The 143202-nt window shown below is 47.0% G+C and overlaps 1 long non-coding RNA gene across 5 annotated transcripts; it reads left to right on the forward strand.

The window, feature by feature from the left end:
• Positions 1–15742: 15742 nt before the first annotated feature.
• On the forward strand, positions 15743–104904 carry LOC309874246. 5 transcript variants are annotated; one of them, XR_014316801.1, is made up of 6 exons: positions 15743–15887; positions 25755–25938; positions 32492–32636; positions 59616–59980; positions 85906–85985; positions 102844–104904. It is a non-coding gene; the product is annotated as an uncharacterized lncRNA (long non-coding RNA). The 5 variants fall into 5 exon arrangements; XR_014316800.1 differs by lacking the exons at positions 25755–25938; positions 32492–32636 and adding an exon at positions 16087–16123; XR_014316802.1 differs by lacking the exon at positions 32492–32636.
• Positions 104905–143202: the final 38298 nt, after the last annotated feature.

Here is a 143202-nt window from a genome sequence, read left to right on the forward strand (position 1 = left end):
AGAAGAACTATTTCTTAGCTGGAGAATATGCTCTGAGAATTACCTAGCATTTGTCTGTCCCTATTAAATGACATTTGCATTCAGGAATTGTCTCATGATCAGCTTCAGATGGGCCATAAAGCACTTGCTTGACATAAGTCCAAAGACCAGATTTGATCTTTTCCTCCCCAACTTTCACACGTTTAGCTCAACTTCAGTTCGAACTTGAGCAATAAATCAATTAGCCCTTGGATTTGGGGTAAGGAACTGCTTTAAAAAAAATAGAACTTTGTACTTGTCAATTTTCATAATTCCCACTAAATACGTATTTGCTTGGCTTCTAACCAGCTGAGCAGCAGTGCTGGCAGATAACACCAGTGCCAGCAACTGAATTGGAACAGAATATTCGGGTGTTCTGTTGCATTTGAGCTCAAAGTGGGGAGAAGAAGGGTTGAGCAGGGGTGTGCATGGGACAGGGGGAGGAGGTGGCGGTTTATGGACAGGATGGATGCCAAAAGTCTCTGCCCTGGAAAGGACATGGCAAAAGTCCCGATAATTTTGCATGTGGGACTTCCAAAAATAGATAAGGGCTTACATCCCATTTAGGTGTTTTAGGTGTCAGGCTGAAGATTTCTTGGGAGAAGATCATCCTGTCAGAAACCCAGGAGAAAGCAAAGTTTTTTCTTCATTTTTTCTGTACCACCTGCATGTAAATGGGTTTATAGAGGTGGTGTAGTTGCCTTTTTCAGTGTGTGATTCAGATATTCATTTATGAGGAAACAGAATGATGTGAAATGAAAGTATTAATTGTATCTGAACTGTAAATCAGGACATCTTCCAGCTCTGCATCTTCCAGAATAAAAGCTTCAACTTTTATTAGACAAGTTAGCTTATTTTAGCATCAATTTTGTCTGTATCTATTCTATGTACTGGTTATGAAGAGAAGCAAGCTGTTGTCCAAGAGTTCCCAAGTGCATCCCCATCCTCAGAAACAGAGAGGTGTAGATCCAGCCACAAACTTTGAAAAAACCCTGTCACCTTTGGGTCCCAGTTTCACGTGTTAACAAAACTCCCTCACTTCTTCCCGTTAAATGCGGTTAGACCACAGCAATTAAACCTCTCCTTATTTGTCGGCCCCTTAAATCATTTGGAGAACAGTTTTTTGTTGTTTTTGTTTGTTTTATTTTTTTTTTCTTTCTTCTATCTGCGGAAGCTTCTCATCAGTCTTTTTATGAATAGGATACTTGCAGTTACTTAATTTCTCATGCTCATCTTTTATTAGAGCATCTGTTTCACTTGCCATAGTCTTGTGGAAAGAGTACACCAGATCAGGAACATGATCCCAAATCAACACTCCAAAACATATTATGAATTTATGGGATTAAGCTTTGCATTTAATGACATGTCTTAATTTGTTGAAGAATGATGGGGTAACTAAATAATGTAGTGAAAGAATTAAAAAAAAAAAAAATTAAAACCACCCATGAGGGCAGGGGTAGGAACCCCCTCCTTGTCATTAAGCTGTTGCTACAATGAAGAGGCAGGGGACTTCCACTTTCCAGCTTTGCATGAAAGGTTAGGATGTTCAGAAGACACTGGCATCCCACAGGAGTTCCTGGACTAGATTCAGTTAGTAACAAATTATATATGGATGGGGTGGTGTTGTTTTTTGCTGCAGTTTTGGAGCAACAAAGAGGATAAGCTTATAAAAGAAACCTCTGAGTCTCAAAATATAATGCAATAAGCATTTACATTGCTTGCCAAACATCTGTACCAAAACACTACTTGAAATACAAGGAGCATTTTCAACCCCATCTCTCTGCTCCTCCACTTTCACGGGAGATTTCAAGCCACTTCTCTTCCAGAAAAACATTAGGCAAAATACGACATTGAAGGAAACTAGAAACAAGCCATCATGGTGGGAATAAAATTGCCTTTGTCATCTACCCTTATTGTTCATACCCAATGGCATTGATTTTTAGAGTTCCAGCTTTGTTTTTTTTTGTTTTTTTTTTTGTTTTTTTTTCCTGCTCATAACATGTCTTTCCAGCCAGCTAGCAGTCTAAATGGCTTCAGCATATCCATGTAGAATGGGCTGGAGTAGCACCGGGATGTTCAAAGCCACGTGTGCTGGCTTTCTTTGGCTCCATTGATGGAATGTCTGTGGGAATTCCCGGATTCTTCAAGGGAAACAGACTTGTGCCAGAGAAGGAGGATACTTTTGAAAGTTTTATCACTGCCTCTAAAGAAATCCCTTTCCTTGCCACTGTCATAACCACTATTGCTCCTGAAGCACTTTGCAACCACTGCAGGCAGTTGAGAGATGACAACCACTTCATCAGAGTTGTATTAAAAGGAGAATTTCAGGCAAGCAGAATAGAATTACTGTAAACTGGAAATAAGCCAGGCCACTTCAGTTAACATCTGAATTTATTCAAAACGGAAGGTAGACGTGGTTGTTTTGCCTACAGAGATGAACAATCTTTCAATACTCTGGACTTTTTTTTTTTTTTTTTTTTAAATAAAAACTCATTTTTGGATTGATCTGTGTTAGAGTCATCTGCCTATGAATTAACAGAAGAACAAATCTGAAGGTTAGGGCATCCTAACACAGCCAGACTGCTTGGGAAAAGACCAAGGATTTACTTCCCAGCTTACAGTTTTGCTATTTCCTCATTTTAAAAGAGTATCTATGGGAGCTTCTGAAAAAGAACTCTGCTGACTGAAAACTAACCCTGGCTTCCCCTCGAGGTTTCCACGTGGACTGAGCCTAAACCTGCCTAGCAAAAAAAAGATCAAGAAATGAGACAAACGAGCCCCAGAAGCCAGATTTCATTTCCAGTGCCAACGTTTTACATTCACCAGCTTTTACCTATGTTAGTGCCATTTACTCATCTCGGACATGCTCGTACAGTCATTGGGAACATGCAACCGAGAGGACGTCATCCAAGATTCAGTATAACAGTGAAGAAGTCAAAATCTGTTTGTTCATTTGTTTGCTTTTCTTAATTCTGCCATTTGCCTTCTACAGAGATCTTGAGCATCCTGCTGCCAGCTCTGGGCTCAGTGGCATGAGTCAGGGAACTTGTGGAAGGGACGGAGGTCCCATGCACACTGGTGAGCACACGGGCTGGGCAAGAAGCTGGCCAGGAGGTTACAATCCCATCTATTAGTCAGTTCTTGACTGAACGACAAGGTATTTTTTCACATCTCTGCAGAGGCCAAGCACCCTGTCTCCAAATATGTCCACACTCCATCTTCCTAAGAAACGAGATAAGTTAATTCTGAGAGGGTAAAGGTACAACCGTTGGTGCTGAGTAATAGTACATATTAAAAAGTTTCATCTGCCACTTGCCCAGACTGTTTAGTATCCTTAGTTACTGAACAAATCTTGCTCCAAATACCCACCTATGAAGGCACAACTGCTTGAAGCCATGCGACAGGAGGGAGAAGGCCCTTGCTGAGAGCACAGCTCCAGCTGACTTGGATGGCAGAGCATCTTATTCCCACAAGCACTGTTTCCAGTTTCCAGCTTGACGTATGAATTATGGAGCTATTCCCTGCTCTAAACAAGTCTGGGAGAAAGCAGCTGGGTCAGCTAGTTCCTGGCATTATGTCCAGCTTATTTTGCTTTGTTTCTAAATTCACTTTTCATGTATATCTCTCTACAGGTCTTGCCACGGCTACTGTTTGTTGAATACATTTCCATTCAAAGCAAGCCTCTCTTGTAATTTCTATTGCATTCTTTCAGGTCCCAGTTGTGCAGAATTATGTTTTCCCTACAGGATCAAAAAGAAAACCAAGAAGAAATAAAGGATTAGGTGCTATAAAATAAGAAATTAAGAAAATTAAGCTGCAAAAATGGAACAATCTGACCTGTTAACTGAGTTCGAAACAGAGAAATTAACACAGAGCAATTCCATGCTTGGAACTAATTAGCCCCATCAGCTTCTTGCGTATTTATTTATCCATGATGAAAGAGGACAGAAATAGAAGGAAGAAAAAATAATAATCTAGGAACTGTGCTTTCTGTACAAGTGCTGTGAGAAGGCAAACCCACAAAATCCTGCAGGCTGAAGCACGACACAGCGCAGAGCCCTGCGCCCGCGGCCACTTTCCCTCCCCAGAGCAGTGTTCTTGTGCACAGCACACATCTTCCTTCCCTGCAAAGGGCTGTTCGCAGGGATATAGCTGAGGGAGCGAGAGCTCCTTCCTTCTCTTTTTCTTCCATTAGTCTGCTCTCAGATGATGGCAGAACCAAGCGAAGCCTCTCAGTGCAGGTGGTTTCCATGACTGAGAGCCTGGCTGAGTGTCTGACAAAGCTTTTTGGGCTGGTGACATGTACCGGGCTGTGCTTTGGGTTAGTTAGGGGCAGAGGGATCTTTGTAACTGTGCAGATGCAACACATGTGAAATAAAGGTTTGGGCACTATGCCAGTGTATGAAAACTCTCTGCTCTCCCTCCCCTGCTGAAATGTGGTGGGCTCCTATCAAGACCTCACATTGCTGAGCTTCCACACCTGAGGTTTGTTCAGTCTGGCATGGGCAGTGCTGGTCCCTGGAACTCTTTGGGCTTTCATTTGGCTGCCCTATAACCACTCCTTAAATAATTTAAAGTCATTCCTATCATATACGTCACAAGAAATAATAACTGTACTTAATAATAACTGCTGCACAGCAAGGCTTTCCAGCAAGAGTGCTTCTGGAAAGCTGCTGTTAACCTGTGTAAAAACAAGTGAAAATGCACTAGGAGACATGGTGAGGAGGCAGGATCAGACAGCCAAGAGGTTTCAACCCCCAGTGTCTATCAGGGTTTTGTTACTATTTCACACTTCACTAACTGGCCTTTAGGCTTTATGTTAAAATTGGGAATAGAGGAGTAACCAGAATCTAAATTAAAAGGATGCAACAAGATACATTGCAAGAATTATGCTACACTCGTTCCATACACATACAAATTTCAGAAGGAAATCAAATGTGATACATTGGTTCCTGAGGAATCTGAGCAAAGACCCTTCTCCCTTGCATGAGACCAGATTTTGGACAGGAAGCAGAATTGCTGTATGACAGCTACAACCTGGCTTTCAAATATCAGATATATATATTTTTTTATTATTATTTTTTTACTTTTATCAACCAAGTGTTTTTTACGGACAGAGATTTTTTTAAAAAATCCATCAGACCCTAAGAGTTCACGATGGCTGCAGACATTGTGATTTGCGGTGAATTCAGAGAAGAAAAGCCATATTATTTTGATAAATTGTACTGTTTTATAATATTAATTTGATCTGCAAAATTCCTCTCATCTGGGATAAAGCAGATTTTTCTTTGGGCGCAAGTAAAATCTTATTATGCTTTCTCATTATCGTTCATCATTGTGGTAAAGAGTAAGATAATATTGCATTGTGCCTAGACTTCCACATTTTGAGAGAATGTAAAAAGCTATATGAATATCTTATGAAGTGATTGCAAAATAAAATTGACATCAAAGTGATTCAACTATGTAACATATTATTCCCTCCCTGTAAAATTGGATTCTTACTGAAAAGCACTTTTCTCCTTCTACATTTGTGAAAGAGAGAAAAATGAATCTCCTGCCCTTATGGAACAAACCAGCATTTTCCCGTGTTTTACAAGGGCAAAAGTATTTATCAGCATCTATGCTTGCATTCAGAATTTAATTTTTGGACTTGGGTGCTTAATAAAAAAGTGAATCCACCCCCTCCTCATTCATTTCAGTTTACTGCCCTAAAACCAAGAGCTGAGCAAGAGATGTAGAGCAGTGGACAGGAGCCACAAAAGCATTAACATTAAAGTGTGTTAAAGGAGGTCCAGAACAATCGCCACATATTTATGACCTACTCAGCAGCTGGAGCAAAATATCTATGCAGCATGGTGACTGCCACCACGGTCTGCACAGCTGCACCATGCTGCCTTGGTGCAGGGCTTCATGCCATTCCTGTAATTTTTCAAGCCTTGAAATCAGTAGGTAAATTCCTTAATGAACCTCAGGGTTAATGTCAATGAAGTGCTGGGTGGGAACTCCATGTGCTGGAAGATTTTAAGCTCCGTTGATGTTTTCTGGAGGTTGCTCTGCACATGTGCCTCTTGCTGGCACTCGGGGAGCTCACTCGGAGGAACAGTAAATCCCCCCAAGGAGTGCCAGCTCCTGGAGCAGAAACGTTGCGTCCACATGATGCAAAGTGCCGATCTGGTGCAAACTCACTTTGCCAGTTTAAATCTGTTTAATATGCTTTGAATAGAAAGCTCTGTCCTGAGAGAAATTACAGCAAGCAAGGTATAGGCTGTCCTGCTGCTGTTGGTGTGTTCTGAAAACCCCGGTGTCTGCAGGTCAGTGATGATGTTCACCCATCTCATATTTACCCTGCTGGATGCTCCAGCCATGCCTGGCTTCAATTTTGTGACTGTGAGGCCATCACTATTAATTTATTCCCAAATTTAATTGGATTTGTGTAAATTAGCCCACAGTTCGTAACTTCCTTTGTCTTGGTATGCATTTGGAGCAAACCCTCAGCCTCTTCACAGTCACCCACAAAATACCCATTGACTCCAGCGGCGCTGGGATTACAACCTTCATTTTGCAATCTTTCTTTAATCTTCCCTTAATTAATTTAATTCTGATATCATTATCTAGATTGCCCCATTCATTTAGCATCACAGCATCCTTCTCTTCATTCTCACTGGAAGACTTTGGTAACTTTGCAAATGCTGCAGCTCTATCTCCCATCCATACCTTTTGATCTTTGCTAACGACCTTCCTTTCATGTCTGCTGAGCTCAGCCTTTTATCAGGCGAGGCACTCCGCCCAGCCTGGCCGAGAGGACACTGGTCTGATGAACATAGGCACCAGGAGCTCAACTTCTACGCCTGCTTTTCCTGGGTGATCCTGCTGGCCCCTTCTAGCTCTCCAGCCAGTTTTCAAACCGGTTCAGCCAAACCGAGCTTAAAACTGAAGGCAGACAGGGTTTCACAAAGTTTTTCAAGGCAGCCCATTCTGGTTTTAAGGAATTTCAGGATTGTGTAGCGATACCTGCCTTGTCTCTGCTGGGGATTTTCCTTCTGCAGGGCCTCTGGTGGACAATTCCTGTGTGGGTGGGGAGGCTTCGTAATCCACAGCTTATCGGCAGCTTAGGTTGGAAAGCAGCTATCATCCATGGTGTGCTGCTGCTCCATTTACTTGGCTTTATGAAATGGGCTAAACTGATACCTCTTTTTTATTTCGTCTAGCTACACAAAGATACCAGGCTGCTGCCACATGGGCAGTTGACCCTAGTTGTCTATCTATGTGTGGACAAGTTGTGCCCTCTTCTCCTTGCCCTTGGCATGGTTGTGGCTTGCTGGGGTGAAGCAGAAACCCAGCACAGCCTCAGGGGGATAGATGGGCCAAGGTGCCAGAGTGCAGATGGGCAGGACAAACAGCCACAGTGGCTTAGACAGTATGCTGGTGTAACCTCTCCCTCTCACTTATACTGGCATGACTGTGCCACACTGCATTGCTGTAATTCTCTGGATTTTTGAAAAGTTGGGCTAATGAGCTCATGAAAACACGGAGGCTAGTATTGCTGTGAAATTGCACAATAACTTCCACTGTGCTGGGAATGACACTATCCAGCCTGTCGGTCCCTGTAGTAAACACTTGGTGGTTTATCTCTATGCAGAGATAAACCTCCTGCTTACAGAGGACCACCATGAAATAGCTGGCATGCTGGGTGTCCCCCATGCCCTTCCCTCTCAGCCACAGGAACACAGACTGGTTGAGGCAGGGAGGGAGCATCTGGTCATCTGGGGTCTACCCTGCTCCAGCAGGAACACCCAGAGCAGGGTCCCCAGGACCATATCCAGGAGCCTTGTGAACTTCTCCAAGGAGGAGACCCCACAGCCTCTCTGGGCAACCTGTGCCAGTGCCCAATGCTCAATGCCTTGGTTGTGGCCAGGGATGGGGTTGCACAGGGCTGTTGCACATGGTTTAAGACACAGTAAGTCAATTCCCAGAGGTGCCAAGAGTTTGCAGGTCCCATTGCCTTGGGCTGCAGTTGGGGATCTTCATCACTTTTAAAGATCAGTCCAAAAAACTACTGCGGTTTTACTCTCCCAAAGAAATAATGATTTCTGGATGAAAAGATACCAGGGATGGGATAAATCTGGGGTACAGTCAGATACAAGTGCACTGCCTGCCCTCTGCCATTCTTTCTGGGTAACTTTACACTCTGATGCACTCCAGCTCTCGGGGGAGTCAAATTTTCAGAAGCTCTCAGATGTCAGTGGATGCAAAGCTCAGCTGAAACTGAGCACAAATGGAAAATCCTGTCCCTCGGTCTCTCCTGACACTTCAGGATTTGCTTTGACGTCTTTAAGACTTACCTGCTCTGCTCTGATTTTATCATCTCCATTCGCTGGTACCTGCTGTGACCACTTGGTACTGCGACAAACCATTGCGAGCAGAAGATCAGCGTGACTTCACCATCATGGGCTGCGAAAAAAAAACACATCAAACATCCCTGAAGGCTGAGGGCAGAGACTGGACACAGGCAAATAACAGCAAGCTGTATCTGTGCAGTGCTGGGCTTCTGGAGTGATAGTCCATGATTATTTATGGGATTCTCTTTATACAAAGCTCTGCTTTTTCTATCCATCATCACTGAGGTGAAGTTGCACAGCATGACAACAAAATGAGCTTCTCTGCCCAGTGGTGGAAAGGTCTTTTCCCAGCACGTACTGCAGCGTGCTTAGCTGGGTGGCTAAAAATGGTGTGTTGATTTTAACAGAGATTGATCGTCAACATGAATACGCTGCCTGCCTCACTTCTCTGCTGGACACTCAGCAGAGAGCCCAGAAAACCTTAAACAATGGGACTGTGTGTTGATTTTTGGATTAAAAGCTGCCTGTGGAAGAGCACACTGAGAAAATGTGCTGAGAGCTCCTGCTGAAGGGGCTAATTCATAGTCTAGTCAAGTAGCTTCATAACCATGTCTATCATGAAAATTTGTTATCAGCATACTGTTTGAATCACAGATCAATGCACACTGATTTTGGCAAATCTAATTAGATTTGATGGGGAAGAACATGTTTGCATTTTTTCAGACTGTAGTTCCCGGCTCTTTACGTGTAATTTCATTTGGATTTGTTTAACAGCGATTAAGGGCTGTGAATCATGACACAGCAGAGATGCCAGCCGTGGTTATCCCACTCACTTAGCTAGCCCTGTCTGTCACCCAGTGCTGAGATCAGCAGCCCGGGGTCGGTCCCTCTCGGTTACAGCAGCCAGCAGGCAATGTGCATGTCCCGTGTGGCCACAGGCAAGGCATTTTGCATATCTACACCTCAGTTTATGTATCTATGTGCTTGGGTACAATATATATATGCATCTCAGGGGCATTGTCTGACTTCACTGATCATTACTGCTTCTGAATTGCTTCTATTTCCTCTGCTTCCCTGGCACAGTGCAAAATTAATGACCATGGCTTGCCATGTGGAAGGGGCACAGCCTAGTATTTATCTACTTGTGTGAGTGCTGTGGCTGTCCTGCTTTCTGTTTTTGCCTGTCCTATGCAATTGCTTAAATCTCTTCATGGAATACCAGCTGCATGGGTGTCTGGCTTGAGGCTCAGGACTCAAAATGGGTCACTCTTTGGGACTAAACTGGTTAGCAGCTTATGAGAATTTCCCAAACCTGGTACTTCTCCCTCCTTCCTGCAGTCCAGTGCTTGTGGATTTTCCTTAGTAGTTGTTAACCATCCACCCATATTCATATTTCTGTCCCAGGGGGAAATGCTATGCCTTGTAGTGTAGGAGCATCATCATCGTCATGGCTATGGAATGGGCTTGCAGCTCTCAGGAGAGGATCCTGCCCACACTGTGACCTCTTCCTTGGGACGTGGGAAGAAAGGGCCCCACAGAGGCCAAAGGCTTCTTGCAGCCTGGGAGCAGATGCAAAGAAGGGTGTCAAACCAGGTCTCCTGCTTCTTAGGGAGGTTCTGGGGTGTTGTACAAGAAGCGGGCAGTGGTGCCACTGTCACCAGCTATGCTAAAAAGTACAAAAGTCCCTAAATTGCTCTTGAGGAAGATCACAGTGCTGCAATCACAACCTAGCCAGTCCAAGCCCCCAAACGACCCAGCCGAGCCCCAGCTCCTGCTCCAGGCACCCCAGGTGGGTTTGGGGCACATCCAAAAACAAGCACTTTGGGAAGGTTCAGCTCTAAAAGTGGGTGTGGAGATAGCAACTGTGCTTGAGAAGAGAGGATCCAGTGTGCATTTTGTCTCTTTACCCTCTGCTTCCATCCTGCTGCTGGAAGGGCATTGAGCACCGCTCCCAACATCAGGTCACGTCTTTGCTGTGCCAAAAAGCCTGCTGTGACACTCCAGGGGCTGCTGGTGTCATTCGTGCTGGAAAATGGCTTCTATAAATGTTGTGTGTTTGTTATAGAGGGAGAGATTAGCATAAAGGCTAAAAAAGTAAACAGAAAGGGAAGGACCCTGGGGATACCGCAGTGGTTTACGCCAGCTTGGCTGGTCTGACCTGTTTCTAGTGTCTAACACAATCGCAGGTGCCAAAGAATAACCGACAAGTTAAACAGTTTCCTCTCCGATTTAGCAACAGGAGCCCGGTGTGAGGAGGGCAGGGCCCTGCTGCTTTCCCTGGAGCTGAGCGCTTCCCCTGCGGGAAAGCAGGCACGAGGCTCTTCTCCAGAACCTGGTGGTGCCTCACCTGCTGCTTCTGTCCTCTGCTGCTGCCAGGACATGCAGTCCCTATCTCAAGCTTCTCAAACTGAGCATCTCCTGGTGGACATCCCCTTGGCATGCCATGTCACAGAGTCACAGAATCACAGAATTGTAGAAAATCTTGAGCAGGAAGGGACCCACAAGGACCATCTACACAGGACCACCCAAAAATCAGCCCATGTGTCTTAGAGCATTGCCCAAACACTTCTCGAACTCCAGCAGGCTCGGTGCTATGACCAATGCCCTGGGGAGCCTGTCCCAGTGCCCAACCACCTCTGGGTGCAGAACCTTTCCCTAACCCCCAGCCTGACCCTCCCCTGTCCCAGCTCCATGCTGCTTCCTCAGATCCTGTCACTGTGGAACATCCACCTAACACCATGGCATTGGCTTCAGTGGGCTTGTGCCATCTCCTATAACCAGACCCACAATTCTTACCACCCATCTGATGATGTTCTTCATGCCCTGGGCTTTCTGTCCCTGCTGACAGCACCACTTTTCACTTCCTCTCCCAGGCCTGCAGCTTCTGGCCTGATCTTTTGCCCTTCACACAAAACAAACTCAGTTCCTTCTCCCCAACAACTCACTCAGTCTTTTTCAGGCACTTCCTTGGGAAATCTGGATGGGACCCAAATGGTGCAGCCTCTCTCTCCTCAATTCTCTCTTCCTTCTCTCACATTTGTTTTTTCACTTGTGATGTCAAACCTCCAGCCTGTGGTTTTATTAACTCTCCTCAAAACTCAGGCATGCTCATCTCTGGGTCTACTTTCAATCCTATCAGTCCAGCACAAATTTAGTAAGGCAGACATGTTTTTTTCTCTTGCTTTATTATTTATTAAATCACATCCATGTTATTTATCTGAAATTCCCTCCATAATTTCAAATAGAGTTTTTGCACCTCTCTGTCCTATTAGATCATTCGTGCTGCAGACTCAGAAAGACATCAATTTAAAATGTCACTTTTTATTATTATTGTTTTTATATATTTATTTATTTATTTTGAGTTCCACAGGCATGGAGAATATACAGAGCATCTGAATCACATGCTCCTGCAGTTGGGCCATCCGAAGCAAGCCTGTTATTTCAGTGCTTCATATCAACCCTCTTTTGTCACTCTGGCATCGCTGCTAAGCTGTTCTGAATTAGGGCCTGAAGGAATCTCCTTCTCGTTGGAACATGTTCCCAATTCTTTGCCAAACGTCTTCCCTACAGTCTTTTAGAGAAGGATTCAGCATGCATTTCTGGGGTCTGAGCAATATCGTGCCTAAGGGAGCTGTATCACAAAATCAATCATCTCTCTGCTTCCTTTCTGCGTTATATTTCTCCGTGCCCAATGTACCCCAAGAGAGGTGCCAACCTATGGTTATGGAGAATTCGTGGAAAGGAACAGATGGGCAGAAATCCAGTGACATGTTTACATCAGAACAAAATTGCATGTAATCTGGGGAGTGGGACTGGTTATGGTGATGGTGCAATCTGCTGCCACAGCTCCGGGCAAAGACATTTCTTGAGTATCTGTAGTACTACCATGACACCTTCCTCTCCTCTTCCTCTTACATTCAACACTGAGAGCACACAGCAGGCAGTGGGAGATTTCTACCAGCTTCAGAGAGTTTCCAGTCTTTGCTTCTGCCCTGTTATTGCCACCTGCTCCTTGTTCTTGGAGCTTTGCACCCCCAAAAGCCCCGGGTGAGTCACCATACCCTGGGGACAGATCACCGCTTGGGGACGGGAACGCATTTTCAGTAGATGAATATGAGTACTTAAATTAAAAGGCAGGGGAATATAAATAAATTATGAGAACACCATTGCCTGGTACCTTTATTTTATCACGGAATGAACTTGATATGGGCCAACACAACAGGGAGGTATGTGTAAGGGTGAGAAGAGCTGGGTCTGTCAAATCCTAACACCTGCTGCAGAGCAGACGGGTGGGCAAACGCTTTGAATACATTCAGGATGGAAATTAGGTGCTTTCTGACCTTCGGAGAGGTGAAGCTCCAAGGTAATATCCCAGAAAGTGAGGTAAGGACAGGACAGCAATGCTCACCTTGAAGGCCTTATGGCGGGATGTGTGAAATGATGGTTTCCAGTAGGAGAGCAACAGACGCAATGACCCAGCCCTTTCTTCCCAGCATTTGAGTTCATGTAGGGTTTGGGATGGCTCTAGAGTCAACCTGGAACAGAATCAGTCCCTGGGTGATAGGAACTATAAAGTATTGTCACAATGATGACACATTCTCAGCTGTTTTTTCCTTATGTGTCTCCCCATGCCCTGCATCTGGGCCGGGGGATGACAATTTTCACCCCAGTCTTGTTGCACCTCCCTGCTCCAGAGGCCCATGCCCACCAGCTGGAGACTGGCACCTCTATGCCACGCTAACCACAGGCAGCACAGCTCCTGTTCACCCTGCTGGCACCTCACCTCGCTTGGCCAGCTCCGCCTGACACGGATTAAGCAGCTCTCATGTGATCCCTGCAGCCGGCAGGGCTGGTATGGGCATAGACAGGGAAGCAACACCAGGCTGCCGGAGGGCAGAAGCCTTCAGCTGGCACATATGTTTATATATGTATTTATTTATTTTTTTTTCAGCATGCCTCTTGCTCTTCCTTTGGCCTTGTGAGAGCACATCGCATCATTTGGCCTTGGCCTTGCTGTGTTTGAGCTCAGAGCAGTGCCACCACCTTGTGTGGGTGTGCGGGGCTGTCGCAAAGGTGATTACACCGATTGACACAGGCCGAGCTTATTCAGCCTGTAACGTTGGATAATTTGCAGAGTGAGACCACCACGCAGGCTGCGGAGCTAAACAATGCAGGCACTGAGCAGGTATTACACGTGTTTGTGGAAAGAGGATTGTGGGGTTTCCTCCTGCAATGAGAGACACTCAAGACTTTGCCGATCTTCCATGCCAGGGCTGGGGGGAATGCTTGGCAGCCAGCTGACACCCCACCACCAGCCTCCTGAGTGTGCCCTGAAGGGGCTCAGACCCAAAGGAGGGTTTGTGGGTGCTCACAGGGTCTGCACCCTGACTTCTGATCACTGGAGCTGCCTCACCGGGGGTGGCCACAGCAACACGTGTGACCATGGGTGGCTTCTCTGGGTAGTCGGGCAGCCGCTGGGTGGAGATGCCTCTGTCTCCTCATGGCACATGGAACTGGCACCATGTAGCACACAGGCGAGTCTGGGGAGCTGGGAATCGCAGCTTCCTTTGGAGGTGATGTGGAACAGCAGCTCTGCATGTGTTTTGCAGAAGAAGGAAGGGAGTCCTAGGGAGAAAGGAATGAAAGCTCAATTTTGGGGGCTGTTTGATACATATTTCTCTTCCTCTCTGGCATCCAGAAGCTGTGAAGCAGCCATCAGGGCCCCAATAAGGGCAATATCCACGTGGACGCACAGGGCCAGCTCTGTGCCACTGTTTCCGCCAGCCCCCAAAATGGGAACACTCTTGGTGAAATAATGTGCGAGGCTGCTCCAGCACTCAAGCCCTTTCTGATGGAAGGATCCCTCATTTCCATCAGGACCCCCAGATTTTGGTCTTTATCCCAGGTTCACTGACCTCAGGATGTCACTTATTTGGGACCTGGGCTGCAGCCAGGTGGGAGAGAGTGGCCCAAATCCACCTTCATGTCACCTCCTCTGTCCCACTGGGGCACAGCAGCTCCCTGGAGGTATTTGGGTCCCCCCGCTCAGGACAGCTCTCCCAGCTCTCACCATGAGCATGCAAAGTTGTTTTTTTCCAATCCGTCTTTCTGTGCCTGGCTCAAACTGCTAGACCACAGAGTCACTTTGGACAAAGCCTCATTTTGTACCCTCATTTTGTACCTTTTGCATTTGCAATGACTGGGCTGTTCCTGCAGATGAGCTTTTTATTGCACCATTCAAAGAGCTGTCGGGGAGTCAGGACCATACTCACTGATTAATTGAAATGGCTCTCGCTATTCATGTTTTCAGAATTACATTGAACATCTCACCTGAGCTGGGTATGGATGTGTGCTGTGCAGGTGAGCTTGGTGTGGCAGAAGTAGCTTCTAGCCCAGCCACTGCATCTGATGGGTACTGTTGGGGTGTGCGTGCAGTGGGGAGAACATGCAGCAGCTCCTGCTTCTCCCAAAGGTGCTCCTGGATGGAGCAAAATTTGTGTAGAAAAAAAAAAAAAAAATCACCTAGCATTGAAGGTTCCAGTTCCAGCCCTGAACGGAGGAGGATGCCTTTCATTTCATAGAATTGCAGAATCATCAGGGTTGGAAAAGCCCTCCAAGACCATCTGCTCCAACCATCCCCCAACCACCAATGTCACCCACTGAACCATGTCCCCAAGCACCACATCCAACCTCTCCTTGAACACCCCCAGGGAGGGGGACTCCACCACCTCCCTGGGCAACCCGTCCCAGTGCCTGACTGCTCTTGCTGAGAAGAAATGTCTCCTCATTTCCAGTCTGAACCTCCCCTGGCACAGCTTGAGGCCATTCCCTCTGGTCCTATCACTGGTTACCTGTGAGAAGAGGCCGACCCCCAGCTCCCCACAGCTTCCTTTCAGGCAGTTGCAGAGAGCAATGAGGTCTCCCCTGAGCCTCCTCTTCTCCAGACTAAACAACCCCAGCTCCCTCAGCCACTCCTCACAGGACATGTGTTCCAGATTTTTTTTTTTTTTACTTCTTACATTTTTACTTGCTGAAAGTAAGCAAATACATAAATAAAAAGGAAAATAGTGCTTGTTTTGCCCTCATTGTGGAGATTCACTCTGCTTTTACTGCTCCACCAGCATCCGCATTTTCGATTATTATCCCCCCCCCCCCCCCCCAACACACACTCCCCGCACTGCCAACCACCACCCTTAACCCGAACGGGGGCTGCCTACCCCCTCCTTTCATTCTGGGGAAGGTGTGCGGGACCCTCCGACCCTTTACCCCTCCATCCATCCCCGGGCACTTCGCGAACCCAAAAAGAGGGGGGAGTGTGGGGGGGGCGGTGACGTCACGAGCCGCTCGCCAGCACAACGTTCCATTGAGGCGAGCGCGTGCTCCGCCGAGCACATGGGCGCTCCGCGCTGCTTTGCCTTTTTTATTTTCCTTTGCAGCGCTCCATGGCTTATTTCTATTTCTTTTATTTATTTATTTATTTATTTTGCTCCCGGCCCTCCGGACCCCTTTCTCAGAGAGAAAGGGAGAGAGGTTGTGTTTTTTTTTTTTTTTTTTTTTTTGGGGGGGGGGGAAAGGGCGCGGTGAGTACCGGGGCTTGCAGTTAACGGCGGTGGGGTGAGGGGAGGTTGTTTGCATGTGTGCTCTTTACTTCTTTTATTATCATTGTTGTTATTATTATTTTCCCCTTGCTTTAATCATTTCTCCCTCCCCCCCGCTGTGGGGCTCGCAGGTCGCGGTGGAGTTTTGCAGCGTTGGCGCGGATGGAGGTGGGGAGAGGGTTTGTGTGTGTGCGTGTTTGTTGTTTTTGTTTTTCCTTTTATTTTCTTATTTTTTGAAGTCTTTTTAAAGCGTTGGGGGCGACGGTGGGCTAAAAATAGAGCGTGCGGAGCCAAATCCCTGCGGATGGGGAGGCGAAGGGGTCGGGATGCCTCCCATCGCGGCCATAAAGGTCGGCGGCGGTCGGGGTGCGGGAGGCTGGGGAATGCCCCGGCGGCGTCTCCCCCCATTCCCCCTGTCCCCCATATCCCGGCCCTACAGCCGGGGGGTGCTCCCCGAGGCCCTGCCAAGCCGTTTCGGAGCGGGGCAGCTCGGGATGGGCAGGGGGGGTCCGGGGGTGCCGGCTGCGGGGGGCGTTGGTGCTGTGCGATGCGCGCAGCCGGGGGGCTGCGGGGGGCTGCAGGACCCGGCCCGAGCTCTCCTGATGTCAGCTGGGTGCCACCGAGGCCTTAGGAGGAGGATGCAAGAAGGGCTTAGGCCTCCTTTTCCTTAAAAAAAAAAAAAAAGGCTGTTTTCGGTTTGTTTGTTTATTTGGTTTTGGAAGCCCTGGTTAATTTGGAGAGGCCACATCTCCTGGTTATGGATAAGCGGTGGTAAAATGTTTTCGTCGACGAGGCACTTCAGGACTCGAGTCTTAACCTAGCAAACCGTCGGTTAGTGCATCTTAAAATACCCTGCGGAGAAATGCCAGCAGAACTGATAATCCTGCCTGAAAGATGCTGGAGGCCTGCGCAGAAATCTCTTTTAATCACATTTGTGTTGACAAGTTTAGGCATGTTGGCCTGTCCACGTATCTGGTCAGAGGCAGGGCGGTGCAAACCCCGTGCTAGTTCCTTTTTGCTAATGTGTTTGTTCCAAAATAGGCATTATTTAAGGCATTGATTTGGAACGAAACATGTGCCTGATGAGCTTTTCTGGGGGTATGTTAGACCGTATTAGCTAGTGTGTTGTGGATGTGTTATGGCTGTACAGAATGAGATTGTTTGTTTCTTCATCAAGCAGAAATAGGCTCGTCAATATCAGTTTGTGCCACTGGTTTGGATTGTCATAACAGCACTAGTACCTATTGCTGTAAAATACGAGTATTTTTAAAAAAATCTAGCTCAGAAGTGTTGACATCTCTGTTAGAAATGATGTTGCAGTGCAATATTCGGTAACGTCTTACAAACACCATTTCCTTTCCACTGTGATTTTAAAAATTATATAATAAGCATGTGTATTTTCCTAGCACGTGGACCAGTCGGATGCTCTTTTGTGCTAGGTGCTGTGTGTCTCTGATAAGTGCCAGTTCACACCCCAGGGACTTTGGAGTGTTTTTATGCATACTTTGCATTGTTTTAGAAACAAACCTCTAACTTCTGTTGTTTGTTTTTTTTCTTTTTTCCCTCTCTCTCCCTTCTAACAGCATTAAGTCATAGGTTAGCAGTGCAATAATTCTGATAGATAAGACTGTGCCTTTGTGTATTTTAAGTTATATGAACGTAGTTAGCTGTGCAGGTGAAATTTGCCAGCCATTGGGAATGCCTCTGTGCTTGTTAGGTGTGAAATAGGCTGTGCATCTTCACCTCCAGCATCCCTGCACGGGCACAGCGAGAGCAGCACAAGCTCCCTGCCTCCACAGGGCTGAAATGATTTTGCATCCAGAGGGCTGAAACGATTTTGCATCCCCTGCTCGATCTGGGTGCTGATGGCCACGCAGCGTGGGAGCAGCTCAGCAATAGTGAAAATAAGGGAAGGCTCAGGCCTGCCTCTGGTGAACAGCCCATCTGTTGCAAAAATGGATTATGTATATGAAGTGGTTCTTAAAATGGAAGATCGGTTCCTTGCGTGAACTTGCGTGTGTGGAATATAACTTTTGTGGGAGCCAACTGCTTTCTGAAACGGATGAAGTTGTGTCTGCCGACAGCACAGCCCATTTGTGCGGTTGTGTTTGTCTCTCCCCGTGACCCTGCCGAACCAAAGCATAGATTTCGGTTTAATTATCTGCTAAACTTTGAGCTTGTGCTTAATTCTTTGCAGGATCTGAACCATATCTTCCTGTTTTTAATCAGAATGCTTTGCAAAGAGTGCTTACAGTTCCCAGCTGTGTGTATTTCACCGACTTTTACACCAAGAATTGCTGGTAGGGGAAGCTGCCCATAGTGCTGAGGTTGTGGAGCAAGGGTAGGGAAAATTTGTATTTCTATGAACTTTTAATCTGTTGGAATATCTTGTGTTTTTTGTTACCTTTCAGATGAAGATGTTCAGTGGGTTACTACAGTATCGCTTTTTCTGTAATTATCTGGTGCAGCCATACTAGGAATTGCAAGGTAGGGCTTACATGAGTTATATCTCCATAAAAAAAATGTCAGATATATTTATCTATAGGTGTGTGCATGCACACAAACAGATATATTTCCCCCATTGGTCTGCGCAGGCACTGACAGGCCATGGCAAGGGGAAATGCTGGGCTTGTGACCTGGGAGGTGTTTCTGGGCTTTGCAGGAGCTCTGGGGCTCATCCTTTGCTCCTGACACGTGGATTTAGAGCAGGCTCGTGCCAGCACCTGTGGTGTGGTGCACTGCAGCTTGGAGTAGTGCCAGAGATTTGGGGACGCATTTACCGAGGCTGCTGTCGCTGGTGCAAGTGGCTGCTGCTTCGGGGCGGATGTCACGTCCAGCGGGTCAGTCCCCAGAGCGACAGAGGAGGACAAAGTGGTTTGTGTTTGCACCAGTTAGGAAATATGGAGGGGGGTCTCTCTGAACTTCGGGGGAGCCACCGAGCTGGTCTCCGTGCTTCTGCTGGAGGTGGGGGGCTTGCTGCCCCGACCCTCTGCTGCTGGCCCTGGTGTAGGGTGGCCACGTGGTGTAAGGTCCTGCTTTGCGAGCTGAGAAGGGTGCAGGGCTGTAAACAGAAATAGCACAGAGGAAGATGCGTACCTGCTCAGGAAGCTTTTGACTGTTTGCAGCAAGGTGATACAGATCTTGCTTTGGAGCACGGGAGGATGCATTATTTTCTGTCTCCTCGCTGGCTGATGGCTTTAACACCAAACACCTGCTTACCTCCTGGCTAGATTTATGGAGAACGTGAGAGGGGGAATAAAGAAACAACCTGCCTCTTGGACCCATCACTGCCGTGTATGGGCCACGTTTCCCCTTGCCACAGCTGCCTCTATTCTGAGTCAGCCTGCCTTATGTAGCAAAGTGCGTGGGGTCCTGCAAGGCATGCAGCAGTCCATGTGCAGCTCCCTGAGGTTTATTTATACCTATATACATGCAGGTGCAGTGCCTGCCTGCCCTGTGCTTGCTGTGCTCCCGGTTTGGTGGAGGACAGCATTTTTCAGAGACCAGCATTGTGCTAAAGCAGCCTTCCTTAGTGTTTCCTGAATTCTGGCTCTGGGAAGTACCAGGGGACATTTGGGGGAGGATCGTGGCTGCCTGTCGCTGCACATGAGATGGATGACAAGCAGTGAGGTGCTTACCCGGTGCCTCAGCTCCGCCAAGCTGAAGGCAGCGCCTGCGAGGAATGCAGGGTAACATGAGCACAGGGACAGCCAGGTGTGCAGAGCATCCTCAGTTATTTGCAAGCCAGACCTGTATGAATGAAATGCCTTTCAACTCATTCTGAGGTGGTGCTGTATTCTTTAGATACAGGTGTGAGTATCAGTGTGGAGCTGGGTCTTGGAAATCAGGGTCTGCCTGCATATCTCTTAGCATTTCCCAGCAGGTTTGTCCTGCCTGTGCTGAAGGCTCTGCTGTCACATCTCCACGGCTATTGATGTCTTAGATTTGTCAGCAGATCCTGCAGTTATACCCCCATCACCTTGAAGGAAAAATGATCCGTGTGTGAATTGCTGCTGGTGGAAATACATGAGGCAGGGAAGGGCTGCGTAATGCAGCAATGGGAGGCGTAGCTGGAACCAGTGGCTGGGGAGCCAGATGAGACAGTAGGCAACTGGAATCTGAAGTTATGGCACAGGTCTTTAATTGCAAGGTGGTTAGCCACTGGAAGAAATGACCAAGAGAAGGGATGGGTTCTCTCTGTTGGTCATTTCTGCCTTAAAACCTGAGTTGGAAAAGGCAGCAGAGGAAATCTTGTATGGAAATTATTGAATGGGTTCCCGCAAATTGGCTCCCGTGCCAGAAGAAGGGAGGTTTGGCCATGGCTGCATCAGGGTTGTGTGGGTGGTGGGAGCTTGTCTGTGCTGCCAGAGGATGGGCCGAGCTGAGATGGGGTTTGCAGAGCAGCCTGGTGAGAAAGTGCAGCCCAAAGCCCTGGAAAGACTGTGCGTTTGCACATAGGAGCGTCATTGCTACAAGATGTTTTGGAAGACAGCGTTTTCTTTGAGAGTCATCTCTTTGAATGCCTTGGTCAGGAAAACCTGGTGCAACTGCCCTTCTGCCTAGAAACCCTTTATTATATTCCTAGTCAGAGCTGTGGTGGGGCTCTTGCTGTGCCAGGCACGGCCTGGTGGCCTCGTGGTGCTCCAGAACCTGCACGTGGCCAGGAGCTGCAGGACATGGAGCGCTTCCCTGGGGGGGGTGAGAGAATGGCATTGCCAGGGCCCTCACCTGAAAGCTGGGGCCTTGTCCAGGTGCTGGCCGAGCCCCAGTCCTGCGAAGGAATGCAGAGGAGCCCCCAAAAGCTCTCTTCTGTTTTGGGAGCAGAGGTCCCTACCTCAAGAGCAGTGCTCAGAGCTGTAGGCTGCTTCGTAAGGGCTTGGTGGAGAGCAGAAGTGGGTGGAAGAGGCAAGACAACATCCCATTACACACTGTGTGGAGCAGCTTGTGGGGATCCTTGATGTGATCTGGATTGTACTGGGAGCCCCCAGGCTCTGAAGCAGGGCCACTGCAGGGATCCAGTCCCATTTCCAGCCCACCATCATCTTTCCTTTATCGAGCCAGCACAGTCCAGTCCACTTCTCCCTGGTTTCTTCTGAAAACCTTTTCCCTGCTGCTTGGCTTCCCTGGATAACTGCTGGTTCCATGCCAGGGACACATTTTAGCATTACTGGTGAAGTTGAGCTGGTTAAGGGTATGTCACGCCAGTAACACCTTCAGTGTGGGTGGAGCATCACAGTGGTGATAGAGGCCAACACGTTAGAACTGTTATAAGCTCTTCAGCATTAGGATAGCTGGACTTCAAAGATTGCTTGCCTTGCTTTTTTCTTACAGTTAGAAGGACTGAAATTTTTGATCTTTTCGCCGATTACAGAAGGTCAACGTCCTATGTGGTCCTGTATAAATCTCAGCTGGTGTCGGGGGACAGTTGTCAGTAACTTAGAAAGAAGAAGAAAAATCCAACTTAACAGCATGTGAAAGAAAAAGCAACAACTAACAACTTCTGATCGACTCAACACTTAGAAATTTGAGCCATAGGTTTGATCATACTGTAAAGCACTTCTTTTTGAAAGCTGAGCAAAATCTGTGCCAAAATAACTTGCATTGTATTGCCTTGTGCAGTGCCCTGCCCAGGCAGGGGCGAGCCCTGTGGGACAGGACTGGGTGTGCAGCTGGAAAGGACTTGCCAGCTGTGCAAGGAGAGTGTGGCTCAAGAATTTGGAGCCTTACTGCCTACATAGGGACTGCTCCCTGTGTGTGCCTGCAGGTCATCAGCACGTAGACCCCTTGGGGTGTGCTGCTGGTTTACTGGGGTGTTTGGACATGAGAGAGTACGGATGTAAATGAGTGCTGAAAGGTAAAGAATGAAACACAGGTATGAGAACTGTGAAAGCTGCTTAAGAGAAGGTGGCTTTTCCTGGAGAGCTTTCTGCCAGGTGCTGTATCCTTGCAGCTTGGTGTTCGATCCTCTATCACTGTCCTCTGGCAACCATTGAGCTGCTGTTGTAGAAATGTGCTGCTGTGTGCTGGTTGACGTGGTGGAAACTGCAGCTGTGGGCTTGTGCCTTACCTGTGTCGGAGCATGTGGGACGTGGAGCAGCGGCCAAAGCCCAGGCTGCCCTCAGCTTTGTATTTTGCCTTTTCCACATGGAAACATTTCTATCTTGGGTCCCTCTTTGCTAATGTTAGAGTTTGGTAATGATACAAGTAAATACATTTTTAATATTAACTGTGGTAGAGACATGATGTTTATGAATGTATCCCTGCTGCATTCCCTAGACGTGATAGAGACCCTAACATTTATGATACATCAATGTAGCCCTGCTATAGCAGACCCTAGATGTGATAGACCAAAACTCCTTTGTTTCAGCTGATTTTATAAACAGGTAGTCACACGTATCAATGAAGTGATCTGTAATTTATCACACAGAGCAAACAGCTAATATACGTCATTTTGGAAATATTTAGTAACATTTCCAGCCTCATTTAAATAGTAACAGCTTGTTTATTTTTTGTCTCCTACATCAGGGTAGGAAGGTGTGAAATACACTTTCCCAGAAATGATCATGAGGGGAGCAAAGGCCAAGAGCTTGGTGCTGTGGCACAGGTGGCTTGAAATGCCACTCTGAGGCTTTCAGATGGTGGTGTGTTTGCTTTCAGGTATCTCACAACTGGCTCTGGTTCTTATGTTAGCTTGCTTTTAGGTGTATGGTGTGTAAAGCTTTAAATTTTTCTTAAACATTAAAAAGGCTTCCATTAGATGACATAATAATACTAACAAAAAAGTACATGCTTGATTTTACAGAGGAAAATAAGCAGTCTTGTTTACAAGATGGGAGGTTGGACTGGAGACCCTGGGGGGTTCTTCCTGCCAATGTTTCTCTGCTTCTGTGGTTACTGAGGGAAAAATGGAAAAGACAAGCTTCAGGTCTTGGTTTGTGGAATGAGATGGAAGGAGGCCCAGCTTTCTGGAATACAAATGATTAGTAAATAAAAACAGTTAAGATTAGAAGGAAGAACATTAGAGGGAGAACTCTGTCTCCATGATGGGGTGAAGAGCCTGTACCAGGTCCTATACCTATGCCTGCAGCCCCCCACAAGTACCTGGGCATGGGCACCAGCACCCCAGATGTGGTAGGATGGGTGAAGGCTAAGCTGCTACATGAAACGTGCAGCTTGGGTGAAGGTAAGGTTGATACCTTGGACCAGTGCAATCACAACAACATGAGTCAGATCAGGAATTTGATGTGTACGTAATGGTGCTAAAGGAAATCATACTTGCACTTGTGTGGTGTCTTCCAAATTGCTGCTCGGGTGCGACTGAAGGAAACGCCCCAAGCACCTCAGTGAGAGGAGGAGATGCTGCTGCTATTTGCCATCCAGGAAGCTGAAGGAGTGAGAAGTTAGTTTTGAAATGTTTTCCATATCTTAGTTGGCATTAAGACCCACCAGAGCTGGTTGTCACAGGCAGCTTGGATAGACGGTGGGGTTCCCCGTACTTGGCTGTGGGCAGGGTGTGAGGGCTCTGCCCTCAGCAGCCATTTCTTCTCCTTCCTCTTCCGCTCTTCACCTTTGAATGCATCGGGGCAGTCACTGCATTTGTATTTTTGTTCACAGTGGAGGACGGCAGGGCCCTGATGTCACCTTGACCCTCAGAGCCTCACTGAAATAGTAAAGGTCCTGTGCTTGTGCTTGGCATGGTCAGAGATGGCAGTGGTGACTTTGGTAGGCTGTCTTTGAGGGGAAGGTCTGGTGACCACAACTGACACTACTGGACAGAAAAAAACTTGAAAACTTTTCACCAGTTAGCTCTGTGAGGTCATGCAAGTGTTGAAGGACTGGAAATAAAATCTCCCTTAGCTCCTAGCTTAGTGCAGAAGGAAAATATGAGTACCAGCTTTTCATCACCCATACCACAGTCTACTCCCATTCTTCCTACGGAGGTAGGAGCAGGAGGAAAAGGGGAAGGGAAGGGAGGTTTGCAGTAATTTTATAATTTTAATTTTAAAGTTAAGTGCATTAAGTACAATTTACAGGTTACTAAGTGGTAATGTGAGTATAACCATCTTTCATACAGTTTGCAGACTATTTGGAGCCCAAGAGACTGTACCTTAGCATAAGGCATAACACATTGCCTTGTATTGTAGGCTGTGCACTGCTGTTGGTACCCTGTGTCCCTGTGTTCCTTTTAAATTTTGATGACCTAAGAGATTTTTAGCAAAAACCTTATTTTGCAGGATGTTTTCAGTGACTTCTAGTAAGTATTTTTCTTGGATACTTTCATGAGATACATTACAGGATTTATCTGTATTTTAAAATATCTGTGTTTTTAAAATTTGTATTTTAAAATATCTGTGTTTTTAAAATTTATATTTTAAAATAGGATTTAAATTATTTTTATTCTTAGAATCATAGCATGGTTTGTGTTGGGAGGGGCCTTTAAAGATCATACAACCCACCTGTGATGGGCAGGGACATCTTTCACTAGGTAGGTTGCTCAAAGCCCCATCCCCAGCTTCTGTGGACAACCTGTTCCAGCATCTTATCACCTTCATTATCAGAAATTTCTTCCTTTAGTAACTGCTAACAGCACCTCACAGAGCAAGCATTATAGAAGGGGACAGTAAGACAGAGGGATTAAAAAACCTGCCCTCACTTGTGCTAATCCATCATGTCTGGGAGAGCTTATAGTTGGTCTTGGTAATGTAATATTAGGAGTGCTAATATTCACAGTAACCAACAGCGGTATCTTGTCCTTCTTAGAACATAGGGATGCTGAGCATTTAAAATGCTGTTGTCTCTACTGTGGCAGCAGAAACAGCCTAAGATACCAACAGGGACAGGGTTGGTGTGTGGGATCTGGCTCCCAGGCCTGGACCCTCTCTGTTATGCCATGCACTCTTGAAAGTCTTGAAGTCTAGACTAAATCTATTTTAGGTCTCCTTGAGGCATGGCAAAGCCTGTAGACCCATGAAATACTGCTTATAACATCAATATTCCTTTGGAATATATGAAAGCATTTCAATGCCTATTAGAAGTTGGCAAACAGTAAGGTTGAGCTCATGCAGCTGTGGTTTCATTGGAGGCTTGGCAGGCAGAGAAGGTCTGCCCAGGGAGGTTCCCAACCTCCCTCCACCATGGCAGGCCACAGTGGGTCTAGAAGAAGGATCTTGTAATCATGTTCAAGTCCTTTTGGGGTGGCTGGTACCCAGGGAGAAACAATGGTACTGCCTTCTCCCACCAGTTTCCATGCTTGGGGCACTCAATGGTGATGATAAGCCTTAGCTCTGTTTACCCTTTTGCACCTCTCTGCTGCCGGAGAGACGAATTGTTAGACACTGTTGGCTCAGGGGTGAAGAGCAACTCTCTGAAGCGAGCTCCAGCAGTGCAGAAAAGCTGACAGGCATGAGGAAGGGATTGAAGAATCTGCTGCCTTCCTGGTGGCTCCATTCCACAACCATAGCTGGTCACTTGAGTTGGTAGGTTAGGAGTGCTCTTGAACTCTTTCTGATGATAAACTCTTCTCTAACAGTGCCCATCTTTCCATCATCTCTGGCTCATTGAGAGGGTAAATGCCATCTTCCCAGGCAGAGTCCTGCTCTTGGTTATGCTGACATTCAATGCATCTTGTCTTGACAGCAGCAATGAAAGACCTGAGTACGGAGCCTGCAAGCAAGGGAAACTCCATCCAGACCAGAAAGCTGCAGCCCATCTCTGCAGCGTGGGCAGCTTGCAATGCCTTTCTATATAGGCTTCTGTTGGAAATACAGATAAAGCAGAGGTCTTCTGTTCTCTTTTCAAGGTGCTCCCTCTGTCACCTCAGGTAGCAGAAGGACTGCTTAAATCTTTGTGCCAGAGACTAGAGGAGTTTTCTGCAAGGAAATGGAGCTCTGCTCTCTGAGGGTCCAGTTTCACATGGAGGGACTGGACATCCCAGGGTGATAAGGACCACCACAAAACTCATCATATTCTGCTCCAAGTGCAAGGTATGTTGTCCCTGACAGTCCTTTTTCTAAATATTTCACATTAATGTTTCACATAATGATTAAAGATAGTTAGGGAACACACAAGCAAAACCAGGCCCTGCTGGGTTGGAAGAAAGAGGAGAAACAACATGTATCAGATGTGAGTTCATTACTTAGTACATTAGCTGAAAGGTAATGTTGTGATGACTTCAGTCTTTAATCTGAGCATTGAGGAAAACATATTTGACTGGAATTCCCATTACTTGCAGTGATTTGTGCTTTTTCAGAATATATATATATAAAAGAGGAAGTAATGAGATTGAGGTAAGTGCCCAGACATCCTTAACCCTGTCCTGCCTTTCCGCTCTTCACCCTCTCCAAACTAGCGTTAATTACCAGGAATTTTCTGCACAGACAAGATTGATTTGTAACACCCTATCATGTTAATGTGGTCAAAACAAACCATTTTATCTAGCTGACATTTTAAATGTTAAATTACTATACTTAATTACATCACCTCCTTTACCACCCTGTGGATGGACTCACAGAAGTTAATTAATGTATGACTTTTGGTCCCCATCTGTTTTGAATGTCCTAAAATGTGATATTTAAACAAACCAGCATGCAGAAAAGGAATTGTAAAGTTGGGATCATGGTGGACATTGTGGCCACATTAGTTGGGGTTGTTTGCTGGGTGGTTTGATGGATGTGGTGATTTTGATATGGGTTACTACTTACTGCTGGTTAAGTAATGGGGGTTCTTTGCACCATTTCCATTAGTGGTTTAAGTGGGAATTTGGAGAAGAGGGAATGGGTGGGTCTTTGGTTGTGCTCTGTTGTGGTTCACCCCTTCCCAGATGCCTTTTTAAAGCAAGACTTTTGGATGTGCCCATCCAGGATTGCCATGTATGCTGAGGGGATGGTATCTCCTTTTGCATATCTCTTATTCCACTCCTCTTAGTCTGCCTTATTTGCTTTTACTTCCTGTATATTTTTTTGCCTTGGTCATTGGGTCTGTGGGACAGAGACTGGCCTTTCTATTCTATTTTTATATGATGTCAAGCACAGAAAGACACATCAGGTATCTCAAGCTCTTGGTGGTGTTATATGTAATGCCAATATTAGCACTGATAGTCCTCTGTGGCTCTCTGTGCATGCCTGATGTGGCAGCTGTAAACATGCTGCCCTGCTGTGAGCTTTCTTACATGGCTTCTGTGTTGCTTTTGCTGTAAAAAAAACACCTCTCTGTGGAAGCTGTCTGTGCTGACCTGTCTGTCAGAGGCCTGTGGTAAAGCATTAACTTCTATTCAGGGCAACACAGGTAAAGCACAACACAATTCTGCTTGGGTGTGTACGTATATATCTGTATCTATATCTAAGTATGTTTTAGGTATGTTTATATAGACAAACACTTGTGAAATCATTGTTGCTTTAACTTTCTAGTTGCTTCCTCCTCTTAGTTTCCATCCACTTCTCTTTTTCTGTTCCACTTCATGTTAGAATTTTATGCCTGTGGTGTTTTTCATATGAGTATTTCCCTTTTTTCTTACCTTCTTTCCTCTTTCTTTCCTATTCTGGCCATTCATTGCTTACCTTTTACCCTGCATGTTTCTGCCTCCTTCTGCTCCAAGGTGTTTTATAATTCCTCTTTATAATTTCTCTTCTGTGCGGCTGGTACATTCTCAGAGACAGATCGGTCAAGCATCCTGGTAGCATCTCTGCATGCCCCTGAGAGCCAGCTGCTGCCTGAGGAGTTAAAAAAAAAGGAATAGGGGAGCTAGAGCTGCTCCCATTTCTCTTCTCTGTAAATGAGTGTCAACCTGTCCATTTTTGCTTCTCTTACTGACTTCAGGTTGCAGCTTCTAAGCGAGTATAATGCACCTCAGACCTGATGGTAAGAACTGAAGGGTATAAGTGGGGTTAATGGCCATAGTGCTACATTGCTGGTGATTGCAGGCTGTGCTCAGAGCTCTGGGCCTGCATTCCAGCAATTAGCTCCCTTATCTGTCTGCTGCTAATTTTAATGGCATTCCGCCTTGCTGCAAGCCTGGGGCTTTCCACCCTGGTTTTGAATCCGTTTCCCCCCCTCCTGAGGGATTTGGCCCCAGTTTGGGCTCAGCCACTTGATGCGGTGCTATGCAGGAACAGAGGGCTCCTGGGGGTGCCAGCAGCTGAGCAGGCTGGCTTGTGTGTGATGGTAACAGCTCAATCTGTCTGATCAGACCATGTCCCTGTAAGAAAATGCTGCGTGAGGACAGCACGTGGCAGTGCCGGCCCCACAGCATGGGTAGCAGAGGGAATTTTAAATGGAGCCGAGGCACCGTCCTGTACAACACTTGCAATTTCCATGAAAGCAGCGAGAGCTGTAAAGCTCAGCGTCTTTTAGTTTGACTTGTCTGCTATAAAGCCGAGTATTTTGACTGCTTCTGATTATAGAAGCAGAGGGATCTGAGATTCGGAAATGCTTTGATGTTGGCAATTTGAAGAACATGCTCAATATCACTTTGTGGCAGGCGTTTTATTCTTGGCTGCGTTAGCCCCGTGGGCCCAGGGCAGCAAGCAAGTCGGTTGGATGGCTTTGCTTGCACAGCTGTTTTTTTCCAAAAAATCCCAGGACTCAGCACTGCATTTCCCGTGCTGGGAAGCCAACGCTTTCCAGGCTGCTGTTTGCGGCGTTGGCAATTGTGCCCGAGCATTTCTCCAACGGGTGGCAATTCCTGAACGTGCTCAGCCCGCACTCCTCGGAGGTCAGGTCGGGTGATCTCTCTAACAAGCGTGGTTTATGCAAGTGTGTCTGCGGAGGGGGCTTTCGTTTGGGTGGCAGTTGCCTCTCGGGAAGATGTAACGCGATCACAAAAATTTTAAGGGGTATCAGCAGGGTGAATGCCCAGAAGCCAAGCTCCAGACCCAACAGTTCATGTTGCTGATAATATGTGAGACTTCTTAAACGAGATGTAAACACTGAGTGTTATGTTTCACTCAGGATGACTCTTCATTTTTTTTTCTGAATGTCTCTGCAGTGCAGACTCCTCTCCAAGCAGTGATGTGTCCTGTCCACCCACCTCTGCCCCCATTGGGCAAGGGGCTATTTCAGGACACATCCATAACTTGATCTTTCTGGTGACTCTTGCCCACAAGGACCAGCTAGTGCCAATTGTTAGGGTGGATTTCTATTTTCAAGACCCAGGGGCCTGATCCTGTTTCCTTTGCATGCCTGAATGAGATTTTTTTGCTCTGGTTTAGTTCAGAGTGGCAGCAGACTGTTTATCTAACGAAGAGTTTGGTGGTGATGTCGGTCCCACATCCCCATGCAATAGCACGTGAACTTCTTTACCAGCTGCGGCCTTCAGTATGGGGCTGTTTGACATGGGAGGTGCAGAGAGACCTTGCCTTGAAACGGATAAGGAGCGAGTCATGTCTGAGGTAGCCTGGCAGGAGGAATTGTTTTTAAAAGCCCGATCTACTTAATGCAGAGCTGTCACCGTCCGGGGTTGTTCCAGGTTAGCGTTGATGGCGATGCTTGCACTCCTGCTCCTCCTACATTTTGGGCTCAAATGCAACAGACCTGCAGTAGTGGGGCAGATGCTTCTGTTTTTCATACAGCATCCTGTTGCTGGCCCTGGCCAAAGCCAGATGTTTTAGAAGAAAGTGGGTGAAAGTGAAATAGATGGCTAGAAATTGGCCAGACCAGATCATTTTCTACCACAACATTTCAAGCTCAGGCTGGCATGTGCCCAAGTCATGCGTGCCCACTGGAGAGATTGTTTATGAGTTGTAGGTGGCAGATTTCAGCTAGCTTACAGCATCTAGACAGATAAATCTTTTTTCCCCCCTCTCTCTCTCTTTTTTTTTTTTTTTCCTCTCCTCAGTATCTAAGTGTGTGGCCTTTGCTGCTTCAGTGTCTCTTTTAAGCAGCTACAAAGTTTTTCTAAATGAAATATGTTTCTAGGCTGAAGTTGAGAGATAAGTATGGCTCTGAGCTGGTGAATTGAAAGAAGGACATAGTAAGTGTTATGTTGCCTTGCCCAGTATTTTTTTTCCTTGTTTTTGTGGTAATTCTGTTCTGACTTAAAATGGAAAACCTCCTGAAAGACGTTATTTTTCCTGTTAAAAGAAATTACATGCTGGAATGCCATTCACTGGTTTATGCTGCAGCCAGTGAAGGATTAGAGCCCCCCCACCCCTCTTTTTCAGCCGAGTGCTGTGTGTTTGGAAAGCAGACGCGTTTGCAGCTGAGCCAACTGTAATAATAATAATTCAGCTTGAGAAGCGCAGAGCACCCTGTGATTAGCAAAATAATTATTGCATACTGTAGAAATTGAGAGATGTTTTTTGACATAGCAAGAGGAACGTATGTTGCAGCTGCTTCGAGAGGCAATCGGCTCATGTCACCCTGTTGATGTTTTCAGCATACAGTTTTGTGCAGGAGCCACACTGAGCAAAGCAAGCTTGTGAAAGGATGATTGCCTGATTGCCTTTGAGTTTTCCAGTGAATTCTGCTGATAAATGAGCAGCCAGAAAACTTGTAAACAAAAGTTTTACATACTGTGCTCTGATCCCCATGGTAATTTTTATTTATTTATTTATTTTTAATTTGGATTCAGTTGCTGCGTATGTTCTCTCTGCCTGCCAGGAGACCAGACTTTGGCTCTAGAACTTACGAAATGGGATAGGAAGTCTTCCAGAACTTTTCCTCTACGGGTGCTAGCTCAGATCCAGGTCGGTGTGAGTGTGACAGAAGTCTCTATTACACGCTGCTGCTCTGACATTTATAAAGTGAGTTCCTAGGCTTGTTGCTGATTACTTGCTGCCTTAAAATCTAATCTACCCTTCTGTGTAACAGCAAACTGTGGATTTTATGCATACTTTCCTTTGATGTTTTGTCAGCAAGGCTTGATAAAGAGGGCAGGGTTTCTCAGACTGTGTGCTGCTGCCCTGGTTTATCTATCTCAACTTTTGGCGTTGGAGCTGTGGGGCCTTTTCTAAGACCTGCCTCGCTTCCGTCATCTTTGTGGCTTCAGTGGCCTCGTGCTGACTGTTTTCGGTATCAAAGCCCTGTGGTAGTGATAGATGCAGCTCAAGCAGTGTGGCAGACTGAGCCAGCCAAAAACCAGCAGAAAAACTGGTGAAATAGTCATGGCATGGAGGCGTAGTGTGAAAGAGCAGAAACAGCTACAGTTGGTGAGGCTGAAGGGAGATTTGGTGGTGGATCTGGGGGAGTTCACACCACATCTGTGTGCTCAGTGCTTGGGAAACATTTCCTTATGGGCACTATTGGGCTTCCCCAGCCCTGGGCTGTGGTTCTGCCTCTGCCTGGGCTGCTGCCCAACCTGTGCACCCTGCCCCTTTGCTAAGAGTTGATTTGTATATGAATACTGTACCAATATAAATAAGACTTTAAAAAATATATATATATAAACTGATTTATTCCTTTAGGAGTACCCTATATTAATATTATCTGAAGTCTAGTACTCCTCTCTAGATCTCTTCAAAACTGCCTTAAGTATTTGCATAGAACTTAAGTAGGGCCCTTATTTTTCCCATGACACCTGCTACTGCAATAAAGAAACAATAATAATTATAGAAAAGTCTTAATTAGGCTTGTTTTTCTTCAGGCAAGCGGGTGGAGTATGCCCTTTGATCCCTTCCGACCTTGTTTTCTCCGATTTCATATTTTTCTATATATCTCTTTTGCTGACAGTAATCAGAAGGATGTGTGTGTTTATGCAAGTATGTGCATATATGGATACACATGCACACATTCAAATACACACATACGTGCTCCTTTTGCTTTATTACAACACACATTTTTCCCTGATTCGAAAACAGCCTTTTTTTGCTTGTATGCAACTGTACAAACCATTGAGTTAATACCACTGCATGAGGTTCAGGAAAGACCAGTGAACATTTTTCTAATAAGAGGATATTCTGGTCCTCTTGATAATCAGCCCCCCATTGTAAAGACTTTTTGAGTCACAGGTTTAAATCTTTGTTCCAGTGGAAAAGATTTTTATGGTCAGCCCAATCATGTTTTTTAGCAGAGTTGCTTAAAATAGTACAGATATTGAATCGGAAGAGTGACTCCAAGGGAAAAGAGAAAAAGTTGAAACAATACATATCAAGGTCTGGTGGCACAGACCTTTTGTTCCACCCCAAACCCTGATAGAAATTTGGCAGAGACAGCAGGCTGGTTTTCTTGCTGTGGGACACTGCATGCTTCACATGGCTCTAAGGGATTGGATTTAGATCTTCCCTGAGGGTGGTTACCCTCCTTTGTTTTAGGGATTCCAGTAAAGTATTTTGGCATAGTTTGCACTGTTTTTTTTTTTTTTTTTGTTTTGTTTTTTTCTATGAAACCTGATTCCCTTGCTTCCTACACCCATTCTGTATTCGGAGGGAAAAGGATTTTCTGGAAAATGTACCCGTGGTTTGGAAATATGGTGTCTTTTCAGGGTTTTGACCTCTTATTTCCTTACCCTTCTCCCGTACTGCTTAGGCAAGTAGGACTGCCCAAAACAGACCTGTAACTCTTCACAGTGGTTCTGCACAGCTTATCTGTTTCATTTGCTTTCAGTCACTGGGATTGCCATGGCAGCAGCAGCCCTTGAGATTATGATTTCATCACGACAGAACATTATGTCAGGACAGCCCACACCAAGGGGAGGGTGCGACTGGAGCGTTGACGAGATGGTGGCTGACTGAGAGGAGCTCATGCTGAGGTGAGCTGGGAAACCTGCAGGATTTTCTGGGGATGTGGAGGGGCTCTGCCCTGAACACGGTGTGTTTTGCTGGCAGTGTTGCAGCAGTGGGATTTAGGGCTCTTAAAACGCATTTTGCTCTTCCTCAGAAATGTAGTATTGAAAAGGTATCATTTCCTACTTATCCCTGTGCAGACACAGGTCTTAGTGCACACGTAGCATCTGTGTACCCCTCGTGTATGGTCTTGCTTCTGGAGCCCTATGCAATCACTCTTAGGTCTATGGTGCTGCAGGCAGTGGATACGCTGCCTCCCCTGTGGTCCCCTTTTGTCCCAGGATCTGTGCTTGTCCTCAGATGGGTGCCTTCCCCTGGTTGTGTCCCTTGCTGGCGCAGCTGGCATGTGGCAGCTCTCTGAGCTGACCCTGGAAACTTGGAGTGCAGCTGCCCTGCACATCTCTTTTTGCTGTTTTCCATGCCCTGTGCTTGAGCATCTGTCACCTCGTGTCCTGGTCCTGCCCTCAATCCTCCCACGTCCCACTTGCTTTCTTGCTCATGGTGGGGTGGCCAAAAGACTGAGAGCATCCACTTGGTTTGCTCTCAGTGAGGTCCACTGTGGAAAAGCTGCTGAAGTAGCCCTGGGAGCTGGCTGGAGGTGAGCCAAACTCTCAGTGCATATCTGGGCTTGTGCATGTTTTCCCTGAGCAGACGAGAACTAAGCTTCCATTGCTCCTCTATCACATAGGAATGGCAGTCATGGTATAAAGAGGTTTTCCTCTGCACAGGGTGTGAGCATGCTCTGCCTCCCATTTTTCTGTCTCAAGTACTTCCTTAGTTCTCGTGGCTGTGATATTGAAGCATCTTTCCAAAATGGAAAGGTGGTTTTAGTCTTTTCCTTAAAACAGTTCCTGAGCAGGGAAGAACAGTGATGGTAGCATATGGAACTGACGTATTTATTATTGATGATACCTTTAAATGATTAAACATTTTTTCCTTGCATTATTTAGGGGAATTAGGATATTCATCATTAATGGAAGGATGTCTGTCTAGGGATATGCGTGATTCATACTCATAAGTACCTTCTCTCCTCTCATTATTTCCTTCCTGTCTTCTCCCAGCTCCTGCTTGTCCTTTTGGAGCAAGTGTTCATCCTTCTGTAAATGCTTTCTACTGCCTCCTCTGTTGGTGTAATTACCCTGTGGCTGTTACAGGGTGAGGTGTTTCTCTAGACAGGTCACTAACTTATATAAGATAACACTTATGTAAGAGACATGCCAATTCAAGTAAGGAAATAATGTTTAGAAAAACTAATTACATGTGAGAGCTCTTTCTAGGAAATATTATTCAGATTAATGTTCTTTATTTTACTGCCAGTGATACTGGAAGTGTGAAAAATCCCACTGTTATGTGTGTTTGTCTTCCCACAATATGGTGCGATATTGCAGCTGGATTTTATTGCAAAATACGACAATAGTAAATGATAATTTGGTTATGATAGAGTAGGCTTCCCTGAGTGCATGAAGACGTGAGTCAGGTTCAGCACGTTGTGGTGATTCTGTCAGTGAAAAATGTTATTTAGATATTGGATATGTCTGATGTCACATGAAAAGCTTCCTAATGCTGTCCTTGGGTCCTTAATGTCTCTGAAAATCTGCACCTTATCTCTCTTGACTCTTCAGAGTGAGTAATTCTTGTCCTAACACAGGTGTCTGCTCATCCATGAGAAGAGAAAAATGAACAGCCTTGCTCTTTCTTTTTTTTCTTTTTTTTTCTTTTTTTTTTGGCTTTTTCTTGTGGAAATGGAGAGTCCCTCTGCACTAGTTATTTGGATACATGTTGTTAAAACACCTCTTTTTTCCCACATAGCAGAAATGGTGTGTTTTAAAGATGAGATCTGTGTGTAAGCTTACCTGCTGGTCAGGACATCAAAATATGTTGGTAAAACTTGGGTTATCTTCCCGAGCCCCCATGTTTCATGCATACTGAAAAACAGCACCTTTTAACTCACTGAAGAGAGCAAAATAGAATATCCCAAGTTGGAAGGGACCCACAAGGATTATCAAGTCCAACTCCTGGCTCCTCACAGGACCACCCCAAAATCAGACCATGTGTCCGAGAGCGTTGTCCAAACGCTTCTTGAACTCCTGCAGGCTCGGTGCCGTGACCAATTCCCAGGGAGCATGTCCCAGTGCCCGACCACCTCTGGGTGCAGAACCTTTCCTTAACCCCCAGCCTGACCCTCCCCTGTCCCAGCTCCATGCCGTTCCCTCGGGTCCTGTTGCTGTCCCCAGAGAGCAGAGCTCAGCGCTTGCCCTTCCACTGCCCTCATCAGGGAGCTGCAGGCCACCATGAGGCCTCCCCTCAGTCTCTCCTCTTCTTCAGGCTGAACAATCCAAGTGACTTCAGCCACTCCTCATATATCTCGCCCTTAGGCCTTTCATCATCTTTTCCATCCTTTGAACACCCTCTAACAGCTTTGTGTCCTTCTCACACTGTGGCACCCCAACCTGCACACAGTGTCTGAGGTGAGGCCACACAGCGCAGAGCAGAGCAGGACAATCCCTGCCCTCACCTGGCTGGCGGTGCTGGGCCTGAGGCACCCAGGGTAGGGTTGGCCCTTAGGGCTACCAGGGCACACTGCTGGCTCATCTGCAACTTGCCATGGACCAAAACCCCAAATCCTATTCTGTGGGGCTGATCTCCAGTCTCTCTTTCCCCAGTTTGTACATACAGACATGGTTGCCCCGTCCCAGGTACAGAATCCGGCACTTGCTCCTGTTAAATCTCATATTGTTGGTGATTGCTCAGACCTCTAATATGTCAAGATCTCTCTGCAAAGCCTTTCTACCCTCAAAGGAGTCAACAGCTCCTAATTTAATACCAGCTGCAAACCTAACAGCTTGTTGAAGTTTCATGCTTCTTATGTCTTTAAACAGATTCTAATAGATTTTAATAAATTAAGACTTTGATGTTAGTTTTCTTAAATCATCAGTCTAAAAGCTGTTTCTTAAAGAAAACAGGGTATTTAAATGGAATCTTGATTGTTGACATGAATTATTTTGGTTGAAACTGTAAAATGGATGGGATTTTTTTTTTCTTCTGAAGTTGGATAGCAAGGACAGAGGAATGATGTCTCCCGCTAACATGCAGACTTGCTTCACTGACATTTGTAGTGTTTTGGATTTGAGATTTCTGTCTGAAACTTCCACTGGAAGGTCTCTCTATTTTATACCTGCCTCATGTAGCAGCAGTCTGGCCCTGAAAGACAGTGTGGTGGACAAGAGGAGGTGCCTCCAGGTGTGGTGGGGTGCTAGGAACATTGATGTCAAAGGGCTGTGTTGAAAGGGTAAAAACTGCACTTTGAGTCAGTAGCATCACAGAATGGCTCAGGTTGGAAGATCATCTAGTCCAACACCCCTGCTGAGCAGGATCACCCAGGGCATGTTGTGTAAGATGGCATCAAGGTGGGTTTTGAATATCTCCAGAGAAGGAGACTCCACAACCTCTCTGGGCAGCCCGTCCCAGTGCTCTGTCACCTCACAGTAAGGAAGGGCACCTCTCATACTCAGCCAGAACCTTGTGTGCTTCAGTTTGTGCCCGGTGCCTTTTGTCCTGTCACTGGGCACAGCTGAAAAGAGACTGGCTTCATCCTCTCAACACTGTCCCCTCAGATACTTGTACACATTGAGGAGGTCTCCCCTCAGTCTTCTCTTTTGCAAGGTAAACAGGCACAGTTCTCTCAGCCTGTGCCTGTATTACAGGTACTCCAGTCTCCTAATCATCTTAGTGGCCTTCCTGTGAAATTGCTCCAGTAGCTCAGTATCCCTCTGGTACTGGGGAGCCCAGAACTGGACACAATGCTCCAGGTGTGGCCTCACCAGGGCTGAGTAGAGGGACAGGGTCACCTCCCTTGTCATGCTGGTAACACTCTTCCAAATGCACCCCAGGATACTTTTGGCCTTCTTGGCCACAATGGAACAGCATGCTGGCCACCAGGACTCCCAGGTCCCTCTCTACAGTGCTTCCTCTATAGTATGCAGAACAGAAATAACCATTAAGTCAAAAAAAAAAAAAAAAAAAAAGAGAGAGAGGAAAAAAAAAAAAAGAAAGGAAAAAAAGAAAGAAAAAAAAAAGAAAAAAAGGATGGATGTAAGAGATTGCTCCCCACCCCTTTCATTTTTCTTCAATCTCTGCTTGCCTTGATTAATGTTTGTTTCTGACTTTCAGCCTCAAAAACACCTGTAGGAGCCTGAAAAAGGGTTAATGTTTTGTAGCTTCTCCCTGTGCAGCTGTACCAGGGAAAACAATTTACTGCTGCTTCACTTTGTTTTATTCCTGCCCTGCTTGCCCAGCCTCCAGCCTCTTGTGCTGAAGAAGGTGAGGTGCTCTTCACGTTGGCATCTCAGGCTTGCTGAAGTGCCCTTACACCGTCTTTCTGGGAAGAGTGGGGTAACAAGCTCACAGACGCCTATGAACCTGGTGATGTAGTGAGTTTCTGAGTGGGGCCTGATGAAGGTATCACAGATGTTTTTGTACTCCATATTTTGCAGCCCTTAGCCTTTGGGCAAGCTGTTGAACTCTAATACACTCGGTTTCACAGGGCACCAAGAGGCTGTTTGCTGCCAATTGGCTTTTGCTGCCAATCAGCTCATTGCCAAGGACATAAGGATTTTTTTTTATATTCTACCTAATCTTCCTACAGAGGCTCTGTTTAATGTCTTACCCTTGTTTGAAATGTGGAATTCATCTGCTGCTATTATTATCCAAATGCAGAGAGGCTGCAAGGCTTTTTGTTTTGTTCAGTCCAGCAGGGATCACTTTGTGCTCGGTGTTTGTGCAGCACCGGCATGGCTGGGTGCAGGATGGGGCTGCTTAGGCTATAGAATACACAAAACAGTGTTTCTCCCCATATTCTCCAGCAGTCTGTCCTGCAGCTGTAATTCCTTTTTGCTTAAAAAATGCAAGCTGGGTGTCAGGCTGAGTTAGGGTGCTTCTAGAGGTCTCATTCCCCAGGCAAAGTATCCTTTGTCACCTGCAATGCTGAAAGCACCAAGTGGGGATGCAGAGCATGGTCTCTCTAGCTAGAAATCCCTTGTGACCCCACCGTCCTGCTACTGAATTGCGTTCCACTGAACTTGAACATGTCCTGGGGACACCCTGGGTCAGTTCCAGATAGGTGAAGAAATGTAGGTGCTTAGATGCTGATCTTCAGCTTACAGTCTATCAAGACGGCACTGTGTGGAGGTGCTGGGTGCTGTGGGACACAATTCACCTTCCAGATGAACTGTGGGGGGTGGAAACAAAAAACACATTTTTTTTTGCCTCAAAAATGTGCTGTTGAAAGAAATGGGAGTGGTGGGGTGTATGATGACAAGTGCAGGGATACCTCATACGCTTAGCATAAGAGGCACCGCGGGGTTGTCCCCAGCTCTGCAGGTCCCCCCTACTTCATGGGTCATTGCTCGTCACTGCCTGACTACCACCTCTCTAAGGCTGCGTCCCCATCCCGGTGTTTTTCTCCGTGCCTCCTGTGTAGCATTTTGCAGCCAGCCTTCCCTTTGGCCTCAAGTAACCTCCTGTTTGTCTCCCGTTTAATGTGTGCCCCCCCTGCTTGCTGGAGAGGCCGGCTGTGGGGCCGCGCGTGTTTACAGCGGTCACGGGGCTGTGACGGGTTCCCAGGCGCTGAGCATCCAAGGGCACGTGGCTCGGGCGTGCAGCACTTGGCTGAGCAGAGGGGAAAGGGAAAAATCTGAATTCGTAACCCTTGACTGCAAAGGGGAGTTAATGAACGAGATGGCAGAAAGCCCCCCCTGTTTTGGGGGGGAGCCTGAAATGATGAGGCTGCTCTGAGTCTGTGCTCTGGCTCTGAGCTGTGAGGCTGCGCCGAATGAATCATGGGGAGGAGGAATAAAAGTCTGAGTCATAATCCCTAATACTACAGAGTGGATTTGCTTTGTTATTTTGTTCTTGCGTGCTGAACCGATGTGTGGAGGCGCAGCGAGAGCCCTTTCTCTGCTGTTTCATCAGTAAAAAATGCAGCCCTGGTCCTCATGGCTGGTTGGAGTGCAGCGGGACCCACGCTTTCCATCTGGGTGACCCACCCCACTGGGCATTGCTGCCCCCAACCACAAACCCACACCCCCACACACGGGGGGCAGCAGCCTTGTGGCCTCGTCACTGCTGGGCAATGGGACGGGAGCCTTAAAATACCCCAGTTTTGCAACCAGCACCTGTTCATGGAGCTTCTCAGAGTGATTTACAAAGGCTTGGTGTGGTGATGGCCACCCAGCACCCACAGCTCAGCGATATAAATGCACTGATGTAAACTAGCTATCACTTCCCCAGAGATATTCCTACAGCTGCCTGTGTCTAAGACCCAAAAAATCTTTAAATAATCATATTTTTATAGGATAGCTTACTTTTGGAATGTTATTCTCTAAACCTGTTCTCATTGTGCAGGTTCAGAATGAGCAGTGAGTCCTATTCTGCTGAACTAATTTTGACTAGACCTCCCCCCCAAAAGACATACATAAAATTAAAAGTAATTTAAAAATATATACCTGACCCTTTGCCTCCATTTGAATAGGGTCAGGAATAGAGCATTGATCCAAGTCCCTGGGACCAGCACTACTGATGGCATGAGATGCAGTGGACATCCCCAAGGATGTGGCCAAGAGAGCGTGGTGGTCACAGGGGGTTAAATTGTGCCATGGTGGGTGGCGGAGCTGGTCCGCCCCCATGGGCAGCTTCTCCTTTTGGAGCCAAGTTTTGGCTCTCTTATTATTTTAGCTGATTAGATTAATTTCCTGGATGATGTAAGTAAGTGACATTAATTATGTTATATTACCAATAAGAGCTGCTGTTTTAGGCCCTGCATGCATTTAAAAATATTTTAAATAATTTCCTTTGCTTGAAGGTTATTGCACAAATTGAAAACTTGGGCACACACATTGCACACAGAGACAGAGAAAAGAGGTGTGGGTGATTTAAATTTCATGTTTCATTGGAAGATGAGGCTGTTCTTTTCGTCTTACAGTGTTCTTAATTAGTTTTTCATTATACAGGAATTGGTGATAGGATAAATGTTATCCCCAGAGAAAAACTGGCAGCATCTCAGTTCAGTCATGGTAGGCAGGAATTGCTGGTACCAGATCCAAGTTTCACTGCCCTTTGTGCACCAAAAAATGCTCTGATAGAGCTATAACACACAGTATGAAGCTTATAGGTTGTTTAGATTTTTTTTTTCTATCATTATTTTTCAGCCAGATCAGTTTCCTTACCAAGTTTGCTGCCTAACTTTAGGAAAGGAGGAAGCAGGATTTTCTAGGGGGTAATTTGTTGTTAGAGCAACATATATGGGGAGCTGAGAAGTGTGAGTGTGGGCTAGTGGAATTGGTCCACTGCTGCTTTGGATGCTAGACATCACCTGTGGCTCTGCAGGTTGAGGCACCTGGCAGGGGCATTTACTTGCTGCTATATCCCTTCTGCTGGAGCAGCCAAAACCTGTTCCCAGGAGGAAAGAAGCTTCTGCAGCAAAAAAAGATCTTTTTCTCTTTCCTTCATCTCTCCCCTCCCCAGCCTCTACAGAGTTTGTTCTAAATCAGTTGCGTTTTGTCAGCGTAGCTGGGGCTGTGGGTGTATTTTGGAGATATTTATATATATTCATTTTAATTTTCTTTTCATAATTTTACAGGCTGCAAGCAAATCTTAAGTATAGATCAAGCCAAGGCAAATGTGAGATGTCTTGGTTTCTTGCCTGTGGAAAGGAGCTAGTATGCCTTTGGCTGTGAGGATGGGGAATTTGCAAGTCCTGGGTATGGATCCCCCCGCCTTGTGTTTGAGATTTAAGGGGGAAAGGAAGTCTTTGGATAATAAATTGGAATATATATTTTGTAAATACTAAAGCATTTCCTTGTAGGGAAAATCTTCACTAATTTGATATTTAATTCTTCATTTTTTTTAGCCACCTGTAGTGATACAGACATTTTGCTGATCTGGAATGCAGACAACCCTTTTCCAAGTCAAATAAAGCACTTTGACATAGGATCTCTATAATAACCTGCCTGATTTCTGCCTTCAGTCTCTATCTCAGACAGCCTGTTTAGGCCAACCCTGCTTCTGAAGTGATCTCACCCATGATGATACGATGATAGCAACCCCTGGCATGTGAGCAGGCAGGGACAGGGAGTAAATAATAAATATCCATCCAGTTGGCCCTGGCCAAGGGTCTGAAATGCAAAGTGCAATGAGATCTTTGCAAAGATCTCTCCCCCTCCCATTACACTAAATCTACATGAAATGGAGATGCTGATTTAATTCATGCATTCCTGGCATGTAGAAATGTCTAAATATGAGTGCATTAAAGCAGGTGAAATGATTCCAGCAGCTTTACTTGGGGGGAAGAGCATTATTGCTGTGAGGCTTTGATAGAATGAGGGCAAACTCGTATAAGTTGCCAACGCTTCCTGTTCACTCCGCATTTGCATAATTCTCAATGCCTTCACAGGGCTCCTCGCTTCCAAATGTTTGTCCAAACATTAAGTAATCCTCAGGAGCCTGGGGCTATCGGTGGCTGTAGTTTCTGCCGGGAAGGATGGGGAGGCTTTTGGATGGGGTTTTGCTCTTCCAAGAGATGGGCACCCGGCTGCCAGAGCCTGGGACAACCCTGCCAAGCACAGCAAGACCTGCCTAAGCTTGGGCTTGTTATATTTGAGAGTAAATTCAGGTGCTGCTTTAATTTGGATTAAAAGATCAAAAGATCTCTCTTGGTTATTCCTGAACAGCTGTGGCTGGAACATTTTAGGGGATTTACCCAGGTTTTTTTTGCTTGTTGTGGGATGGCTCATGATTTGTCCCCAGATAGTTGCCCCTGTGGGTTATGGTTGCTGGGGCACTGCCTGCACTCAGTCTTTTACCCATGTAAATGTGCCGGTGGGATTTGTTTCAGCCTGGGTAAAGCCTGTGCTGCAGCCGTGCCTGTATACAGCCAGGTCTTCCTCCTTGCTTGGCTGAGAGCCTGAAGGCAAAGCCAGAGACCCAGCTTCACCAGGCACCTCGGATGGGCTCAGCAAACAGGCAGAGAGGTGAGGGTGTCCTAACTGGTATAAACCCACTGATCCCATGAAAACCCTTGCAGTCTACAATCAGGCATTGCGTTAGAAGGCAGTGGAGTACAAGGAATGAATCAATTCGCACATTCTGGTACTTGTGCAGCAGCCACGGGGTTGTCCAGTAGGAAATGGTGTCACACATTGGCAAGGCAGCAGCCGCATTTACTGCCTTAGTCGAGAACTGTTCATTGAAAATCTGTAGCTGAAAGGCTAAACTCTGGATGTTGGTTTTATCTAAACATACAGAGCTGAAAGCTGGAAACCTGTCAGAGGTACAGGCAAATTATTGGTGTGCCTTTGAAAACAAATGGCTCGGAAGAACATTGAGCGGTAATCTCCAAAAACATCCCCAAAAGAGATGGAAGTATTTGGGGGATAGGAAGCCTGAACATCTGCAGTGGGCTGCTGGACAGAGGGATGGAGACATGCTGGGTGGTGGTAGGGACAACCTCTGTCTTAAATAGGTCAAGGTTGTATGGAGTTTATTGTAGCATGTATAGGAAGAACATTTGGTGATGGGTGGGAGTGGTGGAGCTTTGCTTGTCATTTACGTGGTGGCAAAGGGTAACTAAAGTCAGGCTCAGCTGAAAGCTTCTGTTCTTGTTGTGGGAGCGGTGCTTAGAGGAGTGGGTAACGTGGCGATGTCTCTGTCACTGTGTGGTTTTGTCCTTGCTGGTAGTTCGAGTTTGGTGTGTAATTCATGTCAATCCTACATACATGGCACAATGCTGAGAGGTGAGTCCCTTTGCTGTGGAAACAGATTGCTTCTGTCCTCATTGCTGCACCTGTAAAATCAGGTATATAATACTTCTTTTCTCTTCAGCAGCCTTTTAAACCTCTGGGTTGCTGGAGTTTCCTGTCCCATGCCCAGAATGAGTTCCCAGCACAGTGGATGGCTGTAACAGTCGTGGCATGTCAGTGAGAGAGGATAGGAAAAAAACAACGAAGAGATGTGGCTAATGAGCAGAACAACACGAGCACACAATTCTGGTGGGACTATGAAGGCTTCTTTCTTACCCTCACGAGCAGCCAAGGGGTATAATCTCATTAATAAATTTCTCAAGATGCATCTTAAGGCTGATTGGGTTCCCTGCCCCACTGCGGCTGGAGTGCATCCTCTTTGCTCCAGCCTGAAGTTGTTCATAGACAGCTTATCCTCATTTGTTCTTGTGGCAATATTGTCCTTTGCTCTTTTTATCAGTGGTTTAAGCTAATCTTACGCCCTCAGAGCCAGGCAGGTTAAATACAGCCAGCTCCCTGCCCTCCCTAGTAAGGGTGACTCCTCACCCCCCTTCTGCTCCTGGCAGCTCACTCCTCTGATGGGCTCTGTTTAAATGCATCGTCTTGAACAAAAGCTCCCAAATGGGGCATCTTAGAGGCAGGGTATTCTGCTCTTACAGGTATAGCCTTGTATCTTCTTTAAATCTGCCAGAAATACTTTGCCCTCTGACATTTGCCAGTCGTGTTGCCCTTGAAGCCTGGCTGTGCTGACATCCCTGGCCTCTGGCAATGGCTAGAGGGATGCAGAGTTGGGTCTTCTAATTGCTAAAGCCTAATGCCTGGAGAAATGGCGGGGGTGATCCCAGTCCACCCACAAAGCTTGACAAAATTTCTAGTGGCAATGGTCTAAAACCGACCTTCCCCCAGCTCTCAAGCCAAGCCCCACGCTTGGTGTCTGTGTGAAAGAAACAATGTGCAGTTCCTAGAAGGAGCTGTTATTGAAACTATTTTTTTGCATGTTTGGGTCTTCTTTACTGGGATTGTTTGGCAATACGGGGTATAAAAAAGTACATCTAATTTGATGGCATATTTATTTTTGGTTTTAATTGTGGTATCGATGACTAAGAAGATCCAGTCCTTGTGATCTTTTCATTCATAATATACTTTCTGCTGCTAAAATTAAAATTTTGCTTCCAATTTTCTGCAGACCGGCAGGTGCTTCGGTTATTTGTTTAAAGCATTTGCATCTTTTTAATGGGGAAGACAGGAGCTGAAGTGAAGCACTGAAGCTTTTAGGCAGTGCTACGGTTCACCTGGCTTTCAAGGGGCCCCCTCTGCACCGTGGGTTTATGGCAACTCCAGCTACCCATGCAGTGAAGTCGTGACCAACTCCTGCTGTAGATGGTTAAAGTTGCCTTTTGCAGCAGCACGGTGTGAAATAGGGGTGTACTCTGCTGTAAATAAGGGCTTTATCTCTGGGAGAAGTTTATCTGTCCAAGTTGTACTTTTGGTGGCTGTAATTTGAGGTCTGTCTTTCTGGATTGCCATTAGAAATGAACAATCAGTGCAGAACGGATGCTGACAGGGCCCTTGCTTTCCATGCTTTGTTTCATTTGTGTGGAAGGGAGGAAAAAGAAAGAAAAGCCAGCAAAAACAAAAGCAGAATTTCTGCTACAGCTGTTTGAAACAATAAATGAACCACGATGTGATGTTGTGGGATTTTTTTTTTATTATTTATTTTTTTTTCTTTTTTATTTCTCATTTCCTCATCCAACTTTGTTATTTCTCAGTCCTGGCAGAGGGAAGGACCATTCTCGAGACTTGGTGCTGTGCCTCAGTGACTCACTGCAGCCAGATGTACTCTGTTTACTAGAGTGCAGAACCTGCTCGTGCCTCGCTGCTTCCCCCTTGCTGCGTGGCTTTCCCTTTGTGCGGGGTTATCCGTCCGGGATGGTCACGGGAACTTATCTCTGCAGAGCCAGCACCTGAGCTACTGAATAAGGGAGCCTGCAGTGCAGTCGAGGTCAGCATGCTACGTAACTACAGTGACATAATGCATAAGGTTTTGACTTACGGGAGGTTCACCTGGGGTGGCTGAAGTGCTTGCAGACCCAGCCACCCGTGCTGCCCTTCTCTTGGAGTTTGCTCTGGGATGTGTGGGAAGGGAGAACATCACGTGAAGCAGCTCAGACCTTGCCATGCCTTGCAACTTGGTGTATTGAAGTCACTTGAAATGGGTTACAGGCAGTACTCTGCTCTTTTCTAGGAAGAGGAATGAATGGGAGAGTGGTGGGTAGTAGACGCCTAAGCTATATCACTGGGATTCACCTGTGGTAGGGAACCAGCACCCTCCTCTACTGTGAGACATGAAATTGTACCCTGGTATGAAAGTCCAAGTAGGTCTGTTGGGGCAGCAACACAATAGGAAAACTACCTGCGAGATAGTATATGCATATCTGCAAAAAAAAAAAAAGTTGGTTTCCATCAGTGACCGTGTGGTTACATGGACCTATAAGGGCTGTGGCAGGTGGTCTCAGGGCAATGCAGCCGTGTTGTCATCTCTGTCAGCTGTCTGTTCTGCTTCCTGGAGGCCACTGGGCTTGCCATTGGTGGCAGAAGGGGAACTGCTACAGGTTGCAGCTGATGAATGAGTTCAAACTGCCAATTTAAGCTGCAGGTCCTCCGTGTACGCCTGGTGGATGATGGGGGAGCTGGGTGCAGGTCTGCGTGCCAGAACATCTGAGGTTGGAGGCCGGATGCTGAGCAAGAGTGGTGGTTGGTTTTGATCCTGTCTGGTGATTCCTGTGTTACTATGTTTAAAAACCATCCATTTCACTGCCGGGCTCGTCACATGCATCACATGCAGGGTTCAAATTCTGCGGAGTTATTCCTGGTTCCTTTAGATACGCAGAGCTGTGATGCTTACGTATTAGTGCCTAGCGTGCCTCGGGGCATCCTAATGAATAGGACTCCATTGATGCAACTGAGCCATTTAAAATGACAGACAATAAACTGCAGGCTTCCAGGTTGTGCATGTCCATGGGGATACTTGAGGGCTTGGGTTTAGAAGGCAATTTCATGGGTTTCCGGAGGTCCATTGCTGTGGGGGGCATAATGAGGCAGAGGGCAGCAGGAAGTGGTGATGTTAAGGCAGTTGAGGATCACAAGGTCTCTAATCCCCCAGTGCCCCACAAGCGAGGCTATTTATGCCTCTCCGTTCCACTTCATTAGGGTCAGAGGAGAATGGACTCCTGCCGTCCTTTCCCAGTCCCACGTGCTGCCCTTCAGTGGCTTTACACCGTCATGAACACTAAAAAGAAAGGAAGATAGGATGCTGTCACATTGACTCTGCTGCACTCATGCAGATCTCTATCAATGTGATGGTTTTGCTTAAAAGAAAACCAGAAATTTCCCTTTTTGCTCGGTGCTGAGTGGTGGGAGTGCTGGTACAGGAGTAGCATATGGAACATGTAGAGGCTGTGCATGTTCCCGGATCTGCTGGAGAGCAGTCAGACCTCCACAGATAAAATAAAAATGGGCTCAGAGTAGCTGTAAATACTTATTTCTTGTTTGCAGCAAGTTATTTGTGTCCAGCTTGAGTAGCCAAATGGACTCAGGTTGGCAGCTCTGTGAAAGAGTAGTTCTGAGAGAGCAAATTCTAGCTTGAAATTGACTTTTGTCCACGTCATTGAGAATAAGAGTTACAAGCTAAGTTACGCTTTGTCAACTCAAGGCCAAAACTTTAGTGTAGCTGTGGAAAGAGCAGGATGGCTTTGGCATATTGGGATATTGACATGATGCATTTCCTGGTGGTAGGTGTTGGGAAAGCCTGCATCTGCTGTAAAACGAACAAATCTTTCCTTGGAAAAGTTCTCACTGAGATATTGATGATGGACACGTCTCTTGATAAATGTGACTTCACGGATCGTGTTTTCAGCCTCATGGAAAAAAACGGAAAAGGTATCAAATGTGTCAAGCTATTTAAAGGACAAGTTTGAAGGTTTGAAGGTAATGCATTCTAAAAATAAACATTAAAAATGATTTTTGAGCTCGGGCCAGGTTATTTCAAGATCAAAATCAAGGCCACAGCACTTTAACTCTCAGTATGGGTTTCCAGGTCATTTTCATTGGCTTTGTTCATCTGTGCTGCTTTTGAGGTAGGAAAAAATGCTAATAATCTATGAGGATCTTTACACTGTGTTCTTGAAAGTATGTTCCCAAGGAGTCCCGACTGTTCTGCCAGTCTTGTGATTGCAGCCCTACGTTGTCTGTCTGACATATCTCCTTTGATACATCAATTTACCCATCGGGAAAAAAAAAAAAAAAAAGAAGAAGAAAAAAAAAAAGAGCTGTGGTGCATTTTGTATGATTTTTTTTTTTTTTTTGGGGGGGTGGTGATGTGTATGTAGTGACAGTGTGTGGAGGACTTCAAAGGGACATTGAAGCACTTTTAAAAGATGGCAAAAAAATAAAATAATCCCATACTGTCAGTCTAAACCCAGATAGGCAGACCAAAAACTTAGCAAATAACACCTAAGGTAATTTATTGGGTTTTCTGCCATCTCTCAGGCTGCCTCCGCTATTTCTGATGCATCAGAGTTCCATCCTGCTGGATGGCAGAGCTCAAGTGAGCACATCATCCTGTCCAGAAAGAGAAGGATGTGTCTGCATGGCAGGAATCACTGGTGGTGCAGGCGATGCCCAGGGTGCTGCAGTGGGACCTAGAGCTTGGGACCTGGGGGAGAAGTGGAGGAGAAGTGGTCGGTCACTACTAACAGCCACTACATACACATCACCAGACCAAAAAACTGTTCCTGCCCATGGTGGGGGGAGGTGGATTTGGATGATCTGTAGCGTTCCTTCCAGCCCAAACCTTTCTGTGGTCCTGTGGTTTGCATGAACAGCCTTGTCCAAGAGGGGAGGCAGGGAGAGCACTTTGACGGACTCAACATCAGGTCATGACCTAAACATCCTCCTGATGGTAGCTCCTGGCAGCTTCCCCTGCGGTTGATGTGTTTCCGATATGTTTTTCCTCCGCAGGTTGATGAAGTCCAGTCTCCCAGCTCCCAGGTCCTGAGTCCCTCATGCTTTGCCTGAGAGCTGGGGCTTTCCAACACGCATCCCTGGTGCTGCCCTTGCCGTGCTGTTTCCCCATGACCTCCCTCTCTCCAGAGTCCCCCCGCCAACCCGTTTTGCCCCCCCTGCTCTGGGGGATGGCTTTGGCTATAGGGTTTTCCCCCCTGACATCGTTCAGCTTGCTGGGTCCTACAAGGACATAGCGAGGCAGGTCCTGGGACTTGCCAGGGCAAGCAGCCGTGATGGGCTTGTTTTTCCAAGGTAATGTTTGATTGGGAAAGCAGCTCTGTGGATGTAGGTGAAAGGTGATACGAGCACAGCTTTGCTGTGCTCCTGGCTGCGTCCTCAGCTTTTTATAACCTCGCGGCATCACGCCGCAGCTCCTGGGCTGCTCCCCTCCTCCTGGTGGGCTTGGGCTGCTCTGGGGTCACAGGACAGATTTTGGGGGACTGGAGAAGCACAAGGTGTTGTCTGAGTGTGTGGGAGCGTGAGGTTTGTTGTGTGGCAAACGTGAGTTGGTATCTTGACTGCCGAATGAGCCCCATCGGCTGGAGGGTAGGAGGTGCCATCTCCTTCAAAAGAGGCTGAATAAGTTTACTCTGCTCTATTCACTTTTATTTTTATTTTTCACTGCTTGTAAGCCCTGAAAGATGAAATTCCATTGTTACAATGCCACTTAATTATGATACTCCTGATCTACATGAAAATGCCCCCTCCTTTCTTTTCTCTTTCTTTAACCTTGGGACCTCCTCTCACCAAATATATTCCACGGTTTGATTAGGTACCGTGTGGAAAAATATCTCCCTTTATCAGTTTTACGTTGGCTATCTTATGTAAACAGGGAAACTTCTCTAGAAAGACCACAAACGTTTGCTCCTGCATAGTCCCTGAGACGAGGGCGTTCAGAGGAGGAAGGAGGTTGGCAAAAAAGTTTCTGGAGCGAGTGGCATTTTAGAAGGAAGAAATTTCAAATAGTCCAGGCTGGATCGCACCTAGGGATTGGAGCTGCTGCAGCTTCAGTCAAGATTATATCTACCTGCAATAATCTCTCTGCATTCATGGGATAAACGATGGCCATCTACATGAAAACAGATCTTCTGTTCTCTTGCTATACCCCTAAAGCAGGTTGTGACCATGAGAGGGAAGTGCTGATTCCACTGAAATTAGTAGAGAAACCTAAAACAGGACTCTCACCCCTGGCAAGGGCAGGCAACAGGAATTCAGCCTTTCTTAAACGTCAGATTTACCTTCTTACACAGGTCTTGGGGAGGAGGGAGAGCAGCCGGGGGCCCAGGCAGCAGCTTTTCACAGCCACCCCTTGGCTAGTCTTTCAGCAGGGGTGACAGACGGACCTGCTTTTGATGTTAATGTCCTTGCACAGTAGGTGGGACACAGCTGGGATTTGACACATAGGTGTTTGGGCAGACAAGCTGGTGTGCCTTTCTCCACCCTGAGGCTAGAAGCCCATATGCACGTTTTGGCTGAGGCTGAGGCAGGGGAGCTGTGGAAATGGTGGATGGTCAATGCCACACGAGTTGTAGAGGCTCCAGACATTTTCCCCCTGGTCCAGTGAGCTCACATTACCATTAAACAGCTTTTTATGACCCTACTGATTCCTTTTTGGCGGGAGCAAATCAAGGAGCACTCACCTGAATCACTCTCTTGGCAAGGCTGCAGGGGCAGTGCTTCCAGTGACCAGGCCACGCAAGGCGCAGGTAGGCAGCAATGCTTCACGTGAGGCATGTTCAGAGCGAACCTTGCACCTGGCAGGGCACCGCCATCTGTAAAAGAAAAGGGACCTTTTGGACTCATAAAATACGCTGAGATTCATGGGCCAGTCCTTCTAGGCGAATACAGGATCTAGCTGCATTCACATGGAACAAAAGGTATGCAGCTGGGAATTCCTCTGATGCCTTTAGATGCTAATGTAGTAGTAAAGTAAGCCTACCAGGTTTTATTTATTTTTCTGGCCATTCTAGTCTGAACAACAGCAGGTGGAATTCCTTTCAGAAGCAGCATGCAAGCTCTTCAGAAAACTTGAGCGTTAAGCATGCAAGAGTCTGGACTGTGTAACACGGTGATATAAAAATACTAGTGGTGGATAAATGGGTGAGAAGATGCACAGTACATAACCAGTCTTAAAATGTAGAAAATAAAAAAATAAAAAATCTCTGAATTGCAAGAAATATGGTTGGTTTGGTGAGTGCATTCAGGCATCTTAACCCCAGGGCAGGCCATGCATCCCTCTAGCACAGCTGGAGCATGGTGCAGGAGCAAGGGGAGGCAGCTTGGGGGGCAAGGAGCAATCAGACGGTTCCCTGGAGCTCCCTGCCAGTGGTAGGCTGTGTATTCAGCAAACTCAGAGAGCGTTGCACAGAAGTCAGACGCGCTTGCAGGCATCTTGGGTTTTGTGTGTTTGTTTTTTCCTCCCCTTGGTGTGGCTGCAATAAACTTGACCAAGGGCAGACGTGAAGCAGGAGGAAAGCAGAGTGGTGGGAACAGGTTGAGTGGACGTGGCTTTGGTCAGGAGTATTAAAACCTTGATAGGGAGTGATTTTAGCAGGGGAAGGGGGGCTTTGTGGGTATGAGACAATCAGCAAAATCTCTTTTCACAAATTCATGGGAAGGGGCAGGTAGAGACGGAGACCAGTGCTTGACAGGAATCTTTGCATATCTTCCTCCAAGCAGAAGAGGGACTCTCCTTGGCAGAAGAATGGGCTCTGGGCTGGAACTTCATAATGCAACTGTACTGATGCAATAAATAAAACGTTTCCATGCTGGATTTAGTTACACCAATGCCACATCTATGTTTGGACGAAGCTTAATCCTACAGTTATGAAATATTTCCTAATAATAATATTTTCTTTCACCTCAAGAGGGTCCTGAGCTAGTGCCCATTGACTTCACCATGCTGCACGTTAGAGCTGCCCATAACAGCGGGTAGGCATTTATTCGGCTTTGCCAGCAGTTGCTGAAATGAGTCAAATTATTCCATGGGCTTTGGTTTGACTGAAAACACTTTCTGTTATTATTTACGGAATATTGAACATGTGCCCTTAATAAATGGGAGTTTAAAAAAAGTAACAGGAAAATGGAGCCTGATCTGCCAAAATGTCTCTGGACTGCCGTTCCCAGAGATGTTTTGAAGTCTTCACCTCGGCTGCCTTAGCTGCGCCGTGTGCCAGCCCGCAGCATGTGGGGCTTCTCCTGGGCTCCGTGGGGGTGCGGGTGCGTGCCCAGGCTGCAGTGCAGACCTCAAGCCAAGCGTGACAGTGCTCAGAGAAAGCAATTATCGCTCAGCTCCCATCCAGGTCTTGGAGAAGGAGGCAGCTGCTGAGATTTAAGCTTTAAAAGGAGCCAAATACTATGCTTGAAATCCATCGGCTGTAGAAGGGGTGATTTACAGTGATGTAAAAATGTCTTTTTCCTTCTTGGCTCTCAACCCATTGCTTCTCTTTGCTTTACTCACAGACCCACTAAAACACTCTCAGCAAAGAGCAGTGTTTGGTTTCCCTGCGGGTTGGTGAGCTGAATTGGTTTGGAGAAGGGGCCATGAATCGCCAGATGTAGTGCCTGGAGAGTGGTGAAAAGGAACAGCTTGGTAGGAAATCTCCCCTTCTTGCCTTTGTGGACCAACAAATCAATTTGCTGGACCTGAAGACGTGACAGTCTGATGTGGCTTCTGCAGCGACCAGACTTGGCCAACACTGGGGTTTTCTGCTTAGTCTTGGTCCCACGTGTGCCTGTGGGCTGTACCCGTGCCCTCAGCACTGCCATTGTGGCTGCAGGAGTGGGCACATCTGTAACTTCTGGGGTTGCATGTGTGCTGTTTAAGCAGCGTCAGTGGAGGATTTGACGATGTGAATTGCAAACCCAAGTTAATGGAGGCTTTTCAGGAGGTTGCAGTTGTGGGGGGTTGATGAAAGCCAACGTTAACTGTGAAGGAAATGCCTCGTGTTGGTTGGTTTTACTTTTGGTTAAATTAAGGAGCTGATGTCTGCTGTTTTTTTTTTTTTAATGGGATCTAATTAATCTCACTGTTAGCCACTTTTATAATTTTAGCGCAACTCCTTCACTCCTGAAGAGATGCAGTCACATGAGAATTTCAGCATTTGTTCAACTATAAAGCATGCTTTGAGCCTTTATGGTAACAAAGCAAATCCTGAATGCTTAAAGAATAGGTCTAACATAAAGAACCAAAATAGAGTGATCAGAAGGATTATTTTTGTACCTGCAGCAGTGCCCAGTGGAGAACCCCCACACCAGGCTGTGTGAGATGCAGCCCAGTGGCCCTGGAGATGGAGCAGCAACTCCCTCTCGTACCTGTGAGAGCTCTTTTCAGGCCTTTGGGGCTAGACACGGGCTGGCAGGAGAGCTGATGGTTTCCTTATTGCCACGTGCCTCTGTGTAAGGGACCCGAGGAAAGAAAGAGGCTCTTGTTGGAGCCTGCCAGCAGCGCGGGAGGCGAAGTGGTGCCCGCCTGGGTGTGAACAGAGCGGCAGGGATGGAAACCTGGGCGAGTGCCAGCGGACGGGTAAATACCAAATGTCTATTCTGTCGTAAGGAATTAAAAGAATTACGGAATTAAAAAGCCAAAAAGGCTGAGCCTGTGTGTTAATTAGGCTCCCGCTCAGGGTTATCTGTAGCTTCTTTTCTCCATCGGACGGGGACCGTGATCACCGTTCAGTCCTTGCGCCTTTATTATAGCTGTTGCACACTCCACTGGGCATAAGTGAAACTCCAAAGTAATTGCATCTGCGCGAGATACAGAAGTGCCTTTTGTTTCTTTTGCAAGCGGAGAAGTCAGCTGTTCGGGAGGGCTGTTCTCTAGCCGTGTTCACGTAAAAGGGCTTTTCTGTGTGGCTGAACTCTTTATCGTGCCTGATCTGTGATTTGGGTCTTTGTCACGGCTAGTGATTGCCTCCCACTGGCTTGTAACATGCTCAGAGCTGGAGAGTCACCCAGGCCTTTTCAGAATAATGAATTCCAAGCCCCTTTCTTCTCTGTAAGGGGTGATGTGACACTTAGCTCAGGCTATTGCCCCAGGCAGCCTCGTCCCAATGGGGTTGTTGCTTCAGGTATGTAGGTAGATAATGTGTTTTGGTAGCTTGAACTGTTCTAAGTGGACATTCTTCTCTTTCTGGATACATTGAATGGTAGAAAGAAGTGCTGGTAACACTGTAACATCTTTACAAACATGAGCCTTTCCAATTCCTTTTAGTGGGGAGGAGAAGCACTGCTGTATGATCCCCGTATGTTGATGGTCAGGTAGCAGTGATCTGTATGGGCTGTCGAGCATCTCCTGGCTCAGTTGTGAGGTTACCAAGGCAAAACCGAATTCAGTCATTTTACACCCATCACATAACTTTTTTATTGCGGTGTAAGCCATGGGAGACCCCTCCTGTAAGACACAGCTGAAGTCCCCCTCCGTAAGCCAAATCAGCAACAATATTTGTGGCTTCTGGCACCTCCGTCAGCCCAGGGTCTTCCTGTCAAAAGGATGTTGCTCATAGAGCTGTACTGGCTTCTGGAGGTGTGGTTTGCATTGAGGAAAACACTGCTTTTGCCCCACTAAGTTTGGAAAAATGTCCCGAAAGGAAGAGTGGGCCAAAGAAAGCAGAAGCATAAGCCCCAGTGGTGCTGACGTGGAAGTGCTTTTGCCACTGTTGCATGTTTTACTTGTTGAACTGTGTACGGCAGCCTCCCTGTGAAGGGTCTCTCTATGGTGTTCTCAGTAGGATGAACCTACAGACACTTCATTGCACTTCAGACTGGTGCAGGTTTGTGAGATGTCCGGCTATGTCAGTCACTAGTTTGAGCAGGATTGAGATACAGACACAACCATCAGATATGGTTGTCCTAAGATGTGTGTGTAGGACCAAAATGAGTGTGAAGAGCAGAACAAAAAGTAGACATGAAGAATGAAGGAAAAGGACTGGCATCCTACAAAGTATTGCATTCCTTGTCCTTGCTCAGCTGCAGCAGGCATTGCTTTCCATTGTAGATTTTCAGAAAGGTGTTAAGAAAAGCATTTGCTCGCTTCTAAAACAGTGTGATGGCTTGAGTTGTGCAAAGTACTGACAGCAAGCAGTGCGACGCCCTCACATGTCCTTTTCCACTGCCTTCGGTCCATAGCACTGCACAACCTGCAACAGGTGCCGTGCCCTCCTGTAGCTCTCGAGGCCCCCATAAAACACAGAAGATGAGATGTAGGTGGGACTGGTGTGGCTGTGCTCCACTTCTCCTGCAGGACCTGGACCTTGGGTTCCTCCGCTCATCTGCTGAAGAAAAAGCTGTAAAGTCTGCAATTGCTCTTACAGTGTGGCCAGTAGTATGTAGGGGAGTGCTGGGAGATGTTCCCCTGGAGCTGCTGTGCTTTGCTCAACCAAGCTGGCAGAGGAAGGCCCTTCCTCCTCCCAGTTGCCGTTCATGTCGATGCACGGATCTTTTCTTTTAGTAGTTGATAGGTAGAGATTATTGATTTTGATCAGAGACTATTTAAAGCAGAAAGCAAACAAGCAAAAAAATATCCATTTCCTCTTCCACTTGAAGAGGCACAGCTTATCTCTGCAAGCTCAGCCTGGGGATCAGCATTTCTATAAAAGAGCTTTAAAGCCAGAATCCACAGTCCTGAGAGAGCAGGAGACACAAATTGCTGTCCCTTGCTTTGTATCCTTGTGCATCAGGTGTACAAGACTTATTTTCCCCTTACACATATCCCACGCCAGCAGCATTTGGGAACTGAAATGTCCTTGCTTCTGTGTAAAGGGAGTGGGCAGCTGGAGGGAGGGCAAGTGTATTGCAGCTCCCCTCTCATCATCCACACCCAGCTACAGCTGTAAGTGCAGGAGAGGGATGGTTTGTGCTGAGCTCTGGCACAGATGTTCTGAAACAAAGCGGAAAAAAAAAAAGGTTTTTAATGAGTTTGTTCATTGGCCATGCTTTTGGTGCATCACTGAGCAGTTGGGTGTCTGTTCCTGCTACACAGGGAGCCTGATTGCATCTCAGATGGAACTTAGCCCGAAATGGTCATTTTTGATAGATTTTGTATTTTTCAATAGTCTTTTATCTTTTTTTCTGGGTCAAGCAGTTCAGTATCTCTTGAGAATGACACTCTAATGCATTGCAGGGCACCTTTTGCAGAGAGGAGAAGGTGTGGAATGCTATTTTCCTTATTAGAGGTGATTTTCATAACATGCAATAAAATGATTTTTCTTGCTGCTGTGATCTACTAGGTTGAGGAAACATTCTTGTCTTGAATATTGCAAAACAAGGCTAATTAATATTTCCCTTACAATTCCTTCCTTTGGTCTTTTCTATGCAATTGTCTTCCTTTTATTAGGGGAATATCTCCTTCCAGTCCCCATTAGGGAACACTAACATTTTTCTCTTGATTCAGCTATGTCAGCTGGTGCAGATGGAGCAGAAGCTTATTAAATCTCACCCTAAAAATGATCAAGATGACATTAGATACTTAGAATGTTAGATTGTGGGGCATTTGCATAAAATTGTGCTTTTTGTGTTAAATCCCCTTCAGGCTTAGAAGAACACTGCTGCTCAGCAGTGTTTTTTAAATAGTGTCCCTGTTCGTAGTACTCATTTGGAATATTTTTAAAATTGTATAATCCTGACATGCATTGTGTGTGTGGAAAACTTGGGCTCTAAAACCAGTGTCCCTCGGTCTGTTCTGGGGTGTTGGTTCAGGTTGGTTGGCAGATCCGTACTGAGTAGGGGTGAAGAGTCCTGAATGGATGTGAAAGGGAAGGATTTGTGTAATAATACCTAAAATTGAACATTTAAGTGTATGTTTTAAAAAGTGCACTTCTATGTGGAACTATTAAAAGAATCAGTAGTTCTTGGAAGTGTTTTGCTGTTTTTTTTTTTTTTTTTTTTTTTTTTTAATATCAAATGATTTGTCATTGTGAAGAGTGTAGGATGGAGATTTCAGTCTTGCTGGAGGATCCACAATGTGCTTGTCTTTCACCTTCCAGCCTCTTTTGGTTGGTGTTCATAGAAAGGAATTGACTTAAAAAGTCAATTTTGAATGAATTTGAATGAATTGACTTAAAAAGACAGTTTGAATGAAAAAATGTAGGGTGGGACATGATAACCAGTTGTGGCCTTTACCTTGTTTTCCTATGACACTAGCGGGTGACATTGGCAGTAGGATGATGGTTGGATCGGATGATCTTGAAGATCTTTTCCAACCTTAATGATTATATGATTCTATGTAATACAAACAGTGGCTTTTGCAGTCCATGTGAGGGTATGTTGGTGTGATGCACAGAGGCAAAATTACTGACTTTTGGGGCTAATGAGCAAAGTGAAGCCATCTCCTCCTGCCTGGTACTGGTAGTTGGGTGTGCCTTCACCTGGGAGCAGGCTGCTGGAGCATTAGCAAAGTGCCCTCCCCTCGTGAATCACAGCCCAGCCATGGCCACATTTTGTGATCAAGGAGCAAAAGCCTCTCTCTAGAGACCACCTTGTGAAGCCATCAAAATGAGTCAGGTTACTCCAAGAACTTGACATTACTAAGTGAGGTGGGAAAAGGAGCCTTTATGATTTTGGTGGTAGTAGGGAGAAGCACAACAGAATATTTGAAGTGTTTTGGTTTAAGGGTTGTGTTAGTTGCCCTGTTATAAGGACATAAATATGATGGGTAGACAAGCACGCTGTTACTGCTGTCCTTCCATGACTCCATGAAGTAAACAAGCTCAGACTGCATGCTTCCTCACTGATGAAAAACACAAGCCCTGTTGACCTGGAAACCCCTGATACTGCAACTGAATCCTCTGCCAGGTTCAGTCTGCAGCTCTTTTTGGATTCTGAGTTTGAGAGCAGGGTGGTAACAAACGAGGAGACGTTTCAGAGATGACCTGAACTGATTCACCAGCTGCATGCTGTTGCAAGGGACAGCCTAAGCTTAATCCTGCCCTCTTCTTTCTATCAACGCTGGTGTTGAGTCTCCTTCAGCTTACCAAACTGGGAGGAAACCATTCCCCTTTGGTGTCTGGGCTATGAATGGTGGTGAATTGTATCTGCTCCTTGAAGGATCTGATGAGTGCATGAGCTGACCTCAGGAAGGGCAGGGGCAAAGGAAGGAGAGAAGGGGGACAGAACTGTGTCCAGTGGTGACAGCTCTTGCTAAACTCAGTCACACCACAAGCATTGCTGACTTCCAGCATTTGTACCTGCAACCATTTGCTTAAAACGGGATGGAGAATATCTAGAAAAATAGAGAAGTTTTGTTTTCCTTTTTTCCCCCCCTTTCTTCTGCTGGTTAATGTTGACTTTGAGGAGACTCTGCAGGTGGACATGTGTTTCTGCACAGGAATGTAGTGAAACCATTTGAGGATGCTGATGCTGTGTTTTGGAGGGGTGAGCTCGGCGTGTGTTGACTGAGTTGCCTGGTGGATGGGAGCAGTGGAGACAAATACCCCTGCTTGTTTTTATGTCCATAATAAAGTTACCACTGCAATTACTACTACATCAGATAGTGAGGCTTAACAGGTCCCTCACTGCACTTAACTCATGTGGTTGGTTTGTAATGAGCATGCTGAAGTGGAAAACAGCCCTTTCCTTAAAACAAAAAACACCCTTTGTTTTTCAAAACGAGCCATTGCACTTGGGACTCTAGTGGTAAATATTTAACAAGTGGAACTCCTTATTCCTTTCTCTTTTCCCCTGCATTTCTTAATTATCAATGAGTCTTTCTAACTTGTTTTTCATTGGGCTATTAATCATCTGGGGCTCTCCTTGGGCACTCTCCGTAGTTCTTTGCTTGCTGCTGTTTTCCTTCAACTCGTGACTCCTCCTTGCTGTCCTTGAGAAGGAGCTGTGGGCTCCGAGCACTGCTGTCTGTTTTTGCAGCCGAAACCTTACTTGTTTGGAGCTGAACACATGTTCAGCGCGTCCTGTTCCTCCGTGTGGGTGATTGAACTGTGCCCTTGTCTGCAAAAAGTAGAGTTATTCTTCATCAGGGGATGAGAAGGATGAATGTGTTTCTCAAGTGCTGGACCGTGACTTGCAATATGTAGACGTACTGCTGGGCTTTGCTACCAGCCAGCTGCATGACCTTCAGTCAGTTATTTAGGGCGAGACCTGCTGGTGTTAGGCAATGCTTGGAAGCAAACTGCAAGGCTCAAGGAGAGCAGCAAAAGGCTGCTGAAAGCCTGGAAGGGACAGAGCTGGAGGTGGAGGTAGGGTCTTCAGAGCAGGCAGAGTGCTGATAGCTATAATGACCTGGTGGATTTTAAGGGCAATTTGGAATGAACTGGAAAATAGTCTTCCCAGGTTTTTCTCTGGGCACAAGAGTGTTTGACCTCCATCCACATTCCAACCTGGGACAGCCTCATATATTGTCCTCACAGCCTGGAGTGGAAGGTGGTGAGCACATCACAGAATCATAAAGTATTAAGGTTGGAAGAGACCTCCAAGATATCTGCTCCAACCATCCCCCTACCACCAATTTCACCCACTAAACCGTGTCCCTAAGTACCAAGTCTAACCTTTCCTTGAACACCCCCAGGGACAGGGACTCCACCATCTCCCTGGGCAACCCGTCCCAGTGCCTGACTGCTCTTTCTGAGAAGAAATGTCTCCTCGTTTCCAACCTGAACCTCCCCTGGCGCAACTTGAGGCCATTCCCTCTAGTCCTATCTGCCATCTCATGAAGGCAGATGCTTAAAATGAGCATTAATCATCAGTGTTGTTGGTTTATCAGTTGTCCCAACCCTCACAGCCTAACTAGAAAGGGATGGACGTTTTTGTAAAAGCACAGAGCACGCGTCCGCCTGCCTGTTGGTCCTCCATAGCCTCGGGTCCTTCTGCCACCCAGCTGGCTTTGCAGGAAGGAGAGAGTAGAAGAAAATGGGAAAACAATGGTTTTGTTCATTTGACAGTGAGAACCGTTAGGCTCAACTCCTGGGAGAAGTGGGCAAAGTGTGTTAAGTCTTGTAGTTCACAACCTAAATATGTTGGGAAGACACCGGATTTCAGCGGGTTACGGCGTTATCAGTCCCATTGGTGGCAGTTGTGACTCAGGTTAGCCTAGGTTCTGTTAAGACTGCATCTTTCCTGCAGAGAAGGCAATTTTTTTTTGTATTCCCTGGTAAGACAAAGTATTGATTAAAGGCAGGTGTCATACTCAAGGTGATGAAAATATGATCAAAGTGAGTGGAATTTTATTTAAAATAAGCATGCGTTTCTTCAACACTTTAAAGAGGGGAAAAATTATGTCTTTTGTTCATTTAATTATTCACTTCATTATTTCTTATTTTTTACATCTGGTGACGTTTCAGCTTCTTGAGGAAAGATAGGACTTTATTGACACAATTAGCAAAACAAATTATTATCACACCTTTTATTTAACCCTGTGCTATTTAATCTATTTGCTTGCACTTTCATTACTCATTTGCTTGGTTACGTTACACAATGATATCACCTTTCCTGTGCTGCTAGAGCTAAAACAAAGCAAAAAAAAAATCTTTTGGCTCTGAGCTGCTCTCTGCTGTTTTTATTACAAATGAACTAGAAAGCAATGTTGGGCAGAGAGTTATTTGAGTTTCCTTTCACTGCTGGCTAGGCATTATTTCCGGGCCTGGCAATTCTGGCTGTGTTTGTGTGACAGTTTTCTATCTTACAATAACAAACAAAAATCCCAGCAACTTTATTCCCAGCACAATTAGTAATATCAGATTTTAAAAGGAAAATAAAATAAAAGAATTCCGATGGTTTTATACAGTCAAATGACTAGAATCTTTATGACTGATTCCTTGGTATTTTGAGCCACTTTGCTGAGAGGTTTGTATTTTATTTGGACATGGAGGCAGGCGGTGTGCTGTAGCTGGTAGGAAGTGCAAATTAGGTTATTTTATTTGAGATCTGAGATGTCAGGGTTAGGATACAGCTGATCCTAACATCGGGATATTCCCTCCACCTTGGCCCAGACTCTTAACAGTGTGATGCTACCAGCTGTGGGTGGACATTTCTCTTGGAAATTAGGAAGGCAGGTGGTCCACCATGGGAAGAGCCTGTGCTTTCTGCGTCCCTGTGGCTGCTGTTGTATAATGGCTGTTCCCTTTCCTCTCTCCAAAGGTCCCAGCCCCGTGCTTTCCACCACTCTGGAATAACATCTGAAGGAGCCCAGCAGCACAGTCCTTTCCATAGCTTCCAAGGATTTTTAGGATCATGGGATTTATGGACCCACAAAACCCTCTGAAGAACATCAGCTGCAGACAAAAGCATTGGGAAATTCCTACCGTCTTCTTGCCCTTTGTTTTTTCCTTGGTCACCGAATTTGGGAAGGAAGCATGTCTGTCCTGAGGATTATAGCAGAGTAGTTACTCGCCACCCTTACTGGAATACGGTTTCTCAAGACGGAGCGATTATTGCGCAAGGCAGAAGGATATTTTTTCCCTTTCGCAGAGCAGTTCTGGTGCAGCAGTCGTCATGTCCAGCAGGTACGTAGAGGTTTCTCTCATTTACCAGCCATTTGGGTTTCCTGATGTTTAGGAAGTGAATCATTTTGTTTCCTTACTAGCCTCTGCTAAAAGGTAAGACCTTTCCAACTGTTTGGCACCGTGCTCTGAGATGGCTTTTCCTCGTTAGGACTCAGGCAGTATTTGAAAGTTTTTTTCAAATATTTGAATATTTGAGGTTCTTGTGGGACCCAGCCTGGTGCTGCACACTTAGGGCATGCAGGAGCTACCTGGTGTGACTGCGAGGGATTTGGGGAAAATGTTTGAAAGTTTTGACAGCCGAGGAAAGGGGTGGCTTTATTGGCTCATCATTATGGCTCGTTATTCCTCCTCCTGGACCGCCCCCGGACACTCAGCCAGTTACTTGGCATATTTGTAACTTGGAGCAGACACCAGATGTGTGTGAACCTGCTTATCAAGCTTCGTCCCGTAATTTCAAAGTGATGATATGGGTGTTTAATCCATTTTTTCTCATCTTAATGTAACAGTATTTCTGCTGAAGAATAGCATCATTTAGAGGATGATTTATCCTATAAAAAGAAGATGGCTTAAATTTCAAAATTAAAATGATTCCCATTCAATATAGACATAGATAACTCCGTAATTGCAGTGATGATTACAAAATGTACATTTTTATAATCACAGTGACTTAGCTGTTTTTCTGAAGGTGATGAGCTTTTTTTTTTTTTTTTTTTTTTTTCTTTTTTTTAAAGTCCTTAAACACCAGAAGTGGATCATTCTGTTGGTCTCTGGGGGTGTCAGCTTGCTGTCAAAATCCTAATTTTGACAATTGCATTGGCAGTTTTGGGAAGAATCTGCTCATGTGTGCTGATGCAAAGAATGCTTTTTTAAATAGATAGAGAATAGGGGAGAAAAGTTAGCTCTTTGAATCTAGCTTCTGGGTTTATTTATTTCTCCTATACAAAGAAGAGGTGCTAAAGGGAAAGTGCTGAAAATGCTGTACTGTACATTTTTTCTGCGTTCCCATCAGTGTGTGTGAGGCATTAGAAGTTTAATCTTAATGCTTTGTAAGCACAATTTTATATCAGATTAAAGGAAGGAAATGGAGCTGGGGGTAGAGTCTGTGCGGGGAAACAAAATTGGTTGACAAGCTCTTGAATTTGGTGAGACCTGTAGGCCAGACTGAGATGGCAGACAGAGATTGAGAATAAAAAGGTTCTTTGCCTTACCTAGCAGGAAAGTTGAGTGCTTACTGTGCCTCTCATAGAGACCAGAGTTTAACTGCAGAGAGGTAAAAGCATCAACGTAACAGTGAGCTGGGGAAGGTCATGTGCATTGCTTGTGTTTTGTGCTCTGTGGAGGGCTCTGCATTGAGCTGGTGGCCTGCAGGGTTTGGGGCAGAGGCATCCCCACGTGCCAGGATGCTCTGTGTTTGGCTTGACCTGCTGAATTCCCATCACTCACTTGGCATGTTGCAATCTGTCTCAAATGGCTTAGAAAATACGCTGGAAAATAATCGCATTTCTTTTTCCTAGTGACGTGCTTCTTCCATATGTTTGAAGGCAGCTTTCTTGGGTAGCTGAGAGAGAAGAAAGGGAATTAGGAAGTTTGTTTTCTGCAGCTGACTCCTCCAGTGACACCAAATCTGTGCCTCTGGTAAAGTCACCAAGAAATATGTTTTCTTGTTCCATTCCACACATGCAGGGTGATACCGTTGTGTATGGTAGCATTTAGGTTTCTTCTCCTCCCCTAGTTTTAGGTCCTTCAGCACACAGAAGCAAATTACCAACCCCAATTAAACTCTGCTGAGGTTCACAAGGCCTTGCAGAGCCTCACTCTGCTCTCGCTGAGGCTCTGCCCTTTACCTGGAGCTATGCGTGCCGTGGATGCCACCGCCGAGCAGCCCCAGCTCTGGTGTCTGGGCTCAGGAGCTACTCCTCCATCCAGTCAAGGGCTTTGCTCAGAGCCTCCTCACCTTCTGCTCTGGCTTCAGAAACAACTGAAAACCCAAGGCTGGGCTCCTCCATTACTTGGATCTCAGCCATTCATTCAGTGCTGATAGTTTCCCTTCCTTAGCCTGAACTAACTTTAAAGGGTTGGCAGTGCCCGCTGTGTGAAAGTCCGGAAAGTTGTTTGGCCCATTTCTGTTGGTTATTTCCCGATCACAGAAATTCCTGGTGTTTCATTAACTAGCTCCTAAAAACTTCTAAGGCACCCAAGATAGAGAGATCACTGGAAGTGTGAGCTTTCTAACTACGATTTAAGCAAACACGGTCGATATCTGAGGTCCTTTCCTTTTTTACTTTTGCGGTGAGCTGTTTGATAGTGAAGTTGCAAACCAGTTCTCCACTTGTTACTGTAGGATGTGAAAAGATTCTTTGTCAGCAGTGTTCTGCAGCAGCATGAGCTTTATCTTTTGTACATAAAGAGGAGCTCCGAGCCAAAAAAAAGACCTAATTAGAGCCTGCAACACCTGCAGAAGACTTAGAGCGTATGTGGAAAATGTGTTTATTGGTCTCCTCCCAGCCCTGTTGCTCAGCCTTTCAGGAACAGCATCTCTATAATTTGATGTGAGGGAGTTCCCTGGGTTTCCTCTTTGTTGAAAGAGCAAAGTAAGCGTGATCACCGCTCGTATACTGGATTCTTTGTGCATCTGCAGTGCAAGACAGGGCGTAGGCTTTGATTCTGGAGTACCAGTGGTACTCAAGTGTGCCTCATGAATCAGGCTGTTTGTTGCTCTGCTCCTGTGCTGCAGTCACCTTGGTGCTTCTGCAGATGCCTGTTTGGAGACCGGCCAAAAGCTGTCCACCACACGTCATTTAGAGCAGCCCCAGTGTCACTTCACACTGGATGAGTCCTCGCTGGCACTGGGCGTGGAGCAAAGCTGCAGTGGATGTGACCCAAATCTTCCATTCTGCATTGCCTGTTGCAAACACAGTCCTGCCTGTCCTGTGGGAGCTGTGGGACTATGCACACCTGAGCCTGGCTGTGTGTGCAGGTGGCACAGGTAAGGGAGCCTGGCAGAGCTGGGATACAGCTCCCACTTGGTGCATTTCACTGGGCATGCTGCTTACACTGCATTGTGTTGCTCTGCATCCATCCCATGCGTGTCTATGGACAGAAGCATGTTATTAATTAATAATAATAATTAAAAAAAGCTTCAATTTATCTTATTATGAGGGTACTGTATATGGGTGTGCAAGTTGGTGTGTCTCAAAAGCACATGGTTGATTTGGAGATTGCAACAGCAATATAAAAATTATGGCTGTGCTAAATTGGCTTTACCCGCGGTTACGTGAGAGTGAAAAGCAGCCCTGGCACATTGCAGAGATGCTCCTGCCATGACTAACCCCGCACTCTCACTGGAGAGGAATTTGTCAGTGCCCAGCACAGATGAACACTGAAATTGCAGGTTTGCAGAAGTCTTTCACAGCTGGCAGCAAATACAAGAATTGCAAGTATTTGTTGGTTAAAGGGGAAAAAAAAACCCTCAAAGCTATAAAACAAATTTGACAATGCAGATTTTTTAGTGTGGAGTCTTACTTTCTTTATGGCTCTGTGAGCTGAGTGTATTGAAGCTCAGCAAAGGAAGAGGATTTAATCTACAAACTCTGTCTCTTGCTTGATGGTTTCCTGCTTCTAAAAATGTCTCCCGGTTCTGTGGAATTGGGGCTGAAACTATTTGCAGCTTTCAGTTTGTGGGTGACTACCTTACCACTTCAGCAAACTGGATTTTCAAGGGTGTGGGGGAGTAAATGTGCTGTTAGAAGTTTCTTATCTCGGGTGCCAGAAGTCCATTTGTCATTATAAAAAATACTTACAACTTAAATCCTTGAATTCACTTCTTGCTCCAGGACGTCACTTGGGGAAAGTGGAGGTGCTGCTGATGCTGAAATTTTGCTTCAATCTTTCCTTCCCTGTCCTTGCTGGCGGATTTCGAGGAGAACAAGCTGGGGGGCAAGTGGTGCTTGTGGCCCCTTCACTCTTTTTTTTTTTTTTTTTAAGGTCTGGAATAATCGTGCTAGCATGTGTTGAATGGTCCTCTGTTTATTACTTCAAGATGTTTCTTGGTGCTTTCCATTGACTAAAGCATCGCAGCGATTACTTTCAGGGTATAACTCGTCCTTACTGTGACCTTTGCTTTTGCTGTGAATGACTATTTGCAGTTGCTGATTTAGCATGCCCAGTAAGTACTGGCTGCCTATCCACACGCTCACGGTGCTGCTCCAGATTGTCCTTAGGAGGAAACAGTGAAATACCACCAGATGCAATATTGCTACAACCAGCAAGGCAAGGATGTCAGCTTGGCTACTGAATCCCTCATACTACATTGCAGGGCTCTGCGGAGGTGTCGACAGGCTGTTTTCGTGGGCTCCCATCTGCTGAGCAGTGTGATGTGGATTAATATTGAGGAACTCGTAGTGAAATTTGCCTCATGCCACTAAAATGTAAAACCTCCAAAGCTGGCTGGCATCCCGAGGCTGCGAGAGGCCCTGGGAGGGGGCCTTTCACTAAAGGTGTCAGGACTTGCAACACACCAACCCCCCCTGTATGTGAGCAGGAGGGGTTTGTAATTAAGTTTAAATCATCTCCAAAGCAGCCTGCTTGCTGATTTCGGGCTGCAGAAGAGCCCTGCAACCCAGAAAACACCTGCCATGAGGTCAGATTGCTGCGGAGGTGTCATGTTGTGAGGTGAGGCAGGTGAGGGCTTCTGGAAGGGTTTTGTGGAAGTTACAGCAGGGATGAGCTGCCTTCTGCTCTAGGAAGCAGCACCCATGTGGTGTTGGCGTTTGGGGCCAAGTGGAAGCCATGGTCTATTGCAAAAACCTAACTGCAGTGCCCTGGCATGAGGCACTGAATGGCAGGGGTGATGGCTGGATTGGCAGCGCTGGTGTTGCTCTTGGGCAGTGGCCAGTTCCAAGGAAGAGTCCTTCAATCTCTGCCATTTTACGTGGTTATCTGGGAGGATGTGAGCTGAGGCTCCCTAAAGGTTGGGAGAAGTCAACTGGTTGAGCTTTGGGATACAAGGGGAGGGTATATGTCTTGCCCCATGGACCCAAAGGGAAATACTTGCTTGTGGGGTCCGGGACCCCCACCTGGAGCTGGGGTTACCCTCAAAAAAGAGGGGCATCCCAGCAGGATCTGCCAGGACTCCTGGTCCTGCAGTATGAAATCCAGTTCAGAAACAAAGTACTGTTTTGTAATTTTTTTTATTTTTATGAAACAGAAATGAACTTGACTGGTCCTTCTCTAGCAGGACAGAAACCTCACACCCGTCTTCCTGGTTATCCCAGCATTGTTTTTAAGATCCTGAAGCTTCACCCATTCTGCTTTGCAGGAAGCAATCATTGTATTGCCTCCTTTTTACATTAGCAATTTCAAAGCCATCAGGTCAAATCCCAGCCTGCAATGGCTTTTTATTTCTGAGGCCTTTCGGCTCAGCTCCCTGGCATGAGGTGCCAGCATCCTGGTGGTGAATCGATGCTCACTGCTGGCACCGTCCCTTGTTTTCCACTCAGCCTTTTGCAGAGAGAAACTCCTTCAGCTGTGCTCCTTGTGCTGTTTTATCTCGTGCTGAGCAGCGTTGTGTTCACACCAGCATCAGGTGGGTTTTGTTTGACCTTTGCCCTGCTTAAAAATTAAATAACAAAGTACTAGGAAGAAAAATAATCTCCCTGATAAGCATTTTTTTCCTACTCTTTCTGTACTTCACGTGGGAGCCAGCTTACTCTGCTTTTGGATGACTAAGGAGGAAATTCTTTTTTGGTTAGGGCAATGCTGAGAGTTTGCTGGAATTTTTTTTATCACAGGTTTATCACTTCCTCCCTTGAAATCCGTAACTGTTACAGCATGAGGCAGAAAAATATGATGGTGACTGTAAGTTATGGCATTTGTGTTCCATGGAAAGGATGCAGATAGCTAATAGGCTTTTTCCAGGTTTTCTCTGTTTCACATGGAGAATTTGCTCCTTATCCAGATGTTTTTGTAACAAATAAACAGTCTGGGAATGAGTCTCAAATGTTCTAGCAGCTCTCATCTTTGAAATGTCTTCTTTTTTTTTTCTTGTTTAAATTAATTAATACTCATATCTTGAGTATAGGTGAGTGCAAGTCTGCTCATTGTACAGATAGGTACTTCTGATTTATCACAGGTCTCTGAGAGATGACAGGGTCAAAATCAAGTTTGTGTCTGACGAGTTTCTGGTTCATCTTGTTAATCTCCATACCTTCTCGATTTATAGAGGGGATCTGGATGTGTATATCTGGAGGACACAGCTGGTGTTTGGACATAGCAGCACCTCAGAGGAGCCTTGCCTGTTGGCTAAACACGTGTTTATTCTAGCAGCATTTGCTTCCCAGTGGTGTTGCTGTGATTTCCCTGTTGATCCTCTCGAAAAGGCTGACAGGGCTTCTGAAAAGGTTTGACACTGCAAAGCGTTGTTTATTTGTGAAAGTATTATTACATTTTGAATATCTATTATTCATCTCCTTGTTCTAAAACTGACAATATATCACAAAATTGCTCTTAGATTTCAGAGCTTTGAGCAAAAGCTGTTTTTGTCTCCAGCTTCCTATGGCAGTGCTGGGAAGTGCCTTACCCTTTGTATCTCCTTAGTCTCCTTTTATGAATAGTGAGTGATGGCGGGGAAGTATAAAAGAGAGCAGAGGAGCTGGTTTGATGTTCATAAAAGGCTTTGATAAAAGATGCAGCACATAGACTTGATATTGTATCCTATTTTTAACTTCTTAAGAGCACAAAGCGCTCAGATCCAATATTTATGTAAATGCAAAAGGGGGGGGGGGCTGCGTTTTTTTTATTTTTATTTTTTATTTTTAGGATCGGCTCAAATAAAATGGCAAAGGCTCCATTTAGCATCCCAGTAAAACTTGGAGTTCCTGTGTCTGGTGGAGCTGAAGTGGCAGAGTTAGTGGCACGGCTGGTGCTGGAGGAGTGGCTCTGCCCACTGACCACGGGGCCAGCACCCAGCATGAGCAGCCATGGGATGCAGGGGTGAAATTTTCCCCATGTTCCCACATTTCTCACAATCGATCTCTCCCCTGAGAAGCAGAAAAATAAAGTGTTTGAGAGAGAGGGCAGCTCCTCTCGTTTCTGTACAAGTCAGATTACGGTAAAGGCATCTCTGTAATAAGCAGCTTTGCTTGCTCGGTAGGAGATGAGAGGCTGTGTGCAGACGGGGTAATTTGGGTTTTACTGATGAAAGTGCTTGTCATTATTTCCAACCTCCTACATGTTTCGGTGTTCTCTTTAATCTCTTCTATCAGCCTTGCTCGCAGTGTGCCTGCATACCCATGCATATTCATGTGCGGAGCTGTGATTCAGGAATGTACATACGAGCGCACACATAAAGCTCATTAAGGTGCTTTCCTGTCTGCGTGTGCATACACATGCAGGGATGGAAATTGTCTGCAAGGAGAAGGGCGTGTAGCGCAGTGGCACAGTTGTTTGCGTGGTTGGGTTATTCATCCGTACGCAGGCTTTCGCCCTGGGTCTCGAGAATCCCAGTGGTGACGGCAGCATGCAAACCTGATTTTGATGTCACCGTGGTGCCTGATCACAAGCATCTTGCTTTTATTTTGTTGGGGAGAGGTGTCTTGAGCCAGGGAAGCTCAGAATGGGGAGATGGTGCTGAGTCCCCCCTTGTTGCAGTGTTGAGAAAGGTTTTTATCTTGATCTTGAGCACAGCCAAGTAGCTGCTGGTGGTGGTTTTGAGTACTTCAGCAGCAAGCGCTCCTCTGAGGGGCTGCTCAAATCAGCAGATGGGCTAGGAATAGACGGATTTGGGCAAAGATGTCTCAGTCTGCCACCTGTCTGAGGTGCATATGCCACCTTCTGCTCAGGTCCTCACATGGGAACTTTCTGAAGGGAAATACCAGCCTTGGGCAGTCATCAGGAGATGCTGAGAAGATGCTTGGGTGTTGCTCGCAGTCCTCTTCTGCCTCTGCTGTCAGCCTGGGAGCTGGCAAAGCTGAAGCTGAGCATCTGCAGGATGAAATGCTCTGTCCAGGTACCCAGGCTCGCGGCAGACCCGCGTGGTGCTGCTTGATAGCCCCACACTTCGTCTGCACCTTCCTCCCGTCTGTATCGCAGCAGAGGTGAGTCCCAAGCATGTAAGTCACTTATATCCCGAGCCTTTTCGTGCACCCACACACAACTTTACAGGATGAATAAGATGAAAATACCTCGTCCAAAGAGTAGTTAACTTCTTTGGGCTCATCTGTAACAGTGCAGCACCATAGAGCTTTTATCAGAAGCGTGTCAGTAGATGCGATGTCTTCAACCTGTGGCAGATGGTCAGTTACCCGTGGGTACTCTACAAGCTATTGGAGAACTTTTTAGCATTGGAATGGACACTGTGGTTAACTGGAAAAGCTGAACCTTAATCCAGTAAAGACACAGGGGACAGTTCAGTGTGGGACTTGCTGACCTGCACTTAAATCCGTGGTGGGATGCAAGCCACTTGAGGTGGGCTGCTTGCACAGTCTCAGGTGTTCTGAGGTGTTTGTGCCTTGCCTTGCTACATGCTGTAAAGCAGTTCAGCTGCTTAAATTGTGTTTTCAGGAGCAATTCAGATGTTTCATTGCAAGTCACAGAGGACCAGGCTCTGAGGTGCACCAGGGGCTCCCCAAAACCGGGCTGCACCAAGCACGGATGTGCCAATGCATTTGATGCTTGGCTTTCCTTTGAAGCATCCTCGCTCTGCACCCGTCGCATTCTTCAAGCCAGATTTTACAGGCTTTCTTATTAAATGAGCACTTTTGTGTAGCTGTGCTGAAGCAGGATCCCAGCAGGAGGAGCGCTGCCAGCTGTGAGAGGCAACCCAAAACAACAACAAGAGAAAGTGTCCAGATGAAAGGTCTGGTAAGCATCAGGGTCTCCTCTGCCTTGTTTTCAGGCTCTTCTGTAATCAACTGTCATTTTGGGGTCTGGGCATAGTGGAGCTCAGCAAGTACAGATTGAAACTTAAACAAACAGTGACTCTTCTATAAATATTTAGCTCGCAGTGTTTAGGAACTGCTGGGAGCAGGAGACAAAATAAATTTGAAGTTCATGACTGTCTGAAAAAGCTATTGGAGGATGGCACTTGGTCGCTGGACTGGCTGGCATGTAGGTTTTGAGTAGCTCTTCCTCTATTTTTCCTGAAGGAAAGGGCATATTTAAGCATCCTTTGCAGAGAAATGAGATTGCACTTTGCCAGTGTTTGCACATACTGTTTTTCCAAAAATACACCAGTGGGAAGAGCAAGGGTAAGGCTGAGTTCTTTGACCCCTGCTGCAATTAAGCCTGCCCTGCAAGTCACTGACAGCAGGGCTTGCCTCAGAACAGTTGCCACTTGTCTGCTGGATAAACTAATTTTGTCTTTGTTTTCACTGCAATGGGCAGAAGCAACCTCAGGGGCCGTGTCCTCTGAGGTTCATTGAGGTTTGTGGGGTTTCAGAGCATGGTTGTGCTGCAGCAGAGGTTCAGCGCGAGGTGGAGATCTGCAACTCAGCTTCTCTAACTCAGTGCCCAAGAACTGGGGCTCCTTGCTGAGAGATGGAGGAAAAGGATGGCCCTACACAGCTCTCTGTGCAAATGTGCATCTGTATGGAAGTCGAGGATGGAGCTGTGGTGCCTGGAGACGTCTCTGAGTTTTTGGCTGCTGCCTTGGGACCAGCACGACTGCTGACCACTGGGCCTGTGCTAAATCTTGGGCTGCCACATTGTTCCTGCTTTTGCAAAAACCTCGATAGCAAGGTGGCCCTATCCCTGTCATCCTTTGTTTGCCTCTTAAATATGAAGATAATATCCTCCTTTTACCTCGCAGGGCTCTTGCAAGAAAGGGAGAGAATGAAATGTGCTGATAAGAAGCCGTATCAGCAGCTGAGACAGGCAGAGGCACACATGCTTTGTGTAAGGAGAGAACTTCACCACACACAAAAGTCTGGGGTTGTTGATTAAAAAGAAAGAAAAAGATCAATAATGGATTACTTTCTTCTCTTGCCATTCTAATATGAAGTAGAGTTTTATAAAAATAAAAATTAAAAATATTAACTTTCTGCTCAGTGCCTGCAGTGCTGCTTTGTACCAGAGCTGTCTTTGCCACCAATTGCACCTGCCTCCCAGCGTGCTGTCAGGCTCCTGGCCCTGCTGCCCTGTGCCCCAAATGGCTTTTCCCAATGATGAAAATTCCCAAATGTCCTGGGACAAGACAAAAACATTCAGAGCACTGAGGGACATAGGAGTCTCCTCGTGGAGCAGCTCCACATGCTGCTACCTGATCCTTTGGAGGACTAGAGGTAGCAGTGGCACAGGTTGCCCAGAGAGATTGTGGAGTCTCCTCCTTGGAGATATTCAGAAACCACCTGGACGTGGTGCTGGACACCCTGCTCTGGGTGTCCCTGCTTGGGCAGGATGGGACCAGATGGACCCCAGAGGGCCCTGCCAGCCTTAGCCCTTCTGGGTCACTCATCATTTGCGGCTGAGGGAGCTGGGCTTGTTCAGCCTGGAGAAGAGGAGGCTCAGGGGTGACCTTATCGCTCTTTTTAGGTACCTCAAGGGAGGCTGTAGCGAGGTGGGGGTTGGCCTGTTCTCCCACGTGCCTGGTGACAGGACGAGGGGGAATGGGCTTAAGTTGAGCCAGGGGAGTTTTAGGTTAGATGTTAGGAAGAACTTCTTCACTGAAAGGGTTGTGAGGCATTGGAACAGGCTGCCCAGGGAAGTGGTGGAGTCACCATCCCTGGAAGTCTTCAAAAGACGTTTAGATGTAGAGCTTAGGGATATGGTTTAGTGGAGGGCTGTTAGCGTTAGGTTGGAGGTTGGACTCGATGACCTTGAGGTCTCTTCCAACCTAGAAAATTCTGTGATTCTGTGATCTTCACAGAATCCCATAGATACACATCGACAGCTGGGCAATATGGTGGAAAACCAGAGACAGATTCTTAATTGCTTAATTGAACCTCTTTGCCACCATCCTTCAGCCTGAAGCATTTGATTGACCTTATCTTACTTTGCAAAGTTAAAAAAAGAACCAACAGAAAACACAACCCCTGATGAATTGCTTGAGGAGGAGAGCGAGTACAGTGAAATGTTTTGCATGCCCTGCAAGACGTTCTGTGCTTGCTTGCACCGCCTCTGCCCCCAGCTCTGCTCGGGTTTCTGGAGAGCTGAAGGTGTGGGGAGGATTCAGCATGAAGGTGAGTGGTGCCTGGGTGCTCAGCATGAAACACCCTCCTGTTGGGGTGCTGGGAACATGATATGAAGGGAGAGCGGCTGAGGAGCTGACAGCAGGGAAGGAGGAGCGAGGAGAAGGTAAATTCCTTGGGTGCCAGCTCATTGAAACCATTTCTGGGGCTTGAGAGAAAATGCCAGTGTTTGAGTTGGATGCTGTGGTGGGCTTGATGGTTTTTCTCCTTCAATAGTTTCTTTTAACGCTCTTCCTAATTTAAAAGGAAGGTTTAAAATTATTAATATTCTCCCTCCTAAGTGAAGGGATTCCAAAGCCTTTTGCAACACTCTGCTAAAGCATCTCATCTAGAAAATAGCCTCATAGTTTTTTCCCACCTTCATCTTCGACAGAAGCCACTCCTTGTCTTCACGCAAAATCTGCAGAAGTGGAGGTTGATTTCTCTATAACGTAATTTTCTTAAAAGATGTTTGGCCAGAAAACATAAAGATGATAATTATATATATATAGTGATAGATATAATGATATATGTATATATATATATATATATAATATATTTTTTGGGGGGCATAGTCTTTCCAGATTTCCGTGTTTCTGACCGTTGCTGAGACCACTCTTTCTGCCAGGGGTGTTGGTGCTCGGTCTGGGACACCCAAGGGGAGCGTGCCCCATGCCCACATCATCCTGGCAAGGGAGACAGGGAGCAGAGCAGAGCTGAGGCTGCAGGCATCGATCTGTGCAAAAGCTGTAGTTAGAGCAGAGCCTCCCGTTAGATTTACGACGCATTCGCCCACTGAACCTCCCCATTCACTTTGGGTATTTATCCTGATTTTGAACCAAATCTCTTTCTTGCTACTTGTACTGACCCGCAGACAAGCATAAAGAATAACGTAGTATAACTTTGGCACGGGGCAGCTGTCCAAGGGATATACTGGGATACACTTGGCCTTTGAAAGAGGGACTTCAGTCTCCAGTCCTGTCGGTCCCTCTGGCTCCTGGAAGTTTTCCTTCCAAATGGTTACTTCTAACCTCAGAGAAGTTTGTGTTTTTCGGAGCTATGATTAATACCGTTTTTACGCTTCGTTGCAAAATGCCGCACAATAAATGAGACCAGCAGGGTGGTGTTTTACAGGGGTGTGGGGGGGAAATCAAACAAATGCTTTCAGACACTGTTTTGGAACAGTGATGCGTGTGTGTGTGTTGTATAATCTCTTGCAAACTGTGAGGTTTTGTTCCTGTTAAAAGGAAAGGGAAAAAAAAAAAAGGGCTTAAACCTCATCTATGAAAAAATGTCAGAAACAGTTGAGAAATTGAGTAATTACGTTCTTTTTGCACCAGGTCAGTGAGAGCTGAGTTAAGGTGCAGAATTGCAACGTGACACGTTTTGAAATAAGGTGAAGAGCGCTGTATTTCATCTCAGGTCCATGAGCCGTTTATAGGTTCCTGCTCATTCCCAATCCTTTTCCTTGGGAAGTTTTGTAGGTGTGACTGCATGGAAGAGGTGCCTGATATGCAGCCGAGCTCAGCAGCAGGAGCTATGGGACAAGGTGCTTGGTTCAAGCTTTGGAGATGGTCACGCTTGGTGCACGGTGCCAGAAACGTTCTCCTTGCTGCTGTGCACAGCTTGCCATGTGAAGGCAGGCTGCCTGACAGCTTGTGGTCCTCTGGGGACTCTGATTCAAACAATAAGCAGCAGCAGATGGCCCCATGCAGAGGTAGCTGGTTGCCTTCTGCTTGTCCCTCCTGGGATCTACCTTGGGATCAGGAAGCCCCTGGGGGCACGTGCTGTGCCGTGTGGGGCTGACAGCAGCACCCAGCCCTTCTCCATCCCAGGAATGCCACCCCAGCCCAAATCTTCCATCACCACCTTCGTACAGTGCCGCTGGATCCATCAGGATCCGTCTGTGTGCACCAGTCCCCTTGTGGCCCACAGGCTCCCCAGTTCTTGAACTGGAAGTGATCTGGTTCTGGGGTTGTGCCTCCAGCTAGTTCTGCTGACTTTTGCTTTCCCTCCCATGGACACAGTGTGCTACTCCCAGCCAGCCCGAGGGCCTGAGTCATTCACCACAGGAATCTGAGACTCATTATCGACATCAAATGCAGCTTGTTAGACCTTTGAAGTGGCGTCAATCTTGATGGAGCTGCAGTGTGAGGTGCTGGTCCCATCACACTCCACAGGTGCCCCAGACAGCTCAGTCTCAGTGGCAGATACCAGAGAAGAGAGGTTGAGAGGTTGTTGCATGCCCAGATTCCTCATCTTGTGGTTCAGAGGATGCTCACATGTGTGGGAGATGCTGTCCTGCATCCCCTTGAGGTCACCGAGATTGTCACGGGTTTGCTTCCTGGTAGCACCTTGGCTGATAGAACTCATGGCCTGGCTCCTTCGCTTGGTCTGTAGCGTTTCCTCCTGTTCTCCCTCCCTGGAAAGTAGCAGCCTTGTTTGTTGTCCTGGGTGCTTTTTTTTTTTTTTTTCCTCCAAGCTGCTTGTTTTCCATGGTCTCGCTGTCCCTGATAAACAGTGAGACTGGCAGGAATGAGGAGATGGTCACCGGCGAGCGCTCCCGCTGTCCACAGACTCACGCCATCAGCATGCTCAGCCCTCATGCCAGTGACATGGCTGTTTGCTCATTAAAAATAGACCACAGACAATGCCACTTCCTGAGGACTGTGATTTATCATTTAATAACAAGTGGTTACTCATTTTCCTTTGGAAAACTTTCTGGAAGTGTTATTTTGCTTTCTCCCCTGGCTTCCTTTTTTTTTTATAATTTTTTTTTAATTTCCTTCTGAGTGCTTTATTACCCTTCCCAACCACTGTTCCTTTTAAATGAAGTACTCCTTTTTCAAGTGGGAATCATTTTTGTGAGTTAAAGATTGGGAAAAAAACGTTGTTAACCCTTTGGATGTCAGCTTTTTTTCATGGGCTCCCGCAGCCCTGGAGCTCGGCCATGGGAAATAACAGCAAGGAGATCAGTGAAACCCAGCTCGGAAGGTAAGACTTGAGGAAAAGCAGTGATTCTTCACCTAGTCTGCATAATCTGCATGATCCGACCTCTAAGAAAACTTGAAATAACTGCAGAGCTCTTCCATTTTCGCTCATATTGTCTGAGTTACCAGCTCGGCAGAGATGGAGGGCTTCAAGAGCTACTCATGCCAGTGGTGGCGTTTTAGGGACTGCACCAAAAAAAGTGCTGAAAGCTGTTGAGTAGCTCTCGAGGAAACATTGACAGTTTGATAAACAAACTTGGGAAATACGACCAAGATGAAATAGTCATAATTGGGTACTTAAGAAGCTATACTTAAAAAAAATAAAAATAAAATGGTTTGCTGTTGGATCAGTAAGGCATTTTGAGGAGTCTGCTTAAGGTCTAGTTTCTGTAGTAGGTTATATGGTAGGCTGCAAAGGATACAGAAGATAAAATGCAACCAGAGGCATTGCAGGTGCTTCAGGTGTTAGTATCCTTGCTTGCAGTTGTCTGAAGCTACAGGGGTGCTTTGAAGACAAGAAAAATAAATTTAGTAAAGACAAATGCAAATTAGTGCAGTTGGAAATGGTATGCACGTACCCAGAATGAACAATAACAGGTTAACTGCAGAAGGGGGTCTGGGAGCCGCAGTGAATCACAGTCTGGTTGTGTATTAGGAGTCGGATGCTGTTACAAGAAAGGCAAATCCTGAATAGTCCACAGGAAAACAGCAAAGGTAACAATTCTGTCTCGGTTGTCTCATGAAACCTTGCTTGAAAACACAGCATCCAGTCTCTGCCCCTCTATTTTTAATAGGAAAGCAGGTGGCTTGGGAAGATGGAGCTGCTGTTTGGGAAACTTCACTTATGAGGAATAGCGAGAAGGTTTGCATATGCTAAACCTAGGGAAAAAAAACAAAAAAAACAACCACAAAACAACCACAGGTGTTAGGCATGGTTGGATGGGATGCTGTCTTTAGCAGTGATTTTGGAGCCAGGTGTGTCTGCTCTCCTGGTGTTCCTGAGCTGCAGCTCATCATCTGGGCAGTGGTGTAGCCACGATGGTCTGTCTATATGTTGATACTGTGAGCTAGACAAAAGAACTTATATTTGTATAGAGAAATAAAGCCCCAAAATGTCCCTAAAATTATTTCACAATGTGGCTGCATGATTTTGCCTGGCCAATGGATAGGTTGCAGGAGGAAGGGCAAGAAGAGAAGAGGTTGAACATCTCTTTTGAATAGAGACTCGAAGGGAAGGTTGCAGATTTGGGATGCCCAGGAAGGTGGTGTGAGGAGCACAGCATCTCTCCTCAGCTGAGGACAGGACCAGAGGAAGGCTGCCCATAAAGCAGCGCTTTCCTGGACGCTGCCTTGCAGTGCCTCAGCTCGGATGTGCCCGGTGGCAATGGGACCGGCTGGTATTCCTCAAAGTACAGGTTCCTGCTCCTGGTGGTGGCAGTGAGGGACGAACGAATGTTTCTGGAGCTGGGCCAAAAGGGATTAGAAAACACTTTGTTAGCGTCCCAGCAGCCCTTCCTGGATGGCGGGACGAATGCTGCTGGTGGCTGGGAGCTGCAGCTGAGTCTGGCTTCCTTCTTGGCAAGAGCGGAGCCGGTGTTGCCTTGGAGAGCAGCACGGAGACAAATGAGCCAAGAGGGCTTCAGGGTTGGATGGCTGTTGGACATCCCTCCTGGCCCAGTGTTTCTGCAGTCCTTGCATCCACATTTTGGCATGCGTCTGGCTGCTGCCCTTCGGTCCTGCTGAGCCTGCGTGTCCCAGCACTGAGGAGTTGTCTCCTGGCAGTCCGAGTCCAGATTTCCGACATGACTGCATTTTTGGCTCCTGGGAGCCGCTCCGTTGACCACAAATTGGTCACCCTGTGCCGTGATGCAAGCTGATGATTTCCGCCCTGTGAATGCTAAACCAAATACCCCTGCGACTGCCGTCTCACCCGGTGTTCACAGCTGCTGGGAATGCTCTCCAGCCCTCCCGAGCCCAGATGATTCAAGCTGATACTTATGCTTATGATTAAATGCTAAATGCTTTGTCTCTTCTGCCCTCCCAGCTGTACCCCTGAGGGAAAAGACCCTGAGGGTTTTACCACAAGAAGAAAGGGTTTTCTGGTATTGGTTGGTCGATATTAAGAATGCGTAGCATCAAACCTAAAACAGCATGCGCTGGCTTTTAAAATCACAGTAGGACATAAAAGTGCCTCGATGAGGAAGATGATAGATAGGCAGAGCTACTGGGTACGCCTGCTCTTTTCCAGAGGTTGCAGCAGTTTCCACACGGTGTGCAGGGCTCCCTTGCCGTGCTGCGACCCTGTGCTGCGCTGAGCGCAGTGTCTCGGGGGATGCAGATCTGAGCCTCGCTACCCAGCCCTGGGTTTCAGTTCTAGCTCAGTCACTGCTGAAATTTCCCTTTAAAAAAAAAAAAAAAAAGAAGAAAAAAAGAGCTTGATGTTGACACAGGCAACATGTGAGGTGCTGATTCTGACTTGTGTTGGTCTAGGTTGTTTAAAAAATCATGATAATTTGCCTTAAAAAGGTTACTGAGAAGGTGAAGAAGAAGAAAACCAAATTGCTGTTTGTTGCTGCGTCCTCGCAGCTCACAGGCTGGGGCTTACACTGGAAAGAAGTCAAATGCAGTCATAAACCCACGCTGCGGAGAGGTGAGCAACTGGCAATTGAGTTGGACAGGCTGCAAGAGACTTACACTGTGTGTAAATAAATAAAAACAAGATGATTTTGAGCACAAAGCGTGGAACAAAGAGCTCCCATGGGGCGGGGGACTGCATTACAGCATGTGCAAGCTTTGTTGGGTATGAACATGATCTAAGGAGGAATGATTTTTTTTTTTCTCCAGCAGAAAAGCTGAAGGCTGCCCAGGCAGTTCCTCCCCATGATGTTGTATCAGAGGAAATGTCCACCAAGTGCATTTTGCTGGGAAGTGAGCTTGTGGCAGGGCTGCTGAGAGCAGTGTAAGAGGAGCAGCATCACGGGGACGCTTCCTGGGGCATGCAGAAAGCGCCCAGAGTTGCCCAAACCCACCCTGATTTTGCAAACCATGGCGGGTGGTTTGGGCAACGCTGAAGGTTTTTATTTCTCACATGCTTGGTAGGGGCAGGGTGAGACCCCAGACTGTCTCACAGATACATAGGGTGGGTGAGTGAGGTGTTGGGTTATCTCTGTGCCACCCAGCCTGGACAGCAGCAAAGTGGACGTGGGGAGCATGTGCTGCCCTGATGGCACTGAGACTGGCTTGGAGGCTGCTATGGGAAGTGTGTGTCCCCTTGGTCACTTGTTCATGCCCAGGCATGATTATTTACTGGCGGCACCCTTTGCCCTGCATTTCCAAGGTGTCTCTCTGTACAGTAACATGTGCATCATTAAAAAAAATGGGACTGGGAGGAGCTATGAGGCTTCCAGGTTGGGTCAGGTCACTGCATCTGCCCAAGCACCCTGTCCTGTCCAGCGAGGGGGGATGAAACTCCTCCTGCAGCGATGGAGACCTCCAAAGAGCCAGCGAGGAGACCTCCACTGAGCCCTCAGGGCAGCACCAGCTCCAAGCTTTGCAACAGCAAACTTCTTCTCCCAGGGGGAAACTGCAGCTCCTAGGGTCAGGGTATTTGATGCAGTTTCCACTTGCCTGGTCCAAGGTCATCGTGCTGGTGCTAGTATTGATGGGTAGCATGCAGAAGCACCTGTAAGGTGCCAGTGCTGCCCCGTACCCTTGTCTTACTTTGTGTCATTGCAGCCCCGAGTCCTGCTGCAGATCCTTATTCAGGGACCTCATTTGGACACGTCTCTGGTGGATGGGGCATTCTATCCTTGGTGTACATTTGGGCTTGTATTAATACGAGTTTATTGGGGTAGTCCAAGTGGCTGTGGCTACCCAAATATTTGGCCACATGCAGCTATTTTGTCTGGCTCTTGCGAGTGTCCCGGTTATCACTGCCTCTCCCAAACCAGTTGGTGACTTCTGTCTCCTCCCTGTGGTTTGACTCCCTTCTGTATCTTTTCACCCCAAAATCATTTTTAAGAAGGCACTTTCGAGGCTGGCATGCCTTAGCAGGGCTCCACTGATGTGCACACTCTTTATCTCTTTTTATAGGCTGCCAGTTGCAACTCTGCAGGCACCCAGAGTGAGTCACTGCAGCAGGTCTCCTGGTATGCAGCACATCTGCAGCAGATGGAGAAGAGCCTGTAACATCTTGCTGCCCGCCAGCCTCAGATTGGCAGCAAGCATGGCAATTTGGCATGGGAGCATTGAGAAAGCGTGTGTGCTGGGAGCACCAGCAGTGGGGAGCTGTGGCAGAGAGGCCTCGGAGCATCGTGGCTCCTCGGAGGCAGGGCTTGGCAGCCTTGACTTAGCCATGATCCTACTGGCCCATATCTGAGAAAGCTGGACTCTCCCATCCGCTTCAGGAGGCTCTGAATCAGGCCTTTATTAAGCAACCGGTGAGAGCTTCTCTTTGTGCTTGCATGCAAACGTTTCCCAACCCCACGGGCCAGCTGCTGCGCAGCAGCTTGTGTGCTGCAGAGCGGGCGGTGGAGAAAGTTGCTGGTGAAGGCAGCATTTGATGCTTCAATATGGGCAAAAGAGGGGATCTTTTTTAACTGATCAAGCATGTATTTTGTGAGTGTGAAAGGGGCTGGCTGGTGTCTGAGCCGTGTGTATCGCAGCCTCCATCACTGGGCACTGGGTTTGTTCCTGTTAGTTGTTCATCACTTTAGTAAGGTACAGGGGTAAGTAGCAGTGTTTGCTTGGCTTCTGCAGCCAGGCACTCGACTTTATGGAATTTTGGTTTGTTCCTGATGTTTGAGAGCTGTCGTTTGGGGCAGCAGCCTTTGCAACACAGCATCATGCCTCTGCCTGTCTGCTCCAGGTCGATCCCAAAGGCTGGTCTAGAGGCACAGTGTGCGCATCCCTCCTTAGGGAGGGATGTTGGAATTGATGGCCAGCAGCTGCCAGTGCAGGGATGTGTGGAGGAGCTGGAGGTGGGAAGTTGGGTGCAGGACCCTGGAGTGGGACCCTGAGGGTACCTGCCCGGAGATGTTTGATGTCTTTGTTCTCCCCTCAGTGTGCTTGTCCTGGAGCTGCAGGGCGTACTGAGCAGGTGGATACCAAGTAGCATTTCTGCCCAAGTGGGTAATCCATCATCTGGCCATTTCTGCTGGGAAAGCATCTCCTGGGCGGGTCCAGAGCCTTGCCAGGGTGATACCCATGTGGGGCATCCCTGCGGTGGGACCTCTGTGCCTCCCTCCCTGGGGACATCATTTCTGCTCGGAGCTGTCTCAGCAGAGCATCTGATTTGGGTGCTGGGGGGAGCATCCAGGTGAGCTACTGCTTCCCTGGAGCTGGGGAGGAGGAGGTCACCTTGCAGGGGACCTGTGCCAAGCTGCCGTCCGTGGCAGGGACAGCTGGCTGACGAGCCCGGCGAGGCGAGTGCCCATGGGGATTTACCCTTATCTCCTGGCGTGCTCACACTGGAGAGCAAGGAAGATCTGCCAGCAGCTTTCCTTTTTTCCATCCTCATTTTTCCTCTGGCTCTGTCCAGCTCTGCAGCTCGGGAGATTGTCAGAATGGGAAGCGTTGCCCACTGCCTCCCTGCGCTCATCCCCTCAGCTTTTTCCTCCCACTCCTGGTGCTGAGTGGCTCCGACAGACTTTGGCTGGCGTCCCAGAAACAACCTCTGAACACACACAAACCGGGAAGGCTAAAATAACACTTTAAAATTGTTAAATAAATAGCGATTGGTCTCTGTTAAATGGGAAACGTGGCTTAACTTGTTAGATTTTTTTTTTGTCCTCCCTCGGACAGGGAATTTGTGTGTGTGTGTGTGTGTGTGGAGTGTTTCTTGTAGCTCGTAATTTCTGTGCTGTGGCCCCAAGTGGGCAGAGAAGGGTTATGAGACTGCAAGTTACTAAACACTTACAGTAAAAGTGTAGTCATCCTGAACCTCATCCAAACAGCCTTAGTTTTTTTTTTTTTTTTTTTTTTTTTTTTTTTTGAGGGGGATGTTTTTTTTTTCTGCTATTTTTTTTTTCCTCTATTCCGCCAGGATGCTGCTGCGTCACTTGCATTCTTCACCCCTACTGCCTTGTTGGGAAGGAGGAACCCTCCGAAACCGGCAGTAACTCTTTCCAGGCTCCTCGCAGCAGTGCCCAGGGCTGCTCAGTGCCGCTCTGCTCCAGCCCAGGGTGCTTGGAGAGTGCGGGTGCACCGCCGAGGGCTCTCTTTGCAGCGGGCAATGCTGCCGGGCCTTTCTGTGCCCAGTCTCTGCCAGCAGCCACCCAAAAAGGACTCGCTTCTTTCTCCCTGGCGCCTTTTCAGATCTCGAGCAGAAATAGCATAACAATTATCGTAGTGTGAGAGAGCGGGGAGCGCTGCAGGAAGCATTTGGGAAATGTCTGCTGCGAACGGCTGCCAGCAAAGGCTCTGCTGAGCAGGAAGAGGGATTGACATAGATACCAAAATTTGTGTGTCAGTGTGAGAAAGTGCACTTCTCATCCTTCCTGGGTCTCTTCCTAGCAAGCGTGACCTTCCCAGAGCTTTCCTGAAGGACCCGGGGATGCAGCCTGGGGCTGGAGGGGAGGTGGCGGTGCTGTGGCTGCTGAACTTCTGGGCTTCTGGGCCCTGCTGCCTAACGGCCTTGCCAGTTTCTGTGTTTTAATATTTCTGTGATTCTGTGATTATGTGATTCTGTCATCTCTCAGAAGATGCTTCACTGCCACCGTATGCCTGTTCTTCTGGGTGTTGTGCCTGTATCCCTGCTGCCCACATGCAGAACATGTCTGCGTGTCTTTCCCAGGCAGCTCCAAAGATATCCTGGGGCTCAGTTTGTTGGAAAGCAAGATGCTCTCAGGACTGTGCTGGCCATCACCTCTCATAAGCATCAACAGGCACCCTACTGCATCCTTCTAGCAGGAGAAGGACGCAGAAATCACTCTTATGGCAGGGACTTGTGGTCATTTCTGCTGATGGTGGTGGGGAAGGCATGGTGCCCATGGTGGGGAGTTCACACCGTGTGGGCAGGTAGAGCAGTGAGGATCAGGTCCTGCTGTCACCTGTGCTGTTGGCATCTTTGCAAGTCAAAGAAGAGTAATAGGATGTGGGTTTCTGTATAGGTCATTAATTGTCCAGCCAGCTCTGCCCTGGCTATGTCACTGGGTTGGAGCCATGAAAGCCCTTCCCTGCCAGGGCAAACTGTGGTCACACTGGGCACAGGAGCACCCACACCGACTCCAGACAGAGCTGTAGGAGTCAGCTTTTGGGTTTTCTGGGTTACAGCTTCCCTCCTGCCCTTGCTCACCCATGGTGGGGTGCATGGACTGTATCGGGGCTCGCCTCTCGCATTGCCCCTCGCTGCAGCACGGTGCATTGGGTGAGGGATGCAGGGAATGTACCCCTACACCTGGACCTGCTCCTGTTTCAGGCTGCTCTCCAGGTTTCTTTACACATGAATTCCCCCAGTCTGATGTTTTGAATAGTAGAAACTTGTCTGTGTGTTGGCCACATGGGAGACAATTGTTTCTTGCGAGCTAGCTGAATGGCAATAAATAAATAATAATAATAACCCTTAGCTCCCTACAGAGGCAAAATTGTACATTTCATTGCTCGGCTTCCCCAGATTTTCATGGTGGGGGTGAGCTGTGGGGCAGGGGGGCTTTGTGCTTCTGCCCCGTGAGCTGCAGGAGCTCAGTTGCCCGAGGTCTATCTCTTTGAATGAGAGCAGAGTAAAACTGCAGAAGTAGCCTGAGCGGGGATACCCAAAATGGACTTCAAAAGGACGGGAAGTGGGTGTCTAAATACAACCTGCAAGCCTTTAGTTCTTTATGACTGTGATGGCCTGAGCCTGTTATCTTGAGCATCGGTGTTGCTGCACCGATGGAAACAGATGATTATTTTTTTTTTTACCCCTTCCTCTCAGATGGGGTAGTCATGTTTCTTCAGTATGTACAATAAATCTTGATGCCTGGTGAAGCAAAGTGTCTCTTCGCTTCAGCCTTCTAAAAAGACATGGAGGAACAAAGCAAGAAGATTCACTATGTGTTAAAATGTTCCACATATAAAAAACCAAAACAATCAAAAAACAAAACAAATAATAATAATAAAAAAACACCACTTTTCTGTGGATGTCCTGTTTCAGCTTTGCTGTAAAACTCACTGGTCAGTAAACGGTGGATCTCGTGTTCCCATGGAGAAAGCTTTTAGGTCTGCAGCAGCCTTGCTGTGGGAAAGAAAAAAAAAATAAATCAAAAAGATCCACTCTTGGTCTTGCAAACAAAGGTTGCCTTGGATTGTGGTCACATGTTGCAGTTCAGCTGATCTGCCTTGTGCCAAAAGGGGAAAGATTTCTAGTACTTGCCTGAACCCCACTGAACTGGTTTAGGGAATTAATTAGATGAAAACTCTTCATTCTTTTTTTTTTTTTTTTTTTTTTTTTTTTTCCTCCTCGCTGTTTTTTTCTTAGACCCGATGGCCCTGGGTTGGCTTTACCTGCCCTGCTGCTGTGGGGGAGGCAGGGGCCCGGGGCACTAGGGACAGAGCCACCTCCTTGATGACTTGTGGCCACTGAGTGAACTTGACTGTGATTTAAATTGCACCCCCAGCAGAGGGGTTTTAAATTGCACCCCCAGCAGAGGGGTTTTGGCTTTTCCCTGCTGAAGGTGAAGGAGCCTGCCAAGGAGCTGTGTAAATCATACCCAGCGATTCTCAGTGGCCAAGTTGCATCAAGGATATCAGGAGCAGACACCCCTACAAGACCTCCTGGAGGTGAATTGCAACCCCCAGGTATATGAAAGGTATCAATAAGCTGCTGGTGCTGGAAACTGGCAGCCCTTCTGTCCTGACCCAATGCTCTGTGTTCAGTAAACACCACTCAGGTCAAGTTCCTTGCCCTGAGCACATTGCATGGTCCATGCCGAAGGAGATGTTCAGGAGACCCTCCTAAGGCCAGAGATCAGAGGTTGTGTGAACACACCTGCAAAATCTTTGGCTTCAGAGTTGGTATTTAGCTACGTATGTGTGCTGCATGCATTACACGTGGGGTTTTGGGGCAAACCCAGTGCAACAGGTTTAGCTCTCATCCCAGGCAGTTTTCTCAGGGCTTGCTTCTAATTTTACCAAGCTCATCAGATCCCTGGTTCAGAGGGTGCTTCCTCTGAGGGGTATGGTCTCAGCAGAGCCAGGTAGTGAATTGATTTCCAGGATTTTATCACCTTGCCATGTCATGGGGCTTTCTGGGGGTGGAGGTTGTAAGTGCAGCCTCCATCACATGCTGTTCCTGTTGTCTTTTCCCCCAGTTGATGAGCTCTGGGTTCCCAGCTGGCACCTTCACCTGGTGGAGTCGGTCAAGTACTTGTAGGGCGCCCAGACCTGTTAGTGTGGAATGGGCTGGTGGTTGTTTTCCCTTTTTATTAGCATTATTATTTGTTAGCCAAGGTAGTAAGGATTAGGGTCTGCTGAAGACAAAGGAATAAAAAACATTTTGTTTATACCTGCCTGCTTCTGTGAACTGGAAACGCCCAGCAAAGAGCCTGAGTGTGCCAGAGAGGATACTGAAGATCTTGGTTACAGACCTCTTTGATTGTTTGTTTTTAAAAAAAATATTTTTATTATTATTATGCAGTAAAAAACATATCTCTGTTTTTTTGGGTGAGGTGGAGTTAAATACTTGCCTCTTCCCAAGTTTATTGTGCTTCCCTGTGGCATTGCACGCTTTGTTCGTAGCATCCTGTATGGGAGATGAAAAGGTTTCGTGCATACTCCCTCCGGGGCAATGTGGATTTCTCCTCAAAAACGCAGATTCTAGTGACTAGTTTTAAATGCCTAAAAAATGAGGCTTGTACTTTATCTCTTGGGAGATCATTGATGGATCCATTTCTCAGAAAGATATTTTATTCATTCGAACTATTCAGTTCTTTAATTCAGCGCCACTCCCTTCATTCGGATGCCTGGAGTCTTTTATCATGTCTCCTCTTACTCATTGCTTAGCCAAGTTAGACATATTTAGCTCTTTTAATCTTTCCTCGTAACTCAGTGTCTTTAATCATTGTTCTTGATGTCAGAGTGTTTGATGCCCACTTTTACAGAAAGTAAGCCTGGATTTGGTGTGTGTGTGCGAGTCATTTGGGAAGTGATCCAGGAGAGCAGCAGTAGCTGAAGTGCTGCAGCTGGTTGCATGGGCTCCCTCCTGGATTCCTCAGAAGCTCGCTCAAACCTCTCAGTGTGGGTGCTGGGAAAGGTTTCTGGCTCACCTTGTATGCCAGCAGACTTGGCACGCTCCGGGATTAATTAAAGTATTTGTTGGATGTGGGCAGCAACCCCCCCAAAGATGTCTTATGGCTTGGTTTTCCAGAGGCAGATTTCTCTGGACTTCCACAGAGCTAACTGAAGATGCAGGTGTTGATCATGGTACCTGCATTGCAGGTTCGGGTGATTTTGCTACATGCTGCTTGTGCTGGTAGCCCATTCTTGCTGCAGGTATTAATGCTGTTTTTCCCAGCTTGTTCCTATATGTACACCCTATAAGAGGCATTCACAACTTCTCAGAGCAGCTTGAATGTAAGAACTCTTGCTGGCTGTTACTGAGCTAAGCAGTGCGTCCCCTCAGGGCAGTGCCTTCAGACTGGGCTGTCGACTCCTTCCCTATGCTGAGATAGGTGTACCTCCTGGAAACCTCACGTTTCAGTGGGAGCTGTAGGTATTTCTCTGCTTTAGAAAGTTTGACTTGATCATTTTCTTGGAACAGCCAAGCCCAGATGCTGAATCAAATGGGTTAATGCAGAGCATCTCCAGGTTTGCTGGCATCCCCACTAGGGTAGCTCGGGGTGGCACCTCTGCCTTGCAGGAGGAGCAGGGGCTCTGAGTTGCAGAACGGTTGGCAGGGAATTAAAGGAGGCCAGAGACTGCCTGTCCCTCCCCCACATCCCATTCTGCGGGAATGCTTCTCATACTCACCCAAATTTAGCAGTGCAAATGTCACTCGGTTAAGTACGCTGAATGATGAAGCTATTCTGATCTTAACAGTCCCACCACCCTGCCTTGGTTCAGGCTTGGGCTACCAAAGATGCCGTGTGATATAGGGCTGCCCTGACAAGGGGTCCCATGGCTTGGGAGGAAGAAGAGGAGGGAGCCCTGGTTTGTGGGAGAAAGCAGACCCCCAGCAGCGCTAGCTGCCAGACCAACAGACTGGTGTCCTCCAAGTGTCCCTTGCAACCTTTGTGCGATCAGGTTGTATCAGGGGACATCCATGAGACCTGGAGATGGCTAGTAGGAAAAACCTGTGCCCTCTTGTCAATGCTTTGGGACAGCAGGGGGCCTCTACCCCAGCCCTTGTCCTTGCAGCTCGCCATCCCTTCACCATCCGGAGCTCCTGGCTGAGCTTCCTCAGGAGTGTTTGGGGGATTGCTTCCCCAAAAGCTGACCTGAATGTCTCTTGAGGACCTTCAGGCTCGTTTTGGTGCCCCGTTGCTGGATCTCTCTGTGTGTTCGCCACGGGGTGGGCACAGTACTTCAGGGTTTCATCCCCAGGCTGCTCATGGGGGGCTCCATCCCCACCCCGTGGAGGGCACGTCACACCCTGCATGCAATTACACTTGTATAGCTGGGGGATTTTCACTCCCTGCCTCTTTGATTGCAACCTTGGGGGCCGGAGTGAACACTTTTATATATAATTGCTTTACTTTGCAGCGTTATTTTGGAGAAGAGAGGAAATGAAGCTTTTTTGGTTGGAGGGAGGGAACAGGGTTTGGCTTGCTGACATTTCTTTTGTTGTGATGTTGTGTAGGTCTCGCTTGACTGCGAAAAGGAGAAAGGAGGAGCGTGAGCAGGGAGCTCAGATCCTGCCAGGGCTTCCTGGGAAATGAGGTGAGTGGTGACAGTTTTCAGTGCTGGTGAGCTCAGAGGTACAAACCCTTCAGGGCTTCCCCACAGCCCTTTGGGTGAGAGCTCTTTTGTCGAGCCTCCAGACTTCTTTTTGTTACGGGTTTCTGGGTCTATGTGCCTTTATAGGGACAGGGCTGATGGGAGGTCTTTAGAGTCCTGAAGTTCTCGGGGTCACAGAGGACTGGAAACTAACCCGAGCATGCCAAGGTCTGTGGCTCACACAAACCTTGTATCTGGCTGTGGCCTGACTGCATTTGGGATTCACGGCATGGGCTGTGCTCCTCTAGATCGATGCTGCAATTACCTGCAGCTGAACAAGTCTCCCCCAGCCTTCTTTAACAGTCAGTGGAGGGAAATGGATAATTTTAGGAAGTGCCTGCCCCTGACCTGTTGTAGGTGTCTGTGGAATGAATCATTCCCTACAACGCCTGCTGCTCTGTACTGCAGGCACAGCGGGGACGCCTTGTCTGGATGAAAGGTCTGCATTTGGCTGGAGGAATTGCAAGTTCAGTGTCTGCACCATGCACAGAATGACCTGAGACCAGGCTGTTTGCAGTAGCTTTGGATATCCGAACCCACTGGCTGATGAGAGCTTGGGCCTCTGCTAAACTACCAAGCGCCCTTGAATTTTCTTCTCCTTTGAGAGTAGTTTGGACACAGCCTAAATCTGTGAGCTTGTCTGAGCCTGCTCTCTGTGTTTATACACCCCAAATGACAGCGTAAGCACCTTCCTGAAGCATCACCCAGGCAGCTGCAGTCCAACTGGGTCAGCTCACGCCGGCTGCAGCGGTCTCAGCAGGGACCAGCAAGGCACCTCCTGCAGTGGCACAGAGAGCATGGCCCTGTGGCACTTCCCTCATGGGAACCAGCCCTGCAACAGCTCTCTGCAGTCCTTGAGCTTCTTGAGGAGTGTGTCTTGTGGCTTTGCAGCAGCGGGAAGGGTTGGGTTGAAGCTTACACTGTGCCTATGGAATACTGGCACCAGTATGAGTAGTGTAGCACTGAAATACGCAGCATCCCAGTAACTCAGAAACAGCCCGCAGGTGTGAAAATGTGAAGAAATGAGTCCTACATGTCAGGGCTCTCTTGGTTGGTATCTCCCTTGAGAGCTTTTGTGCACTTTGCTGCATGTCCTGTGCACAGGAAATTCCCTCCAGATATCCATCTGCCTTTGCTGAGCTGCCTCCTCCCCTGCATCTCCTCACCATAAGCTTTTTTGGGACAGGAACTTTGCTTTCTGCGTGTGTTTGCAGAATGCTCAGCATGTGCTGGCCAGTCTGTGTTGCAATGTGACTACATATTTTGTAGTAAAGGTTAAAATTTAGCAGCACAAGCTGTTTTATCCGAACAGCTGCAGCTCTGGAAGATCTTTTGTATGCTTCTGTCTCCACTGATGCCCTAGGCGTGCTCTCAGCGGTGCAGCCCATTGTCCTGCATTGAGAAAGTGGAACTGATATTGATGCATTCTGAGATTTTGACCTTAGGTGAAGGAGGAAATGCAGTTTGCTGCAGTACATCACAGTTGTTGAGTATTAAGTGGGCAAAGAGATGGAGTGTGTGTGCATGTATTCATATATAGTTTATTTTGCAATTTGCAATTTTGCAATTTGCTGTTACTGGTCATTCCAGTATTTTCACTGCAGCACTGGAGAGGCAAAATGCTTCCTTATATAGTGAGGGAAACACAATGACGCTGTATGGTCGCTGCCTGTTGGCTGAGCTCTGGCCATGTCCAAATGGGGGCTTCCATCCATCTGCCCTGGGGACCAGATGACATTGCAGGGGCTCACAGTGCCCTTGGGTTGGGTGATTGCTGGTCTCTGATCTCAAGCTGCGCCTTGATTCTCTATCCAGAGATAAGGATAAATCGAATCTTTGGAGCTGCGATGATTATGTGAAGGAAAAGGGATGCAACTGCAGGTCCTGGTTGCGTGTCTAAGCAGAGCTGGATGCGTTCTGCAGTATCAGTGGTTCCCAGTCAAAAAAACTCATTTTCACTTGGCTGCTCTGTCTGGCTGGGTTTTCCCAGATAAAATTCATCCAACACAACAGCTGCCTTCCCTCCTTTTTCCCTCCTTTTTTGGAAACATGCTTGTGCTGGGCTGACACCTCCAATATCAGCATCTCGGGGCTCAGAGTTTAAGACTGGGGCCTCTTTGGTCTCTTGATATCGACTTGCTGTGGGGCCACCAAGCCCATGGCCTTGTGCAAGGCTTCGTGCTCTCCTTGGATTTTGTGTGCTGAGGTGGGTGAGAGCCAGGGTTTGACGAGCCTTTGGGATTCTTTAGGCGCTTAAACAGGGGAATGTACTCTTTGATAAAATGTGGCTCCTCCTTGATACAATGAGCAGCCTGCCTGCAGTAGTGGGGTGGGTGCAAGTGACACCAGCTGAACATCAGGAAGGGCCGTGAATTGGGCTGGGTGGAGAAGGAGGTTTTTTATCTGCTTTCCGGCAGCTAAAAACAGGTGTTCAGTTGACTGGGAGTTGCCCCGAAGGCAGAGAAGAAGGATGCAAATGATCTGTGAAGCATAAAAGGAACCATCCGAATGCCCTGTTCTGCCACGAAGTTTGCCTCCACCCTGAGTGATTTGCATGGTGTAAGTTGTTCATTGGCAGCCCCGAGAAAAGGTGGGTGAGTCCAGCCTGAGGAGACTCTTTCGAACCTGAAGATCTTTCCAAGAGACAAAAACAGACTAAGCCCAGAGGCCAGGGCATTTGCAGAGATAGGCCAGAAGACAGGTTTTGCACAACAGGGTGGGCTGCGTCTGTGCATTCCTGGCTGGGAGCTGCGTCCCTGAAGAGGCTGGGTGCTCAGCTTTGAGCATTTTCAGTGCTGAGTAACTGCTAATGATAACTGTCTGGCCCTTGGAGGTCCCTGGATGAAGCCTCCCTCGAGTTTTGCAATAGTTCAGATAAATCAGTGCCAATCCCTGATGCGCATACCAGCTTAAAACCTTCTTTAGTCAGCGCAGTCTGAGGACTGAAGGCCTGGTGCTGGGTTCCCGAGCTCCTTGCAGCACACTGCTGTGAACACAAAACACCAGATAGTTTAATCCTACCTGCATGAGATTTTAGGCTGTACTTTCCTCAGTCCTGAAGGAATTGGGGTTTTACTCCGGAAAAGAGGAGGCTAAGGGGAGACCTCATCGCTCTCTACAACTACCTAAAAGGAGGTTGTACTAAAGAAGGTGTTGGTCTCTATTCTCAGGTGACAAGTGGTACAATTTGAGAAAACAGTCTCAAGATGCACCAGGGAAGGTTTAGATTGGACATTAGGAAGAATTTCTTCATGGAGAGGGTGGACCCTGTTCTGTTTTCTTCATTGGAACGGGCTGCCTGGGGAAACAGGGGAGTCCCCACAGTTGGAGGTATTTTAAGAACCATGTGGACACGGCACTAAGGGGACTTGGTAGGTCAGGTTGATGGTTGGACTTGGTGATCTTGAAGGTCTTTACCAACTTAGACGATTTTGTGATTCTCTCATGCAGTAGCAGGACACAAATCTAGTATATTACTGTGGCCCAGCAAAGTGGTAACTCATTAAGGGGTGGTATCCCACCAGTGTCCCCAACGTCTAAATTACAGCACAGCTGGGAACCCTCTTGGATAGCACAGTGATGCTGAGCATGGTAGGGAGTGGAGCTGAGCTCTTCCCATGCTGCCGTTATTCTGCACTTGCCAAATTTTACACCCAAACCCTGTCTCTGTGAATTTAATGAAGTTTATGTTTTTGCTATGATTTGGGTATGTGTCTCTTCTGGAAAACATTTTTGGTTAATTCCTCGCCCACGGATTCTCCTTGCTCTCTCTGTCTGCTGTACTTTTATTGCATTGCACTCTGTACTCATGTGTGCTGTCCAGCAGTGTGACGTGTCCCAGCTCAGCTCAGTGATGGTTTTATTGTGCTGCAGTCTTGTTTTTCCCATGTTAACAGGTACTTCCCCAGCCTCCTCGTAAGCCAAGACACTGCCTCTTCACAGCAACATCTAAATGTTTATTTACTTTGTAGGTTAGTCCTCTCCCTTTGTGATTTCACTGCATATGTGCAGGATGTAATGATAAAAAAAATCATTTGGGCTGTCTCCTATTTCAGACATTTTTACTTCTCTAGAGTAGCCATGTGGGGTCATGGCCTCAAAATAAACTGGTCCAGTCTTGTTTGTGAACTGGATTGTGTGTGACCCATCTGGGTCTTGGGTGTGGGGTCTGGCAGGGAGCTTTGGGAATGCCTGGTGTAGGTATTGTTTTTCTGATAGGTGGGTGATCTTTATTTTTAGCTGATGCTATGTATATGTTATTTTTCAAAGGTAGAAGGTGAAGTACTGAAATGTGTGTGTATTTTATGTGCATTTATGGTCAGGGCTAACTGCATATTGCTTATGTAGCATCGCAGAAATGTCATGTTTATGTGTTTCATGGCCATTTGAGCATTTTGACCATGTCTTCTAACCAGACCTAGCAGTTAAACATTACAATACTGCGATTGTAAACCTGACCCACCTCATGACCACAGCCTGGTATATTTATGATGATAACATCCAGGGGAAAGCAAACATACACGGATCATGTATACACACAAGGATAGTGGAGGGTGGGATCTGATTGTAAGGTGGAAGCTGCTTATGGAAGTGTCAAGATGCTGAGTATGGAGAAGCCAGATGTTTTCTGGTCTTTTTCTTAGGTTTTGCATCAGTGGTTTGTGCAATATTGCTGCTTCCTATTAAAGTTAACATTGTCTTATTAAAATTAACAGTGTCTTATTAAAATTAAGTGTCTATGGCTGCTTAAATCATATGTATGTGTACAAAAAGCTGCTCTCACAGGTGGTGTGTATCAGACTGTGTGTCTTTCCTGCCTGAGCTCGTCCCCTCATGCCTTTGCCTTCCTCACCATTCACAGAACTGTCCCCCGGACCTTTGCATCTCCGTAGGGTCTTCACTGCCTTTTCCTGGAAAGCCTGGGGACAGGACCAGGAAGGACTTGTTGGGGAGGTGAATGAGATCATCCAGACCTTGTCCATGGAAGGAAATGGAGCTGGCGATGAGGTGGGGAAGTTGTTAGGGATCAGCTGAACTGTCAGGGTCTGTTACAGCCAAGCAGGAGCCAGAGAAGGCACCTGAAACACTGCCCAGAAGGGACCTCAGGAAGTCTCTTGTGCTGCCAGTACTAGAGGGGAGCAACCAGAGCCAAGTCTTGAGAACCTTCAGGGATGGAGGTGTTATCTCTCCAAGTGACCCCTTCCAGCACTACACTGTCCTGCTCACAAGAAAGCTTTCCCTGGTGTCCTACACAATCCTTCCAGGCCAGTTTGTGAATGTTGCACTTTTTTATGTTGTCTGTTGTCTTAGCTAAGATGGGATGTTCAAGAATTTGGATGGAGACAGATGTCTTCTCTGGGCCACCTGTGGGAATCAAGTGATGGCACCAGTGGACACTGAATTCATCTGCAGATGTCTCCTCAAGACTATGCAACCTTGTACGAGGCTCTGATAGTAACTCTTTTTGGGAATAATGTCCCCTAGTAAATTTGATCCTTTTCCAGAGAACCACATACATTTCTGATTTATGAAGCTGTGCATTGAAAACCAGTGTGGAGCTAGAGTAAGGGGGTGGAGGTCATGAAGGATTCATTACTAAATCTGTGGTGTATTGGGCTAATATCTGAGTGTTCTGGGGATGATGTTTTATAACCTTCACACTGATTCATACCTGCAATTCTATTGGAGCCTGTGGCCAGATCAGTATCAGCTCACTTGAACCAACAGGGCTCCGTGTGACATGGTTCACAGGCAAGTCATACCAAAATCACTTGGACACAGTGCACTTTCATTGAAGGGGGGAATAACAAACAGGTGGCAAAACATAAGAACTAGCAGCACTGCCAAATAGCTTCATGTGCTGGTTTTGGTTTCAGATTTTGTTTATTTTGCCTGAATTTATCAACTGGATTCCTAAAACAAGAGGATCTGAGAGGCCTTCGACAATAATAGGTGGAGCTCAGCTGTGGAAGAGAGGGTCACCGTTGTGACCAGGGTTTTTCTGCTCTCAGTGAGCCTGATGGGAGCTGTTGGCTTGGAATGAGATGAATGGGGATTTTGTAACTTGTCATTCCCTGGGGTCACGACAGGGAGAGCTGATGTTCCTGCAGATGGGCCATGCATAATGACATACCAAAAATACCTGTTTATTGGGTTGTGTCCTTCTGTGGGAAGACATCAGATACACATTGTGACGGGGATTAATTCCTTAGGCCATACCATAAAGATAATGCTTTCCAGATGATCTTTTCCTGGAAAGATTTCCTATCCAAATGTAGGTCCAAAGAACATAAAGCTGATGGTTTGGGCTATTATATATTACTCCTAAAAACCTGAATGTGTGTTTGGTATTTTGGATAAACAGGTATAGTTGCAACCCCTTCCTTGTGAGCTTGCCAGTGGGGGTGCCCCTGGTGCAGGCAGGGCTGCTGTGTGGTTCAGCAGAACCAGATGGAATGGGCTTTCATCGCATCCAATCACTGGAAAATCACTTACCTTGCAGGTTATCCTGGAAGGAGATGTCTCGGTGATGGGGAAGAATGGGTTATCTTGTTGAATTGAATTTTCATAGGTCTTTAGTGGTTGTGCTAAAAAAAAAAAAAAAAAAATCTTGATGCTTGTTGGGATTCATTTTTTGTGTGTTCCTTGAGAGCACAAGAAGATACAGGACCTAGTTTTCTTGAGAGACTAGTGGTTGTCCATGTTTTAATCTTTTGTCTAATTGAAGGCTTTTAAAGCATTTCATTTTCCTGAAGTGGGCAGGAGCCCAAGCCTGAGATTCTTTTGTTGCCACAAACTTCCTGTGTGACCTCGGGAAGGTGACACAGCTGGACACGTTCACAAGTGTGACTTGGCAGCCTGAACTCTGGCCCACTTGGACACGTTTGACCTGTGTGACTGTGCCAGTTAGAGCCAATGCTCTAAAACAAAACAAAACAAAACAAAAAACAACCAACCAACCAAAAAAAATCAAACAATTTCTAGCCTAATTTATTGGCAAGAGAGGGTACAAGTGATGCTCTGTAGGAGCCTTTTCCTCCATGGACTTTGGGAAGTTTCCAGACAGTTGGCTTAGATGAGGAACAGCTGAGAGAAATAAAATGGTTTAGACTGGAGAAAAGGAGGCTGAGGGAAGACTTCATCACTTGGTACAACTACCTGCAAGGAGGTTGTACTGAGGAAGTCATCAGTCTCTTTCCTCAGATCACAGGTGATAGTACTCACAGAGTCATAGAATATCCTGAGTTGGAAGGGACTCACAAGGGTCATCAAGTCCAATCCCTGGCTCCACACAGGGTCATCCAAAAATCAGACCATGTGTCTGAGAGCGTTGTAGAAACACTTCTTGAACTGTAAGGCTCGGTGCTGTGACCACTGCCCTGGGGAGCCTGTCCCAGTGCCCAACCACCTCTGGGTGCAGAACCTTTCCCTAACCCCCAGCCTGACCCTCCCCTGTCCCAGCTCCATGCCATTCCCTCGGGTCCTGTTGCTGTCCCCAGAGAGCAGAGCTCAGCGCTTGCCCTTCCACTGCCCTCATCAGGGAGCTGCAGGCCACCATGAGGCCTCCGCTCAGTCTCTCCTCTTCTTCAGGCTGAACAATCCAAGCGACTTCAGCCACTCCTCATACATCTTGCCCTTAGGCCTTTCATCATCTTTGCCCTCCTTTGAACACCCTCTAACAGCTTTGTGTCCTTCTCACACTGTGGCACTCCAACCTGCACACAGTGCTGGAGGTGAGGCCACACAGCTCAGAGCAGAGCAGGACAATCCCTCCCCTTGCCCGGCTGGTGGTGCTGGGCCTGAGGCACCCAGGGTAGGGTTGACCCTTAGGGCTGCCAGGGCACACTGCTGGCTCATCTGCAACTTGCCATGGACCAAAACCCCAAATCTTTTTCTGAGGGACTGATCTCTAGCCTCTTGTCCCCCAGTTTGTATGTACAGCCAGGGTTGCCCTGTCCCAGGTACAGAAGCTGGCACTAGCACATGTTAAAATTCATACTATTGTGATAGCCTAGCTCTCTAATTTGCTCAGATCTCTCTTCAAGGCTTCTCTACCCTCAAGGGAGTCAACAACTCCTCCCAATCTACTGTCACCTGCAAACTTACTTAGTATACCTAGTATACTCAAGAAAATGGTCTCAAGTTGAACCAGGGGAGGTTTAGATTGGATATCAGGAAGAATTTATTCATGGAGAGGATGATTGAAGATGGGAACAGGGTGCCCAGGGAAGCGGTGGAGTCCCCATCTCTGGACGTGTTTAAGAGACACATGAATATAGCATTTAGGGATATGGTTTAGTGGTGGACTTTACAAAATTAAGTTGCTGGTTGGATTTGATGGTCTCTTCCAACCTTCAAAGTTCTATGTTCCTAGATGAGATGCCTAATTTCTTGATAGATGAGATTAGGGAGATAGCAGTCCCTCCTGTAAATTGCTGTTGCTTGTATGTCAAATGAGTTTAATGATACAAATGAGTTTAATGATGGTCCTTGCTTTTTTGAAATTGAGGGTAAGTACAAAATGTGGAGCTGCTGCCTGGCTACAGCAGTGGGTGGGTGACTGTGTTTGAGATCACAGGCAGTTCTGGTCATCGCCGCAGGCAGCATTTTAAAAATGCCAGCATGCCAAGGGTTAATGTGTACACTTTGGTATCTCGTGATGAACTGATGAGTTCAGGCTTTTAAAGCAATTTTACTGCTGCACGCCACCACAAACCTTTTCATTTAAGATGTTCCTTTCATGAAGCTTCAAATAGCACCCACGTCGGACTGAAATCGAAATCTCCAGGAGAGATTAGGACAATTTCACTTGAGGTTTTTGTTGTGGTTTCTTGCAGGAGAAATGAAGAGGGTAAGATAACCAAGGTCAGCACCTCACTTCAAGCTGCCAGTTGGGCTCCTCGTGGGGAAGAGGTATTGAGTTACCATATGTGTGTAATTTATCCATTGTGCTGCTGACCAAATAATCCAGTAAAATGACAGCAAAAAAGATGGGAAAATTATGAAAACTTTTTGCTGTAAACTGAGCTGACAAAATTGCACTCAGAGTTGTGTTTGGGTATCAAGTGAAGCATTCTCTTCAGAAAGTTCTGGAGAGACATTTTTATCCAAAGTTTTGCAGAAAAGTCACAGTGCCCATGAGGTGTGGAGCAGAGCATGTCTCTTCACACGGGGTCATGTTGATCTGGGTCTCGTTGCTCTTAGAGTTTTGGGCACACTGATTCTGATTATGGTTTGCATTTATTACTACTCAATATATTTTTTGTCATTAAATTTGATTAATTAGTGTTTAATATTAGGATATCTTTTATAAGAGCTACTACTACCTTGTACTTACTAGCCTCACTTTTCTAGTAAAGTTGCTAAATGCTTCCTAGCCCTGGGATGGGATGCACATGTGTCTCCTTTGACGTCCTTGGGCATGTTATCCAAGTGCAGATTACAGGTGCTGACAACCCTCTGACCCATTTTCTTTTGTTTGCAACCTCATTTTGCACTTTAACTTGATTTGTATGAAATAATTGAACTAAGTACAGTATTATTTTAGTCTAATTTATACGCATTTGACATTATTGACTTTTTTGCTTTATCTGGGTTAAGTCTCAAAGATGACATTCCAGCTTTCTCTGCCAACATTGTTTTTTGTCTAGTTAATATAGAATTAGCCTTAAAGGAGTGAGTGGATTTTGAAAAGTTATTTCTGACCTTCTGCTTGTTTTTGCCATGTCAGAACTGCGTGTTTTTAAGAAAATCACACTTCAGCAGAAGGCTGCCTTCAACAACACGCTAGAGCACTGTGTGATGCCAAGGAAATCATTTGCTGCAGAGTCCCAATATTGCAATCCTTGTTTTTCCTGGGATATCTCCCATGGACCTTCTGGCTGATTTTTCTCTCATGAGATCCAACTTGATCATCATCTGTTGTGGTATGTGGGGCTTCAAGCCAAGAATATCCATTATTTTTGAAACATGATTATTACTGTTCAAAATAGGCTTTTTTTCCATGATCTTATAAGATTTTACCACATCTCTAATAAGCTAATTTTATCCCTGCTTTGGCATCTGTACTCCTTGATGTTATTTTGGTGTGTACTTTATATATATCTTATACATAGCTCTGTGCATGCATGCATCACTATATGTGATTTATATACAGCCTGCCTTGCCTGTGCTGTCACAGGGAAATCATTCTCACTTTTGTGGTGGGGGTCTTGGGTCAGATATGTCAGGGCCATTGCCAGACCTCTCTGTGAACTGTCCCAGTTTGCTTCCCTTCATCCCCAAATGAAACTGCTGCTCCTCCCAGGCAAGACAAGACATGAACCATCTGCTGCTTTAGCTATGTGCATGGGAGGGGTGTGTGGGCTTTGTAGCTGCAAGGTGGAAGCCCCCAGATCTCCAAGTTACAGGTGTGTACAGTCTTGGGTCCACAAATGCCTTCCTGTGGTCAAAGCAGAAATGAGGAAAATGGCTTTAAAAACTGGGATAAAACTGCCCTGAAAGATGAGGGGAAATGTGCTGGACCATGCCTGGAGTGACTGCTGTAGCACAGGTGTAGGTGAAGGCTGAAGGCAGTGGTGGTGGGTGGAGGAGAAGATCATCAGGGAGGAACTCTGCATCAGATGTGAGACTTGAAAGGAAAATACTGATTTGGATATTGAGATGGTTAATGGTGGTAAGTGGATCCCCCTGTTGCTTCTTATATTCCTTACTTTGCTACATTTTCATTATTCACACTTTGGGTAAAACCAGGGATCTGCAGCCCAATAAAAAGACTTAAGTTGTCACAGTCTGAAATTGGGTGCAACCATCTCTTCTTCCCTCTTGTCCTCCATCCCCAGGTCTTTTAGGATGGGGAATTTTGAATGGGTTTGTGTAGAGAAGGAATTTCCTCCTGAGGGAAGGGGTGAGGATGTGTTTTGGTGGTGTATGTCCTAGGTTCACACGCACAAACTTAATAACAAAGGAGGAGGAACCCAACAAACCAATGTGCTTTTGGGGCAGAAAAGGAACCAGTTGTAACCATGGGGTCAAGTTGTGGGAGAAAATTGGACCCTAATGTTCAGCTCCAACCTGAAAGAACCCATGGAGCAAGATGGCCACTTAATTGACCTATCTTTTGGTCCTGTTTGGAAGAGGATGTTCTCATTGCATGAACATTAATGACCTTTATGGTCTCTGCACTGTCAGCATCATGTCTGCAAAGGAGATGGAGACATCATCTGCCGTGACCGTGTCAGTTTTACATATTTGCATAATGTAAACCCCAGTGAAGCTGAATTGTGACAGGTGTCTTTGTAATAGGCAAATAGAAGTTTACAAGAAGCTCTGGAGTTTCTAGACTGAAAACGTGAAAACAGACACTTAAAATGTTTGTGGTCTAGTGTGTGGAGGAGGGTTTGTTTCTTTGTGACAGTTCAGTTTTGGGAAGAAGATAAGAAGATGAAGTTATTATTTATTACAGTAAATTTACCATGTACTTTCACGGTCAGTTTTGAGGTTGTCATCTGAGGCAGGTGTTATGCCCAACATAGGGGTCTTGGTGGGCTTCAATTTTAGCTAGATTTTACATCAAATTTCTGGACTGCATAAAGATGCAGCTCTTGCTTTGAGGAGTACTGCAGCTTGCCACCAGTTATTTGCATTAATAACATTGGTGGACCTCCATCCTCAGTACTGGGGCTGTTACTCTTTCTTGATTTGATGCAAACACCATTTTTCTACAAAAAAAAAAAAAAAAAAGAAAAGAAAAAAGAAAAAAGAAAGAAAGAATAAAAGAAAAAAAAAAGAGAGAAAGAAAAGAGAGAGACCTTACAGTTTGATACAGGCCACAAAGGTGTTAAAACATTGAGCCTGAGTTTTGTCACTTACTGTCACCTTCTTCAGTGAGAGCTCTGCTGATGATAAAAAGGTTTCAGCAGTGTGAAATTGCTGAAGGAAAGAAAACACTTAGAAGTTTCAGCTTAATAGTCACTCAAACCATAGCTCGTTCTGGAAGGGTTGGTGTGTGTGTGGACATGAGTAAGCCTTCAGAGATCAGCGTGGGCTGTATCAGACAGAGTGGGGGTTTCCCAGGTTAGACCTGGAGATCTCCAGTCAAGAGTTCAATGTCATTGCAGCTGCCTCTACAGGAAGGCTTTGGCTAATGCTGTGCGGCAACTGCTGTCAAAAATGGGTATTATTCCCTTGGCAGACAAAGCTATAACAGGAAAAATGTCTTGTGTCAACCTGGCCTTTGAAATTCAAATGAGTAAGAGCAACCTCACTTTTAAATGTCATCATGTGCTTTGTGTGCTTTCTTCATAACTTGGTTGCTTGCCTTTCTGTGGTTACTGCATTGCAAGGCTTTTACTTCAAATGGTGCTTCAACTAAGGGAAAGGAGAGGAGAAAGTGTTGCGTGGGGAGTCCTGCGGGGCTGCTGCCCAGCTGGAGGTTGTGCTGACCCCGGATTGACTCTGAAGCATCAAAATAAGCATTTTGTTCCTCTAAAAGCCCAGCTGATGGTAGAAATACCTGCAGCCTTGTTTTCTTTCATCATAAAACTTGGGGGAAAGGTGTGTGAAGGAGCATTGCTAACTTTGCTTTGCAGCATTGCTTTTTTCTTTACATTGCGGGTCCAATTTAGGTTCTTTTTGTGCCTGGCGTGCAAGGTGGGCTCTGGTGCTGCCGAAACGCCTTGAGGTTGGCTCATACCTGTGTTTATTGCCTTCTGCATGGTACAGTGCTGGGGTTTGCAGCACCATGCAGCTCCGTAGTGGACATCTGACCCTCCAGACTGAATCCCAAGTCATGTGCTGAGCCATGACTGGAAGTGGGGAAGTCCTTCTGTGGAAAGCCAGTTACGGAAATGAACTGTGTTATTTTGGGCTACACCATGACGAGCTGACTGGTAGGGAGGTTTCTGCTCGGTCTGCAATTAACCCAATGGTGACAATAAGAACAGAACAAAAAAAAAATCATTAAAAGTGAACAAAAAACCCGGAAGGATGTTTTGGATGCCAGAGGATGATCATCCACAGAATTTAATTGTTTTAAGCTAATCCAGTGATTAGTTCAAGTTGGCTTTACAGAATCCTGTCTGAGCAATGGACATTTCTGTGGAATTAATCAGAAAGAACTGCAGTTCCTTTTACCGTGTGCAAAAATAGCCCTCAGACTGAGGACAATGTGTAATAGCAATGACTGTAGCTGTTGACTTTAGCCAGAAATACGTAGCCAGTAAAAAATAAAAATAAAAATAAAAAATCTGGAAATATCTCACAGGCCTCTGAATCTCTGCTGTAAACCACTTGGAGCTTTATTGCGATGGGTGGGTAAGGGAGTTGAAAAGAGTAGCAGGAGTTTTGGGATGAGGTGCTGAGGTTGGATCCATGCTGTGGGATGGGATGGGATGGGATGGGATGGTTGTGTGCGTGCATGGGAGTAGCAGACCCACAGTGTGTCAGTCCGGGGCTTGAGGAGTGGTTTGCAGAGCTGGGGACAATGCTTGGTTAGTCAGCGTACCATTGATGGCCTTTTACTTTGATGGGATGAAGGATCAGTTTTGAAAAAAAAAAAAAAAAAAAAAGGAGAGAGATTGTGGGCACCTTTTCCTCCCTTTATTGATGTTGAAATGCTGTGTATCCTGCATTTCAGGTGATTTAAATCTGCCTCAAGGGTCAATGCATGGTGGTTCAATGAAATGCGCTGGCTTTTTGCAGAGGATGAGGCATTGCTAATCCAAACCATGTGTGTCTGGCTGGGTGTGGGGGGCACTGCTTGGGGTGGGTGGATGGGGCAGCTGCCCTACACATCTCCTCTGGTTGCTCACTCCTGGTTTATGGCACAGACAATGCAAAATGCAGCAGCTGGGATCTGCACAGCAGTGCTCACACAATGGAGGAGGTGGAATTTGTCTTGTCAGGTGTCTAGGAAAGGGTGAAGTGAGCAGCAGCATGTTCCCACCTCTTCTCAGCACCCTTCGCCTTGCAGACCTCATATTTTGACACTTTCAAATTGGTGATGTGCAGAGGGCTTTCCGCTCTAAGCATGGTTTTGCTAGTTTTCAGCAAAGTTTTTCCCCTCCCTCTGCTTTCAGCATATTACTTTTTTAAGGGCATAAACAGCCTGGTGTTTTGGGGCAGGCTGCTGGTGCTGGTGCTTAAAGGATGTGGGGGCACAAGCATTGGGGGATGCTGCAGCAAACACCACAGCGGATGGAGTGGGGCCTCCCCGGGCCGAGGTGAGCTTCACCCTCATGTAATGATCTCAGCTTCCTGCAACTCCCTGCTTGTATGGGTTAGTGTCTTTCCCACCCTACAGTGCCATTTGTTGGGTGAAGTCACAGTGATACTGATCCCTACAGCCTCTTCCTGCAAGGAACCTGCCCACAAACTGCTTTTATTTAGCGTGGCAAAGCACAGGTTTGTAAAAGGGCTTAGGTACTGTAAGTCCGTGCCAGCTCGTGTATTGTGTTAGTAAAATAAATGTTGTCATCTTTTGAAGGAAGGCGTTGAAAGCTGCCGTAGCCCGTTACAAACAGCTGGTGTGTTGGGTGACGAGCTACCGTCCCCTTTTCCATTTCCTTCTCCACTTCTCTTTCCGTTTCCTTTTCTGTTTCTATTAATAATGTTAAGTTTTTCTGCTTCATGCTTCTTTAACTTTTTGTTCACCTAAACCTTTCAAGGTGTGTGTTAACTTGACTGAGTTTAAATGCTTTGCCTTTGCTTTGTTGAGAATCGCACGTCGTTTGAATGATTGCTGTTATCTCAGTTTCCCTGTGTCTTCTGGATGGCTGCTTTTGATTTCAAAGGTACATTTGTTGAAAAAAGGAAGATTTCCACAAAAATGCTTGTAGTTGCACCTCTGACTCTTTCACACAGGGTTCCTGTTGAGCAGCTGTCCCGTTTTACTGAGCAGCTGGAGTTGGAGGCTCATTAAAGGAGCAGGAAACCTAATTTCATTTATTTCTGCTGCATGCGTGTGAATTTGGGTGTGCGCTACTTTTGGGTGTGCTCTGCAGGGAAAATGTGTGCTTAATGTGGCTGAGCCTCCTCCTTTGTAAATGGAGAATTGATCCAAATTTACCACTGGGTTTTCTTTAAGCTCTTTGAGAACATTTGGTAAAGGAACTTACTGAAATCCACACTTCTGCTTCGGTTACTGTTACCCTGGGGGTGAAGTGCATCTGATGTGGTCCTCTGGGGGATGAGGTGGGGATGAGAAGGTGCTGGGACCCCCACGACATCTTTGGCTGTTGTGTAGTCTTCAGCTTGTGTAGTCTGCTGCTTCTGCCTCAGCATTTTCCCCCTTCTCTCCTTCCTTACACTCAGGCAGCTCACTTTCCAGTTACACTCGGGCAGCTTTCCAGTTGAGGCTGCGCAACCCCTCTCTGTGGGTGCCTGGATGGAGAACTTCCCACCCACCTCAGGTGCTCCTGAGCGCTCCTAGGTCTCCCCAAGGAGGCTGCACCTGTTCTCCCTCAGTGCTCTCCTCCCTTCCACCCAGATTTCTTTCCATTTCCCAGCCCTGCAACTGGTGTGGCCGGGGTAGTGCAGCACATCACAGACTCAGACTGCCACTCCACCTTCCGCAGGGATTTAATCAGCAGTGCCTGATCTCAGCCCAACCCTCACCTGCTGCCTGTGTTGCCCTCAATGCACAGAGATGGCAAACAGGCTGCTTCAAAGCTTCAGCATCACCTCTTCCATGTGGGGGAGCAGGAACCTTTTTTGGACATGAATTTGCAAATGAAGGCTGGTGGAGGTGAAGTCTGAAGCTTTTCCACATTGTGCTGCAGGAGCATGCCTGCTTCATGCCTCCTTCATGCCTCCTTCACTTGCTTTCCTTGTGGAATTCAGTGAATGGAAGTTACAGGCAGCACCCAGTTGGAGAAGAGACGTGGTTTTGCTGGGCACTGTAAGTACTTCCCATTGCATCAGTGCCTGTGCGTCCTGCAGGCGCAGCCTTCGCCCCGTTGCTGCCGGCTGGGCAGGCACCAGGCTGGCTGCTCCCATCTAATAGCTGGAAATTAAGGCTGGGAGCGAGTGAGAGCTGCTTGGCAGCAATGTAGAGGACTTGTGTGATGGAGCAGAGGCTGAAACTCAAGAGAGAAGATATTCCTACACATCAGGAGCTGAGTGTGGCAGAGCACGGTGGGGTACCTCCACAGCCTTGCAGGGTACTTGTGTACTTTTTCAAATGGATGAAGCTGAAACCCCACCAAAACAATTTCCAAAGAAACTGGTGTTTAAAAAAAATAAAACAAAAATAATCAAAGGTTGGAGTGTTTTGAGGTCTTTACAGCTGCCGCAGCCCCTGCTTGGGGACTGGCCCTCGGGCAGGTTGCAGTGCATACAGGGCAGGGGGCTGGGGAGAGGAGGAGTCAGAGTGGGTTAAATTCCAGAGAGGGATGCGGAATTACAAGAGTTATCCTTGGGAAAGGTGGATCTGCAGGCATTCGGTGAAAGAGCTGAGAGGAGGAGGTGGATTAGGTGAGGGCGTGGATTCCAGGAAAGGGTTTATTTCTTAGATTGCAGATGCTTAATGTTATTAGCATCCAAATGGCTCCAGCTGGGCTTTGAAGTCAGCATCTCATTGAGAAGTAAAGAGCAAAAGAGGTGTGGGGAATAATTTATTTCATTTGGAGCTGGTGAATGTATTTCTCTGCAAGACCTCTGCAAAAATGTATTTTGCTGCAAGAGTTAGCAGCAGGACTGTACGTGGTTTATTTTGGGAGAATTGTTTCTGTGAAACACAAGGCATTTATCACTTTTTTTGTTTGTTTGTTTGTTTGTTTTTTGGTCTTTTCTCTCTCAATAGTCAAGCTTGATTTATGCAGAAGACAGCAGAAAGCCACAAAACTAGAGCCTCAGTAATTTCTTTACACCCACCATTTCCCAGCGCTCTGGATTGGAAACCAACCTCGGCAGCTGCCGACTGTCTCGTCTTTCCTCCGTGTGAACCTGCTTCTAGGGAGCTAGCTGGGAGCTGCAACACTTCCCCCTTCCATCTCCTTCACAGATCTGGCTTTCACGACCATTACAACCAGTTCCTGCCCACAGGATGGCCCAGCAGCGTGCCTTTGATCCAGATCAGACGTGGGCTTCTCCGTGGGATGGGTGCCCATCAAGTCCAACCATCAACCTGACCTACCAAGTCCCCCATGTAGCAGCGTGCCCTGACTCGTCCCTGCTGAAACTGCCCCACTCCCTGCCCAGGGGCTCTGCTTTTCTGGGTGCCTGTTTGGGGCCATTGCTGATTCCTGGTGAAGTCTTTCCACCAATTCTGTCTTGCACCCTACATCCCTGTGTTTGTGCCCTACAGCTGCAGCCACCACATCGTCCACAGCAGCTCATCTGGGGTGGGACATACAGCATGGTGAGATGAGTTAGGCACTGGTCCCAGTGAAGTGTAGTCTGAGATTGGAGCTAGGAAAGCAACACCTGTAATTTTGGTTGTAATTTGGACAATGTCAGAGCCCTTTCTGACAAAGAGCATTTCAATGTTTTAACAAACAGAAGAGGAAGGGGAATATGGAGCTTGGAAGGAGTCTCCTGCTGCACTTTTAGGAGAAATGGGCGCTCCTGGCTGCCCTGCACCTGTGACATGAAGGGGGTGAAAGCAGCTCTCTTGTCTGTTCACTCGCTTTTCTTTCCCACTTATGTGGTCTGTGCAATTTTGAAAGCATTTTGTGTGTATTTTTTTCCTCTTCTCCTAGACTAAGTGGGTGTCTTCTCTTTTTTTCTTAGCTGGTTCATTCATGCAGAAGTAGGGAATAGTGAAATATTATGTTTTTTTCCTTCTGAAAAGAGATAAATGTGTTTGGTAGTGAGAACAGTTTTTGGTAGTTGTCTGAGGCAGCTTGAAATTCTTAAGGAAAATCATAATTGTTCCATTAGGACAAGATGTTTGCAAGCATCTTGCTGAACAGGCCAAGAAGCTCCAAACAAAACCAAAACAGAGACAAACACCATTCTTTCCAGCTATGAAATTTGCATCTGATTTGGAGTTTTGGTTATAAGCAGTTTCCCAGAAAAACAAAATGAGCCTCTTATACATACATTATGCCTTCCCTTCCTCCTCCTTCTCCTCCTTCTGCTGCTCATTGCCTGTGTGCTGGGCTGTCACCCTTCTGCCACCAACAGAGACAGCACCACTGGTGACCTCTGTCCTTGCACTCATTCAGCCACAGCTCACTGTGTTGTTAGAAAGGGGAGATGGGGAGAGGCTACCGGATTTTTGGCTGTGTTGAGTTGCTAGACTCATGCCATGTCGCTGTGTTGTGGAACTGAACTATATGAGTTTCAGCCCATTCTGCCTCACCCTTTGGGATTACATCCATGTGATTTATAGGATGAAAAAGTGTTTTTTCTTTGTTTTATTTTTCCCTCTCCAACTGTGTCAAGAGTTCTGAGGTATAGAAGGTCATTAATTTTCTTATTTTCTCCTTCAAACTATATTGAAACTAATTCCAGGCCTCCATAAATAAATACAGCACAGGGCAAAATTTTATTTCAACAGAAGGGAAAAGTCCAGTACGCCATCAGCTCCTTCTATTTCAGTGCGTGGTTGTCTTGTCACCCACCTACACCTAGAAATATGCTTTATTCTTGTGTGTTTACAGAGGCATTCGAGCTCAACGTGATCGAGCCTGGTGGTTGCTGGGATGGTTCGTCAGGCACTTCCAGGTGCCATCTGTACACAAGGACGTTGGTGATGTGGCAAATGGCTGTTTTCACATGGCTGTTGGACTTGCCTTTTGATGATCACCTAGGATCTTAAAGCCTTTGTACATTCATATTTATCTTTGTGTTGGCTGCATTTCAACTCACTTTCTTCCCTGTGAACAAGTTCTATTCTGTTGAATAAACCGTTCCTCGCAAACCATAGCAGTGAGGTCATTGCTGTTGTGGGGGTTTTGTTTGGGTTGGGTTGGGTTTTTAGCAGCTGTTGCCACCCAAGGGTGGATTTCCCTTCATTATACACCTTCTAACTGGTTTTCCACCGTTCTTACCTTGTGGATTCCTAAATATTTTTGTTTATTTTGTGGAGGTGTGGGATCCTTTCGAGGAACTTTTAAGTCTCCTGACAATAAGCTTGTGTTTCTTAATAATTTTTCCACAAACCTAAACAGTATGGTACACAGTTCCCCAAATTATTCCCAAAGCAATTGGCTTGAAAGGCACCATTCAAACAAGGCAGTGTTGTACACTTGTTCGCTTAAACCTATTCTTTCTAGAAGTTATTAGCTGTGGCTATTAGGAATTTTCTGTATCATAGTGAATTTGTAACCCTTCATTCTCATGTAACTGTTGTGGAGGACAGAATCAAAGGTCTGCTGGGCATCCACTTGGGCATATGAGCTTGGGCAGAGCACTGTGTCTCCGTGGCTTTTGTCTTAAGCTGGACTGTGTCCAGTTGACCTTAGTATGAGTGGAGCAAGCCCAGGTCTGTTTGCACATGTCTAGGTAGACATGTTCCACTAGGATCTGGTGAAATCCCTGCTTCATCTGCTCATCAGAGCCATGGAGGGACCCATTTGCCTTTTCTGTACCTGTGGACTGTCTGGCATTGGATATACAGAACCTGCATGGCTGTAATCAAAGCTAGCCTGAAGATACCTGTAAAGTCTAATTGTTATGTTAATAAAACAAAAGGAATTGTTTGTGTTCAACCAAACAGAATCATACTTTTTCTGAGAAGCCAGTGTTTTCACCTTTGGAGAAATCCTTACCAAAGGCTCTGGTAGCTGACTTAAAGAACAGGTGAAAAGCACAGGCACTTGCCCAAAAAACACTTCCATGTGCAAGTTTGTAAACCTTCTGGTACGAGCCAGGAGAAATGCTTCCTGCTGGGGGCTGTTCTCAGCTGCAGCATGGACTTGGGGGAAGGCAGAGCAACCTTTGCATGGCTCAGGTTGATCCAAATCTGCAGAGATGAGGCCGAGTCCCAGCAATGAGCACAAAAAGTGGCAAGTGAGCTCTCACTTCATTTCTAAGGTCTACTGTGTCTGTGGTTTGTGCCTGGCTTCTCTTGTTACAGTGTCAGTTCAGGCCAAGTTCAAAAGAAGGATGGGTGAGAAGCGGGAAAAGGAGAAAAACAAACAAACAAACAAAAAAACACACACGCACACAAAAAAAACCTGCTGATTGTGTATCTCCTTTTTGTGCTACAGGACACTGGTCTCATGTGGCTATCAAATTGTCACCAGGCAGTGATCTGGTGCCTGGCACCAGGTGCAGCACTCGCGGCTGCAGCGCTGGCTGGATCTGCCCCAATGGTCTTGTGAATGAACTGGCCATCCAAGCCTGTTCTGGAAAGCCACAGCCAAGGGAAAGTCATGTCCACGTGGACTTTTTTTTTGTAGTAAATGTCTACATATCTGCTGAGTAGTGTCCTCAGAGACTTGCAAAGCTGGTTTGCTGTGAATGCCAATGTGAGAGCTGCCCGGCCTATGTTCCTGGCCAGCTGAGTATCTCCTCCTCCTCTCCCCGCTCTTGGCCAGACTTCTCCAGCCACGTCTCGCTCTGCAGGTTTGGCAGATGCCTGCCAAGCAGTGTCACTTGCTGGTCAGGACTCCTGACATGACTATTCAGGGGCAGTTTGGCTGTTCTGCCATGTGAATGCAGAGAGGAGTAAATGCTGTGTTTGGATAAAAACCCTGATGTGTTTGCAGAAGCTGCAGCTCAGCATGCTCATGCAGCATGCTCTCTCCTCCTTGATGAATGTGTATCTCTGTTTGCTTGTTTCCCTCTGTGCTGGGTTGCGGCTGAGCTCCTACCTTTCCAGGGTTTGATAGCAATGGTAGTATTTTATTCTTCTACATGTACAGAAAATCATCATGGGATGCTTTTCGCATTACCAAGAGCGATGTGTCAAGAGATGCTTATAGGAACAGGTAGGAATCTGTGTGCTGCGATTTAATTGAGAACAAATACGACTTTTTTGTACCCAGATGCAGCCACAGTAAGGCACCAAAGTAGAAGTCAGTTTTGTAAGAGTGAGCAGCAGGTTGTGGGTAATGCAGGGCATGGATTATGCCTTGAAAGTTAGGGAACTCTCGAGTATCGAGGTAAGGAAAGAGGGGAGCCTTGATAAGGTGAAGTGGGGTAGAGAAATTACCTTTGTGGTAAATGTACTCCTTAGTCAGAAGAAGTTACATTTCTCAAGCAAGGGTAGTTGTGTTGGCTGCAATGTGAGAAAAAAGAGCTTTGATTGAAGTGGGAGATTTGGATGCTGGATGAGTGAGCATCCAAAGGATGTCCCAAGACTATTTTGAACATAAGGAGACCAGTCTGGAGTAGAGAGAAAAATCTTGAGTCGTGTGTGAGGAGGAGAGCTGGATGCATGTTTTAATGGAAGTGAAGGAGAGGTGAAGAAAAATGGGACCATGGCTGAAGCCCACAGGAGGGAAGCCTGACATGGGACTGGGGGATGATGGAGAGGTGGGATGGGAGCAAGGCAGGGAAGGAGAGTTGCTGAAGTTTCTGAAGAGATGAGAGGTGGTGGTGTCAGAGGCAGGTTTGAGGAGCCAAGGTTGGGCAAAGCAATATGTGGATTCTCACCTTTGGCTAAGGAGCCACCGAGTTTTTCAGTGAAACCATGAACGAACAAATGCTATTATTGCTTCCAGACCCAGACAGGATCCTCTGCAGAAAGACCCGCACAGGTGAAAGGTGAAAAGGTTTGGGTGTAAAATGATCAGCATCAGCTGTGTGTGTGCCAGGGACCCGTGCTGCACCCATGCCCAGCGAGGTGCTGCCACGCATTTTCTGTCCCATCCCTGCACACTTGCAGTGGGATCCTATTCCCATAAAATAGGCATGTGCTGACGTCTCCGCCTGGTTACACGAGCTGGCTCTGGAAAACCTCAGCTCCTAGATTACAAACATAGCAGGGCTCTGTCTGCAAAGGTGTAAGGTTACAAAACACACACACTCACGCAGCTTAACCAAAACCGCCTCGTTTTTAGCAGTTGTGAGGGTTTATTCACTGCACAGCGGCAGAGGAATGCAGGAATGCGAGTAGCGTTAAACCTATTCATTTGGCTGGGGAGGCATCTCCTCTCCCCTGCTCCAGCCTGCTGAGCTTTCATGATAATTGCACCTCCTGGCTGGCTGAGCTGGCTCGCTGCCGCCTGCCCTGCCCCTGCTGATGCGGGTGGCACCGCTGGGGCCAGGAGGAGGGAGAGGAGGTGGTTGTGTCGGTGTGGGGCTCTCCTTCACCCTGCTTCTCACCCTGCTCACCCCTATCCCCAGCTCCTCTCCTTGGAGAGCCACCTCGTGCCTCCAAAACGCTTTCTGTGTTTTCCCAGGGAGGGGAAATCCACCTCCCCTGCAGCCCTACAAATGGCCTCAGCTCGGGTTTGGATGTCTCCTGCTGAGCACGGTGTGATGGAGCCCTCCGTGCCAAAGAGCCCGTCCTGCAAGCCCTTGGCCACCCTGCTTTTACAGCACTGCCCCAGTGCCTGGGTGGAGTCAGGGCCGGGAGGAGGTGGGCAGCCATCCCTTAGCTCCCCTATATCCTGCTGGGGAACTTGTGTTGCTTTTACTTATTTATTCAGTGCTTCTGATTAACCACCCCCAGATGCGTCTAACGATATCCTGGCATTTAAAAATTCAATATCGATCCCCAAAACCTCATTACTTTAAAAATGAAAGGGGAGGAAGAAGAAGAAGAAGAAAAAAAAAAAGAGCAGTAATTTTTGTTGGCTCGTTAAGAATTCGAAAGATGCCATAAAATCGGCTTTTCGGTTTATTCGCGCTGCCTGGTCCCAGGGGAGGAATGCACCACCCGCCTGCTCGCGGCAGCTGCTGCCGTCGCCGCTTCCAGTCCCGCTGCTGAAGTTTCTGGTGAAGCCAAAGGGCCTGGGAAGTTTGGGAAACCGGTAATGCCGGGTCCGTGCTGCGAAGGTGGATGCTATGCATCAGCTGTGTGTGCAGGCTGGGGATCTTGCTGCCAGAAGTGAGCTGCCCTGGGGACAGTCATGCTGTTGGTGTAACAGCAGCAGCTGGATTTGAGCCCCAGAGACACGGAGAGGTTTTTATTTAAGGTCTGTTTTTAAAGGACACTGCTTTAAAGGGTCTTTGAAGTCAGTTGAGCCGCTAGTGGGGGTCACCAAGGTTTCCAGTGCTGCATAGTGCTGAGGGGACAGTCGTGCCTGAAGGATGGTGTTAAATGAGTGATGCTTCCCTAGCTGGGGGGCAGCCACAACACAGCATTTACACTTCTTATTCCTACTGGGAAATTTGAATTAAACTCTCCTTTCCAGCCTGATGGTTGTGCACCGGCCCTGGATTTGGGATGCTCAGTGCTTCTGTATGCAGTGTCTGGACTTTGCTGCTTCGTGCCCATGCTCCATGTCCATACAGTGAGAGTTGGGGCAGAGGTGGTCCTCCATGCTCTGTATCAGCCATACATTCGTTTTTGGTCATGGGTGTCACTAGGAGCAAGCTCCTGTCCAGTTTCTTCTTGGTTAAGTTGGTGGACTTCTCTGGAGATGTGACCTTTGGAGATGACATCCTTGGTTGCTGTGAGTTTGGATGCCATCCTTAGTGGCTTTGATGGTAATCCAGGGGCTGGACAGTGCTAACAGAACAGTGGAGACAAAAGAAAAAAAAAAAAAAAAAAGAAAGAAACAAGTCATATTATTCAGTCCATCATCTTAGCTGGGACAGTGGTCACAGGTTTCAGCCCGTGGGACAGTGATGGCAGTGCTGTGCAGTGCAACCCTTTGGGACCTCCTGCGGGAAGGCAGCGTGGTCTGATGGATGGCGGTGGTGGATCCCTGTGCCAGACTCTTGTGCAGCCAGTACTGTCTCCTCTGCTCCCAGTGGGTAGCTGGGCAGTGTTGGGCGGGTTCCCAACCTCCCCAAATTGCAGCTTCTCCACCAGCAAGGTGACGTCTGATAGGGCTGAATTCAGCTTTCGAAGTGCTTTTAAGTCTCTGGAGGAGACTTAAAAGAGACACAGGAAAGGGGTAGAAGAAGGGAGAGGATGCAGGTGTCAGGAGTGTAGCCGGGAAACCTTTTTTCATCCTATCACCTTTATATGTATTCTGATCCCATTGCTACTGCCAGCTTCCTAGAGCTAGATCAAGACTGCGGTTAATGCAAGGCCCTGAACTTTGCTGTTGCTGCTGGCTGATGCCTGACATCATTACTGTGCTAACAGCAGTGACAATACTGATAAAAAATATTAGTGTCTCCTGGAACATAACTTCTTCAGGACGAGAAGGGCATCCTCTGTGTCCTGGCACTGCACTCTGCCCGGATTTAGCTGTCGATAATGGTTTTTAGTTTCCTGCGCATGTGTCTTTTGTTTTCTTTTGTAATAAGCCCTGCACCCAAGTAACCCTTCAGAACAACTTGCCTCTGTGCAGCACCGTGGTGCAAGGAGGAGCTTGCCAGGAAATAAAACACAGCTCGAGACCGTGTGCCTGGAAAAACCTCTTTCTCCAGATCCTGAATTCGCCAATGTGACAGCTGAGGTACAGATTCTGCCGAGTTAAAAAACAAACAGAGCCAGAATGTGGCTCTCATACGGATATTTTAGGGTGATGCACAGCCATGCAATGCAGTCTGTTGGCGGCTGCTGGTGCCAGCCCTCCTTGCTGGCTGCCGTTTCGGAGCCCTGGCCCAGCGCAGCATCCGTGCCAGGCACGATGGGGCTGCGGAGGAGCTGGGTTACGCAAGGCATGGCTTCAGCTGGGGCTGCCGAAATGGCTGGGCACTTGCTCAGCAGTGACGCTGCAGGTGCTGCCGCTCCCTCCCGTCATCTTCACCTGCCGCTGAGCTCAGCCCCGCGTGTCTGCACAGGCAGGTGCCTGCATGGAGGCATGGAGGCGAGCACTGGCAGCCTTTCCTTCCTATTCTTCTTCCTACTCCTCCTCCTCCGTACGGCTGGCTTTGCTGCATGCCCAGAGCAGCCGGAGCAGCAGAGCAACAAAGCAAAAATTTCCAATTTGCTCCTCTTCCCTCGCAGGGTCTGGTGCAGGCTCTCAGTGGTATTGAGCCTGCCTGGGAATGGGTGCAATTGCTGCGTGCCCGCCCACCCCGTGCATCACCTCTCATCTGGCAGGGCATGCACGGAGCAGGGGCTGAGCTCCGACTCTCCCCAAGGTTTGCCACGCAGGAGACAGGCTGCAAACCAGGGCAGAGCTGGGTTTCTTCCCTGGGGCTTGTTCTCACCGAGTCTCGTCCTGGCTGGCAGCCCCGGGTTGTGCCCAGCGGCGAGGAACCCGTTACGGCTGCCGCGTGTCAGGGCACGACGGATGGCGAAACCTTTCCTCCCTGTGCGGGGTGACTCAGCCCAACTACTGGGGCGAGTTCCTTGCTGGAACCTTCCTGTGGGTCGGGGCTGAGATTTCAGCCTCCTCCCTGCGATTCTCGTTAACAGTCCCATTTTAAGAGGTGCCTGGCTGGAAGCAGAGGCAGGGGTTATTTATTTATACGCCCTCCCATCAGCACTGTCTCCCAGCTTGGTGCAGGCAACTTGGGATGCTCAGGCTGCAGAGGTCACCTAACCGCACCCAGCGCATTCCCTGATTTCCTCTTTTGAATTCTTGTCAATAAATATTTAATCCTGCTTTGCTTTGGTGAATGACAACAACAGGGCAGGAGTTGAGACTCCCCTTTCTGGTGCTGCCTCCCTCTAGGACCCTTCACAGTCTGGTGGCCTCAGCATGGAACATCAGGAGCTGCTGGAGAGAAATAACGTGGGTCAGGGCTGTGGGCTGAACCAGCATGGTTTTTGAAGTGTCCCACCTCCAGGAGCTCCAGGCTGCTGTCACTGCTTAGAGGGCTGGGGCTGTGGGGCAGGGAGCCTGCATTCTTCCTTTTGATATCCTCATGAATCTCTAAAGGACAAAAATATGATATATATATGTGTGTATATATATATAAATATATAGCTATGGAGAGCAGCTTGCTGGGCAGCAAGGGGTGTTTGTGTGTGTGGAGGGGAGGCAGAGCACTTACTCAATTACTCCTACTCTCAGTTATTTACAGATTACTCCCCAGACGGATGTCTCCAGGACCCTTTCTAAAGGCCATCACTATCTGATTCAGATCCAGCCTGTGCCTGCTTGGATGGTTTTTGCTAGTGACACGCATCAGTTTCAGAAAACCACTGTGTATTTTTTTTTGCATCTTTCCATGGGAAGCTCCTTTCTGAGCAGCAGAGGACGTCTTTGCATTTTCTGGGACATAACATATATGCTTTCAGCAAATAATAACATAAATAGGGATATCTGTTCCACATGAGTATAGGCAAGGCTATCCAAGGTAGCTTCACCTGAAGAGGTCAGTGTCCTGTTGTTCAGGTCATGGTTGGAGTAAAATGCCCAGTTCTGGTCCCTCCAGTACCAGAGAGACACAGACATACTGGGAAGAGTCTAGTGGAGGGCTCCCAAGATGATGAAGGGATGGCAGCACCTCTCCTATTAGAGATTAGAGTCCATCTTCCATTGGGGTTGGACCAGATGGACCCCAGAGGGCCCTGCCAACCTCAGCTCTTCTGGGATTCATCCATTGCTTTTTTGGTCTGGGAAAGTGGTAGGGCTGTCCTGCCTGTGAATGATGCTGGACCTTGTACATGTGTTGTCCCCAGTGCACACTGACCTTAAAAGCCAGGTGTTTCACTCCTTGGCGTCTGGTCAGAAGTAACTGCTCTTGGGTTTGCAGTCTGTGGTTGTGGTTAGTTTCTTGGGTGCTGTGGGATCGCACAGAAAGGCAGTCAGCTGAAAAACGCCATCACTTGGTTGTGGAGCTGAATTCTGCTCAGCTTTTGGATAGCCCAAATAAATGCGGTTGCTCACTAAAAAAAAAAAAAAAAAAAAAAGCTCATGGCCACATTCACTAACTTTTACCTTGGGTGGCTGAGCAGCGTTAACACACAACCTGCAAATGACCTCAGATTCCTGAGAGCCAAGGATGTCCCTGAGGCATCCCAGGGGGAACAGGGGCTCCCCTGGCCTTCTCCTGCAGCTGGCTCTGCTGCAAGCACATGGTGAGGAGCTCACCAGGTAACTCTACAGCTCACACAACTCTATTTTTTTTTCTTCCCTGGGTTATTGCTCTGTAGAATTGGTTCCCCAGTGCAGTGCATGGTTTTACATCACAAACTGGCTTGCATGACTTAATGGGAAAGATGGGTGGGAACAATATCACGGGTTGGACCTGGTGCCAAAAAACTTTTGTGGGGGAGAGTCATGGGTACGACCTCGTGGAAAGCTCGGGAGCTGCAGCTGAACCATGAACCTGCCTCAGGCTTTCTGCCTCTCCACTCTGGTTTGTTGTTGAGGGTGAAGGGAAAGCCTCTGCACCCAAGTACCTGCCTGTGCAGCCTGTTCCTTGGTGATTTTTTGATGATAGGTTCACATCCTCATGTTTTGCCTTATTTGCTTCCCAAATGGTGCCCTCTACCAGCATCAGTCCGGGGCAAGACCAGATCGCAGAGATGTGAGGTCAGGAAGAGCTGGGCCAAGTGCCATCATCACAGCAGGATGCCCACAGTGGCCTTTCTTGTCCTTCTTGAGTCACAGAACAACCCAGGTTGGAAGAGACCCTCAAGACCACCAAGTCCAGCCATCAAACTGACGTACCGAGTCCTGTCACTAACCCACAGCCCTTAGTGCCACATTAAGAGGTGTCTCTCTTAAATACCTCCGGGGATGGGGTCACCACCATGTCCCTGGGCAGCCCATTCCAACGCTTGACTAGACCTTGACCTTTGGCTCATCTTGTCCCAGATTAACTGAGGTCTTGTTTCCAACAGCCACATTTCTGTACAACTTGCGTGGCAGGTCTCTGCTCACTGAGTGGCCCCACAGATGATGCCGTGAAGGAGCTGGGTACCGAGCCTTCTGCTGATGCTCAGCCGTGGGCCATCATCTCTGTGGTGTGGAGATGGAGCCACTCATCCTCTGCAGCCTCCCGCAGCGCGTGGCATTTCTGCGATGTGCCGGCCCCCAGGCTCAGTGTGTGGTAACACCAAACCTCCTCTCTTTCTTTGATCCACGGCTTTTAGCGGCACAGCAAGGAGCTCCTGCGCTGGCCAAATGGCTTTGATTCTGCCACGCAATGTGGTGTGCATGTGTCCAAGCTGACAGGGGTTATGAGCTCCCATTTCCTCACAAACTTTCCCTGGTCTGGTATTGCAGAAGTTGAGAGTAAATTCACAGTTTGCTATTGCAGATTTTTTATTTTTTTCCCCCTCGTAATAGCACATATTTTTAACACTTCCTAACGGATGCAGTGGCATCCTGTGTCAGTATGTACCTGCTGTGTTCCTCGCTAGTTCACAGCTCTCATCTCAGGTTCAAAACAGGACAGTAACAACAGTTAGGTCCCCAAAAGGTGTTTCCCTGTAAGCCCTGGGGATGAATCACCCTAATGGGAGGCAACTAGCTGCAAACTTGTGGCCAGAGAAGGATGGATGGTTCTGAGCAGGGATTTGTGACCCGAAACTTAAGCCTGTGGCTGGGTCACTGCCCTTCTTTCAAGTTGTTTTTTCTAGGCTGGAAGCTTTCTTGTTAGGCACTGAGTTGCATCCAGGGAGGATCTGAAAGGTCGCTTAACCCTTTGCTGTGCACTGAAAGCAGAAAGGAATGATAATACAATAAATCCAGGGCAAGCCAACTGCCTAGAAAAAAGACCCTGAAAGGCTGAAAGAGGGAGGATGCTGACTTTGTACTGCAAAAGCAATGTGATAGTGGCCAGCCTGCAGCTGAGTTTGGGTTGCACCAAAGATTGTGCAGAAATTCAGTACTGCTTTGGATGTAACACAGGTAACAGCACTTTTTTTTTTTTTTTCCCCTTCCTTCTCCTTTCCTCTCCTCCTTCATCTTTGTTCTAGTGTTTGACTCAATTACAGTGCAAATCCGTGGCTGTATAAATACCAAGTGGGAAAAATAAAACGACCGAAACCACAGGCATTGTTTAGGTGGTTCTTTGATGTAGTTCACCCATAAATAAAAACTCTGTGAGCCTTGTGGGATGGTTTTGGGCTAGAATTCTGAACAGGGGCTGGAGACTGCTTTGTTGGGTGCCCTTTAAAAACACTTCACAGAACTTTCCCTTCCCATCTTTTGTCTCTTCGTGTGTGCACGGATGGGGCCACGTACAACAAGCACTTTCACTTGTGGCTCCCAAAATTAAATCCACTTTTGCTGCACCAGTCCTGCTGGAAATCCGTCATTTGCACGCACAATGAGCCCCTTGGTGCTTACATTGGGGTTTTCCATACAGAAGGAGATAATCACAGGTGTAGGCTCTTCCAGACCACCTTGGTGTGTCCCAGGACCAACGGATGGGTGGCTTGGAGCAGGGTGGGTTGGCAGCCACACTCTTCAGTCTTTAGGGAGTGCTTGGGGACTCCTCCTCACTGATCCTGGGGAATAAATCTGGACTGCTGCTTAAGTACCAGTTCCCAGGAAATTGCCATTGGACTAATTAGCCTGCGCTGACTTATTTGTACAGTGATAATAGCAGGAAAGTATTGAAGCAGGAAAAGCAAACACATTATTCATCTGAACCTTCAATCCAGAGCCCTTACCTGACAGTTCACTATTTACAATATGCAGGTCTATTTTTAGGCTTTCCCATCAGGCGGGCTCTTTTTCCTTTGTTTGTTTTGTGTTTTTGTTTTTATTTTGCTGACAGAAATTGGAAATTAATCTGTGCTTAGAGATAAACAAACACATTTCTTAGATAAATTCTTTTGAATACCTAGGATTGTTTTCTGTGGAAATGCTGAAACGTTGGTAAGATGCCTTAAAAATGTGTGCCCTTGAAAGTGGGATGAGGATGCTGCAGGCAGGAGGAGCTCGCTGTACTTGAGGAGCTTGAGTGAGACCCCTGTTTCTGTTGGATATATGTTGTGTGACCACGAGCATCTTCTTTAGCCCAGGTTTTCCCACTTTGTGGTGAGCGCAGCTTAGCTAGCCTGGTTAAAATTGCCCTTTGAGATGTGAGCACCAAGGGGAAGGTTTCGTAACTTGGGTAATTATTGTTAACGAGAGGCCAAGGGAGGACAAACAGCATGGCACGGGGTCATGAGAGCTTGTAGTCATGAGGCACCTATGGAGGATGTTTGGGGAAGGGCATCTTTATGCATCTGGAGGAGCTGGTGCAGAGCATGTGTTTGGAAATGGAAAAGAAAGGTGGAGTGGAGAAATGGGTGGATTCACCTTGGGATGGAAAAAATAGGGATGAAAGTGTTTGAGCTGCCCTTCCTTTCAGTCCCTCCCTGCTCTTTTTTATGGCAGTGTCATCTTGGAGCAGCCCTTCCCTCTCAGACACTTGTGTTAAACCCTTTGAAAGCTCCTCTTCTCCTTCTGCAATTAGTAATAAATAAAAGGGTGGGGGCAGAAGACAGGCTGTCTCCATGGGAGGAGAGCTGGGGGGCCCCACGTTTTCTCCTGGAGATGTGTTTTGTGACCAGCAAGGAAATCAGCAGGCAAAGCACCTCCCACAGCCAGCAGCTGTATCACAGGAACCCCTATCTGCAAATGAAATAGAGATAAATCAGCGTTAAAGTGCCTTTTTTAAATACCAAAGGCTTTTAAGTATTTGAGCCAGCCATCAAAAAGGTGTGTTACCTTCTCCCTATCAGGAAATCTCTGCATGGAGCCTGCATGCCTCTCTGGAAGGTGGGGCTTGGGCAAACACTAACCATGGGGCTCAAATCAAAGGTGAAGGAGTGAAGCTTGAGACCTCTGTTACACAAGAGTCAGACCTGCTGACCCGATGGTCCCTTCAGCTGCTTTAGGAAGTCACAAAGCTTACTTGGGTCTTTGCTCTTCCCCAGCTCTTGTCTCTTGCTGTCTTGCCTCCTTGAGAGCAGCTGGGTACCCATAGCCGTGCCACTTTGTCTTCTGCTAAGCGGGGCGTCCACCACTGTGCCCTGCCAAGGTTTGCAGTAGCTGCAAATCAACACCTGATACAAATGGTGTTGAAAACCTCATTTGCTTTTCATTGGCAGGAAGGACTTGGTGGGGCATTTGCATCCTTAGGGCTTTTCAGCCCAGTCTAAGCAAGGATCCGGGGAAGGACCTTGTCCTGGGACACAGTCTTTGGAGGCTTCGAGAAACCTGGGAGATGTGAAAATCCTGGAGTCCAGAGGCACAGAGGGAACCTGGAAGCCCAGTTACAATTAATGACAAGAGGTGTTTTGGTGCATCAGGGTTGAGAACTTCATACCCTGAACTCTTAGTGCCTGTAGTCCATGGATGTGGACATCTGTTTTCACACTCAGCCTGTGCTGGCAGAAGAATTAAGGTGTGACAATAACACAAGCAAAACAAAATCATCAGTAAGGTATAAAAAGACAACATTAAAAAAAAGTGTGCATGCATAATATGCTTATGCACACATACATATTCAAGACTCCTTTCATATATCTGTGACTTTCAAATTTTTTTTGTGATCTACAAGCACTTCCCAATCTATAAAATTTAGATAAGCTCTCCCTGTTTAGAAAGAAAGGCAAGATTTTGATGTTTTTGTTTTCACACAGCTCTAGGAGCTGCAGCTTTTCAGAAGCACATCTGATCTTGACCGGCTGAGTGTACTGGACGAAGCTGCATGGTCTAGACCTCTGTTATTTGGAAAGACAGAAACACAGAGGGTTTGTTTGTTTGTTTGTTTGCCAGGACAACACAGACACAGAGCTGGGCAGCAGTTGGCTCCTCCTAACACCGCAGTGATGCTGGGTGATGTTACTTCCTCCAGATGCCTGCAGTCCTCTTGGGTTTTGCCCTTCTCCTCCATGGAGATGTTGTACTGTGCCTTGTGCTCACAAACACTTTCTTATGGCCATGTCCTTGCTTCAGGGGGAGGGTGGGTACTTCTCTTTGAAAACTGTGGCGGGGGATCAGGTCAGCACAATTGTCTGCACCATTCAGATCCCGAATTGGCCTCCCGCCAGCCTTATCGTAACACTGACGGGGGTTGTGATGATTTGCCTTTTGCTGGTGGTGTTTCGTTATTGCTGCTACTGGAGCAAATTTTGGCAGGCCTCCATTCCTCATATTGGCTAATTAGCCCTCCCACTTCCACCTTTTCTTCCCTACCCTCTTCCTAAGCCATTAAGACCAAGTGTGGTCAGAAGTAATCCTTATTAAAATATTTGGAGCCTTTCTAATGCCAGATGCCAGAGAGACAGTGCCTGTATTCCTGTAGGCCTCACATCATTTGAGCTCAATGACTTCAAAACACCTGTATTAACGCAACATAGAACTAGCTTTGAGGAGCATGGAACAGCAGGAATTAATAGGTTTCCTTTGCCAGCTGCTGCGGAAAATGCACCCAGCTCTGATTCGTGTCTCGGTTGTGGTTGGCACTGCTCCCTTGACTCACCACATGGACCCCATGGCCACATCCCTGCAGCTGAAAGCAGAAGAGGGCTGGAGAGTCTGCAGGCATCAGAGGTAGCTGCTTGGGAGCCATCAGGTTGTCCATCAGATGGAACAATGTAAATGCAAACTTCCCGTTGACATCCCTGAGTTAAAGGCCACTGATTTCCCAAGCAGATGTTCTGCTAAGCAACTTTTGAGCGATGGGCAGTCTGCTATTCTGTGCACAGTGTGGGATGTGGTCTTCTGCATGACCCTGCCAAACGTCATCTCTGGCCTGAAGGCATGATTTGATTTTTATCGTCGTGTCTGCTGCGTTGGAGAGCAAGCTATTTTCAGATGGGTCACTGGGGCATGGGCTACTTGAATTGCTTTTGCCATGAGCTGGACCACAAGGAAGGTAAGAAGAGGGCCAGGTCCAGTCCTGGTCCAGTTTGCTGTACATGAGGTATATGGCCAGTCTGCAGGCATCGCAGCTCGGGGCTGAACCCCAGCTGTGCCTGGGAAAACATTCAGCTGTGCCCTGAGCAGAGAAGCCCAGCAGTGCTCAAGCAGCTTGTCCTGAAAAAATAATAATCATAGAATGGTTCAGGTTGGAAGGGATCTTAAAGATCACCAGGTTCCAACCTCCCTGTCCCATCCACCAGACCAGGTTGCCCAAAGCCCCATCCAGCCTGGCCTTGAACACCTCCTGGGATGGGGCATACACAGCTTCTCTGGGCAGCCTCACCACCCTCAGAGTAAAGAATTTCTTCCTAATATCTAATCTAAATCTACCTTCTTTTATTTAAAACCATCACCCCTTGCTCTATAACCACAGGCCATAATAAAAAGTCTCTCCCCATCTTTCCTATAAGCCCCCTCTAAGTATCAACAGGCTGCTATAAGGTCTCCCCAGGGCCTTCTCTTCTGCAGGCTAACAATACAACAATTACTGGTGATATCTCAAAATGAGGAATTAAGGATTGGTGTCAAAACACAGCTGGTCTCCACTGGTTTTAAATGCTGCTCTGAGAAGCTCAGAAAGCCCAACAAGCTCTGTTAAATGTGTGTCCTCTTCCCCACTGTGGTGTAACACCTGCAGAGTTGGCTTGCCCTGCCACCCAAGACAGCCGGGCTGGGCTCTGGGATGGGGGTTGTGACGTGAGCAGCTGGGTAGGGCGATTCCTGGCTCGATTTTCTTTGCATTTCCTCATCTACTGGTAAATCTGGAGTCAACTCTGCCAAAAAGCAAATTGCAGGGACAGCCCTCCAAAGGACAGCCAGCGCTAGAAAGCCACATTTGTCCCATCACCTCACCTCCCAGGAGGTAGAGAAAATTTGCCTTCTGGGAAACCACTCAAGAAGAAATCCGACTGTGAGAGACAATTTTTTTCCTGTATTAACCTCCAAGTGCCCTTCTCTCACAGCTTAGAAAATAAAAATAGGGTGTTTGTTTTGTGTGCTTTTCACCGTGCTTTGTTTCTGCTTGGTCAGTGCAATTTTTTAGACTGCATTTTGTCTGGTTGTGGTTTTTCCCAATTCTTTGGGAAATTTAGAGCTGGAAAAAATCGCTGTGGTTTTCTTGGTTTAACCGCAGCTCACTTTGTCACTTTTGCTGAGGATCTGGCACTTCTGCTGCTCCTTGGTGAAATCCACGCCTTGTTGCCGGAGGGGATGCAGAGGACCTGCAAGTGGGGTGGGGATTCCTGGGGGCTGGTGGGGTCCAACCTGTTGATAATTGGGCTTCTTGTTCTCTGTACCTCTTCTAGATTTTAAGGTCATTGTGCTTGTCTGGTCTGACCTCCTGTACAGCAGAGATGATAGCGTTTGCCTGGATTAATTTCCTCTCTGGGTTCAGTGGGTGTGGATGGACCCAGAAATGCATTTTTGGGGGAGGAAGAGAGGTGAAGATGCAATCCTATCTTAATTTTGTAATTGCCAGTGCTGGAGCCTTGACTGGAGGACTTTTCCCCCTGTTAATTCATAGCAGTATTGAAAATTTGTATTGTTGTTTCTGGTTTGTTTTCCGTCGGGCTTCAACTTTCAACCTTTGCTCTCGTTCTGCCTTTGTCTGGTAGGCTGGAGAGCACTCTTACTGACAGGTACTCACAGGCTGCCAGGCACCTTTTAACTTTCCCTTTGATTGACTTCCTTGAGCTCCTTGGTACAAGCCCGGTTTTGTTCTTACATCTTTTCTCTGAACTCTCTCCAGTTTTTCCAGCATTACTCTCAAAGTGTGGGTACAAGTATGAAACTCTGCACTCCATCAGCTGTGCCAACCCATGACCCAGAGATAACAGGGCCTCTCTGCTGGTACGTGACATCCCTCATTTGTGCATCCAAGCATTATGGACCTGCCTTGCAAGCTCACATTGGGCTAATTATGCCTCTTGCCTCAGCCAGTCCTGTAGGTCTCATAAGTTTGAAAAGTTTCCATATGGCCATTTCTTTAATACATTAAGCATCTCATTAGTCTTTTTGATGTGTTTTTTTTTTTTTTTTTTCCCTTGATTAGTATTCTGAAAGGAGTTTTAGTCCAGCCATTCTCACTGTACCAACCACATGTAAAAAAAAAATGTACATGGCCGAGAGCTGCTAGGTATGTATTTTACAGAACTGAGGGAAGGAAAGTGGTTCATGGGGGGATTTAACACTGAGTTACAACACCAGGAGATGCATGGAACAGACCACGTCTCACTGGGCCCCAGAGTCCAGCAATTTTTTTGACTTCATCAGCTCTTGATGGGCCACTTTCTCCCATGAAGTTTCATTGTAGAGAGGGTTAACCTGCAAGCCCAGTGCCAGCACAAGCTGTCATTGTAGCATCAAGCTCCTCACCTAGGAGTTGCAAGTTGGCTGCCCCCATTGAGAGTGTAGGGTCAGTGCTAGATGATTTCTAGACATTAGACATAGAGGACTGACTATGTCTAATTAGGGTGCTTTTATTTTCACTTTTATGTTGTTTCTTACACATAGTGACTCAGAGGAAACAAGAGTGTTGAGCTGATGGGGAGCCTAGAAAGCCTCTGTTAATAATATCCAGATGTTTCCTTAGCACATCTGCTGAGTTGGTTGAAGTCGGTGCATTCAGCAGCCCTGCCAGTGCCTTTTACTGCGTGCTGCTGTGTGTAACACTAATTTATTAGTAATACAGGAATGGAGGAGGAGGCAATTTAGACAGAAGTGGGGTCAGCCAGCTGCTGAGGAAGCACAGGAGGGCAATACAGATTGTAACCCAAATTATTCTTGCTTTCACCATTCAGGTTGTGTGTTCGGAGGCGGTCTTGCATGTGATTGTCCCCTGTCGTAAGTTCTGTGCCCGGTGGGTTTGGCTGGTGGCAGGTGGCTGTGTACCTGTGCCCAAGCAGTTCAGCAGTGTGGGGAAGGCATTTGTCTGTGTCAACTGCCTATTCTTATTTGACTTCAGCTGAGAACAGGCCAAACTCCACCTACACAGATATTCCCATCTGTCCCTTTATCTATGGGAAACTGTTTCTCTCCCTGGTCGTATCTGTGTTTAGCACTTCGACACTGCATTGCTCAGCCCCTTGCCAGGATCGTCAGCATGCGATGTTCCTCCCGGGGAGGGTTGGCTTTGGGACAGCTCGGCTGCCCCCTGGCAGGGGCTCATGCAGGGGTACTTCTGGAAGCTGTGCTTTTCATGTCACTATGTCAGCGCCATGCCCTGCCAGCAGGAATAGTTCTGGCAGACAGAGAGCAACGCTCCCTAATCCCAAATGCCCTGAGCCGTGTGGTCTCTATAGGCTGCACATTGCAAACCCTCGGTGTATGGTCACATTTCTTCTGACCCAGCCACAGCTGCCCTTTCTCTGTCTTCCTCAATGACTTTGCTGGTAGCAAATTTTCAATGTCACAGCACATCTCCAGAGCAGACCAGTTTGTGGAGCTCATCGGAAAGCACTGATGTGGACGCCCAATCTTGAAAGGTGCTCGGCAGCCACAAGTGTTTGAATAAACAATGAAGCTCTGTCACCTCAAATTAAGCTAGTGTGTCATGTCCTTCCAGGGATGACAAGGTGACATTGGAGGTTGTCCAGGTTAAAATAGTGGAAGAATGTGGAAGCTTGTGGTTGGCGCGTAATGAAACACTTCAGTGGGGAGGAGATGTTCATGTGGCAGATGCATGTGAGATGGATGGCCTGAAGGTGTAGATCTCACCCTGTTCATGTTCCTTTCCCTATAATGAATGACACAGCATCGTGACCTGGCCCAGGATGGGCCATCTGGTGGATTTGGTTGCATGGCAGGAGGAGGCCTGGCCCAGTGATTCACAGGATGGAGACAGACGCAATGAATAGCTTTGTACAACCCAAGAGGAGCCTGCCTTGGCATGGCAGGTGGCGGCAGGGGCCATTAGAGAGACAGGCCCCCAAACAGCCCAGCAGATCTTGGAGCAGATGAGACAGTGTGGCATGAAAATGCTTTACACGTAAACACAGACATCAGCAAGAGAAGAGAAGGTCAGAGAGATACATCCCTCCAGAACTGTTGGTTGTATTGCCACCCTTGTGGCTTGGGCCCTTTTTCCAGCTCCTGTCTTCCGAGCTGTCTTCCCTGTGCTCCCAGGGAGTGCTAGAGTCATTTGCCTCCACCACATCACTCATGACCTTGTTTTGTTTGTCAGTGAGGCCATCTGCCTCTGAACTTCCCTGGTCCTCCTCTCACTTCCCTAGCAAAAATGAGTGTAAGCCTTGGTGTCTTTGTATGTCCTTCACCACATTCTGCACCCAAGGGAGAGAGATCTTTACCAGCATAGACCAGCCCTCTAGCTTCTCCTGCCAGCCTGTTATCTGACTGTGGGTCTCCCAGTAAGCAGAAATCAAAATTACAGCCAGATATACTAGAGAAATACCCTTCCTGTGACTGGCTTTTGACATTTTTGTTGCAAGATATTTCCTTCACTAGCTTTGTGGAGGCACTAAGTGAAGATGTGCCTACATTGTTGTACAAGAGAAGGAGTTAGTGGCAGCATGCGTGTTCCCCCAGCGATGTGTCAGCAGAGACTTGTGTTCCCTCAACATCACATCTCAAGTCTTGAAAATTAGGTGAGGGTCAGAGCACTTCGAACTCATCAAGGTGGTAGTGTTTCACAGCTAGATCCACCTTGGGGAAGACTCTTAAGCACACGAGAGAAGGAAAGAAACCAGCTGCCAAGAGAAGGATGCTGCTAAGGGTCTCTCTGCCACAAATATGAGGACAGACAGCAAGATGACTCAAAGCTTGGGTCTCTGTGGACAAAAGGCATGTCCACTCCAGGAGCCTCTCTTTCAAGTTATGAAAAGCAAGAATGTAGAGATGTTGCTCTTCTTAGGAATTCCCAGCCATAACTACTGGTACTGGGCAAGATGGGCATGGTGATGACTTGGAGCTTTCCTACGTGGATTGATTTCTGCTCTGATGGTGACAACTCTGCTGCAGCAGTGTGTCAGGGGGAGTTGTTTGAAGTCATCCATGGTGCTCCTCCAAGGTCTACTATGCACAGAACCAAGCTGTGTGGTGCTGCTCTTTGCTTGCTCCTATTGATGCACTAAGGAACATGGTTTAGTGATGGGACTCAGTAGGTCAGGCTAATGGTTGGACTTCATCTCAAAGGTCTTTTACAATCTAAATGATTCTATGAAAGAGTTCTTTTATGAGGATAAATTATGGGTTATTCCCCACTGCCTCCTAGACCTGACTTCTGTGTCTTTCACCCTGGTGGTCTTCCTTGTTGGGTTGGAGTTTGCTGTCTATTCCTAGTGAGATGGGGCTGCCTGTTCCTTCTTCTGTACCTCTCGTCATCCAAAGCAGCCTTTCCATTGCATTGATCCTCCATCCATTTCAAATGTCCTCTTAAAGCAGATGAAGGTTTCTTGTTTCTTTCTCAGGACTGTGTTTCTTACTTGTCTGGCTACTGTCAGCAGAATGAGTTCCTTGAGTTTCTTAAAATTCTCATTGAAGAACCTAGATGTTGTAGTTCTATTTCTGTCTCGCCTGTGCTCTGTACACAGACAAGCAACTGCTGTTCTTGATAAAACTTAGAATTTAATCTAGATCTGATCTGGGGAGATTTTTCTGCCTTCTCATGGGACAATTATATTATACCCAGTGGAACAATTTCGCCTTAGTATTAACCAACATGCAGTGTTGTCTTTTTGCTAGTTTATATGAATGTGTAGTTTACCACAGAAATTGTTTTAGTGTAAAATTTCCATGAAAAACTAATTCTACTGCATTGTATATGCAAACACATTTAATTTGATTAAATAGCTAGATATTTCCTTTGCCAGCATTTGAGCTGACTGGAAATTTTTCACTAATGTGCCACCATGTTCAAGTTGAATGCACCCTCAAGGGAATTGGTTTCAATAAACACTCCTTTTGGGGAAAAGAATAGTATTCTTTCGGAAAGGTTTGGTTAGTGATTTGTCCATCTAAATTTTTGGACTGTGTATTTTACTTTGTGTTTGAACTGACTCTTTGCAAGTTGAAATGAAAAATGTAGAAGTTTATGACACTGAACGCAAAATTTCTAGCTATTAAAATAAAGCACTTCCAATCAAAATGAGTCTTAATTTTAGCAACATTCAAAATATCAACATTTTCTTATTTTTTTTTCACTCTTTAAGAGTGGGAAAAAAATCAAGATACTGAAACCCTCCAAGGATGATAGTTGTTTTTGTTTATTCCCCCAGCTTCATTTGACATCTCGTGTTCATCTCAGTTTGACTAGTACCTGCTGTTGTCTCCTGTAAGGTCATGGTATCCCTTGAAGGGTGAACCAGACATTACTCTCCCATGGTGGTAAACATTCCAGCTCTTTTAACACTAGCAAAAATTGTGCATGAAATCTGAAAGTTTGTCAGTCTGTCCCAACCCAGATATCAGAATTGTGTTTTCTTTATAGGTTCATCCACTGTCTGGATGATGAAGTTTGACAAGCTGAGATTTGGCTTGGATTACAGCATGTGGAAAGACATTCTGAACTCTCCATATAAACCCCACCACAAACCTTGGGAAAGGGGCAGTATTAAGTTTATATTGCCAATATCACATGAGGAGAAAAGATGGAGCTGACTGCTTCACACAAGTAACTAAAATCAGTTCTGTGTTGCTGTCGGAAGTGCTCGAAGGAAGAAAAGCCTGGAATGTAGCTCTTATTTTGAAGAAATGGAATTTGCCCAGGAGAAGAGTGCACAAGAGAAGATACAGGAGGAAAGAGGAGAGGTGATCCCACAGACCAGCTTCCTGACCTCCAGAGTGGGACTGATGCTTTACAAAAAGGTAAAAAAATCCCAAAGCAGCCAAATGTTTTCCCTCCTTCCAGCCTCAGGCGAGAAGGGGATGAGTGCAGGCTTTGTTTTCTGGTTGAGTGTTTGTCCTACTGCCTCCAGCCTCCTCCCTGTTCCCTTGCCCACTTCCCAGGCTTTGTGTCATCCATGCTTGCCTCTGCAGAACCCATCGCAAAGGCCAGCAGACCCTTCAGCAGGCTTTATGTAAAAATGATCAGCAAATCCTTATAGTCTTACTTGTCCACGTATCCAAGACTTAATTCTTCAAGCGTCTCTGCTTACACATGCACACACACTAAAATATATCACTATTGGAGGAAGCTTTGTACCTTTATTTTATGCCAGAGGAACTAGCTGCTTTATTTTTGGAAGTGAGGATGACAAGTCCCTCACATTCAGCTGCACTATTTGCAACTCCAACTCCAGAGCATAGCAGTGATGTATTTTCCAAACTGATGAGATACAGTGAGAGCTGAAATAACTGGGCTTAACGCATTGCCGCTTCCAAAGCCACACAAGGAGAAATGTGGGAGCTGGGAAAAATAGAGCAAAATTGCCTGGTTTCAATTTATCACCTTTGGAGAATTGAGAAATGTTGGTTATAGAAAAGAAAGTTGAATCTTAATTTATTTTTTAAATCCCTCCTGCTGCAAACATTGTTCCTTGTAAACAGACATGGTTCCTTGTTTTTGTTGTGGGTTCTGATGTGTTGGAAGGGTTCTTTGTAGGGGAAAGGTGGCTGGGACTGCAGAGGGGTGACTTGGGCTTGCTCTGTCCTGCTGATAGAGTTCAATGGTTGTGCTGGGCACTTGGCTCTCCTCTGATGGGCATTGTGTGGTCCAGTTGGTTCATGTGAAGGCTGCGTGCCAGTAAGGATGGAAAGATAATAAGGCTCAAAGTGACAGTGTAACCAAATAATAAACAGGTGAGTCATGCTTTTCATCGGACTCATCCTTTGAGGCTGTAGTGTATGATGTTGCAGTGAAAGCCCTGCCAGCACACACATCTAGACCCATACTGTCATGTTAACATTGTCTGATAAATTTGACAGTGATGAAGGATGCTGGATTGAACACCCCTGAGATGACAATCCTCTTGTTCTTTGCAGATCAGAGTTTCCCTGCTCCCCCTCACCACTGTGCCTCAGCACTGAGCTGGAAGGCCCATCTTTTAGGATTAGTGAGAAATTTCTAATCTCCGTGACTCATTCAGTCTCTGGTTTAACTGCTGATATTTCTAGTGAAAATGTCAATGACATTGGTAGATCTGGTGATGGAAAGATACTGCTGTTCAGGATGCACCACTGATTTCACATCAATGAATAGACTGTCCGTGACTAAGTGTGTAGCCACTGCATTTCTGCAGTGAGTTTGAATCAGAGAGAGGAAGGACGCTTTCAAAGTCTACGGCCACTCAGTTCCTTGGAAGCACCAACTCAAAATGTTTGCAGGTTAACGCTGAGTTTCTGTTTTGTGTGTGATTATGTGTTGAGTAACAGCCATGCTGATGAAGATGAGAGGGAACAGAAGTGGCTGTACAGAGTTGTTCACTATCTCCTTGATGGTAACCAACAGAGAGTATTTGAGGAAAGAGTGTAAGAACCAAGGCACTTGAAGGATGAGCCTTCTCCAGCACATCCTGCCCGCAATCAGCAAATACATTAAGTGCTTCTGAGGAGTGTCCTCACTTCACCCCTATGGCTGAGGCGCAGTGGCCACAGCTCATGTTAGGCAGTTTGTTGCTCTCCCAGCAGCTGATTGCCAAGGCTGGCAATGCCTGGCCCAATATCGTGTTTCTGTGGATTAGCCCGAGTCGCCTAAATCATAGGTGCTAAGTTGAACTTGGCACTGGAGGATCGCAGCACCGACTGCATAGATAGTGCTGCAGGTCATTAATTTTAAACTGCTCTAACGACTGGGGCTGGTCTCCAGAGACTGGAGTTCAGCCCCTGGCTCTGCCAGTGCTGCGCAATTCTGTCACTTAACCCCTCAGCTGCCTCCCCTGCGTAGTATTTACTGACACTTCATACGAGCAGCTGGAATGTCTGTGGGTGTAAGTTCCTGTGTAATGAGTAGGATTTAATGAGAGGAACAGACCATAGAAAGTCCCATGCAGCACCACGTTCATTGGTTGTATGGTGGTGGTGTCTCTCTGGTAGCTTGATGCTCAGAAGGGATGCTGTTGGGCAGCGTATATGAGCTCCTTGTGTCTCTCAGGAGCCTCTTTCAGGTCTCCAAAGAAGAATGGAGTGTAATTTGGCACTTATTATTTCATTGCATCAGCTTTTCTGAGCCTGGAAGTGCTCTTAGCACAAGCAAATAAATTACCCGTCTCATTTTGCTGCATGCTCTGCAGCCAGCCATATGTTTGAGCCTGATAGATTCTTATCTCTCAGGCTAAAATTACTCAATGGATGATGACATTTCTTATCAAGGGCTTTGCTGAATCAGAGAGTGGCCCTGGCACCCAGCTCAGAGACACCGCTCCTCAGTGTCCGGCCTCCTGGCCAGCGATAAATGGATTTGTGTCTGTAGGTCAGAGGAGCTTGCGTCAAGGTTTGGTTGCAAATGGATGCTCTGAGGATTGTCTGTTTGCCTCAGGGGTTGTGGATAATCATCCCTTTCTACCAGCAGGAGAAGCTTTTCTCCATACTTACAGCTTGCATACAGCTTTGTTTCTCCATCCACCTGCTTCCTCATCCTCATCATCCCTTTCTCTCTTGTGTTATTCCGAGTTTTCCTGGTAGTTGCCTGTGATTCAAGGTGTTCTCCAGGTGTATAGCAGGTAGGGGAGAGACAGGGAGAAACAACTGCTCTTTCCTGATGCTTTGTCCCTTACAGCATCTTCCCTTTGCCTTCTCTTTGCCCATCCCACGGTGTTGCGGTGCAAGACTGGCAGCATGGGGCATTCAGCTTCTGCAGTGCGTCTGTGCAGAGCTCTGACAGGGGCACCTGTTGATGTTTTTTACTTTCCTTGAGCTGTGTTCTGCCCAAGGAGGCAGCTTTATCCCTAGGAGCCTTCCTGAAACCATTCACCCAAGTGTGGCCAAGCTCCCTGTGATGGATTTCAGGGAAAGGCGTCTCTGAATCAGCATCAATGTTTTTTGCATTTTCTGTGACCATAAAAAGTTATTTTGCTCACCTTGTAATTGCAACCATCTTTAAGCTGGCCTGTGGTGACCATCTAACAGTGCACAGCAGGAAGTCAAGTCCCACGAGTCCAGGACAAGACAATCTTTGGGTTGATACAAGGCTGAAAACCACGCAGTGTGTGATGAGGGCACTGAGGCTGAAGGCCCCAATGTGAGCATCCTACACGCTTTAGCCCTCAGGATGGGTCTTCAGCACATGGGGTGGGTCTGTGCTGAATTGCGTGAGAGGATTGCTTTGTTTTGAAGGCTGAAACCACCACCACAGCTTCTGCAGCACCCTGCAAGATGTGTGGAGATACCAGACCTCCAAAACCTGGTGGCAGGCCAGCACCACATCGTAGAGACCTCCACAAAGAGGTTCTTCTGCCATTGGCACCTGCCTGCCTTTTTCCAACCTGTGCTGTGGTGGATGGAGTCTGAGCCTCCACAAGAGCAGGGTGGGCTTGTCTGTGTGAGAGAATTGGGTATTAGACCAGGACCCCAGCTTCAGCAAACAGCATGGGCTCCCAGCTCCTCAGTGCCACCACCAGCTGGCTAGATCACCCTCCCTGCAGTGCCTGTCTTCCCCATTTTCCTCCCCGAATCGTGCTGAGTCACCTGGCCCCACCGCAGCGACCTCGGCCAGGCCTGTCACCCCTCGGCCTTGTGCCACTGGTTGAGCAACCGCTGCCTGTCCCCTGAGGTCACAGCGGGATGGAGGGCTCTGTGGTGGTGGATGACCAGCTGGCCCTTGGACTTTGCTCCCTGCCAGCTCCACATGATGTGCTGCCGTCAGGTTTTGCCCCGTTACCCAGCTCATTGCCTCCTGTGGTGAATATCAGTTCCCTCAGATGGAGGTGGTGGGGCTGTCATGGGGAAGCAGCACGCCCCATGGGGATCCTGGCTGGGACAACCTACCAGGACGGCCACCTAACCTGCTGCTCAGTCGCTCTGGTGATCAAACTGGGTTTGTTACAAGCAATACCCGCAGCATGCATGCCTTACACCCATGGCATGCAGCCCCTGTGCCCACAGTAATCACCTCACATACTCACAGCATGCATCCAGTGTACCCGTAACTTGTACATCCTAAGTGTTAAATTAGTTAAATTAATGGCTTGCCCAGGGAGGTGGTGGTGTCACCATCCCTGGGGTTGTTCAGGGAAAGGTTGGATGTGGTGCTTAGGGACATGGTTTAGTGGGTGACATTGGTGGTAGGGGGATGGTTGGAGCAGATGATCTTGGAAGTCTTTTCCAGCCTTAATGATTCTATGATTTTTCTGTGATTTGCTGTGTAATTTTCTGGAAGCGGTGCTGGAGGTGACGAGTGGAGCTCCCCTCTTTGCTGTCTGGTCCCAGCCTGAGTCTGCAGGAATGACACCTGGAAAAGAAACAACAAAACCATCCTCATATTTATCAGCTGAAGTGTTTTTTCTCTGGAAGTCACTAAGACACAGTCAACCTGGGACTGCATTGCCTGTGGCTGGGCTCAACTCGTGCACTCCCAGGGGGTTGATGGAAGTGCTTCCAGCTTGTGGCTGGGGTGCTACCAGCATGAGGAGGACAAGCCAGAAGAACTGTGTTACGCCCCAGGGCAGAAGCAGACTAGCTCAGCCCCTCTTATTTTGAGCAGATCACACAATGGTTCCTGTCAGAGGGGACTCAGTAAAAGGTAATGTTGTGTTGCTCACAAGTGCTGTGCTGGGAGCTTGGTACTGGCTGGGACACCCTGGGTTTCAGGGTTAACAAACGGCGAGTTCCTCTCCTCACATCAGTGTGTACCTGATCACCTTCCCACCCGATTCATTACAAGTCAGGCAAGCAGTGATGAGCAGCTAATTTAGGTAATTGCTGTTCAGTTTTAATTAAGATTCTCAATGCCTTTTCATCCTAAAAAAAAAAAAGTTGAATTTTGATTGCTTCGGGGTGACGCACTGCGTGTAACTATGCGTCAGTGACTTCAGCAATCATTTAAGCACACGTGTGTAAGTGCTTGCCTAATCTGAACCAAAATGACAGAAAGTCTTGATGGCTCTTAATATGAGCCTTTCATCTGCATGAAGCCGTGTAACTGAGGGAATTATTGACAACTCCAGCAGCCAACAGAAAGACTGTGTCAGTTCTAGTGAGGAGGTGAGTTACGGTGGAGTTCAAAGCCTGACACACTATACATACCCTATCTCAGGTGCCAGGAGGGGGTGGGCTCTTAAAATATGATGCCAGGGACAGAGGGCTTGTTTTGTGCCTCTGAGTTTTTCTGTGTGCCCTGGAGTTTGGGGCTGCCCACTGCCATGAGCTGCAGCTGTTGGAGCATCACAGGATACAGGACAGAGTTGCACTGAAGTCACTCGTTTCCTTTCGTGCCACAAGAGTAGCTTTGCAGAGTGGTCGGACCCTAGCTCAGGAAATATTTGTGTGCTGACCACATCACCAGACAGCTATTGCCCTCCCTTTCTGGGAGGCAGAGGCAGGAAGAGTGAGCTTCTAGTGGAAGGTCTTCAATTTTCAAAATCAGCCTGAACTGTTTTTTAATACTGGATCTTTGTATTATTCTTTAAGATGTCTTTCATTGGGGTTTGCAGAATGATTCATTTATTTTGAAAACCTTAAACCAGAATTTTGAAGTGGGAAGCATGCCAGTGATGCTCTGCCACTCCAGAGGATGCAGGCAGAAGGTGGTAATGGCAGGCAGAAGGGATTAGAGGTTAAAACAAATTAAATTTATGCAAAATTATCATTAAGATATTCAGCCTGGGAGGGGCATTGGGCAGCAAAACAGCTTCCCAAGGAGAGACTGATCATCAATGCCTTGCTAGTATGACACAGGGATGGATCCAGCTCCCTTCCCCAGGGGAAGGAGTAGTGCATCTTTTCCATCTCTGATATCTCCGATTCCTCATATCTGACTTAAATAATTTATAAGATTGAAACACGATCATGGGCCGTCTGTGCAGCAGGCAGACAAGAGCCCGGCTGCTGGAGGTGCCAGGGAGCTGGCACCTGATGCGATACCTGCTCCTTAGCAGGCAGTGAGCCAGGTGACCAGCCCCAGCGGGCTGGATCAGTGCTTCAGCGTCGCTATAATGTCACCCCACCCCATCTTTTTGCTCTTTCCATCCTTGATTAGTGTCTTCTTTTTTTCTCCCGTTCTTTCCCTTTTTCATCTTTTTTTTTTTTCTTTCTCCCCCCACCCTTTTCTTTTCTTCTTTTTTTCCCCTTTTCTCCATGTTTATCACTGCCCATGAAAAATTTGCAGCTCTATTTGCCAGCTCAGCTGTAATGTGAGCCACAGCTATTTTGGCCATGTAAGAAACCAGCAGTGGGGGCTCTCACCTCTGCACAGGTCTGGCTTCAACTTGGGGGACAAGCTGCAGGATCAGTGCACAAGGCTAAGGTGTGTACAAGTGTCCGTGAACCAACAGAAATGCTCCCTTGGAATATCCCTGGGATATTTCCCAGGTCCCTGGGAAACAGCTCTGCCTGCCAAATGAGATGGGAGTCGAGCATCATTACGTAGGAAAGTGACGTTTGCTGGCTTATCTTGCTGTGGGCTTTCTCTTGGCGCCTGTCACTGTGTTTGCTCAGAGCTCATTTAAATAGGTGGTAGCTCGTCCTTGTGCCTGGGCGGCTGGTCTTCAGCCCTCCTGGTGTCACTCATGGAAATAAATCTCAAAAATGTTTATTATTAAACTAAGCACTTTCATTACATCAGATACAGTGGCACAGTCTCCTTTTAGTGCTGTCTCAGATACGTCCTTTACAGCACTGTTTCAAAATAGTGTAATAATCGCGTTGTAGACTCGAGTCTTACTCATAAGAGCAAGATGCTCACTATTTCCTCAGACTCTACAGTACTTCTCCTTTTTGCTTCTCTTTGAGAATCATGTAAACCGCTCTTTACTTTGTAGTAAAACATCCATTTCAGCAAGTGACTGGAGCTGTGGCCTTTGTTTCCCATGTCCTTGGAGCCAGAGGTGCTTCCCAATCGCATAGTCCCTTACTTCAAGGGACCTGGCAGCAGCTGAACCCCCCACTTCCCACCACCCCTGTAAGCTGCTCCTGGCAGCACAAAGTTGTTAAATGCTTCCTAGCACTGGTTTTCCCTATTCTTAATTAAATTTTGCTTTGTTTATGAGTTAGGTGATTTTTCTTTTTTTTTTTAAATGACTTTTTTTTTACGGTTTCCATGTGTTTTTCATGAGTGGTTTGCTTTGAAGGGCCTTGATCTGTCTTCAAACAGATAAAAGCCCTTTGGTCCATCAGATGCATTGGGCATCAGCCTCAGAGAGCACTTCCATCGCAATGAATTGCTTTAGCCTGACATAAAGGAACTTGGGGATATTGTAGAAAAATTTAGGGCATGGGTTTGAAGATGTTGCATGTGATCGATAAAGAAGAAAAAAGCGTCAGGCATGTTCCTGCTCCTTCCAGGGCCATAACTTGGTGCTGCTTTCTTTTTGCGTTCCCATTTCTGTTGTGCAGAGTACAAACCCTAAGTCCCGATCAATAGCTAAGACCTTAGTGCTTTGCTGTGCAGTCCCCATGCACCCCAGAGCTGAATTACAATCAACAAGGTGCAGAGGAGACGAAATATCTCCTTTTCTGCTGTAGAGCCCTAAGAGAGGTTTAACAGCCCACCCAAAATCCAGGAGGATGACTGCACAGCCAAGCTGGGTATTGTGTCCATGTCCCAGCTCTTCAGCCACGAGCTGGGTCTCCTGTGGGACCTGGGGCTCAGCTGGGATCTGGGGCTGCCTCTCGCCACCCAGATTTCTTAAAGCCTTTGGGTTTCTTGGAGTTGATGATGGACAGAGTTATAATCACAGAATTGCCAGTTGTCGGAGGCTGACAGGGCTCTCTGGGGTCCATCTGGTCCCACCCTGCTTAAGCAGGGACACCCAGAGCAGGGTGCGCAGCACCATGTCCAGGTGGCTTTTAAAGGTCTCCGAGGAGGAAAGCTCCAGCTGGACATAATGTTTTCTTCAGCAGTGTGGCTGTGGTCCTAGGAACCTTACTAATGAGCTCTTTTCTGCCTCTTCCAGTATTTTATTTTATTTTATTTTATTTTATTTTATTTTATTTTATTTTATTTTATTTTATTTTATTTTATTTTATTTTATTTTATTTTATTTTATTTTATTTTATTTTATTTTATTTTATTTTATTTTATTTTATTTTATTTTATTTTAAAGTTTTGACATAAGGAATGACCTGTTTTGGTTATTACAAAGGCCTCCTTCTGCAAGCACTAGTGTCTCCAGTCATGCAGCTGAACAATGTAACAGGCAGCTGATGGCTGGTCCTGCTCCCAGCCACTGTTAAAGACTCTTTGCGGGGCCTCAGCACTGCATCCCTGGTTGTGTCAGTGATGCTGGATGGGAGTTTGGAAACCTACTGAGCCATGCATTGGATTCACATCTGCAAACCCCCACCTGCACACTGACATCCTGGGACATGGCATTTTGTTCATACGCTAGAAAACACCACGGGCATCAGGAGCATTTGGTGCCCTGGCATTACAAGAGAGGCAAGGAGAGGAAACATGGTGCAAGAAAGAGGCTGCTCTTTTCCTGTCCCATCCATCTCTCTCTCCTACCTTCATTCCTACCCATCCCATTCTCATCCTCCCAGCTGGGGAGGATCTCACCACCGTTCCGGGTTAGAAGGCCACTTGTGCGGCCAACATGTGTCAGCTTTTTGAAGCCCTGCTTGGTGTTTCGGTTTGCTCCTCTGAGAGGTGAAATGTGAACAGTTGCAGCCTGAGATGATGATAGCTGACAGTTACATCTAACAAATAACTTCAATTTTTTGTTATCTTCCTGCAGCTATTTTCACAAATACTCATATGAATGGTCCGCTTATCTCATTCCTGTCATGGTAAAAATGGCTAAAGAAAACATCCCTGTTTGTTTGTATTGAAACTGGTATGGTTTGTGGCTTTCATGGCTTCTATGTTTTCTTGCCCTTTTTTTTTTTTCTAGTATCTTGAACTCTTGAGAAAAAGGTAACAAAACACTCAAGGGCAGATTCTTATCTCTTTTATATCAGTGCAAAGGTAGGATAACTTCCCTCATTTACTGTGGCTTTGCATTATCTCATTTTCAGACACAGCCTCTCTGTTTTTAAGATAAATAAACAACATGCTCTGCAGATGATGGAGCGCATGAATTTTCTGCCCCTTTTCTCACTCATGAAGGCATATTGCACTAGGGGTGTTACGAGACAAGTCTCCTAGTGCAGCAGTTGTGTTGTCATTAAAGACAATTTTCTAAATGCTGTTGTGCAGCATTCGCATCAGGGAGGAGAAAGCAAGGTTGCTTCTGGGCATCCAGGGCAGTGCCAGAGTTACGACCATGCAACTGCTGCTTGCATGGGTGGGCAAGATGTTGCGTGTGTCTGGCTACCTCAGAGTGGCTGCATGAAGCCACCAGTGGTGTGGATTTGGGAAAAAAAATCCAAAGCTAGTCTGGAAGCTTGGGAGGTGGCAGGGCAGGCTGCGTAGTGCAAGGGTGCAGTAGTACCTCTGCAAGTCTGATCAAGGATTGGCCATCAGAGCTTCTCTGGAACATCAGGAGTTTGGAACAGGAACTGTGGGTCCTCATGCTTCCTGGGCAGCCTGCTCTGGGTGTCCCTGCTTGAGCAGGGTGGGACTAGGTTGCCTCCAGAGGGCTCTGCCAGCCTCAGCACTTCTGTGGTTATGTGATTCTGTGATGTTCTTGCTCTCTTCTGGCGTTTGGTGTCGTCTCCTGCTGCCAGACCTGAAGTCTTCCAGCACGGCAGTGGCATTTGTGAGCCTGGAAGAGTAGTCGGGGACCTGTTTGCCTTTGTACTTCGACTGAGAAGTTGCAAACTAGGAGAAGAAAGGGCTTGATTTCTCTGTCTTCTCTCAGGTGCGGGGCTGAGACCACGCTTGTCTGGTAGGAAGACAGAATGTTTTGTTATGTCTTTAAAAGTCTCAGTGTCTTTGGTCATTAGCTAGATGCAAATCATAAGATTTTTAAATGGACTGGGGTTTGCATGGGGTGAATGACTCAGACGTTTCCCCCTTCGCAGTGGTCTTCCTGCCTGCAGATCGGTGCGGTGAGAGAGCTGGTGCACGAAGGGCTTGCCCACTGCTCTGCTCCAGCAATGACTGGTCAGATAGAAACCAGCTCCAAAGCCTCTGCTTCTTTGATCACCGATTACTGAACTTAGCTAGGTGGGGTAAATGTTACAGCTTTCTGGGAACCGTCACCTGAGTTGCCACACAAACGGCATGAAATTATTGTCACGGCACCAGTGCAACCACCACTGTGGTATTTTGCACTTGCGTGGAGATACCGCAGGGGCTTTCTCAGTGCTCCCAGACCTTGAGGAATCCAGCCTTGCAGCCTTTCAGATAAGTAATTTTTCTGACTGCTTTGTAACCTGTAAAACCGAAACACGCAGATTAAGAGGTTTACCCAAGATCGTGTAGGATATTGCTGCCCCTGAGATGAAAATCTTCTTCAGTGTCCCAGTTTTTTGCTCCATCTATTAATACACCAGCTCTATTTTTAACCCTCTTGAGTAGATACATCATTGTAATTTGCTTTCCTAATAACCTCTCTTCCATAGTCTTCGGCTTCTACCCGCGGAGGAGTACGCTATTCCGAAACAAGCCGTACAAAACAAAAGTCGAGCTAATAAAAGACATCCGTGTTTCAAGTTGGTTGTTGTTGAGCAGACGTGTCCTTGTAGCTCTTGTGTTCAGGCAGCTGCATAAATATAGCTCCTGTACCTTCGTTAGGAACGAGGTGTTACTGCAGGGTTTCCGGGGCGTTACCTTGCTGACCTTTGAAGAAAGTGAACGAGCACCATCCCTCCCTCTCCACCATATGCTGAGTCAAGGCTGCTGCTTTCGAAGACAGATAGCATCTCTCATTACCTAGAGCCGGAAATTTAATTAGTGGCTGCAGACATCTTGGATGACGGCTGTATTTACGCCCCTAGTGCACATGAGAATTAGTAGCTGCTGTAGAGGTTGGGTGGTATGAGTGGAGCACCTGGATGAAGCTGGGCAGCCAGACCAGATGCCAGGAGTAGATTAACCGTGGAGGTGATGTCAAGCTGTAGTTAACTCATACACCACTGTGACTGTCATTTTTCTCCATAAAAAAACACAGACGCTTCACCAATTCCAGGGTAAAGGTGCTATCTAAACAAATGGCCACATTAGAGCTTTAGAGGAATGGACTAATTTTGCACTTTTTCTTCTTACGAATCCAGACTCCAGACTTCAAAATTATGGGCCCCAAAATATTCTTTGGCTTGTAGGAACCGAGGAGCTAAGTGACCGCAATGCTGTGTCACCTCACGGCGTGCTTGCTATGTGACTTTGGCACCCAGGGAGTATAAAGCAGAAGTAGTAGGAGCAGCCAAGTGAGCTCACCGTTCAGCAGATGGGTCACGTCAGAGAGGTTATCGGCGCCGGAGCCCTGACCTCTGGTGAGAGCACCACACGTTTTCCTCCCGATCTTTGAGATCAGAGCAAACGTCACCATGCTTTGCATGCAAGATTTTTTCTCTCCCTCTTTGATATAAATACATATCTTTGATATAAATACATCAAGATAGTTATCTTTAACTGCACACACACGCCTGCAAGTCAAGCTGGTTCACTGAAAATCAGCACAAGCCATGTATGCTTACACCCGTGGTCTTTATTCAGGCAGAGCTCCTGTTGATTTTTCCTTACTTCTGTAAATTCCAGAGCCGCAGTCCGAAGCTGGTCGTGCACATTTGTTTGCCTTTGTATTGTAATACGGATGGGTAATCCTTGTAATACGACTGCATTTATTTGCCAGTAAAGTTGTATGGAGCTGTGCTAGGCTGCTACATAGATAATCATTGATTATTTTTTTTCCTGAAAAACGGACTGGGCTAAATGCTGTATTAGACGAAGTTTTCAATTGATTTGAGTCTGAAAATCCTCTAGTCTTTTTGTTTTAATTAAAAAATATTTTATAGCTGGCAAGATGGTCCTATTTTATTTTTCAGGAGTCTACTAATCTGCGTCTAATTTTGTATCACATGTGCTGCAAAAGCATGGTTGGGGCTAGATTGCAGCTGTGACCAGTTTGATTCCCACTCAGTGCTTTATTTGCATCTTGGCAGTAGAATGTGGTGGCTTTTCCTCTCTTCCTCTCTATACTGATTTCCTATGAATCATGTATTTAGCCATTTAAAAAGCATATGCAATTTTGCGTTCTCAGAAAAGAAAAAAAGAAAAAAACACAACAAAAACCCCAAGTCCAAAAACCAGAGCGAAAGACTTTACTAGAAAGATCTCTGAGGAGCAGATGTGTGTTTAGGAAAGCTGGAGAACCTTCCTCAAGGGTGGAAGGTACAGGTCACGCTGCTGAGACAGGCTGTTGACTGTGTCTAGTTCTTGTGACGTCCCGGTAGAACAGGATCGTAGCATCATAGGATGATCACAGGATCATTTAGGTTGGAAAAGGTGGTTAAGATCATCAAGCCCAACCATCAAGTGACACAAACAAGTCCTCCACCAAACCATGTCCCTAATCATGCCCACAATGATCAGCTCAAATGGGAAAAGGCAGAAGGGATGAGCTGGGAGAGCCACTCTTGCATGGTGAGCAGAGGATGGCCGGGAAGATGCTTGTTGTCTGAGTGTGTTGGTAAGGGGGTGACCTTCTCACAGAGAAGGACACTATTGGTTCAGGATCTGTGGGATCTAACCTTCTGTGACTATGCTTAGGCTGGAAATAGAAATACAATTTCTAATTGCAACCGAAGAGAGGTTTTAGAGAAGCTTTTTAATAAGAGTGGTGGAAGCAAGGTGTTTGGTTGGCTTCTGGGAAGGGCTATGTGTTTGCTTTAGGTAGGCACAGATGGAGTTGGTGCTCCAGGGAAGCCAAAAAAAAAAAAAAAAGGGAGGAAGGAAGGAAATGTATATAATGAAAATGAGTTTGAGGATTCAGGAGAGAATAACTTGGCCTGGTTTTATTTCTAGATGGCTGTCCACATACAGAGCCTGCACTCAAGCAAAGGAATTGGTTTTAATTCAAGGTTGGTGGTTAAGTGATGCGGTGACTGTCTGAGGCTTGGGGTGTGTGGCCATTGTCACCTGGCATGAGGGTGCTGATGCCAAACAGGCAGGTCCCACTTGCCTGCCTCTCCCAGATTTGTTTCCAGCCCATCCCTTGTGCTTGAGTTCACGTGGCCCTGCAGTGACCTAGATCAAAACACTGACTTGAATGAAATGTAACAGAAGGAAAAAAGTCATCCAAGCATGTTTTCAACTGGACTAATTCATGTGCCTGGCTTATGGGAGCCCCCAGCATGGGGACAGGTAGGGAGAATAGGGTAGCCCAGCTGGGGGGCAATGTGAGACTGGCTCCTCTGGCTGCATGCAGAGTAGCCCAGTGGCAATCACTGGTCCCAGTGCAGGTTGTCACCACTCTGCTCGACCTCAGGCACCCATTAACATCCCCGTCAACATCCCCAATAACCCCTTCCTAGCCCTGGGTTCCTTCAACCCTGCAGACAGTGAGGTTGTCTTAGCTCTGTGCATCTGGTCATAACTAGGTCAACCACAGGAGGCTGGCTGGGCTGTAAGCCCCTGCCATGGTGATATGTGCCAGGAGACAGAAGGAGGCAAGAACCTTCCAGACCGTCCTTTCCAGCAAACAAACAAATAAATAAATAAATACAATTTAGAAGCAAAGCCTGAGCCCATTGTCTGAATTAGGTGTATAAATGAAAATCTCTCATTGTCAGGAGAGCTGTAAATGAGTGGGTCAGCTTGACTTGATGGAATTGTTACCAGCACAACCCAGGTCCTACTGCACATGGGTCTGAGCTGGCATCACATCATGACGGTTGAAGTCTAGGTTGTAGCAGTAGGCCCTCCTAAAGAACATGCAGGTCCTTATAGAATGATGGATCCTTGGATCCCAGAGTCTGAAGTTCATTCCATCAAGATTATCTCCTGAGGAAAGCAAACCTAAATTGTGTTGACACTGCTGCGCATTGCATATTACCGGAACATTCAGGTTAGAAATGAGGAGACATTCCTTCTCAGAAAGAGCAGTCAGGCACTGGGATGGGTTGCCCAGGGAGGTGGTGGCATCACTGTCCCTGGGGGTGTTCAAGGAAAAGTTGGACGTGGTGCTTGGGGACATGGTTCAGTGGATGACATTGGTGATTGGGGGATGGTTGGAGCAGATGGTCTTGGAGGTCTTTTCCAACCTTAATGACTCTATGATTCTATGATTGTGTAGGAGGTAGGTCAGGAAAATGCCATCTTGTAAGCCTTAGCCATGGCAGAGCTTTTGTTTTCCAGTTCCAGCAGATAGGAGGAAATGGAGGTGGCCATTTCAGACTTCATGCTTGGGCGTGAAGGTCTCAGGGCTTGGTACTGAGGGCTTGGTACTGCAGGCTGTCAACAAGCTTTGGTCATGGGAAAAGGGAGACCCTAACCTGCATTGCCTCCAGTGCTGGGTGGGTGGAAGATTTATGACTATGTTTGCACATGCAGAGGTCTGCTTGGTAGAAATGCATTTTGCCCAGCTTTGAATCTCCTTACCCTGCAAAACCATGCCGGCACAGTGGGCTGTGAGACCAACGAGCCAGGAGACCTGGTGGCAGCCCGTGTGACATGCTTTGGTGGCTCTTAGCGAGAGATGTTGGGGCAGGGCGCGAAGACAGCACAGCGCGAGTGATTCATAGCCGGGGTTTTCTCTTCCTTTCTGTCATGTGAAGTTGCAGAGGTGTTGGGAGTTTTCTCCCCTATACCCCCGTCCCCCCGCCCCATCACCAGCTACCCCTCCAAAATCGCTGTGCGAGGCCCGTGTGATGACTCAGCCCCCTCGGGAGACCCGTGGGGTATTTCCCCCGCCTCCCCACGAGCAATTTCCCCTGTGAGAAAGTCCTTCAAGGCTTTGCCCTGGCTCTTGTGGCTCACCAGAGCGCAAAGGTCACGTCCTGCTGGGTGCGATCGAGCAAGCGTGCTTGTTCAGGATTGTTTTGATCAAGCGGAGACCTGAAACAAGATGACTTGTCTTTTTCTTTCATTATCTGCACGATGAAAATGTTTGCAATTTAGCTGCTATTCGAGCTTCCCTGAAAACAGGTTTAGAAGGGAAAGCATGGCTGTTGTTTGGGATCTCTCCTCACCCTCCACGGGGCTGGATGGGGATTTTATAGGCACCAACCCCAGATTTCTGCAGAGCCTCTTCACCAGGCTCTGTGCATCCTGTGGCTGATGCTCCAGGACTCCTTGCCCAGCACCACCTGTGACATGGAAGCAATGGGCATCATCCCCCAGATGCCATAGGTCGTGTTAAATTTGAGTCCCGATCCCCAAACAAAGCTGCATCATGTACAAGCTCTGCCATCCACATTGGCTGCAGCATTTACCAACAGGAAGGGGCACTATGTGGATTGTTGATGGTACCGGTTGATTGTCACCGGTACCCAGATGGGCTCTTAGAGTTCTCTTGTTCCTCATGGTACCTGTGTTTCTTCAGTACAACCTGAGCTGCATCCCCCTCTTCTGCTTTGGGTGCTGTCTTGCGGCACAGGTCCTGTCCCAGATGTGCTCACAGTGCCCTTTCTTTTACTTCTTTACTCTCATGTTCTGATATTTTCTTCCCATTTGTTTTCTTGCAGATATATCTGGAAAGTATGAGCAGCAGGAGCAGCTTACTCACCATTAGATAAGTATTACAGATGACTCATGCTAGAATACCGATGGCTGTGCAGCTGAGAGGAGCATGTTGTTTTCTAATAGCCCTACTTCTGTACCGAGAGCCAGGAACCGTAATCCCCCTGTGCTTTCCCACTGACACTCTTTGGTTCTCTGGGACCTTTTATCCCTTGGTTTACCCACCTAAACATCTCACAGAGGAGATTTTGCCTCCCTCCAGGGGATACAGGCAATGGGGCAGCTCATGTCACTTCAAGCCACATTGCAAGATGTCATCTTAAAACGAAAGCTGGCATCGAAAGGCCACAGTGGTGTAGCTATACTCCAGGACAACACAGTTTTTGTCTTTTTAACAGATGTGGTTAGTGGCTTTCCTCGATTCTTTGTGGGTTTTGTTTTTGTTTTCTTTCCAGAGCCATCACTCCCTTTTCCAGCATGACAGTCACAAAGGTCCAGAACAGGTAAGACAACTGCTGCTTCAGTGTGATTGATTTGATTCATTAAGGGTGGGTCGATTTGATTCATTAAGGGTGAAACACAGACTCCAGTGCAGGCCGCATAAAAATCCCATTGACTTGCAGAAAGAATTGCACCCAGCACACTCAGACCCATCAAAGCAAGGGGAGTAAATGTGTTTGGGGCAGAATGAGCAGGTTTGCTGGAGCTGCACCCCTGAGCATAGCCCTGACTCCAGAAACACCCAGCATCACCTTCCAGCATCCTCCCCATGCAGTCACCGCCTGTTATACCAAGGGCTTTTCCACCTCTAGTCTGCTCAGTGCAGCACTCGGCACAGGGAGGATTACAGGCAGCAGGCGAGGAGACCAGAGGAGTAACGAGCAAGGGGAAAACCTGGGGGAGGTGCAGAAGGATCTGAGCTGAGGCGAGGAGACTTGGGTGGGAGCTTATCAATGTCTGTAAATACCTGAAGGGATGGTGCAACGATGACAGAGCCAGGCTCTTTCCAGTGGTGCCCAGTAACAGGACAAAAGGCACTGGGCACAAGCTGTCACACAGGAGGCTCCCTAGGAATACTTTTGTGCCGTGCCGAGTGCTGGCACAGGTTGCACAGAGAGGTTGTGGGGTCTGCGTCCTTGGAGATCTTCAAAAGCCACCTGGACGTGGTGGTGGGCACCCTGCTCAGGTTGTCCCTGCCAGAGATTCTGTGATTCTGGGATTCCGTGAAGGAAGCAGGTGTTTGGAGCTGCGTGGCAGGTGCATTAATACAGAAGGCATTAATACTGAAGATACATCAGGCTTGAGGATCTGTGCCTGCGTCCCGACGGCATGATTTGGGTCTCTGATGCTCTCCTACAGTCATTGCAAGCACAGATGCAGGATCCACTTTAAATGGTGCTTTCTGCTGAGGTCTTTATGGAAACTTTCATCCTTGAGGCTTTTAAGCATGCTGCAGTAATGAGCTGTGTCCTGCGTGTGCAGCAAAATTAAACAGCCTTGCAGCTGGCTCTGGGAACAACTGGTGTAGCAGAAGCTCCTAGATGACAGCTTATCTCACAGGGTCAGTTACGTCCCTTGCCAGTAAAGCAGAAAATGCCCAGAAGACCTTCTCCCTGTAGACTCTGTACCAGATATCCGCATGGCTTGGACTGATCTCATGACAAAATTGTCCTGAGTGATAACCTAGCATTGCTCTTTGGGGAAGGGATGGGAATTTTGCTCCCAGATATTGTGTGTCATCTGCCAGCAAGGGTAAAGTCACCGGGAG

This window comes from Aythya marila (assembly GCF_965140915.1).
Source record: "Aythya marila genome assembly, chromosome: 2".
Taxonomy (NCBI): domain Eukaryota; kingdom Metazoa; phylum Chordata; class Aves; order Anseriformes; family Anatidae; genus Aythya; species Aythya marila.